The sequence below is a fragment of the Cibotium barometz genome, chromosome 32, assembly GCF_041138505.1.
Source record: "Cibotium barometz isolate CiBa-2024 chromosome 32, ASM4113850v1, whole genome shotgun sequence".
In the NCBI taxonomy this organism is placed as follows: domain Eukaryota; kingdom Viridiplantae; phylum Streptophyta; class Polypodiopsida; order Cyatheales; family Cibotiaceae; genus Cibotium; species Cibotium barometz.
Genome location: NC_141077.1, coordinates 25,019,699 through 25,143,004, shown reverse-complemented (window position 1 = coordinate 25,143,004; position 123,306 = coordinate 25,019,699). Strand labels below are relative to the sequence as shown.

Sequence of the window (123,306 nt, the reverse complement as noted above, 5' to 3'; positions counted from 1 at the left end):
GGATGGTGATTGTAGTGGCTCTAAGTACAGTCTTATTAATGAGGAGTTTGGCATTCCATTAATGGTTACGCCTATGACTGTTTTAAGGACACCAAGCAGTGATCTAGGTGTACGCAGGTCTATGAGGGTTAGATTCCATGCTATGTGATAGGTTGAGATATGATGGATGTATAGCCCATTCATTATGCTTACATGGTTAAAGCAGTACAAGAATTGGAGCCCATTTGTTTTGAGTAGGCACTTGGAAATAAAAAATGGAAAGATGATTGACTAAGGAGATGGCATCATTAGATGCAAATACAACATACGAGTTAGTGCCTTTCCCTAAGGAAAAGAAGGCAATTGGATGTAAGTGGGTGTATAAGGTCAAGTATAACTCAGATGGAGCAGAGCATGTATAAGATAATATTGGTTACCAAGGGTTATGCACAAACCTATGGCACTAACTATGAGGAGACATTTAGCCCGGTTGCAAAAATGGTAACTATGAGAACTGTCATTGCTATGGCTGCAGTGTGAAGGGTTGGTCTTTACATTAGATGGATGTAAAGAATACCTTATTGCCTGGTGATTTTCAAGAAGAAGTATACAGGATGCAACCACCAGGTTATGAGAACTGTCATTGCTATGGCTGCAGTGTGAAGGGTTGGTCTTTACATTAGATGGATGTAAAGAATACCTTATTGCCTGGTGATTTTCAAGAAGAAGTATACAGGATGCAACCACCAGGTTATGAGAGTGATACACACCCAGTTTTTTGTGTAGGTTCTGCAAAGACTTGTATAGCTTGAAGAGTAGGCACACCCAGAGCATGGGCAAACAAGATTGGGGAGTATCTTATCACCATTAGATTTCAGACATCCAATGCAAATTTCTCACTTTATGTGAAAAAGATGGATAGAGGGATCGTGCTATTAGTCATTTATGTGAATGACTTAATTATCACTAGAGATAGTGATGCTGACATACATGATGTCAGGAGACTTTTGAAGCAGAAGTTTGAGATGAAGGATTTAGGTGAGATGCAATATTTCTTGGGTATAGAGGTGGTAAGATCACCTCATGGCATTTTGTTGTTATAGAGGTAGCATGGCTTAGACATATTGTCTAAGTAGTTTGTAAGCCTATTTTAGTACCATTGGAGCAAAACACAAAGCTTTTTGTAGATACAAGTGAGCTTTTGGAGGACCCCACTATGTATAAATGCATAGTGGGTAGCTTAGTCTATATGACCATTACTAGGCTATGATGTTGGACTTGTGAGTTAATTTATGTAGGCTCTCCCTGGAAGCCACACTTAGATGTGGCTAGATGGATTCTTAGGTACATAAAGTCCACAGTTGATTATGGACTTTTCTATGAGGCTGGCATAGAGATACATTTGCGTGGGTATGCAGATGCTAATTAGACTAGTAGTGTCAACAAGAGATATACAAGTAGTGGCTTTATGTTTTCTTTTTGAAGTGCTCATGTGAGTTAAAGCAGCAATAAATAACTGATAGTTACCTTGTTGATGAGTACAGAGGTAAAGTACAAGGGCATTGTTATGGTGGCTTGTGAGGTAGATTGGTTTCAAAAGCTACTTTGGTGATATGGGTAATCCCATGGATAGGGCTATTGTCATTAATTGTGACAACATGAGTAGCATATAGTTAATTAGTAATCCAATATATCATGCTAGAATGAAGCACACTGAGGTAAATTATCACTTTGTAAGGGAGAAGGTTCTAGCAAGTGATGTAAATCTGGTATATATTAGCATAAAGGATCAAGTTGCTGATATCTTCACGAAGGCATTGGCATGGAGAAGCTCCACAAGTTAAGGAGCTTACTTGGAGTGCAATGTGTGGAGTTGAGCTCAGAGGGAGTGTTGAGATATCACGCTCAACTAGTGCGCAAATATTGATGATCCACCTGGGTGATAGCTTCCGCACTTATGCCGCTAGCATGGTTAGTGAGATTATGGTTTATATGTCGCCAATGGATAACAGGCTATGTGTCAGCCACTTTGGAATACTAGAGTTATGGCATAGTTATAGCACTAGCTCATATAGTCGGGTTCACACTATGGATCGACTATTGTATGTTATAGTAGGAGAGTACTTTCCCTTATAGCATCAGCTCATATAGTTGGTTCACACTATGGATTGACCATTATATGTTATAGTGGGAGAGTAATTTCCCTTTTAGTATTTACGCTTATCTCTTTAGCTTATGGTTATAGAGAAGAGAAGAAGATAGAAGAAAATTTAGCCATCCATCTCTCTCTTATGTGTTTCTCTCTCTTGTGTGTGTGTGTTTGCTTGAACAAGAAACTCAAACTCTCCCTCTTCCCTACATTCTCTTTATCCCCAAGGCTTAACTAAGAAATCTCTCAACTTGAAAACTATAGATAATACCTCCAAGTCTAAACTTCTTCATTACCTTTTTTCTTTCTCCTCTATTCCCAGTTCTCCTCACTTCACTCGACTACTGCCCAAATTTGTTGATTGTGCCTAACCGCATTCAGCCCATGGGTCAGCCACCATTCGACCATATAATAGATGAAATTGGTAATTAGGGTTGTTGGTTTGTTCCCAGGTATAAAGAGGGAGGAGATCCCCAAGATCCCTTTGCCGGTACTAGGATGTTAAAGTACACAAACTTTTTGAATACAAGCATAGTCACTTTTAAAAACAATAATTTCTTAAATCAAGTATCACACTCATATATGATTCAAAACTAAAACACAATATTTCATCATAAAACATCATAAATATCCATCACAAAGATCATCATGACCATGGGCTCTACACCCATAATCAAGATAGTCACTGTAATCCTCAAGGCTTGGGGCTTTATACCCATAATTAAGATAATCATCATAATTCTATTATGACTAGGGGCTCTATACCCATAGTTGTAATAGTTGTGGGGCACTATACAAAGTCTTTGGTATGGATTTATCCATGTGGTCAACACTGGGCCAACACTAGCTCTTAGGGTTCATGCTCCTAGTCACTTGGAAGAATCATACGTGGGGCTCTATACCCAGTCTTTGGTATGGATTTGTCCACGCAGTCAGGGAACACTCGGCTAACACTAGCTCTTAGGGTACATGCTCCCGATCACTTGGAAAACTCATCTGACCACAAAATCATGGATTAACATCTCATTTGAGTGCAATGGACCTTGGGAAAAACTAACTCTCAGGTTGCGATATCCAAAGTCACTATAGGACGAGGAGTCATCTTGCAACAACATGCTGCACTATAGGATGAGAAGTCATCTGGCAACATGCTTCACTACAAGATGAGGAGTCGTCTGGTAATAACATGCTACATCAATCATTTGGAATCCTCCACACATGCCTCATCTAGGCACACACAAGGACTAGACCCGCATTCATTCAGATGTGTCAGTAGGCAGGTCCACAGAGGAATGCCTTCGTGTGAAGCAATAGACTAAGGTGTTAATTTTAATGTCTATATAGATTGAATATGTTTATATAGACATATTATAGTGTTTCATGGTCACTATCCCTATTATAGTGTTTCCTAGTTCTAAGTTCCTACCAACTTGTTGATGCTAATCTTGGGTAGACCCTAGCTTAGGACAACATTAGTGATGCAAAATTGGGATAAAACCCAAGTTTAACTTCAAAATAGAGAAAGAACCATAAGGATTAATTCTCACACATGGGTGACAACACGAATGATCATTAGGGACTTTGACATTATCTTTTGACACAACAAACCCCTAGGACCTTTAATTGAATGGATAAGCTAGCTGTAGAGTAAGATACTCAAACTGTCTCCTATCATGGGGTAAAGGAAGTAGGTTGCACAAATGATGAACTTAGATAGTATGCTTTATTGATAGAGTACTATTTTTAGTATGGAAGCCACATGCCTAGAGGTGGTTTTTAAGGCCGTCAAAAGAACAACCTTAGATAGTATGCTTTATTGATAGAGTACTATTTTCAGTATGGAAGCCACATGCCTAGAGGTGGTTTTTAAGGCCGTCAAAAGAACAACCAACATGCATACCTTGAAGGCCTACTAACACATTAGTTTTCACACAAAGCAAAATGAAGCATAACGGATACAAAGATTATTAACATAACTTAACTTTTGCATGTATCATCATGTGGAAGAATTGAGGTACAAGAAAGATATGTCTTGTCTACTTAACAAGGTTGCATCCTCAAAGTGCTCTTCTTTCTAATACCATCACATATAAGAGTGAGCATATTGCAAGGTGATATATAATTAAATTTATATGGAAACTCATCATATATGTATATGTGCATCGCTTTAATGGTTACAAAAATATGTGTACTTTGAAATGGACACCATAGATGTTTTATACACTTTTGACGTGTGTGTGTGTGTGTGTGTGTGTGTGAGGCCCCGAACCACTTGCCCTCGGCTCCTCAACCACTTAGCATGTGTGGGTTGCCTCCACTTGGGTCCTAGAATTTTGTTATTGAGTCCAAGGGGGTAACTCATAGCATAAGAACCCGCATGGACATGACTTTATAAACATAGCACATGCTCATATACAAGGCTCTTGTAAGAACTTTCAACACTTTATTTATGCTGCAAAAGGAAAGCACCGGACTCATTTGGTCCACCGACGCAATTTCATCTAAATTGTGAAATTTTCTCTTCTCTATGTGAAAAATTCCCATAATGCGAGATTTTTCCCATAATACCTAATACGGTCTTTGATGCTCTTCCTAACACCTTGTATGTACCCGAAATCCGCAAGAATCTCATTTTTGTCTCAGCACTTACCAAATCTGGATTAAAGATTCAATTTTTTGATCATTGCTATTCCATTCATAAAATAGAACTGATTATGATGCGCTTCTCTTGTCTGGTACATTGCGCAAGGGCCTCTACAGGCTTGACATGTATGACAAGAGTACCGATCCTCATGCACATGTGTTGATTATTTCCATGCCATAGATTCAGCGTGACACTGAGCTTTGACATGCTTGGTTTGGTCACTTGAATTTTCCATCTCTTTTGTAGTTATAGTGTCAAGCTATGGTCCTCCGCCGATGTAGCTCCCCCACAAGCATGTGTGCGAGGGATGTATACTCGGAAAGATGCATCGTCAATCCTTTCCAAAAGAAGGCATTGTCTGTGCTACTTGCCCATTACAAAACTAGTTCAAAGTGATCTCTATGGTCCTATGTGGGCTCCCTCTTTCGGTGGACATATGTACTTCATGACTTTCAGTGATTACTACACACACTTCTGTTGGGTGTATGGTCTTAAAGTCAAGTCAGATGCCTTCTCATCCTTCCATCAGTTTCTTTCTCTTGTTGAAAATGCTTGCAATCATAAGCTGCTGACATAACGTGCTGACAAAGGGGGGGAATATCTGTCAAATGAATTTACTGCTTTATGCTATCCCATGGCATTTCTCATCAATGTACTACTTCTTATACACCACAACAGAATGGTGTAGCTGAACATTGAAATTGGACACTCATGGAAATAGCCAGGTGTATGCTCAAAAGCAAGGATTTGCCTTCTAGATTTTGGCTTAAAGCGGTCATGTGTGCCAATTATGTACTAAATTGTTGTCCAATTAAAGGCCTGAATTCTATGATAGCTTATGAAGCTTGGAATGGAATAATTCCATTCATTACTCATATGCGTGTATACCAGCACAACACACGCATAATCTTGAAGCAAAGGCTTTGAAACGTATCTTTGTGGGGTATAGCAGTGAGAGCAAAGGATATTGGTTGTATGTTCCCTCTAGTTAGAAGCCGATTGTATCCAAAGATGTTGTCTTTGATGAATATGCATCTCAACCCATGCTTTCCTGTCGGCATGCTCCGAATGTATTTGATACATTGCTGCCTTTATTTAGTACTGGTGTTGCCTCAACCACCTAGCGTTGTCGCAACCCATCAACAGATTCAACACGTCAACAATATCCCTATTGCTCTGGATCAATAAACCCTTCAATTCGGATGCCTTGGGTGATGCATTAATTGAAGAGGATGCAACTATTCGTGGTTCTCAGCGGATTCCATGCTGGCGCTCTGGGCTACTTTACATGACAGCAAGCTACTTGAACCTTTGCCAACAAGCAGGACACAAGCTACCTCTAGACATGCATCTCATTTGATAGCCCTTGTCGCCTACTGCACTGAATGAGGAACCGATTTCTCACTTTGATGCCTTGGAGGGGGACAATTGGGTTTTAGCCATGCGTTCAGAATAAGATTCCATTGCTCGAGATGATACATGGGAGTTATGTGATCTGCCTGTGCTGGTAAGCGTGCTATATGCACCAAACAAGTGTTTAAGCTGAAATGGAAACCAGATGGCTATGTTGATCGGTATAAAGCTTGATTAGTTGCCAAGGGCTATGCCCAGAGGGAAGACATTGACTATGATGACACTTTTACACCTACATCACGTATGACGACCATTCGGACTCTGGTTTCATTAGCTGCACATAAAGGATGGAAAGTGCATCAGTTAGATGTCAAAACTGCATTTTTGAATGGTGATCTGCAGAACGAGAATTATGTCACACAACCTCTTGGCTTTGTTTAGCAAGGTGCCGAGAATCAAAGTATGTAGATTGTGCAAAGCACTATATGGCCTTAAATAGGCTCCTTGTGCTTGGTATCAGAAGATACATGCATATTGTCTCTCTTACCTGTTTCAGAATAGCCCCACTAAAAGAACAATTTATGTACACAAAGATAGGGATCATCTCCTTATCCTCAATATTTATGTGGACAATTTGCTCGTATGACAAGCCCTGATGAGGGGCTCATTGTAGCTTTCATCGTTGACCTGCAGAATACATTTGACGTTTTTGACATGGGTCTTTAGTTTGTTTCGACTAAGGGGGGCATAGTGTTATCTCAAACGAAGATACACTCAACAGCTCTTGGAACGCTTTCAAATGATAGATTGCAAACCTGTTTCTACTCCCGTGGAACCCAGTCTCTGACTATCAATTGAGGACTCTTCTGAGACTTTTGATGTAGCCACCTATCAGCAAGTTGTCGGATGCCTTATATATCTGTGCAATACCCATCTAGATGTTCAGTATGCAATGTCACAATTGATCAGGTTTATGCATTGTCCCGGCACTTGGCATTGGTAAGCAGTGAAGCATGTCTCCCGCTATCTTCAAGGCACTTAGCACTATACATTGTTTTACAGCAATGAGTCTTCTTTATGCTTGTCTGCCTACACTGATAGTGACTGGGCAGGATGTTCTGACGCAAGAGTCTCAACCAATGGATATTGTTTCCTTCTTGGCGGCTCATGCATCTCATGGCTCAACAAGAAGCACACAGCAGCCACATCCAATTGTGAAGCTGAATATAGGGTAGCATTCACAGCTACTGTGAAGTGTGTTTGGCTCTGCCGTCTTTTAGCTGATCTTGGTATCGAACAACAGTCTGCTACTACCCTTTACACATTGACAGTTAGAGGCGAATTAGCAGTTGAGCAGTGGAATCCAGTATTCCATGCATAGGCAAGGCACATTGAGGTGCATTATCACTATGTCAAGGAATGGCTCCATGCTGGAGAGATAGCGTTGACCTACGTGCCGACATAGGCTAATGTGGTAGATGGATTTACCAAGCCCCTTACTACCAGGGAGAAGTTTGAAGCTTTCCGACAACAAGCTATGAACTTATTACCTCTACCAGAGTAGTTTGCTACACCCTATATCCGTTCATGCCATTCACTTTAGGGGATTCTGTCTCCAGGAAGTTCAAGTGTGAATAGAGCTGATCACGGGCACTTTTTACCCTATGTTGGTAGGGGGTTTTTCCCCGTGAGGACACATCCTTGGTGCATTAGCAACCACGTTAGCCCTCTAAGGGCTACTAGTATGTTGTACTCCATACGCTCATTATCTAATTGAGTACATTCTAGGTATCGATATTGTCTCTTTTGCTCTCTAAGCTTGTGCATGTGTTTTGTCTGTGAGTATGTGCGAAGCATCTACTTTCACATCCAATAGGTATGTCCATACGAGCCTTTTGGATACAATGTTAGGTATACCTATCTCTAAACTTGCATCTCCCGGCTCATGTCTGTAAGCTCATGTGTCCATGCTCGTCCAGCCTCACATCTCATGTGTCTAGCTCTAGCCTCCCAACTTACGTCTGCAAGCTCACATGTCTAGAATCGTATCCTTTTGTGCCCCTAACTCAAGAGCTGCTTTGGCTTGGTTTTTAATGTTTTTGAGATTTTTTGGACTTCATGGGGTGTGATTAATTGTCATAGTAAATGGTTTCTATGCAAGTAATTAAGTGTTTTTTTAATAGATTTGCAGGTCTTAAGCTACCAATTAAACAATGCATACTTTTTTTTAAATGAAATGCATGAATAAAATTCCCACTCTAGTCCATCCTAATGGAGGTCAATGCTCATGTTTTTGGAGTGGATTCCACTCTTAATCACAGTTACTAAGCTATTCCTTGGCTCAAAGCAATGAAATCTAAGCCTCTTAGGCTCCAACTTCATGTAAATCACCAACGAACCAGGGCTTTATCCTTCTAATAGATGAAACTAAAATGTCCTAATGCAAATAAACTTTAAAGAAACATCAAAAGTAACAAACAAACACATCCAATGACTCCAAAACTGTATGTTTTTAGAGTGTGACCTCCTAATTAACACCAAGCAACATTGGGTGTAATCCCAATAGCTTTGAATGGAAGGATAAATGGAACTAATCCCTAGGCTAGTTTTCGAAAAAGACTCCAAATATGATCAAGTCAAGATCTTACCTTAGCCTTGTTGAAGCATGTGTCATTGTGCCTTGGCTTAGAGCCGTAAACTGTAACTTCCGTGTGTGGATACACTAGCTCGTCACTCCGTTTGTCAGACCGGAATGCTCCTTTGCCAAAGGGGTAAAGAGAGAGCTCTCTATGCCTAGATGGAGGCATCAAGAGATAGCCCTTCACAATAAATTGCTCATAAAAGGCGAAGGAAGAAGAAGCCAATGGAAGAGGAAAACCTATAATCAAACTAATTCAAACAAGTATCCATCTAGCATGTAAGAATCCAATCCACTTAACCTTGCACGCTAACTTCACGCATGTCATGGGCCATCCACAACTCTCCAACCCAACAGACTAGCTTCACTGTCGACCTAGGTGATGCTAGGACGTGGTCATATTAGGAAGAGGGGTATGTTAACCACTTCACAAGTTAACACAGTTTCACTTGCCTAACCCATCGTAAGACGTTTTGCCATCTTACCCGCTTGACCAGACACCTATCTTTTGTAAGATGATGCTAGAACATATAAAGCAACCTTACCATGAGCTTAATTTCAAAATAGGGAAAGTTTTAAGAACTTCGTGTACATACTTATTTAAGACTTGTAATAGTGATAAGACCATTCTTAAGTTTGCTGGCCTAATCTGAACACTAGTCACTTGGATATAAGTTAATTTTGACAATAAGCAATACACATTCATTCCCTTCTTGCAATAGAATACTTGTGAGTCTTCTCTCCTCTAATCTTGCTTGCTTGTATGCTATTGGATTCTTGCATGCTAGATGGTTTGCTTGCTTTCTTGAATAGGTTTGCTTATAGGTTGCTCTCTCTCATAAGCGTCTTCTTCATTTGCCTTTTGTGAGATTCTTGCATGCTAGATGGTTTGCCTGCTTTAATAGGTTTACTTGTAGGTTTCTCTCTCTCATTAACTTCTTCATTCGCCTTTTACGAGAGGAATCCACCACAAAGGTCATTCTCTTCTTGCCTCCATCTAGGCATAGAGAGCTCTTCCTTCCCCCCCATAGCCATGGAGCATGCCAATGTGACAATGGAACGAGGACGCAATGGACCAGCTAGCACACCCACATCGAGAGCCACATTTTTGGCTCGAAGGTAAAGACCCAAAGACATGTGATTCAATAAGGCTAAGGTAAGCTCTTGACTTAAACAACTGTTCTGGGGATATGCTCACTTCTTGATGCACATTTTCCATGGAGAAGTTTCAAAGAGGCAAAAAATGTGACAAGGAGACTCCCCTCCTATGGTGATACACTCTTAGTATTTCATTAAGCTGGCTTTATCCTAGTTGCCAAGGTTGTGCCTTCTAGAGGAGTGCCCTTGCAATACAGATGCCTTGATGTGTACCTATGTGTTAATTTCATAATAAAAGGCTTTATCACCTAGACTTATTATTCATTCTGTAGTGATGACATGTATAAATCTAGCTTGAAGTTTTGATTATTTCCATTGTAGGTGTGCTACAAATGAACAACTAGGATTTTCAACTGACAACCAAAGACCATGATGGAGTAGGGAAGAACAGCTAGGATTTTCGACTGACGACCAAAGACAACCAATGACCATGATGGAGTAGGGAAGGCACATCTTTCCTTTTCCCTACTCCATCACAAATGTTTAACATAGCACTCCTCATGGCCATTCCCAAATCCCCACCCCATCATGGTAGCAAAAAATTGCCGATTTACTTTATGCATTCTGACACTGCGCACTACAATTGCCCAAAACACCACACCATTTGTAATTTAGAATGGCACATGCAAGCACAGCTTATATTAGCCTATACAACAGGCTAATTGACTTTAGCATTGGATACACTAAGACACTTTCCTTACTCGCACCCATGAAGCACCCTCAAATCTTTGACTACAAGGCCTAAGACCTCCCAAAACCAACCAACATCATTTAGCCTTTTGCACAGCTAAACCGTTCCAGACCACCTTTAATTACCAAAAACAGATAGAGACAAATGATCATACTCACTTGGTGGACATATTTGCGTATTATATTCACATGAGTAAGTTGATTCCATGCTCCTTCACAGAGTCTACAACAGCTAAGAGTTTGCCCTCTAACTTCTCATTCTTCCGAGTATAATAAAGTGAGGTAAACACATCAGCCTCCTTTGCACGTTCCGCCAATACTTGACCAACAATTCGACAAGCATTTATATCACATCGTGACTTGAGCACCGACCGCAAATCCTTAGAGTTAGTGCTTGCCACAGCAACCACTTTGTTACTCATCCGATGCATGATGCTTGCATGGATATACTTCTTTGAAATGAAGACATCAAGAGTGAACGGTAGCATGTATGCCTCTGTCCGATGCTTAAAAGACCTGACTGGCCTTCTCTCCTCTTTCTTGGACTTCTTCTTGTCAGTCTTGTCGAACTTCCATTTTGGTTCATCAGTCTTTGGAGGCAAATCATCCAAAAACAGGTTATCATCCTTGAAGTACTTTGGAGGACGATAACTCTGAAAAAAAAAAAAGCAATGAAACCCTTGTGAAAAGTACATGGTATAAATCCATATTTAATATTTAAAAAACCAATCCTCAAGATTTCACCTTCTCTGCATGAACATGCCTTGCCAAGATGTGAGAAACTGGTGCTCCCCATGGCAAGAGCTTTGTTGAGATACTCCCCAATCTGGCCAAACTCTTTGCAGCTGCCATGCTCATCCTCCCGCATCAAGCACCTGCATTTGATTAAAAAAACCCTCAAATGTGGAACTACATTGCATCAAGCATAACAAATGATATAGTCCAAAATGTCGGCAAAAATATTTAAGGTCATATGGTCAAGGCTTGTTCGAATAAGAAGAACAAGAGCAATTCCATCTCTATTCACGAACTCTCACTATTGATATTCACCACCTGGAACATAGTTTGTGCCGGGAATGCTCTTTAGGTACTTTGGCCTTCTGCAAGCATGATCTCCTAAGGATGGAGGGCTTGATCCAGGACCAGAAGGTATCTATACTTTTTGATAGTGGCAGCAGTCATAACTTTGTAAGTACTCGCTTGGTGCAGAAACCAGGGTTGCGGAAGCTTCGGGGGAGATCGGTAACTTCAATGCTCAGGAATCAGCACACTTTTCGTGACGGAATTAACGCACAAAACTGAATGAAGATGTGCAGAAAATAGAGAGAGAGAGGGGGAGGGGAGAGGACACAGTATTGGGTCCCAAATACCCTCTGTAGGGCCCCCACCACGGATGGTGTATTTGCTTTATTAGAATGATGTAAATCTGAAAAGAAAATACAAAAATCTTGACCTTTCTTGGCTGAGAAATCTCTGCCCTTGACCTGCAGTCCTTCACCCCTTTGCGTTAGCAACTTCTTGGCTGTCCTGGCCCTTGTTTGCTTGAGCACTTGGCGAATTGTGAGATTAACTCAATGGATTATGGGCTCACCTATTTATACTACCCATAAACAGCAGTCGGCCAGCATTAATCCAGGCGGCTGTCTTTATTCTGCCCACGACTGAATTATTAGCATTAAATGCTGAAATAATTCACATAAAAATCTGCGCATCTCTTCATGGCTGGCTGGGCATCAGGCGCATGATTCCAAAGGGGTTGGGCACTATTTTGCAAACAGTTTGGGGACTGGGCAGCCTGTATGGGCTGCCCCATACATGCCCTACAGCCATATAAAGGCTGCATATCCTGTATGTTTTCCCCTAGCCTGCCCCTAGGGCTGTCCTAGGGCCCCTCCATGGCTGGTGGGTTAAGCCAGGGCCTTCCTAGCCCTCATGGGGATGGTTTCACACTATCCCCATGCCCACACAAAGACTCGGGGTAGCCCTATGGGCTGGCCCCTTTTCCTAAAAGCAAACCCGAACTACCTACACAATGATCTGGCATCCAGTACCATACCAGATACACAGAATCACTGACATCATTCCAGACGGAGACTCATAGCGCGGACTAGCACTGTTTCATGTGCAGGACAATGCACACCTAACCTCAGATGACTGGGATGGATCCCTGGCTGACTCGTCCCGGTGGGCTCACATGGGACCAATTTACCATCCCAGGTCCTGCACCTTTTGTACAGATATGTCGACGTGGCATCCAAGTGCGGGATGCACGTGACAGTGCCATAGGGGCAGCTCTTTTCCAAGATGGTCGGCTCGTTGTCTTTGAGAGCAAGAAGTTCACTGAGGCTCAAACAGTGGAGACACTATCTCTACAGTTCCAAGTTTGTTGCATGGATTGATCATCATTCCTTCAAATACATTTGTGACCAAGGAGATTTGCGCGGTCCAAAGCCAGGTGGGTTGCACTCATGCAAGAGTTCAATCTTGAGATACGATATTGCAAGGGGTCTACTAGCAATCGGGTTGCGGATGCCCTTAGTCAGATTCCTGAGATTAATGCCTTGTAGGTAGCTCAGATATCAATTGACCTCTGTCTTTCTCTTCAGGGGATTTGCCAAGGAGATGTCTTCTTTGGAAAGATTTGGCAGCTTGTTTAGACCGATGGCAACTCAAGAGATCTGGGAGGCCTGCATACACGGATGAACGGTGCCGAAGATAAGTAACTTTAGCAGTATACCATAAATGGATTATTGATCCAAAAAGATAAAGTTTGTGTGCCGTACCAGATGTCAATGAGCTGCGAATGCGAATTCTCTTGGAGTGTCATGATGTTCCAAGCGCAAGGCACCATGGCATACAAAGAACTCTTGCGCTACCACGTGTGCAATCCTGTGTGGAGGATTATGTAAAGAAGTGTACCCCATGCCAGTGAATAAGGCTGATCACCTTAGGCAAGGTGGTGTACTTCATCCTCTAGAGATACCGAAAGTCAAATGGCAAAGTATCTCAATGGATTTTATCATTGGTCACGAACGAATCGGGCACATGATGCTAGCCAGGTAGTCATAGATAGACTCACCAAGATGGTGAGGTTTCTCCCAACATAGTCTACAATTAAGAGTCATGAGCTAGCTCCTGATTTCATAGAACAATTATATAGAATTTATGGCTTACCTGAGGTAATAGTCAATCATTGTGACCCTAAGCTCACTGTAGGGCTTTGGCGAGCCGTATTCGATAAATTAGAAACTAAGTATGTCTTCCTCTAATCATCTAGAGAGTGATGGTCAAACCGAGCATACTAATCAGACTTTGGAGGACATGCTATGGGCCCTTTCTTTCAAAATGAAAATTTAAGTGCGAAAGGTACCTTCCACAACTTGAATTCGCGTACAACAATAATAAGCATTCAGCAACAAGCTTTAGTCCTTTTATGCTAATGTACGGTTTTCAATCTCAGTCATCGATTGCCATAGGATTGGGTAAAATCCAAGATCGATAGTCAAGGGATTTCTTGTATGATATGCTAGAGATGCTTAACTTTGCCAAGGAGAGTGTATGACAGCTCAGGATCGAGCTCAGACTTTCCTCTAATCAAAAAATATCTCCCAAGGTCTTCGACGTAGATACTTGGGTGCACTTATTGATACCTAAAGATTCTAGTACTATACGTACAGGGAAACATTACAAGTTGTCTTCCAAGTTTTGTGGTCCCTTTAGGATCGAAAGAAATATTAGTGATGTTGCGTATCGCCTAGAGCTTCCTCAAGAGAACGATTCGTCATGTCTTTCATGTCAGTAGACTGAAAGCACGATTAAACGATTAAACGATTCCGATATCGTTGTTCCGATCTAGGAATTAGTTCGGGAAGGATGAACCGCGCATTTCCTCAAGAACTTGAAGCGGTTCTGGATCAACGTACTAAGCATTCAAGATGTTCTGCTTACGATGAGTACTTGATTAAGTGAAGGGGGAGATCAAAGAGGGAGGCTACGTGGGAATCTATGAGGAATCTCAAAGCCGAATTTCATTGTTGCTGAGGACATCAATGGTCCTTAAGGGGGTAGGTATGTTACGTCTAGGACACCTGCATACTAGCGCCAAGTCAAGTTGGAGGCCAGACATGGCACGCCTAGTGGAGAGAGATCCCTGATGTGGGAAGAGGCTTATAAGTGGAGAGTTCTACATGGGATAAAGGGGCAAATTTGATGTTACCCATCTCTCCTTCTCTTCCATACAAATCAAGGCTAAATACGATTTTAGGGTTTTTCCACCTCTAGGATTGTGGACATTAAACCATCATTGCTGCAACCGACACCCGATATCTTCCTCATTTGCTAGCCGACAGCCTCCTGGTCCAGTCCACTACTTTTCCCTACCAATACTAGTTGTAGCTCCAAAGTTTGGTCCTAATTATGGTCTTTATCTACTGCCCTTCAAGGAATAGCCCTGGTAATGAGCATGCACGTGTCTTGTACATGACATCATCACGCGATGGCTGGTTATATTTTACAAGAACCGGCTATGCATACTCCGGAAAAAGCGACAGGCACTTCTTATAACACCCATGACTCTCGTTGGAGGTCATAAATGTATCAACAGTACATTGTCCGGGACATGTCAAGCACGAGCTACGCAGGTCAATCTCCAAAGCAGTAGAGAGTTTGCATGTGACAGTCCTCTTACCCACTTGGAGAATTCATTAGATAAAGTCATGTAGGAGTCAGTCAAAGCTTAGGTAGTGCATTGGCAAGCATGTAGAGACTAGATGCATGTAAAGCATGCCTGTGGACCTTTGGCCATAGGATCTAGTCGGCACCTTGTTTGGGGGTTGTTTACAGCCCTAGACAGTACATAGGAGCCAGCCAACAGCATGGGAAACTTCCATATTGCAGTCTGCCAACATCAAGGATAGCTAAGGCAACAGGTCATGGAGAGTGCATCATGTGGGCAGCATCATAAACACGCGCAACATTTAATGCTACAAAATAGGCATTTTTTGTCCATACAAACTGTAACAGGGGCCATGAAGTTTACACAAGGAAAGCACTAGTTTTGGTCAAAAAGCAAGAAAAAGCAAAAAGTCAATCTGAGTTTGTTGGAAAATATATCATCTCCAGATGGCCTACATGTACCCTAGCATCCTTGTACTGGTCATTTCTATGAGGCCCTGCATTAGCATATCTAGCAAACATCATTTAGGATTTTTCTAGCATTTTTATGAGTCTTTTTAGGCTATTTATCGCATATTTTTGCCTCACAACTGTAGTCAGCCTGCTCATAGTAACAAAAAAACCTGTTTCTAGCTTTCGAAACCTCGAAACCTCTCCAGTACGGCAGTTTCGCCCAAATTTCAGGTTTTGTTTTTTTTTTTTGTCCCCTGATTTTCCTAGGAATTTTTTTTTTGTTTTTCTTCCATATCTTCCTCATCACCTTTCTTCCCTCTTCTTCTCCTTCCTCTCTCCTTCCCTTTTCCATCTTCTGCTACTTCTTTCACCTCTACTCCTTCCTTCATTCTCTTCTTCTTCCTTTCTCTTCTTCTCTCTTCTTCTCTCTTCTTCTCCCTTGCTCTTCTTCTCCTTTTCTCTTCTTCTCCTCTCTTCTTTCCCCTTTTTCTTCCTTCAATGTCTTAAATCTTTTCCAATTTCTACCTCCTCTTCTTCAATTTCTTAAGAGTCCTTGATTGAACCACTTGTGGCATCTAATCAAGCAAAATTGCCATAATGTCTCACCAAAATAAGGATGGTTCCCCGACATGTGTGAGAAGAGACCAATTTTTCATCATTAAACTTTTTTTTAGATGGCTACTATAAGTTCTTTATACTTTATGAAATTATCGATTTTTCAAAACCTCGCGGTTTCTTAGCCGAGGGATGAAACCTTTTGAAACAAAACCCCAAAAACCTCGAAACGAAAAAAACCTTGAAACATTTCTTGTGACTATGGGCCTGCTACAGCTGGCTGACTTGCTCATATGGGAGATGTATAAGGGTTCACACCCTTCTCTTCATATCTCATCTCATTCTTGCATATTTGTTGGAGGTCATTGGTTGTTGCAACAGTCTCTTAGAATGTAACTTTTGATGTAGGAGTTGAGGGGAATTCTATTCCACTCATCAATATGTACAGGTTCCTAAAGCAATAAAGCAATCTATTTCTTCGTACTTGGTATATGTTAGAGATCCAAGGAATCTGAGAGTGATGAATCACTCCCAACTCTTAATCTTGAAAGGAAAGATTTCCTAAGGAAATATGAAGATTGTTTTGCAGATACTCTACCTGGAGAGTTACCTCCAGAGAGACCGGAGGATCACTAGATTGCAATCATGCCCTCCTAATCGACCTCCTTATCGTATGAGTTAGGCGCAACAAGAGGAGATTATGAAGCAAGTAAATGAGTTATTGGAGAAGGGTTTGATTAGACCTAGTTCATCACCCTTTTGTTCTCCAGTTTTATTGGTTAAGAAAAAGGATGGCTCTTGGTGCATGTGTATTGATTCCAGGACTCTAAACAAGATCATTGTGAAGAGCAAGTTTCCTATTCCTAGGATTGATGACATCCTAAACAAATTGGATGGAGCCACCATCTTTGGCAGGATTGACTTGAAGAGTGGTTACCATCAAGTTAGAATTATTCCAAAGGACATTCACAAGACTGCATTTAGGACCACATTTGGACTCCATGAGTATTTGGTGATGCCTTTTGGTCTTACCACTGCCCTAGCTACCTTCAACCAAATGATGGAGAGAATATTTCGACCACATAGAAAGTTTGTTGCTACTTTTTTTGATGATATTATTGTGCATTCTAAGAATGAGGAAGAGCATCAAAAGCACTTGGATATTGTGTTTTAGGAACTGCGGAAGCACTAGTTGTATGTGAATGGCAAGAAGAGAGTTCTTTTTGTCAGAAATTCACTACTTGGGCCACATAGTGTCCAAGGAAGGGGTCAAGATGGACCCAAACCAGGTCAAGGCTATTATGAAATGGCCACAGTTGACTAGTGTGCATGCATTCGAAGTTTCCTTGGCTTATGCTCTTACTACAGAAAGTTTATCAAGTGGTTTGCAATGGTAGCTAGTCCATTGTATAATTTGACAAAGAAAGCAATGGGATTTTAGTGGACCAAAGCTGAAAAAGAGTCCTTTGAAGTATTGAAATTTTATGCCAGCAAAGGACCAATGTTGATTATTCCGGACTTGTCAAAGCCTTTTATGGTAGAATGTGATGCCTCGGGAGATTGCATTGGTGCAGTCTTGAGCCAAGAGGGCCATGTTGTGGCCTATGAAAGTCGAAGACTTCAAGGAGCCGAAAAGACCGCACCCACATGTGAGAAAGAGTTGATGGCTATCATTCATGCATTGAAGATTTGGAAGCATTATCTTATGGGTGTTGAGTTTGTTATCAAGACGGATCATCAAAGTCTTTGGTATTTCATGTCTCAACCTAAGATATCCGAAAAGCATATAAGATGGGCTAGTTATTCGACCCAATTTCATTTCCAAATTATGCATATCCATGGTAAAGACAACAAGGTAGCACAAGCATTATCTCGAAGATCCATGAGCCATGTGGTTTCTATGGAATATCATATGGATTTCACTTCGATGAAAGATCTTTATACTTTAGATGAGGATTTCAAAGACAGTTGCATTCCGTGCTGGTATGGATTGGTTCGGTCCATATAGTACGTTCCATACAACGTACGGAACAGTTGACGTGGACTTTTTTTCTTGGATCCCCAATCGGTCCGCTTTCGCATCGCGTAGGGTTCCATACCCTTTTTTAAATATTTTTCTTAGTGTTTTGGGCCGCCGTCGCATATCCCGTACCTGCACCGTACTGTGCGCTTCCGCGTTCCGTACCAACATCGGTTTGCTGTCATACCTTGCTAAGGTGTGCTCTTTCTCTCTCTCTCTCTCTCTCTCTCAACCCTTAATTAAACTAATCCTACCCTTAATTTTAACACATATTAATCATTACCTCCAATTCAAGAAATTTCAATTTTCAGAAATCCCTCTATTTTCAAGAATTCCCTCTATTTTCAATCATTCCCTAAGCCCTCTATTTTCAGAAATTACCTCCATTAATTATGTATTTTTAATTTTTTTCCAATCATTCTCTCTATTTTCAGAAATTCAGCTCCTTGAACAATCCCTAAATTAATCCCCAATTTTTTAATGTATTTTTCCCAATCTTCATTTCCGAATCCCTCTATTTTCAGAAATTCAGCCGCTAATGTGGCTTCTTTGATTTTTGTAAATTGCAGCTTGTCCAAGATGCCAAAGGCATCAAATCCTTACTGGGCTGCACACACCATCATCCTTAACAGCACATCATCAACACGTTCATGCACTCGTCATTGGTAACTTGTAGTAGTCTAGCTCGATCACGCGGGTCATCTGCCACATGTCAAAGATGGGGGCAAGAGAATTTGTGGGTGCCCAAGTATTCCACAGGAGATGGTTGATGCTATTATTATAAGGGAGAACTCCAAGGAGTTTCCACATGGCAGAGAGATTCGTAGCACTATCGTTGATGATGATGTGTTGTTGGATCCTTTGCCTACAGATGCAGCACCTAGCAAGAAGAGGGCTAGGATTTTTGAGGATGAGGAAGTGTCTGCTTCTTCTGCACCTATTGGGCAGTCTTCTGGGCAACGCAACATTGATTCCTCCTTGCACTGCATGTCATGGATCAAGGAGAGAACGTAGGGCAGTTGTTGCAAGCAAGACAGGGGAGCGGATCACAGCTGATTTTATCTACCACAACATTCGTCAAGCTATTGTGGAGGTAGGGGTAAAGAATGTGGTGCAAGTGGTAACAAACAATGCCTCTAACTGCAAGAGGATGGGTGAGCTGATTGAGGAAGAGTTTCCAAGCATTGTGTGGACTCCTTGTGTTGCACACTCCTTGGATCTTCTAATGGCGGATATTGGGAGCTTGAGTTGGGTGAAGCCCATCATCGAGGATGTTACACGCATAGCTTCTTTCTTTAGAAAGAAGCACCAGGCATTGGCTATTTTTCGCTCTCATAGTGCGAAAGATATCATACGACCCTCCAAGACCAGATTCGCTTATATGTATTTGGTCTTGGAGCATTTGTATGATGTTCGAGATGCTCTTCGCCGATCGGTGGTTGATGCACTTTAGAGGCAAATGCATAATGCAAATCATGAAGCCACAAGGATCATCCAAAGAAAAGTGCTAGATGAGGAGTTTTGGACAGAAGCACATAGCATCACCATAGTCTTGAAACCCCTCTTTATTCTCTTGTGTGTCACAAATATGGAGGGGTCTACCATGGAAATACTCTATCATCTTTTCGACAAGATGAAGAGAGAGCTTGCAGCATGCACAGTCATCTCCAAAGCCAAGTGAACACTAAATATTGAATTGTAAATTGCAATGTCCATTTAATATTTAGTATTTATAAATTACTCTTCGTAATATGTACTTATGGTTGTTGACATTCACACGGTGGATAAGATTATGCGCCTTGTAGAGAGAAGATGGGATTGAATGTGTCGTCCAATTCATGGTATGGAAGCACTATTGCATCCTCTCTACAAGAGTGCAGATCTTTTCATGGACACGGCGTTTCTATCCATGAGAGATCAATACATGAGCCATGTACTGACCGATGAGCAACAGGTACACATTGATTGAGAGATGATAGCATACTCCAATAACCTTGGAGAATTCTATAGTCGCGGTGTTTCTATGTTGCCCAGAGGTGTGTAAGACGCCTCTTGATTGGTGGGAGACACATGGATACCATCAGCCTCTAACTAAAAGTCCTTGCACTTCGGCTATTATCCCAGGTAATAATACAAAATACATATTGATAAAAAAATCGGCTTTGGAGTCACGAGTACAAGGTGTAGGCTAATAATACAAGATTTGTTATAACTAAGACTTGAATCTTCGTGGATTTAAGAATTGTTCCTCTGGAGCCTGTGAGAGGAACTGGAGTTCCTACACTCTTATCCACACGAAGATCCGAAACCGCTTGAGCACGGCACAACTAGAGAGGTTAGTGTTTTGTAAAGCCAACCTTCGACTAATTCGGAATCTTCGAAAGATGATAGACCAAAACAGGTTTAAAAAATTACAACATACACTTCAAAGTTCATAGTAAGCTTAAAGTGATTAGTCACTAATAACTACTAGTGAATACATGCTCCATAGGTTGATGTTAAGACGTTCGAGCGCCGCAGCCAACAACATGCCAAGGAGAGCGACATAGTACGTGATGAGCAGGAGGAGATATACAGACAGCTTCACAGAGAGCTCGAGGCCATTGATAGACGAGTCACTCGAGCTCTCACTACCAGCTCCCTCACTTCTTCAGCTCAACAGAGTCGTCCTTCCACCTCTAGAGGCACCAGGGTGTATACTTGTGGTGCACATTCTAGAGGGAGAGCCGCCAGAGCGATCAGTAGAGGTGATCAAGAGCACCAGATGTAGACTCTTCCAGAGGAGATACCTAGGACCTCTACGATTGTTGAGAAGATACCAAGTGATGTGGGGGAGCGGGAGCCACTATATGATTCTGATGGGAATCTCCTCACAGATGGAGACTACTCATCATCCTCATCTTTAAGCTTGGATGATGATGAGTGAGAGCCAACCATATGGCTATTGGCGTTTGCACTTTGTAGTATGTACTAGGATTTTAGCTTCAGCAAGACTTCATGTTGTATGCAGTGCAACTTATTTGACATTTATATAGCATACATGTTTGCATTTCAATTGTTTTTTGTGCATCTTTGTTGTGTACCAGTGTTGCTAAATTATGAATGCTTTATACTATGTGCTTTTTTATATATACACAGTAAAAAAAAAAGTGAACGTACTTAAAGTACTCATCCCGATGCATACTCTACGTACTCGTACGCATACTATGTTCAAAGATATTTGGAACAGATTGCAGAATGGAGATTTAGTGACCTCCTATGTCATTAAAGAGGGTTTTCTTATGATGCAAACCCGTTTATGTGTAACAAGATTTGATGCCAAAAGTAATGAAAGAGTGCCATGCTCCACCCTACATGGGACATAGAGGCATCTTGACTACAACTCAAGCTTTGAAGAGCTATTTTTATTGGCCTAGCATGAGAAAGGACATTGGGCAATATGTCCGAGAATGTTTGGTATGTCAGAAGGTCAAGTTTGATCGACAAAAACCCACTAGATTATTGCAACCCTTGCTGTAACATGAAGCGGAAGTATTCGTAATTAAGGATCCTGTCACACAAGTTTCACACCGCCTTTTGTATCCTGAGTTTTGCGAGTTTAGCAATCCACTTTTATGACTTCAAACTTTAAGAGATTTGGAGAGAGAGAGATAGAAACCGTACAACAGATTGGGTCCCGAATTACCCACTGAAGGGCCCCCTATCTCGTTACCGGAATAGTATTTGCTTTTATTGCTTTGAAGAGAATGACTTTGGACCGACGATAAGCCAAACGCAAGATCTCGGAGGACCAAGAGTCGGGCTGAACTGTATACGGTTGTAGAAGCACCAATAATGACCGATCTCAAGCCTATGCACTCTTCCCAATGGATGTAGGAAGGCTGCAAATCTAAGGTTGAGAGAAGGGGCTGATTGGGACTGTTCTAGGCTGTGTGTATATGCTGAAAATGAATCAATGAATGCGGTTTACCTTCACCAAAAGGGTTGTAGCAAAACGATGATATGTGTGAATGCTGAAAACTGTATGTATGCTGAAAACGCAAGGTACTGAAGTGCTTCTACGGGCTGAATGCTCTTGATGCTGCGTTTTGATGATGAAGGACTGAATGCTTCATGCGTTGATGCTCCTTGTGCTGAAGGGAAACGCTTGACTCCAATGAATTATGAGATGCAATGAGTGATGCAAGGCTGAGCTATTATATGGGCTTTGTGTAAGAATATGCAGCGGAGATGAAGACAAGATCTGAAAACACCTAGAGCAGTGCACAGCAGAAAAACGCAGAAATGAGAGAGAGAGAGAGAGAGAGAGAGAGAGAGAGAGAGAAAGAAAGAAAGATATATTAACGTCTACGAGAGGCCAAAGTCGGCCTATGAGACAAGAAATAATACAACTGTGTTCTTCCGATCATCGGAAGAAAAGAAACAAAAGAAAAAGTGTGCATGTGTCTGGATACAACTGTGAATCATCATGGATCGGTGGAGCCCATATACAAACAATATAAGGGGGGTGGGGATGTGCATGGAGTGCTAAGGCAAGATGCATCTCTATATGTTGAAGGGATAGTACAAGCATGCTATGCAGATCTATGTCTAACTCCATCCAGTGCCATAAGAGGGATATAAGATATCATACATCACCGATGCTGAGGCTGTGAATGGCATGAACATGTACCCTGAGTCTGAATGAAAGCGAGCTAGCCTCTCCTGTGTCTCCATCTGGTGTCTCATTCGGATAGCTGCTATCTCTCGGTGACGGAGTCGGGGTGCTCTATGTACAGTCTGTCTAGGTCTCCTCCTGGCTCTTAATTCCTCTGCTCTCTGTGCGGTCACCCCACGTGGTACATCAGCTGGCACTGGCATAGCTCTCTGGAAGAAATCTGTGAGCTGGGACTGTCTCCCACCCCTAGTGGGAGCGGGTGTCTGGAGGAGTCTCTCTCGAGAACTATGAAGCTCTAGTAGTAGTCTGCCAAGCTGTCGTCGCTGGTCCGAGGCCTCCATCAACTGATGTAGTGAAGAGTGCTCCTCAAACAATCCTGCATATCTATCTCTGACCCCCTGGTGGGCTCTACATCTACATACAAAGTGATCCTCAGTCTCCACCTCCTCACGGCACAATCTGCATATCCGCTCAGCTCTAGGAACCTGTGCCGCTCTCCCAACCTCTATCTCTAGCTGATGTGATGAGACTCATAGTTGTCCAATAGCAACGTGAGAGCTGTGTGGCATGTATACATCCATGTACCGTGGTCGATGTATAAACCCATCCCCTGAGATGCTCATAAAGTGGTCTCTGTAATACAGCATCTTCGGTGGTAGTGGGCTCTCTGGTGCTGTCCATGTCTCCTGTATGTAGTGCTGCCATATGTCTTGTCTCATCACTCTGTTCCTCTCATTGAAAGAGAGGTAACCCCGTGGAGCAGACTGATCATACTGAAAAGGTGACAACCACTCAATGTCTATACCATGATGTGAGAACCACTGTAGCATCTGTGCATACCAAGATCCAGTGTGTCTAGCCTCGGCCAACTGTCTGGATGCCTCAAAAGCTCAGCGGGATAATCTCTCCATGGGCATCTCCCTCATCCTGTATATAAAGGAGATCGTCTGGAACAATGCCTCCACTGCAATAGGTGGTGCAGCAAACTCAGCTCGAACAATGTCGTGCGGGACGGATGGTTTGCTGCGTATCATCCTCGAGAGCATCAAGATTTGTGGTCTCTCCAGCTGTACCCATGTGGAGGCTGCAAGCCCTGGTGCCCAAACCGCTGCTGCATACATCAAGGCTGGTGTCACTAATGTATCAAAGAGCCACCCCTTCGTGCGGGGTTCCTGAAAATGTGCCTGATGACACTGACGCTCAAGGCCAGCAAGACCTGCATACCCCCGGGTCACTCTGTCTCGGACTGCCTGAGCCATGGAGAAGCGTCCAGCTGAGCTAGTAAATGTGATGCCAAGTTAAACATAAGAGCTCACCACCTCGACCCGCCCTCCTGCTAATGTGAGAGTAGTGTGGCTCCTGACTGCGGGTGAAGTGTGGAAGATCATAACCTTGGTTTTCCCAAGGTTCACTGTGAGCCCCTGCTGTGCGCAGAAGTCATCAAGAGCCACAAGGTGTCTTTGAAGCCCAACCTACGTGTCGGATACCAAGACAATGTCATCAGCATAAAGCATAACATGGACAGTAATACCTGATAGCTCAACCCCAGAGCCTCCTCCCTGTGTGATGTAATTTACCACCTCATCAATATAGAGCCCAAAGAGCGTGGGGGAGAGCGGGCACCCCTGCTTCACACCAATGGTGCTAGCAACTGTGTCGGACAAGCCTCCTGGGCATCGGACTCTCCCAAAGACCTGCTCATATAGCCTGTATATGCCCCACATCATGTCTGAAGGTATGCCTAGTGTCTGTAGTTGCTGAAAGAGGCGCTCTCTGGGCACAGTATCAAATGCCTTGCGGAAATCCACAAAGCAACAATAGAGCCGTTGCCTCCGTGCCTTGGCCTGATCAATCAGGCACCTCAATGTAAAAATGTGGTCGATGGTCGAGAAGGCTCGACGGAAGCCTGCCTGGCTTGCTGCTCTCAATCCCCCAACCTCTGCATGAGTGCTCAGCTCTGCCTCCAAAACTGCCCCGTATAGTTTGGCCAATATATGGCCAATCGTGATGGTCCTGTAGTTCCCGGGGTCTAGTACATCTCCCGCTTTATGGATCGGCACAATGTATCAATAGCATAGATGAGATGCTCTCCCTGTAATCCGGTATGATCTGTCGTCCGTCCATGTTGGAGTCGGCATATGGCCCTCCTAACCATAGGTGGGGTGAAGAAGGTGGAGACTGTGGAGCATGGCTTTGTGGGCTGTGGTATAGGTGGCCGTCCTGTCTGTATGTGGTATCGGAAACTCCTCGCGGCTGCGGAGTGCAGTACATGTGAGAGCTGGGAGGTGAGCATGGCCATGGGTGCCGATGGATCTAAGGCAAATAGCTGATCATGAACATGATAGTCGTACACCTCGACTAGGTCCTGAGTGAAGTGAAAAATGGTGCGTGGTGGCTGTATGATGGGTGGGTGGGTCTCCAATAAGCTCCTGAAAGTGAGGGATAGGTATGTATGATCCGCCCCAATGGGGCATGGTGGTACGGTGAAGTGAGACACCATATCTGCTGCCTCCCGGGATCCCATCACATAATCCACTGTACTACTGCCGCCTCCCACTGGAAAGCAAGTCAACCCACCTGAATCTGGCCACTGAGTCATCCCGTTATAAATAACGAGATGGTGTCGGGCCCCAAGCTCCAGCAAATGTTGCCCATATCCAGTGCTGTCAGCTCCTCCATCAGCGGAGATCCGAGTGGTCCCTGTATCCTCTGTAGCTAGCGGCTCTAGTCTCAAGGGATCCTCAAAGTCATAGATCTCGCACTGTCTGCTCTGAGTCCGTGCATTGAAGTCCCCCATCAAGAAGACTTCTCCCAGTGTCGAATAGTGTAAGATCTCCTCAGATAAGACAGAGTATGGAGACTCACTAGCCTCTCCTCCACCCGGCTCCTCGATGGTGGCAAACCGCGACCCCTTCGGAGGAAAGTAGCAAAGGGCGATATAAATCCATCTGGTCTCCGAGAGGCGTAAGCTAATCCACATGTATCTCGCCTCCGAGTCTCGTGCTACGACTCGAACATGCTCATGTAACCCATGCCTGAAAAGCACTGCAATACCTCCTGAACCTCGGGAGGTGGCCTGTCTCATCCCCTGTCGGTGAGCTGACTCCCACTGATAACCCTCAACCCGTGGTAAGCCCCTCTCCGGGCTCTCATGTGTCTCTGTCATCAAGATGATATCCCGGCCCTCCATCACCTCCTCAAGTCTCCCTAGGACTCCATTACAGTTCCAGATTGCTATGTGTATCTCTTTGTCTTCATGTTGTTTCCTCCGTGTCTCATAGGCCAGATGGCGCTATTCGACCCTCTTCCCATCAATGTAGATGTGACCATCCCTATAATGTGCCTTCTTCCCTTCTTTGCGTGCCGCCTTGATCTTCGGCATGCATAATCTTCTGTGCTCCAGTTGCATCCATGTGAGGTCATCATCGAAGTAGATGGGGTCCCTTGGCAAGCTCCTCAAGATAGCCCGTCTTCTCATAAAGCTCATCCTACTCTCCTCGTCTGGGAACTGTAGCACTAAGGCCTTGCCTTTGGTGGAGTCCTTTGGGGTTGTCCTCCATACTCTAGTGAATGGGAGCGGCTCATCCTCCTTTAGTCCTAGCTTGGTACATAGGTTCCGCCCGTCAATCTCAGGCGTGGAGGTAGTGCTCTCTGGTATCCCTGTGACTCGGATGTTGAGGCACCGGATCCGTCGCATCTTCTCTTCATCAAGAGTAGACTGCATCATGTGTACATCTTCTTGTACCTCCTTGATGTTCTTCTTCATCACTTGTACATCTTCTTGCACCTCCTTTTTGATGTTCTTCTTCATCACTTCTACCCATCCTTCGCGGGCCGCCTCCATTTTCCCCTCGATTGTGTGGGTGAGGGTTTTGGTGATCTCTTCTTTGATTGCCTCTTTGTCCACCTCAAGAGTCTCTCCTTCCTCCCGTGGTGGACGATCGTGTAAGGATGCCACTTCGCCCTTCAAAAGGTTGATTTCCTCCTGCATGGCGAGCTTTTCCTTCTCCCACTCCTCTTGCATGGTAAGCTTCTCTTCCTTCCATAGGCAGCTAGTCGGCCTGCTGAAAAACAGCCGACAGCCCCCTTAGTGTACCCGACCAGCAGCACTATAGTCGGCTCCTGTAAATCCTGTCAGCTAGCATCAACAGAGTCGGCCAGCTCCTACAAACACGTCGGATAGCACACAGAGCAGGCAGGCAGCCGACAGCCCTCCGCACATCAGAAAAAAATGGAAAAAAATAGGAAAAAATATGGGAAGTGGGGAAAAATGAGAAAACACCTAAATCAGGCGGCACACCCACAACAGAGGCCCTGGTGTAAATATACAGACAGGAGATGACTGCTAACACCCCCTCTCAGCTCTTGGATGTGGAACCAACACCAGTGAGCTGGAGTGCCACCGGAGCATAGCCTGAGGTAGAGACTTCGTGAAGAGGTCCGTTGCATTGTCCTCCGTCGAACAATAAAGAAGCAAGATGTCACCAACCAAGATCTTCTCACGAACAAAGTGATATTGTATCTCTATGTGCTTGGTCCGGGCATGGAAGACCGGGTTCTGAGCAACAGCGATACAGCTCTGGTTATCGCACTGGATGACTGTGGGCTCCTTCTGTGGAAACCCAATCTCGCCAAGCAACCTCCACAGCCACACAACCTCGCAAGCAACACCACAAGCAGCCCGGTACTCTGCCTCTGTCAATGACAAGGCAATAATTGGCTGGCTCTTGCTACTCCATGAAACCGCTCCTGAGCCGAGGGAAAAACTGTAGCCTGATGTCAAGCACCTCGTGTTTGGCTCTCCTCCCCAATCTGAGTCACTCCATCCATCAATTCCCCTCTGTGTAAAAGAGTCCAAGATCCTTCGCATGCTGCAGGAAACACAAGATCCGCAATCCTGCCTCCCAAAGAGTCATCTGCACACATGAGCTCAACAGCCTCATCAGGAAGCTCCCGTCCAATCTGGTATGCATCAACCAAGACAATGAACCATTCTGCTTCTGAGTCAAGGAGGCATCATACTACTCACAAGGATCAACAACTATTACGGTGGGATGCCAAGTCCTGGAAACCTGTTGAAGACCATTCAAGGCCTTCAAAAACCTGTAAACCACCCCCTCTGAATCCGGAACCACAAAGCCTGCAGAATGTGCAACATCTACCTCCTCCTGCAAGTAATCAATTGCAACTTGCCTGGTCTTCCGATAGGTCCCTGTGGAAAGAGCTTCCTCAACTACAAGAGTTTCTCTTTCCCGAATGCTACGAGACAGCAGAGCATAGGTTACCTGTAAAGTTTCCTCTGACTTACGAACACAAGAACTACCAGCATCTGTACTGGAAAGTTCCTACCAACTGCTGCCATCATCTGGCAAGCCATCCACCATCTGGTCCGGGAAAGCCTGCACCTGCAACGTATCCACACTTACGTGGCCATTACGAGACTACCACTCCACAAAACTGAGGACCTAGGAGAGAGAGTGCTGAAAGTTTGTAAACTCCATTCTCCACTCCGCCTTCCCAAACTACTTGGTCTGTTGCTTTGTACCGGAGAGCAACAAAATGCTCATCAAACTCCACCCGTATGCCAGCCTTGCAAACCTGATGCAATAACAACATATGAAAACCAAGTGATGGAACATACAACACTTGGGAGGAATGCTTCCCCCCCTGCCATCGGGAACTATCTCTAACCTGCCCTAACTATGAACTGCGATAGTGGATGTGTCCAGAATGCCTGCAAAGATCCTGTAAAGATGTGCGGGAAGGAGTCATGTGCCTGGAAGCACCATTGTCTAGAATCCACTCCCGAGTATCCATAGCGGAGAGTCCTCCAACCTCCTCCTTGCACGAAGAAGATGAAACACCGGTGTCCATAACCTCCAGGTGCACAAAAGCTGGAGTCTTCACGGTTGCTGCTGCTGAGGATTCTGCACCCTTCTCGGTGTTCCGCTTAGGACACTTCCTCCAATAGTGGCCTTTCTCGCCACAATCACTGCGACCTGTGTGAAGACTAAGCGTGCTACTCGCCTGTGTATTGCTGCTTCTGAACTCTCTGCAGAATCTACCGCCTACTTTGTATACTGCTTCCTCTCTGCGTTTTCTCCTGTCCACTGCTCTTGTGTGTGTGTGTGTGTGTGTGTGTGTGTGTGTGTGTGTTGTACAGCAGCGTTTCTGTGTATGGGTTTTTCAAGTCATGGAAATTCAGCAATATAAGAGAGGATGGGTTTGCAGATGCTGAATTAGGGTTTTCAAGTGCTGAATTAGGGTTTTCAAGTGCTGAATTAGGGTTTGAGAGAACGGGTTTTCTTTGCTTTTGTACATGGATTTGGATGACCCGGCTGCTGCTGTTGGTGGCATGGCTGCCAATAGTCTTAACATGGATCTTATTGAGGAGATGATCGAGAAGGATGTGGGTTATGCTTTAGATGCCTCGGAGCAACAAAAACGTCAAAGGCTTGATGTTGATGCAAGCTACACTCCGGTGAATGTTGGAGAGAATGCAGAGGAAAGTTCTCAGGTACCTTCTCCGGAGTTTGCACGTTTATTGCAGATCACTGGTGAGCTTCTGCAAGAATATGTGAAGGCAAATAGCGTGCAAATGGCTGCAGTAGATAATGGTGGTGTGGCTAATGTATGCATGGAGACTCCTTTGTTGCTACAACAGCTAGCAGATTTTCATGATCGTGCTGCTATCTTCTTCTTTACTGGGCGTATTCCGTTGTTGCCTCGTCTTAGAGCATGGTTGGGCCGCTTGGTGTCGCCTGAGGCACTTGAGGAGATTTATGATGGTCCGAGAGGCTTTTATGAAATACTTTTTCGCACTTCGGAAGCCCGTAGGGCAGTCTTGGAGCAGGTGCCACTCTTTTTGGATGGGCAGTTGGTTCATGTGGTTCCATGGAAGCCTATGGCAGAGTACCAAGATATGTTGCGCCAGGCTTGCCCAGTTTGGGTTGAAGTGAAACAATTCCCACCAATGTTTTGGCGTGTTTTACCAAGTCTCATGCGAGGTATCGGTGATGTCTTGGTGGTGCCTCGAATGACATCTAGAAACCGAAATCGTCTATGCATGTTGTGGGATACTGGGAGACCTAGGCCAACACATTTGCGTGTCAATATGGCTGGGGTGCAACCTTTAATGTATGAATTGAGGTGGGATACATTTGCTGGCTACTGTTTCAAATGTGGTGAGATGGGTCACTTTGTCTCCAAATGTCCTAAGAAAGAACAAGTTGTTGCTACCAAGGATATCGTTGATGGGCAGTTGCCTGTGGAAGATGAGCATGATGCTCCTTTACATGATGCCCAGCACATGGATGTACATGTGGATGTTCAGAATGAGGTTGAGCAGCCATGGGTGGAAGTACGTGGTAAAAAGACACGATTTGTTGCCCCGCGGGGGGATTTCTCAGATGTTGTTTGGCGGGGGCCTTTGCGTACTCATCAGGGGCCCTTACATACATATGCTCGTCGCCCTTTGGGTTCAGGTGCCCAGCCAACAGACCAGGATTGAGAGGCCGGGAGGCCAACTTTCTCAGGGTACAGGGGCTCTTGGGGTGGATAGAGTAGAACGCTATCCTATTAGAAGTCGCCTAACAAAAGAAGCACAGGATGGTCATTACCCTTCGGCACGTGCTCGGGAACTCCAAGGGCAGTCTAAGATCACAAATACCATGTCTTAAAATGCAATGCTTCAAAAGGTTCGTGATTTGGTAGATTGTCCTGGGCCTAGTACACGGCCTTGTTGATTCCTTTTCTGGGAAGGCTTATGAAAATTGTACAATGGAATGTAAAGGGTATTTCTTCGCGCCAAAAGTAGTTCAAGCTTTGGCGTACAACTTTTTGTCATGGTTGGGATGTTTTGTGTGCAGTTGAACATAAGCAGCATAAGTCGGCTGGCAAAGCCTATGTATATAAGGGGTTTCATGTTTTCTACAGTGGACATCCTGCTTCGCAATCAGGTGTTGTGTTTGCTGTTTGTTCGTAGCTTCAGCCTTCTCTTGTGATTCAAGATGTTCATGGAAGATTTCTAGTGATACAGATTGTTTGGGATGATACGCCTTTATGGTTATTAGGGGTGTATGCTCCAAATAATGCTCGTGCACGCCATTTGCTGTGGAATGACTTGTGTGCTCTTTCAATCTCTCATCCTGGCTTTGTGATGGGAGACTTTAATATGTGTGTCTCCAAGGAGACTTTAATATGTGGGAACTCCAAGGGCAGTCTAAGATCACAAATACCATGTCTTAAAATGCAATGCTTCAAAAGGTTCGTGATTTGGTAGATTGTCCTGGGCCTAGTACACGGCCTTGTTGATTCCTTTTCTGGGAAGGCTTATGAAAATTGTACAATGGAATGTAAAGGGTATTTCTTCGCGCCAAAAGTAGTGCAGGCTTTGGCGTACAACTTTTTGTCATGGTTGGGATGTTTTGTGTGCAGTTGAACATAAGCGGCATAAGTCGGCTGGCAAAGCCTATGTATATAAGGGGTTTCATGTTTTCTACAGTGGACATCCTGCTTCGCAATCAGGTGTTATGTTTGCTGTTTGTTCGTAGCTTCAGCCTTCTCTTGTGATTCAAGATGTTCATGGAGGATTTCTAGTGATACAGATTGTTTGGGATGATACGCCTTTATGGTTATTAGGGGTGTATGCTCCAAATAATGCTCGTGCACGCCATTTGCTGTGGAATGACTTGTGTGCTCTTTCAATCTCTCATCCTGGCTTTGTGATGGGAGACTTTAATATGTGTGTCTCCAGGGAGCAAGCCACGTCGCCTCATTCTGTAATGGATGGCCCGGAGAGAATGGCGTGGGGAAGCTTTTGCAGCAAAGTCGCTAAAACAAGACATGTGGTCTTGGTTGCATCCAGACGAAAGGGGTTACACTTATGCCTCACAACAGTTTCGGGGCACTTATGCTAGATTGGATAGGATGTATATTTTACATCAAGATCTCTTTTTGCCAAAGGCTCTTACTATGATGGTTGCTCAGCAATAGGTTTTCTCGGATCATTGGCCGCTTGTGTTTGAAATGGTCTATCATCCTGTGGATGCATATAAAGGCTTGTTGGGACGCTTGCCTTTGCGCTTAAATCACACTTTTTTGGAGCATGAAGTTTTTGATGTTTATATGCGTCAGTTGATACGACATTTCTCCACAAGAGTGTCCATGGCTGATTATCATGCTTGGCCAGTGTTCCTTACCAACACTCGGAAATTAGCGCGGCATTATGGTCTTGCTAATGCCTCTATACAAAAACAGCATGTGGCTCTTCTTGAGTCGCTTTTAAAGGGCTTGCAGGCGTCCATGTTTACTGACTCTATGGATGCTGAAGTTGTGGATGCCATAGAATGGTTGAAAAAGGAGCTATCTAGGGTACAGGAAGCACAATATGTTCGCTTTAAACTACTTGCACGTCTTGATGCTTTGCGGGATGCTAACTGTCAATCTCATCGCTTCTATGATAAGTTGCATCAAAAACATATGCGTGAGAATATTGTTAGGCTGATGGATGCCCAAGGCAACCTTGTTACTCAACCTTCTGAGGTTATTCAGCATTGCATCAGGTTTTATGAAGATTTGCTTGCCCCTCGAGAGGATGTCTCGCCGGCTGTCCTGGCTGCAAGGGAGTCATTGTTTCCTGAAGTACGATATCAAGTTGACCCTAATGTGGCGGTTCAACTTGATGCTGCTGTTACTCAAGGGGAAGTGGAAACTGTTCTCTCCAAACTTCCCATGGGAAAGAGCCCTGGTTGGGATGGTTTGACAACTGAGTTTTTTCGAAAATATGCTGATCAGCTTGCAGAGCCTTTGACGCTTATTTGTCAAAGGGTTTGGAATGAGGGATATATGCCTGCCGATTGGAAGTTGGGCATACTTCGTTTGTTGCCCAAAGTCCCTTCGCCTACTTCTTTGGCTCAATGGCGCCCGATCTCACTTATGGGTATTATGTATAAAATCTTTACAAAGATTTTTGCCAATCGCTTGCAAAAGGTGCTTCCTACTCTTATTCATCCATATCAATATGGATTTGTGCATGGCAGGAATATTTTGCATAATATTCTTAATGTTCAAATTGGAGTGGATTATGCCAAGGCAAAGAAGCAAGAGATTGTGATGGTGCAGCTGGAGCTTGAAAAAGCTTTTGATCATGTCAGCTGGTCTTTCCTTTCTTAGTTAATGACAGCCATGGGCTTTGGTCCCAAAATGGCTAATTTGGTGCATTTACTTGGCTCTGGCTCTATCACGTGGATTATGCTCAATGGAGGACTTTCGGATGGTATTTCTCTCACCCGTTCTCTCCGGCAGGGCTGTCCTCTTAGCCCTCTTTTCTTTGCCATTGCCACTCATCCTATGTTATCTCGCCTAGATGTTATGGCATCGCATGGTGAAGTGGTTGGTTTGCATCTCCCTCATGGCAAGCAATTGGTTGCTCAAGCCCTTGCGGATGACACTTTTATGTTTCTCGGGGCCGAAAAAGCCAATATAGATCGAGCAATGGAAGCTTGGAATAATTTTGCATTGGCTTCTGGGCTGAAAATAAATTCAACAAAATCAGCCCTCATTGTATGCACGGAATTTGATCTTGAGGCATTAGGGTGGCAAGGCCGTGTGGTGCATACAGGAGACATTGTTCGTCATCTTGGGTATCCGGTGGCTGTGGATGTGGACCCCCAAGCGCTTCTTGCTTGGATTTCTGCTCGGATCTCGGATAAATTTGTGTATTGGAAAGCTCAAGGGTGGCCTATGCATGTGAGGGTTAAGGTAGCTCAGATTATTATGCTTAGCATGATTTCCTATTTTTTGCCTGTGCTACCTTGGACGCACAAATCTCTTCTCCGTTTGGTTGCTCCCATTCGGTTTATGCTATGGAAGAGGCAAGGAAATATTATGGGTCAAACAAGGATAGCTTGGAATCACATTACGACGCCCAAAAGAATGGGTGGGGCTACTTTATTGGATGTCCGCTTGCATATGGTGGCGCGTAGGTGGGCGCTTTTTCACGATAGCAGCCTTGGGTATTCATGGCTCGTGACTTGAGTTGGAGGGATTGTCACATGGATGGACACGTGTGCAGGCTTCATGGTGGGACATTGTGAATGCGGCTCATCCTGTCCGTATTCGCTCATCTCACATTTTATCGCATATTCTCCTTTCGTGGCATGAAGTTCTACTATTGGCTCGGTGGGATCCTGGTCATGAAAGACTACTTTTGAACTCTTTGCAGTTCGAAACATTTGTGGAGTTGCGTGTCATTGTTTGGCCAGACAGAGATGCTTCACACATACGACTCAACCGCATGGTCAGGTTAGGCTTGGTTAGAATCCGAGATGCTGTGATACCTGGTCGTGACAGGCCATATTCGTTTCGTCGTATTCGGCAGCACTTTAGGGTTCCTCGGACATTTCAGCCACTATGGGTTGACATCATGCATGCAGTTGAGTCTTTTCCTCCATTGCCTCGGCCATCTGCAGATCAGCCTTGGCTTGATTGGGCACTATGTAAATCTGGTGACTTGATATCACTTTCAGCTAACCAGGTCTATCATAAGCTCGTATCAGAGAAAGATTGGGTTTCAGCCAAGGCCAATAAGGTGTGGGGATTGCACAAGTCTAAATCATGGTGGCAGAAAACTCTTATGCGTGGTTGGCAGTCTAAACTCCCTTACCAAGGTAAGGTTTTCATTTGGAGGATGTTGGTGGGAGGGTTACCTACACGGGATCAGCTCAGCCGTCGTAAAATTACATTGGCCTCTTGCTTCTTCTGCACGACATGCATTGAAACAGTTATGCATCTGTTCATGAGTTGTCCGGTGGCCCGTCAGATTTGGTCTTTTGTCTCACGTTTGGGAGAAAGTAGAGAGGTCTACTGTTTCGGCTCATCAGTGGATATTTGGGATTTGTCCTCAAGTCATTACTTTGGACAGTCACCTTGTGATATTCCATTTCCTTAGATGGACACGACTTTGGCATATTTGGACTACACGGAATGGGTTCATCTTTGATTCCTTGTCTGGAATACATGGGCACATTCTACGTATCCGCGGTTTGCTGCTTTGGCAGTTTTCTTCTCTTCTCTCAGCTCAGCTACTGGATGTAGATGTTATTTCGTTATGGTCTACGGCGGCTCGGCTGGCACATCTTTGATGCTTTTATCTGGGATGCTTATTTGGCTAGGAGGCTTTCTTATTAGTGTACAGGTTTGCATGGTCATGATCCTTTAGAGGATCTTTTGTGGGGGTTTTTTTTGGGGCCATAGGTTTTGTGTGAGCCATGTGGCTGACGTACATTTTTACATATAATACAAAACACCATTTCACGAAAAAAAAAAAAGGAAGTGCCATGCAGCAAGCGCAAAAGAAAAGCCATGGCAGCTGGCTGCCACGTGGGCGGACAAGCGCACAAGCAAGCGAGAGAAGCAAACACAATCGAAGTCGCCGGACAGCAAGGAAAAGCGCCGGGCAGCCCAAAACGCGCAAGTGAGGGATTTTCGAAAAGCTACCACCCGTAGTAAATTTTTTTTAATAAAAAAAAAGGAGGGAGAAAAGCTATTCGATAGTCTTTTGGGAAAAAGGCTCAAGGCTCTTGTATCCCACAACACAAACTGGGTGAAAGTTTGAGAAGATCTCCTCCACGTGAAGCAAGGAGGCATCTTCTCGGGAATTGTACAAGGGCTACGCCAACCTCAAGTTATAAATAAATACCTGCAATTGGTCTTTTGTGCAGGAGCACTCTAGCTCCACTTATTTCTTTTTCTTCTTCTTCCAAGTTTCTTGTTCCAGTCCGTAAAGAGATTTAAGTGTGATTAAGTTTGCTCACCGCCCGTCAAGTTCTGAAGGCTGGTTTCAAGGTTCCATTGCCGGGATTCATCGTCAACTTTTTCAAGGAGCAAGCTTGTGGTCGACATATTTAATTCTATGGCTAGAACTAGTGCGGAGATGAAGGATTTATCTTTGGAAGAGGACGACTACTTCTATGAAGATGAGGAAAGGGAGCAAGAAATACCTTCCGATATGCCAGAAGCTGAAGATGATGATGCCACCTATGAAGCAAAGATGCAAAGTTTGATGGAGGGATTAATGGAACTCGCGAAGGACTCACGTTTTCCACAAAACTTCAAAGCTGATTCTAAACCACGGAAGCAGGGGTTTGAGAAGAAAGCTAAGCCTCAACATTCGGCTCCCATCCACCCAAATTTTCAGCCATACCCCGATTCTTCTTCTTCTTTTCCCCCACCTATCCATGGAAACCCTTTTAATACTTCTCATCCTGGTTACTTTGGCGGAGGCTCTGTCTTTCATTCCATGACGGGTGTACCCAACATGGGCATGACTGGGAGCTATGGTATTCAACCAGGAATGCATGGAGGTATGTATGGAGGTATGCCAGGAGGTATGTATGGAACTTTTGGTGGTGGTGGTGGAAGTGCTTTTGGTATGCCTGGTATGGGAGGTGGTATGATGGGCATGGGATCTAATGAATGCTGTGGGCAATTCTTTTCTCAAACCACATCCATATGATAATCTTGTTCAAGGTGAGAAGCCAAAAGATTATAAAGAGGGTGGTGCTGCAGTGAAGTTTGATACTTTTAGTGGTGCAAAGGATCGTTTGAAGGCTCTCACCTTCATTCAACAGTTTGATGCGGAGTTTCTGGTGGAAACTTCACAAAGGCATCTAAGGTACGGAAGGCAGCTTCTTTCCTAAAGGGAAATGCTCTTCAATGGTGGTCGACACTTCGTCATCAGGGAATAGCACCTAGCACTTGGGTGGAGTTCAAGCAAATCTTCTCTTCCTTATTGTTGGGGTAAAGGCGTTATGCCCACCCTTATAGTGTGTACAAGCCCATAAGTTATAGTACATAGTACACTTAGTACTTTTAATGTACTAAGTGCACTATGTGTACTAGTGCAATATACATGTGTGATAGGGGAGTCACACACTCATGCTTTTCATGAGTTGACTTATCCCCACAACTCTCTCTCTCTCTCTCCCTTGCTTCTCTGTGTATGTCTCCCATGAATGAACTCTAAACCCTAATTGACAGGTTTCTCCCCATCAACTGGTATCAGAGCAGGTGTTTGTCCCTCCCTCTCCCCCTTCTGCTGGTCGTGCTCTCCTGCTGGCTGCCCTTCTGCTGGTCGCCTCTTTCTGCTGCTGGCTGCTTCCTTTTCTGTTGGCCGCCTCTTCTCAGCTGGTCGCCTTGCTCCTGGTAGCCTCTTGAGCTGGTCGCCTAGCTCCAGCCAGCTGCCCCAGCTGTTCAGCCAACCCACAGGGCTGCCCAGCCAGCCAGCGCAGCCCCATAGGGCTGCCCAGCCAGCCCACGCAGCCCCACAGGCTGCCCAGCCTGCTGTACGGCTGCCCTTGCTGCCCACCAGCTGACCACGACACCCCCCCAGGTGCTGTCCAGTACACAGCAGCAGCATTCATCTAGGCAGCAGCATTCATCAACCCCACTTTTCCTGCAACAACAAAAACTCGCCTGCAAATCAGAAAATCCAAGGTATTCTGCTTCAATTTTTTTTTGGGATTTGCAATTGAGCAAGTACAGTAATCAATTGAGCAGATACAGGTGCCCAATTGCTCAATTTTTTGAGCAAAATTGGCAAAATTGGGTGACATTGGTCACAATCAGGATCAATTTGCAGGAAATTGGATGTCGAAATTTGGGGCTTTTGATGTAATTGTGCAATTAAGCACTCATACATGCTGTATGACGTGAAAAATCGCACATTTGGGCAAAATCGCAGCAAATTGCAGTGCAAATCAAGGGGCTTTTGTGCCGATTGAGTTGATTTGCATGCAGGCAATCGCATTTGATGCTGTGGTTAATGTGCTGATGCCTTACAAGCACTCAATGTGCCTGTAAATCAAGGGGCTTTCATGTATTTGATGTATATGTGGCCAGGGGGAAGCATCGTGAACACTCTGGATGCCTTCATGTGCGCCAATGTACCATGCATGATCAGAAATTGATCTCAAATCAAGGGGCTTTTCAAGTTTGTATGCTTGTTGAGCTTGGCAAAGCAGCAGGCAAGACATTTATGCCTTGAATCCTCAGAAATCAGCTTGCAGTCAAGGGGCTTTTGCCCAATTTCTGCGGGCGTGCACTGGTGTGAACCGCCACCCCTTGGCGATTCGGCAACCACCACCCGTCCCCCCCCGGCTGTCAGGATGCCGCCTTCTTCATGTTCGCCCCCTTCTTCCCAGCGATTCGCCGACCATCCTCCCGGCTGGTCGTGGGTTCTCCTGGCTTTGCCCACACCACATAATCTGTGCGCTCTCGCCCTTTACGTGCATGCTTCATGGACAACTTTCCGGAGGAACCCGACATGCACATCTCTTACCTGAGTTACATCGACGAGATTCCCGAGGCTTTTCTTCCCGAACACAGCCCTCCTTGTGCCCCCACTCTGGAACCAGTGCCACTTCTCGCCGATGCTGGGTGGATTCCAAGTCTCTCGGCCTCTCCTACCCTAGTAACCTTGGCCTCTCAGGTGTACCGCATACATGTCAGCAGCCCGCATGTAACCGAACCCGACACTTGGGCGATTTGGACTATTTTCCTCACCTGCGAGCCACTGCATCTTACTCATTTCGAGTTCTTTCTGTCACGGTACCCTCAGTTGGCACACTTTCTTCCTGAGTGCAGTGTGGATGGCCTCCGCAATATCTCCTCCACGCGCCCTCCTGTGACATTCTATTGCGAGATCTTCGTCCCCGATTATACTCCATTATCCCTGGTGCCCAGTTCTTTGGCGGAACCAAACGAAGAAGTGGAAGCAGATGCAGTAACCTCCGAGGACGATCCCGATGAAGTGGAAGACCCCGACTTCGAGTACGAGGATCCTTCGCCTACAGACCCGACATTTTGTGGATGCTTTTCAAGTAGAGCTTGCTGATGGTTCCTTCCTTAATTGTAACAAAAAGGTGCAACAGCTTCAGTTCCAGATTCAAGATTACCAAGATCACCTTAATTTTTCAGTGATGCCGTTGTCACATTATGACATGATATTGGGACAATCTTGGCTGTATCGATATGATCCGGTGATCAGCTTTCGTTCTCATTCAATCCAGTTATATCACGATGGTCGAGAGCTGGAACTTCATGGCCTTTTCAGTGCCAAACCCATCATTGTTGTTTCTGCCCTGCAAGTCAAACGCCTTGTCCGCAAACGTGACTGTACAACATCCCTGGTCATGTTACGGGAGATTGAAGCAGAAACTAGTGAGCAATCTCAAGCCTCGCCATCAACAACGGCTTACTTGGAGCAACCCTTCTTCAGTCCTTTTCAAGATCTGTTTCCAAATGATCTTCCGATGACATTGCCTCCTCGTCGTCCTGTGGATCACCCGATTGATCTTATCCCAGGTCAACCTCCTCCAACCCGAGCTCCATACCGTGTTTCTTACTCTGAATCTCAGGAGATACAAAAGCAATTACAGGAAGTCCCTTCGGAGCCCCGGTTTTGCTTGTCAAAAAGAAGGATGGATCAATGTGGCTTTGCATTGATTACCGTGCTCTCAACAAGTTGACAATCAAGAACAAATTCCCTTTGCCTCGCATCGATGAGTTGTTCGACCAACTGCTTGGTGCTAAGGTGTTTTCCAAGATTGATTTGAAGTCCGGCTATCATCAAATTCGTATCCGTAATGGTGATGAATACAAGACAGCCTTTCGGACAAAATATGGCCATTATGAATTCTTGGTCATACCTTTTGGGTTAACCAATGTCCTGGCCACTTTCATGACCTTGATGAATGAAATTTTTGGGCCGTACTTGGACAAGTTTGTGATCGTTTATCTCGATGATATTCTGGTTTTTAGCCGATCTATGGTCGATCACAAAGAGCATTTACAGATTGTCTTTGAAGTACTACGCACCAATGTGCTGTACATCAACAAAAAGAAGAGCGAATTTTTCAAGAATCATGTGGAATATCTTGGTCACATCATTTCTGCTAACGGGATTGCAGTAGATCCTAAGAAGATTCAGGCGATTGTGGATTGGCCTTTGCCTCTCACCATTTTAGATGTTCGATCTTTCTTGGGACTTGCTAACTTTTATCACAACAAGGTGCACAGGTTTTCAGAGATTGCTGCCCCTTTGACCGAATTGACAAAGCTGGACAAACTTCAGTGGTCTTCGGAAGGTGAACAATCCTTCAATGATCTCAAGCATGCCTTGACGACAACCCCGGTCTTGGCCATTGCAGATTCCACCCAGCCCTTTGATGTAATGACAGATGCCTTAGATCGTGCTTTTGGTGGAGTTTTAATGCAGAATGATCGTGTCATTGCTTTTGACAGTAGGAAGTTTTCAGCCATTCAAAGCAGGTATCTTGTGTATGATAAGGAGTTTTTGGCAATCGTGCATGCTTATCGGACTTGGAGACATTATCTTCTTGGAGCAGATTGAGTTGTACGTACATATCATCAATCTCTGACGTACATTTTCACTCAGCCTGTTATGAACTCTCAATAAGGCCGATGGGTTGAATTCTTGGCTAATTTCCACATGATTATCCAGAATGTTCCTGGTCTTCAGAATGTGGTTGCAGATGCTTTAAGCCGCATGCCTCAAGCCATTAATTTTGCCATCATAGATGTGCAAATGGAAATCCCTGCTTGTTTCAAAAATGCGTATTTGACTGATAGAGATTTTGGAGATGCGTTCCGTACTCTCAAATCTTCTAATCCCAGTCCTGCAGAAATGAACATGTTTGCAGCCTACACCATCATGGATGAGTTGCTGTTCTTTTCTGATCGCATTTGTGTGCCTCACAATACTTCATTGCGGAAGATTCTTATTCAAGAGCATCATGAAGTTCCTTATGCTGCTCACCTTGGTATCAATAAGACATATCGCCTTTTGTCTGCTACATACTTCTGGCCTCAGATGCAGCAAGATGTTATCAAATTTGTCAAAGCTTATCATTCATGTCAGACAATGAAAGCCTCTCGACAACTTCCTCAAGGGTTACTTCAACCGTTGCCAGTTCCCAATGAGAGATGGGAAAGTATCAGTATGGATTTTATCACCACTTTGCCTCGTTCATCCAAAGGCAATGCTCAGATTCTTGTGGTGTTGATCGATTTTCCAAAATGGCGCATTTCATTCCTTGCAAGAAAGTTGCTTCAGCCGCAGATGTGGCATCATTGTTCATGCAACATGTCTTCAAATTGCATGGTTTGCCGAAAACCATCATCTCTGACAGAGATCCAAAGTTCACTGGACATTTCTGGATGTCGTTGTTCAAATCTCTTGGCACGAATTTGTTGTTCAGTTCAGCCTATCATCCTCAAACAGATGGACAGACTGAAAGAGTCAATCAAATTTTGGAAGAAATGATTCGACATTACATTCAATTCCGTTTGGCATCATGGGAAGATTATTTGCCGTGGAATTTGCTTATAATAATTCCCATCATTCAGCAATTGGATTAACTCCATTTCAAGCAGCCTATGGGCATACTCCTCTTGTGCCTACAAACTTTGTTTTACAACACAAAGTGGTGTTGGCAGATCAGTTGGTTCAGGAAATGCAAGATGTGCTTGTGCAAGTTCGAGATAAATTGGTCTATGTGCAACAAAAATATCAAAAACAGGCCAACAAGCATCGTCAACATGCAGATTTTCAAGAAGGAGATTTGGTCTTGTTATATGTGGCACCTCACCGCTACAAAACAGTGAAGTCAGTTTTTCCAAAGTTGCGATGTCACGTGCATCCCGCACTTGGATGCCACGTAGACATTTCTGTACAGAAGGTGCAGGACCTGGGATGGTGAACTGGTCCCATGTGAGCCCAGTCCGGGACGAGTCAGCCAGGGATCCATCTCAGATGTCCGAGGTCAGGTGTGCATTGTCCTACACAGGAGTCTAAGGTCAGGTGTGCACTGTCCTGCACATGAAACAGTGCCAGTCCGCGCTGTGAGTCTCCCTCTAGAATGATGTCAGTGGTTCTGTGTATCTGGTATGGTACCGGATGCCAGATCATTGAGTAGATTATGTTTAGGACAAGGGGCCAGCCCATAGGGCTACCCCGGAGATTAGTATGGGCATGGGAATGGTGTGAAACCATCCCCATGAGGGCCAGGAAGGCCCAGGCTGGACCCACCAGCCATGGAAGGGCTGTGGGACAGCCCTTGGGCAAAGATAAGGCTATTTTCAGGAGCACACAGCCTTTAAATGGCTGTAGGGCAGGTATGGGGCAGCCCAGCTTTGGGATTATGGGCAAAAGATGTGCCCAGCCCTTAAGAAGCAAGCGCTTGATGTCCAGCCACCCAGGAAGTGATGCGCAGGAATGATGGGAATTTTTCCAGCATTTAATGGGATTTTTCAGCATTAACTGCTGAATATCCAGTCGTGGGACATAACTGATGCTGGCCGCCTGCCCTTATGCTGGCCGCCTGCCCCTGAAGGGTAGTATAAATAGAAGAGAGCCATAATTCCATCATTCATCTCAGTTTTCACCAAGTGCTCAAGCCAATCAAGGGCCAGTCAAGCCAAGGAGATTGCCAAGCAAAGGGGTGGACTTCTGAAGGTCAAGGGCAGGATTTTCCAGCCAAGAAAAGGTCAAGTTTTCTGTATTTGTTTTCAGATTTACATCATTCTAATAAAGCAAATACACCATCCGTGGTGGGGGCCCTACAGAGGGTAATTGGGACCCAATACTGTGTCCTCTCCATCTCCCCCTTCTCTCTCTTTTTTCTGCACATCTCCTTTCAGTTTGTGCGTTAATTCCGTCGCGAAAAGAGTGCTGATTTCTGAGTTTTGAAGTACCGATCCTTCTCCGAAGCTTCCGCATATTATAGTGGTATCAAAGCCTACTTAAAGGACAAAGATTCAGCAAAGAAAACCAGAAAATTTTTCTCGCTCGTGTGGTTGGTTTTTAGACGCCGGTGGACTACCCCTTTCGGAGTGACTCCTGTCCCTCGAAGGACGGTTGGTTTTTAGTCTCCGGAAGCCTCCGGAAGTCTCCCACACAGATAATGGATGGTCAGATTGCGTTCCGGAAAGGAATTGCATTTTCCCGCTATGGCGAGTTTCGGCGACGAGAGAGAACCAGAACCATGGGACCAGAGTGCACCAGGCAGCCCAGCTAGGGCACCCGGCTTGAGTGTAACAGACATGTTCCAGCAGATGATGCGAGCAATCGCAGACCAGACAGCCAAGTTGGATGAGCAGAAGGCGCGGATCTTGGCTCTGGAGGAGCGTTCTCGCTCTCCAGCGTCGCGTTTTCCATCTCCTCCTCCCTCTCCTTCCGTATCCCAAATACCAGATCCTCGTCACAGGGACCCTCTCGCTGGGTCACAGCCGCAGCCAAGCTCCTTGCTTGAGATGCAGATGCGTGCATTGGAGATCCGACAACGAGAAGACGATGCCATGCGACGCGTGGAACACGAGCGTTACCTCAGAGCTTTGGCCCTCGAATTATTTTCCCGAGAAAATGAATTTTAGTAAGTATAATGGTAAACTCGATTCCACAACTCTTTATTCATGGTTGCATCAATTTGAAGCTTACTTTGCCGCAGTTAGGAAAACAGATATTGACAAAGTGATCTTAGCTAGTTGGTACTTGGAAGGTGAGGCCATTCCTTGGTGGACTCAGTGGGCTCATGCCCACACCAGAGCAGGTATGGCAGCTTATGTGCGGGACGAGTTCGTCCGCGACCTTAAGCAGCGGTCTCTACCGCCCCACTACCTTGAGCGACTCGAAGACGAGTTCAGGGGAGCGTGTCAGAATGCGCAACCAGTCCTTCAGTTTGCCAATAAAATTTCGACCTTGTGTTTACAATTAGGCTTATCTGATTCGGACAAGAAAGGGTAGTTTTTGTATGGCTTGGACACCCAGATCCAATGGGAGGTGCGTATGTTTAGGCCAGCCACCTTTGAGGACGCACTCTCGCTTGCGCAGAGTGCAGAAATGAAACACAATGGTGGCAAGCCCAAGACTTCCCAGCCAGCTTCTCCCAAGGCTAACGCCTCGGGGGGCAAAAGCCAGAACCAGACGGGGTCTTTCCGAGGACAGAGCCCGGGAGCCTCTGGCTCCAAGAACTCGAACAATGCGTCTAAGCTTACTCCAGACCAGAAAGCGGAGGCAGGCAAGACAGGTGGCAAGTTGAGTGCTGAGGAGCTTTCTCAGTACAAGGAGGAGGGTAGATGTTTCTTTTGTCACACAAAAGGACATACTTCTCGGGATTGTCCAAAGAAGCCTCCAAAGGCCGCCGCCGCCTCTACAGCTTCCGTGGTGAGCACAGCTCCCACACAGACCCCAGCGGCTACCCCTAGTTCTTCAACCCCCGGTGCTTCAGTTAGAGCAATTATTAGCCGGGAGCTCGAAGATAAGCACAAGGGCGCCCATGACCAGGAGTATGAGCGCAACGAATTGCTCAAGCCCTTTGGCTACATAGGTGGCCAGAGAGTCGTTGTCTTGTTTGACAGCGGCAGCACGGAGGATGTGGTCACGGAACAGGCCGCTAGGCGTGCCCGTTTCGAGCTGACTCCGGTGGACAAACAGGTTGAGGGTTTTAGCCAAGGAAAACAACGAGCGTCAAGTATGAAGCTCTAGGTGCTAAGTTAGTGATTCAGGGCATAGAGTATGTGCGTGACTTTATGGTTGCCCCTCTTGTAGGAGCAGACATAATTTTGGGTATCCAGTGGTTTCACAAGTTTCTTCTTGATGTCAAGTGGGACAAGCACACATTCCAGATCGATCGGAATGTGTCAAACACCCCAGTGACCATTAAGTGTGAGCCAGGTATTCCAAACTTTCCGCTCATAAGCCACTTGCAGGCTAAGCGAGCAGTCAGGAAAGGCGCACAATGTGCGATGATTTACATCCAGACAGCCCAGACGGTGGCCAGTGCTTCCGAGAAGTACTCGATTCTCCATGAAAAGTTCCAGAAGATTTTTCTTCGGGACAGTCTCCCTCCCCAGCTCCCCCCGTCCAGACCGGAGGATCACAAGATTGACCTCCTCCCAGGCTCGGAACCCCCGAGCAAGTTTCCGTATCGCCTTTCTAAGGCAATGGAATCGGAGTTGGACCGCCCACTCCAAGAATTGTTGCAAGCTGGCTTCATCCGCCCCAGTGTGTCGCCATTTGCAGCACCGATCTTGTTTGTCAAGAAGAAAGATGGGTCTTCTCGGTTGTGTGTCGATTATCGTGCACTCAACAAGCTGACTATCAAGAGCAGATTCCCGATGCCTCGAATTGACTATATTCTCGAGAGGCTGAATGGAGCTAAGGTGTTCTCTAAATTGGATTTAAAGAGTGGGTACCACCAGGTACGGATTGTAGAGGGGGACATCCCAAAACAGCCTTCCGTACAGAACGGGCCCACTATGAATTTGTGGTCATGCCATTTGGTTTGACGAACGCCCCAGCTACATTTAACCGCATGATGATGCGTGTTTTTCGGGAGTTGATTGGAGAGTGTGTGTTCATATTTTTGGACCACATATCATATTTTCAGCTACAGTTGAGCAGCATGACATTGATGTGGAGAAAGTCCTTAAGTTGCTGGAAAGCAACGAGCTCTACGTCAATGAAAAGAAGTCAGAATTTTATCTGTTCCAGGTACATTACTTGGGATATATAATTAGTGCTAAAGGCATTCGACTGGATCTGGCTAAAGTGGCCGAGATTGTTAACTGGGAAGTACCACAGACAGCTTATGACATTAGATCATTTGTGGGTATATGCCATGCATATTCCACCCATATTGACAAGTTTTCTGACCTCTCAGCAGACCTCACCGATCTGCTAAAGGGAGTGAAAACAAGAAGGCAAAAGATTCGAATGACTCCACGAGCATTGGAGGCATTCCAGAACCTCAAGGTGGCTTTGTCAGAAGTGCCTTGTTTAGCCCTTGCCTCGTGGGACGAACCATTTCAAGTGATCACCGATGCGAGTAACATCGCAATTGGAGGTGTATTACAACAGAATGGTCATCCGGTAGCTTACATGTCTCTTAAGTTACTGCCCGCCGAAAAGAACTACTGAGTCTATGATCGTGAACTCCTAGCAGTTATACAGGCCTTGAAACATTGGAAACATTTCCTGTATGGCCGTGACTTCGAGGTTCGCACTGACCATCAGGCATTGCGCTGGATTCAGACGATGCCAAGTGCACAGTGGAGTGATCGACAACACCGCTGGAGTCAGATATTCCAGTAGTTCGGTGGTATGATTGAGTAGCTTCCAGGAAAGGCCAATCCAGTGGCCGATGCTTTGAGTAGGAAGGGACAAGTATCTGCGATTCAGACCACTAGACTTGACCTTGTTGGTACAGGACTAGAAGACATGAAGCACACGTACGCGGATTCCGAGGAATTCGGTACTCAGTGGGAACAGGCATTGGATGCCACAGGACCATGCCATTTTCTGATATGCGATGGTTGGCTTTTCTACAAAGGCCGACTATGTGTCATGAAATCATTCCGGGCAGCTCTTCTCCATGATGCCCATGACGCCATTACAGGTGGTCATAGAGGGGCATGAATTCGACTCTGGAGAAATTAGAACGGCAATACTATTGGCCAAAGATGAGGCGTGATGTATTTACATATGTACAACGCTGTGACATTTGTCAAAAGGTGAAAGCTCCTCGTGGAAAGAAGATAGGGTTGTTACAGCCTTTGCCAATTCCTGAGGGTCCTTTCCAGGACATTTCAATGGACTTTGTCACAAAATCTGCCTCCCAGTCCGAGTAAGCGTAATACGCAGTGCTTAACTATTGTTGATAGGTTTAGCAAGTTTGTTATGCTTATTCCTTGCAGGGCCAATGTGACCGCCGAGGATGTTGCCCAGTTATTCATTCGGCATTGGTACCCGATTGGCGGGATTCCTAGAACCATAGTGTCAGACCGAGATGCCAAGTTTACCAGTCATTTTTGGAGGGCATTGTTTGATAATTTTGGTACTAAGCTGAATTTTTCCACTGCATTCCACCCACAGACAGATGGCCAGACAGAGATATACAACCAGTTGGCCTTTGATGTGCTGAAGTGTTATGTCCACGATCAGCAAGGTAAGTGGGAATCGTTTTTGCCTTTAGTTCAAGCTGTTTTGAATGACTCTTTTTCTTCGGTTATTGGCAGGACTCCATATGAGGCAGCGTTTGGAAGGCCTTTCCAGTCGTTGTTAACCAGGACTTCGTCTTCAGTACCGGAGGCGAACAGAGTGACGGAGTCTTACCAGGAGATCCTAGCGTCCGTTAAAGACAGATTGGCTAAAGCGCAAGAGGCCTACACTCGACAGGCCAATAAAGACCGAAGGGACATGAAGTTTTCGGAAGGGGATTGGGTGTATCTTCGGATTATGAAGCAAAGATTGAAGCAGATGGACAAGCGATGCCCAAAGTTGTCTTTCAGGAGCTTCGGACCATTTCCCATCCGGAAAAAGATTAATGAGGTGTCTATGCAGTTAAAGCTACCTCCGAGTTGGACTATGCACGATGTATTTCATGTCAGTTGGTTAAAGCCATATGCAGGTCCACCCCCTTTTGAGGTCAAAGACGAAGCGGAACCAGACATTGTTGATGAAGCAGAAGTAATGGTTCCAGAACAGATCCTTCTGCACCGTTTCAAGCATGGCTCAGGCCGAAGACTACGACAATTCCCGACGAAGTTTCAAGAACGAGGAACTCATGAAGCGGTATGGCTCGACAAAGAATTTTTCGAAGACTATCCGGCATTATTGACGGATTATTTGGAGGCTATGCAGCTTCCGTCAAGTTAAGCAGAAGGGGATGTCACGTGCATCCCGCACTTGGATGCCACGTTGACATTTCTGTACAGAAGGTGCAGGACTTGGGATGGTGAACTGGTCCCATGTGAGCCCAGTCCGGGACGAGTCAGCCAGGGATCCATCTCAGATGTCCGAGGTCAGGTGTGCATTGTCCTGCACAGGAGTCTAAGGTCAGGTGTGCACTGTCCTGCACATGAAACAGTGCCAGTCCGCGCCGTGAGTCTCCCTCTAGAATGATGTCAGTGGTTCTGTGTATCTGGTATGGTACCGGATGCCAGATCATTGAGTAGATTATGTTTAGGACAAGGGGCCAGCCCATAGGGCTACCCCGGAGATTAGTATGGGCATGGGAATGGTGTGAAACCATCCCCGTGAGGGCCAGGAAGGCCCAGGCTGGACCCACCAGCCATGGAAGGGCTGTGGGACAGCCCTTGGGCAAAGATAAGGCTATTTTCAGGAGCACACAGCCTTTAAATGGCTGTAGGGCAGGTATGGGGCAGCCCATACAGGCTGCCCAGCTTTGGGATTATGGGCAAAAGATGTGCCCAGCCCTTAAGAAGCAAGCGCTTGATGTCCAGCCACCCAGGAAGTGATGCGCAGGAATTATGGGAATTTTTCCAGCATTTAATGGGATTTTTCAGCATTAACTGCTGAATATCCAGTCGTGGGACATAACTGATGCTGGCCGCCTGCCCTTATGCTGGCCGACTGCCCCTGAAGGGTAGTATAAATAGAAGAGAGCCATAATTCCATCATTCATCTCATTTTTCACCGAGTGCTCAAGCCAATCAAGGGCCAATCAAGCCAAGGAGATTGCCAAGCAAAGGGGTGGACTTCTAAAGGTCAAGGGCAGGATTTTCCAGCCAAGAAAAGGTCAAGTTTTCTGTATTTGTTTTCAGATTTACATCATTCTAATAAAGCAAATACACCATCCGGTGGGGGCCCTACAGAGGGTAATTGGGACCCAATACTGTGTCCTCTCCATCTCCCCCTTCTCTCTCTTTTTTCTGCACATCTCCTTTCAGTTTGTGCGTTAATTCCGTCGCGAAAAGAGTGCTGATTTCTGAGTTTTGAAGTACCGATCCTTCTCCGAAGCTTCCACATATTACATGCGACCTCGCTTCTATGGGCCTTTTAAGATTCTTAAGAAAAATTCAGTTGTCAGTTACAAGTTGGAACTTCCACCTTCATGGGGAAAGATTCATCCGACTTTTCACATTTCTTAGCTCAAACAGTATGTTCAAGGAGATTCGCCTATTCCAGACTTATCTTCATATGTACCAGAAATTGAAGATGACCATATTATCCTTGTTCCGGAAGTAATTCTTGACGTGCGACAGAAGGAAACAAGAAGAAAGTTGACTACAGAATTTCTTGGAAGTGGATGGATTTGGATGAGTCTGATTCCACTTGGCAAACAGATGAAGAAATGCAGCAGTACCCTAATCTTCTTCAGGAGTTCTTTGACAAACGGATGTCTATCATTTGACACATGGGTTTTATTTTAAATGGGAGGGAATGTCACGATTGTGACGTATGTATGTATCAGATCCTCTCTTCATTGATGATTCCTGTTGCAGATGCAAAGAGTAACCAGCCAAGGGAACCCCTACCCTCGATTGGTTGCGACTCTTCGCCAAAGGATGTACCTCTTCATCGAATAGCCACATCCCTTCGACAAATGGTTGTATTCCTTGATGAATGGTTGTGCCTCTACATCGAATAGACACATCCCTTAGTCTAAAGTTGTATCCTTTCGTCTAAGGTCATGTCCTTTCGTCAAAGGACATGCCTCTTCAAATGTGTCTCTTCATCTCCTACATAAGAGACCTATTGTACTTAGTTTAATTCAAGTCAATTCAATCTTCTCTCAAGTGTTCTCTAGAAGTCTCTTGTTCTTTAAGTTAAGTACTTAAGTAGTAATTAGTACACAATATGAGGGATTAACAACATAATCCTCACACACTTCTTCATAGCTCGAAGTATCTCTGGATAGTTCTTGAAGTACTCCTCTGGCATCCATTTCGCATCCAAAGGCGAATAATTCTAAAATTTCAAGAGGAACTTTTTGACCACTGTCTTTCCTCTTTTTCTCTAAAATTTCAAGAGGATCTTTTTGACCACTGTCTTTCCTCTTTTTCTCGCAGAATGGAATACAATGTGTTCCGGTTGCAAAATCTCCTCTTGCTCTTCCACCTCTGGTGGATCCTCCAATACAAGCTCCTTTGGGGGTAGTCCCGTATATGGTATCAGCAAGCTGACATGGAAGGCATTATGTACCCTCCAATGATCTGGAAGGTCCAATCGATAGCATACATCGTTGATCTTCTCTGTAACTTGAAAAGGGTCCATAATACCTAGGGTCCTTGTGCTCCTTGGCTTTAGACTTTCTGAGTCTTTCTTTCTCAAATTTCAACAAGACCCAATTCTCATCTTCAAATGTGACCTTCCTTCTATGCTTATTTGCAGCTTTCTTTTGCTTTGCTTGAGATGTCTCAATAGCCCTTCGAACCTATGCAAAAGCTGTATCCAAATCTCGAACAAACTCATCTGCATGGAAGATCTCTTCCTTGGTTCTTAGCACGGGCAACAACAATGGTTTGCCATAGCTAATCTCAAAGGGAGCTCTGCTTGTCGAGGAATGAATGGTGTTGTTGTAAGCATACTCAACCAAAGGCAAATACTTCTCCCAATGATCCTTTGCTACGAGAGCATAACACTTTAGCATATCCAAGATAGTGAGGTTTGTAATCTCACTTTGTCCCTCGGTTTGAGGATGATAATTCAAAGAGAAATTCTTTGTCCTCATGTTGTTGAAAAGAGCTCTCCAAAAGAAACTAGTAGTGCGAGGATCTCTATCCCCCACAATGGATTTAGGCAATCCATGGTGCTTGAAAATCTGTTGAATAAACAATCTTGCCATATGTTGTAGGCGGTCTTCTTTATTGGAATGAAGTGGGCTTGCTTACTGAATCTGAAACCGGCCTTCAGAACTTGACGGGCGGTGAGCACACTTAATCACACTTAAATCTCTTTACGGGCTGGAATAAGAAACTTGGAAGAAGAAGAAAAAGAAATAAGTGGAGCTAGAGTGCTCCTGCACAAAAGACCAATTGGCTCCAAAGTGTGGCGCCCCCGCAGGTATTTATTTATAACTCGAGGTCGGCGTAGCCCTTGTACAATTCCCGAGAAGATGCCTCCTTGCTTCACGTGGAGGAGATCTTCTCAAACTTTCACCCAGTTTGTGTTGTGGGATACAAGAGCCTTGGCCCCCTATTTATAAAGTTGGGGAGAAAAAGCATAGCTTTTCCCCTTGGAAAAATCTATTACAAAGGCTTTTTCCCAAAAGACTATCGAATAGCTTTTCTCCCTTCTTTTATTTATATATATAAAAAAAAAAACTACGGGCGCTAGCTTTTCAAAAATCCCTCGCTTGCACGTTTTGGGCTGCCCGGCGACTTCGATTGCGTTTGCTTCTCTCCTTTGCTTGTGCACCTGTCCACCCACGTGGCAGCCAGCCGCCATCGCTTTAGCCAGTCACCATCGCTTTCTTTTGCGCTTGCTGCATGGCGCTTCTCTCTCTCTCTCTTGCTTAGGTGCAGTATGACTGCAGTGCCTGCCACGTCAGCTGCCGACTTGGCAGCGCCTGTAGTTAGCCACGTGTCAGCGCTAGCAGCCACGTCAGCCAGTTGCTTGTGCAGACAGCCACGTCAGCCAGCCATACTGTGAGTCAGTTGCCAGGTCACCTGCACTTGTACATGTGCCACGTGCAGCTGCTGACTCGACTGTCCCACAAGGTGCCTCAGCTGCTGCTTCCTGCAACAAGATAAAAGAAAAACCAAAAACATACATGCACATGTACATACATATGAGCATGCACACATGTACTCACACACACCAAACATGTATCTGTACCCACACACGTGTACCATCTTACATATGCATATACAGAGCAAAACATGATTAGTGAATGTTAAACATGCTTAAAACATAGTTACAATGCTTAAGAAAAGAGGTAAAATACTCGGTCCTATAACATACCCCCCTCTTAAAAGAAAGCAATCGTCTCCTCGATTGTTCATTCAAAGGATCTGCCAATTGAAAAAGAACCTAAGAAAGCAACGAGAAAACTATGTCCTGCCAATTGAAACAGAACATCTGAATACCAACATCCAGCTCGTGAATAGTCATGTCCCCTTGAATGCTTTACCTGCTCTGCTCATGGCCATCCCACAGGACCCACGATCAGCAGTACATCATGAACATGCGTAAACACTGATGCATATCAAACGAAAGTCCAGAATAGGCATCCCCATTCTCTCAAAAGATTCGTATATCCATGAATCAAACCATGTGACTAGTACACATATATCATAGAAATCCCATAGGCAGATATACTGTCAGTTCAGTATCTCGGGTGTGCTGATAAGGACACCAAGCGACTTCCAGATCTCATCCAAGTGAACTCTGTGACAAGGGAGCGGAGTCACCTCCCTCTTGAGTAACAAGTAGTACTCCAGAATCCACAGCTGAACCTGTTGAAGCACTTTCTAAGGTAGGCTCCAAACCAAAAGCCTCGAGGTAAAGTTGTAGTATCCTCGGTGAATCTGCCAAGTCACCCTCCTCCATGCACTTCGAATCCATAGGTGAATAGTTCACAAACTTCACCAGATATCGACGTGAAACTTTTCCTCTGACTTTTCTTTCTTTATGTGCCAGAATCTGTTCTGGTTGAAGAATCTCATCAAGTTCTTCTACCTCTGGTTGTGTCTCATCAACCTGATCAGTAGGCACCTCACCTCTGAAAGGTCTAAGAAGACTCACATGGAATGTGATAAGAAACATCACTCATCTTCTCAATCACGTGAAAAGGCCCATAGTACCACATACTCAGTTTAGGATATAAGCTCTGTTTACCCTTCATTTTCCTGAGTCTAGCCTTCTCAAATCTCAAAAGCACCCAATCACCCAAATCAAAAACCAATGATCGACGGTGTAGGTTTGCTTCTTTTCTCCGTTTCTCGAGTCCTTTGAAGAGCCACCTTGACCTTCTTGTAAGCCTCATCCATATTCTCCACAAAATGATCTGCCTCGAAGATCTTATCTTTTGTATGCAGGATCGGAGGTACTTTCTTCCCACCTTCCACAATCTTGAAAGGTGCCTTACTTGTCGAAGTGTGAATGGTGTTGTTGTAAGCAAACTCCACCAAAGGAAGATACTTTTCCCACAGTTCCTTATGATCCGAAACATAACACTTTAGAAGATCCAATACAAACTGAGTTGTTAGTTTTTGATTACCCATCTGTTTGTGGATGAAAAGACGATGAGAACTTCAACAAAGTCTTCATGTTCTCGAACAATGCTCTCCAAAATAAACTCGTCATTCGAGGATCTCTGTCACTAACAATAGATGTGGGCATCCCATGGTACTTGAAGATATTTGTCAAAAATATCCTCACCATTTGCTCTGCATTAATCTTCTTCCTGACTGGAATGAAATGGGCCTGCTTGTTGAAACGATCCACGATAGTCCAGATGCCATCATTCCCACTCTTTGTCCTAGGAAGATCAAAGATAAAATCCATGGCAATACTCTCCCACGGTCTATCTGGAATAGGCAAAGGATGAAGTAACCCTGGTGTCTTTTGACGGTCATACTTCACCTTCTGACAAATGATACAATCACAAACAAAAGCATTAGCATCCCTGCGCATAGTGGGCCAATAAAAGAATGCCTCCAAAGCCTTCACTGTAGCCTCAATACCACGATGGCCTGCATAAGGCGGAGCATGGCATTCTGTCAAAACCTTCTTCCTCAACTGAGATGTGACACAATTTGTCATGCATCATAAAAAATCCTTCCTTGAGAGAATAATGATCAACTCGCTCTCCTTCAGTCAAACGATCGAAAATTCGCTCAAAATTTGAGTCATGAGCATACTGTTCTCGCATATCATCAAGTTCATGATGAAAGATAATAGAGACGGTGGCCACATGTGGTTTCCTAGACAAGGCATCCGCAACCACATTCTTTTTGCCACTCACATGAACAATCTGAAAGTGAAACATGGACAAAAAGTTTGCCCATCTCATATGCTTCTCTGAGAGCTTTGTTTGAGTAAGGAGGTATCGAAGAGTTTGATGATCACTGTGATCAATGAAATCAGCCCCAAGAAGGTAATGCTTCCAAGTAGAAAGAGCATGAATAATCGCAAGAAGCTCCTTCTCATACACTTGTAGATCCTTTCTGATGGTGACAAAGTTCTACTCTCATAAGCAATAACATGTCCATCCTGCATAAGAACAGCTCCAATGCTATTCCCGCATGCATCACACTGTACCGCAAAAGGTTTTTGTAGATCTAGTAAAACCAAAACTGGTCCAGTGGTTAGCTTTTCCTTAAGCTTGTTGAAAGCTTTCACTTCCTTCTCTGTCCATCGGAATTTGACATCTTTTTTGGTCAGGTGATGTAAAGGTGAAGCAATCTCTGCAAAGAATCGGATAAACCTCCTGTAATAGGAACAAAGTCCTAAGAAACTTCGTACATCATGAATAGTCTGCAAATCCGGCCAATTCTTTATCGCTTCAACTTTCGCTGGATCCATCCTGACGCCATCCTTAGACACTATGTGCCCAAGAAAGTGAATCTCCTGTATGAAAAATTCACTCTTCTTTTCGTTGACAACTAACCTATGCTTTCTGAGTTCCTCAAACACTTTGGTCAAATTCTCCTGATATGCTCCTTCTCTGAGTGAGAAAACACAATCATATCATCAAAGAAGGTGTCCACAAAAGCACGGTGGGGTCGAAAAATCTGATCCATCATCCTGTTAAAAGTTGCTGGAGCATTCGTAAGACCAAAAGGCATGACCAAAAACTCATAAAGTCCAAAAGTTGTCCTAAAAGCTGTCTTGTGCACATCTTCTGGCTTGATGCGAATTTGATGATATCCACTCTTCAGATCAATGCGACTGAAGTAAGCTGCTCCCTGTAACCAATCCAAAATATCATCGATTCATGGTATAGGGAATTTGTTCTTGATGGTAATCTTATTCAGTGCCCTGTAATCAATGCACATCCGCCAAGAACCATCTTTCTTTTGTACCAAAAGCACTGGTGAACAATAGGGCGAAGAGCTCGGCTGAATCAACCCTTTGTCCAACAGATCACGCACTTGGCTCATAATCTCTTCTTGTTGGGCTGCACTCACTCTAGAGTCTATAGGGTGGCTTATTCGGTGGTGAACTTCCAGGAATCAAATCAATCCCATGATCCTCAGGCCTAGCAGGCGGCAACTCCCTTGGCAAAGCCTCTGAAAAACAATCTTGAAAACTTTTGAGAAAGTCCAATCTTTCCTTGTCCAACTCAGACATGTTAGAATCTGTGGTATCCTGATTCTCTTTAACAAACACTAAGTAAACAGAAAGATGTTTCTTTATTAAACGAGAAATGGCCGAAGCCGATACAACAGGAATAGATTCTCTTTTAAGCTTGACATCAAGAGTGTGTTCCTTATTCTTGTGAGTTAGAGAGATTTCCCTGTTGAAAGTATCTACTACCACTTTAACCTTATGGCACCAAGGCATACCCAACAACATCACAACCCTCCAAAGGCATAATGTAGAAATCATCCTCTTTGTCCATGTAAGTCTGCACACTGAGACGCAGTTTCCCAATGATCGGTGTAACCTCAACTGAATGTCGAGGACAAGCCAAAGTAGCCTCATGTAACACACCCATCTCCTCTGGTTTGATGCTTAACTTTGCCGCATGCTCAGGGGTGATGAAGTAGCCCCAGGATTGAAAAAGATCAAAACTTGTTGATCTCAAAGTCTTCCCCATGCTCTGCACAACTCTGAAGATGCATCCCCTTGCTTCATCCCTATCAAGTCAGGTACTAGTCCAGCAGACGGTTTCTGTTTCTTTGCTTTAGGCTCTTCCTGTGAATCATTTGCGTTTTCAAGTGCTCTCTTCGGACACCTATAGTACCGATGTCCCTCTTCTCCACAAGAGAAACATTTGTTTCCAGCTATAAGCTCTTTCTTTTCTTCATCTGTTCTTTGAGGTAAGGGCTGAAATTTTCTCTTCTTGGATTGTCCCTTCTCTCGTGGTTCAGTGTTTTTGGTCTCCTTTGACTCCTTTGCCTCTTTTGATGCTTTCTTGGAAAAGAGACGTTGATCCTTGAATCTTGACATCTGACCAGTAAGCACTTAGCATGGCATATCCAATCTGAGCATTTTCTATCATTTGAGTCATAGTAATAACCTTTGTTTTAATGCAATAATCATGAAGCTCCTTGGGTGACCCACATCAATATGTCTCTACTTGCTCTACCAGTGACACGGGCCTAAAGGATGTGACTGGTAGCAGAGCATCCCAAAATTTCTTGTTATATTCTTTCAGATTGCTACAATCTCTGGAATCTAATCGATGCCAAGCTGTCATAACATCCACCTCAAAAGTCAGTGTCAACCATAAGTGATGGGGAGAAACCTGTCAATTAGGGTTTAGAGTTCATTCATGGGAGACATACACAGAGAAGCAAGGGAGAGAGAGAGAGAGAGTTGTGGGGATAAGTCAACTCATGAAAAGCATGAGTGTGTGACTCCCCTATCACACATGTATATTGCACTAGTACACATAGTGCACTTAGTACATTAAAAGTACTAAGTGTACTATGTACTATAACTTATGGGCTTGTACACACTATAAGGGTGGGCATAACGCCTTTACCCCAACAACCTCCCACTTAAAGGCAAAGTGCCCTTAAGTAAAGGAAAAGAAAAAATCAGCATGTACATGATAATATACAAGGCCATATCAAGGCTGAAACTGGCCTCATCCAATGCCCATCAAGTGTCTGCAATGAGCAAACCGCTCCGGAGGCAAACTCTTCGTCAACAGATCAGCCGGGTTGTCATCCGTGTGAATCTTAACAAGCTGAATTTGCTTGTTCTCTATCACCTCTCTGATGAAGTGATACTTCACATCCACATGCTTCGTCTTTGCATGAAAGACAGGGTTCTTTGCCAACTGAATGGCACTCTGACTGTCACAATGCAACAATGGAATATCCCCTGTATAGCCCAAATCAACCACTAACCGAGATAGCCATAATGCCTCTTTGCAAGCCTCTGTGGCTGCAATATACTCGGCCTCTGTAGTAGATAAGGCTGTGCACTTCTGCATCCTGGATATCCATGACACAGCACCTCCTGTGAATGTAAATACATAACCGGTAGTAGACTTCCGGTTATCTGGATGACCGGCATAATCCGAATCCGTGTAACCATGCACTAATGCATCCTGTTTGCCAAAGCAAATGCACAAATCCTGTGTGCCCTTCAGGTATCTCATGACACCTTTCACTGCTTCCCAATGCTTCTTGCCAGGGTTGGCCATGTATCTAGAAACCACTCCCACTGCAAATGCAATGTCCGGCCTAGTAGCAACCATGGCATACATGAGACTGCCACAAGCTGAAGCATACGGAATCTTGGCCATATCAGCCCTGTCACTATCCGACTGTGGGCTGTCCATAGCACTGAGTTTCACATATGGAGGCAAAGGAGTACTAGCTTTCTTCCCCCCGTCCATATTGAACCTCTGCAAGACTTTGCTAATGTATTCCTTCTGAGACAAATACAACACATGCTGATTTCTGTCCCGAAGTATCCGCATACCCAAGATGTGATTTGCATCACCCAAATCCTTCATATCAAAGGTTTCATGCAGCCTCTTCTTCAAAGCATCCATCTCTTTACGAGATTTCCCGGCAATCAACATATCATCAACATACAAAATGAGAATCAAGAGACTGCCATCCAAAGCTTTCTTGGTGTACAAGCAGTGATCTATGTCACTTCTCCTGAATTTCTGAGTTTTCATGAATGTATCAAATTTATGATACCATTCTCTTGGTGCCTGTTTGAGCCCATAAAGACTCTTTTTCAGCTTGCATACAAGCTTCTCCTTTCCACTCACTGCATAACCCTCTGGCTGCTGCATATATATCTCCTCATGGAGATCACCGTGAAGAAAAGCAGTCTTCACATCCATCTGAATCAAGTCCAGATCATCATGCGCAACCAAAGCCAACACAGCTCTAAGTGTGGTCATTTTGACCACTGGAGAGAAGATCTCCTCAAAGTCCACACCATATTCCTGTTTAAAGCCCTTAGCCACTAACCTGGCTTTGTATCTTGGCTTAGCATCTGATGCAACTTTGAGCCTGTATACCCACTTGCATGGCAAAACCTTCTTGCCTGCAGGCAAAGGCACCAACTTCCATGTTCCATTTTTTATGCAGAGAATCCATCTCTGACTTCATGGCACGCTCCCATAGAGCTTTGTCTACCCTCTGTAAAGCCTCCTTGTAACATGAGGGCTCCCCACAGTCAGTGAGCATCAAGTAGTCAACCCCTGGAACAAACCTGTCAGGGGCTCTGGAGGGTCTAGTGGACCTCCGTACCCAATGACCATCATTTGCAGGTTGCTGTCCAGCCTGCATATCACCCATTGGTGGCTCCTGTTCCATGCCATAAGGCTGAAAAATCATGCCCGGTATCTCCTCTAACTGTGGTATATCCATAGGGATATCTTCTGCCATATCTGGCTGTCCATTTGGACCATTTTCAGCACCATTTAAGGGCTGGTTTTCCTGCTGTAATGGCTGATTTACAGCCCTTTGTTGTTGTCCATGATGTCCATCATCATCAAAGATGACTCTGCCAGGCTCCTGTTGCCTTGCAGGCTCCTTATACATGCATGTTTCATCAAAAATGACATCATTGCTGCGTATGATCTTTCTATTCATGGGATCCCAAAGTCTATACCCCATTTCACCTCTGTCACCATATCCTAGGAATATGCATTTATGAGACTTAGGATCAAGTTTGGTGCGCATTTCCCTGCGTATGTGCACGTACGCAACGCAACCAAACACTCTCAAGTGCTTGTATGACGGAGGCTTCCCTGTCCATACTTCTTCTGGCACTTTCCCACCAAGCCTCGTGTTAGGTGACCTATTTATAAGGTGAACGGCTGTCATAACAGCTTCAGCCCAAAAACCATGAGGTAATGCAGCATGTGACAACATAGAACGGACCTTCTCCTGTATGGTCCTGTTCATCCTCTCTGCTGTCCCGTTTTGTGGAGGATCATAAGGAGTAGAGAGCTCCCTCTTGATGCCTTTAGCATCACAAAAGTCCTGAAACTGTTTGGACGTATACTCTCCACCATTGTCGGAACGCAAAGCCTTCAGTGTTTTGCCAGTTTGATTCTCAACAAGAGCAACAAACTTCTCAAACACTGAGAATGTATCACTCTTCAAACGAAGAGGATAAACCCACACCTTGCGTGTGGCATCATCAATAAAAGACACAAAATATTTTGCCCCTCCCAAAGAAAGCTGAGGCATCTCACATACATCTGTATGCACAAGCTCTAACTGAGCATCTTTCTGTCCAAGAGCTTTCTTGTGGGGGCACTGTAGTTGCCTACCATATATACAATGCTCACAAAATTGAAAACTTGAAAACTTTAGAGAAGGCAAGTAACCCAAACGAGACAATTGCTCCATTCCCTTGACACTCATGTGTCCCAACCGGCTATGCCACATAGAAATTTCCGGCAGCTCGGTTGCATTTACATTAGCATGGTGACAAACACCTGCATGCATGAAATAAAGAGTGTCCACCTTAGAGCCTCTGGCAACAACCAGTGAGCCCTTACTAATCTTCCACTTTCCACTACCAAATGTGGTAACATAATCAGCATCATCAAGCTGTCCAGTAGAAAGCAGATTCTTCTTGATCTCAGGCACATGCCTGACATCATGGAGCATAAGCTGTGAGCCATCTGAAAATACAAGCCTCACATCACCTCTGCCAAGAATTTTGCATGCATGGTTATCACCCAAATAAACCACTCCTTCATTGCCAGCAGTGTACCTGACAAACAAGTCTCTGCAACCTGTGACATGAAAGGAGGCACCTGAATCAATGATCCATGAGTGCATACCATGACCACCTGTAAGAAGTGAATGGGCATCAAGTGAAGACGTAAAGAGGACCTCATCCTCACTGCCACCTGCATGTGACACATTGATTTCTTCGATCTTGACTCCACTTTTGCCCTTTGGCTTTACATCTTTGGCTTCATCCTTCTCTTTGTCTTTGCCTTTTCCCTTTTCTTTTTGATCATTTTTCCATTTGTAGCATTGCTTTTTAATGTGTCCCTTCTTGCCACAATAATGGCATTCCAAATCCTTTTTGGAGCGAGACTTGCTCCTTCCCCTTTCTTGGCTTTTCCCCCTTTGCTGGGATCTCCCACGTGCATTCATTGCATTAGACTTGCCAACAGAGTTGTTTTTCCTGTTCATCTCTTCTTGAAGAAGAGCACCCTCAACATCTGCATATGACAGCATAGCATGCGAATTGCTAGTGGCTGTCCTGAATGTGTCCCAACTCTCTGGCAAAGTGCATAACAAAAAAGTGGCTTTGAACTCATCGTCCATTGCCAACTTTTGATTGATGACCTGGCTGACAATACCATTAAACTCATTGAGATGGGCTGTCATAGATGCCCCTTCCTTCATCTGAAGGCCTATGAGTTTCTTCAACCAATACACTTTGCTTGAGGCACTTTGTTGGGCATACAAGTCCTGCAATCTCTGCCACATTCCCCAAGCTGTCTTCTCTTCACGAATGCTGAAAAGTAATGAGTCTGACACAGACAACATGATAGTAGATCTTGCCAGCTCATTTATATCTTCCCACTCTTCAGCTGTAAGAGAAGCGGGCATCACACCCCTTTCTTTGATAGGCTTGTGCTGCTTTTTCTGGAGCAACACATTGTAGCACTGGGTTTGCCAAATATCATAATTATGCGAGCCTTCAAGCTTCTGATATGAAGCAATGAAGAGCTCTCACCTGTGGTTGCCATAGCAAAATACAACCTTTAATGCCTGACTCCCTGCAAATGTGCAAACACTGCACCCAAGATGTGCAAACACTGCACCCAAAGCACACAAAGTGCTCACAAATGTTCTCCCAAGCTTTATCTCCCACTGCGGAAGCAAGAATGCAACTTTTCTCCCACTTTTTGTGATGAAAACACCAAAATCTGGTTGCTGCAGATTTTGGACAGCACCTTAAATGTCCTCTTTTGCCCTTCCAAAGTACTGTACAGCAGTACTAAGCGCTCTCCAATGATGTACCAAACCTGTACCGGCAATTTCAGCGCTGAATTTGAACCTTTTGATCACTCAAAACAGTGTACAGCCATGCCAAAACATGCACAAAGCTGTGCCAAATCTGTACCAGCAGGTACAGTAGCAATAAATGCTCTCCTGGCTGTCCAAATGAGTGAAAATCAGATTTTTACAGTCTCGAACACTGCATAATTTTTTTTTTTTAAGAGCGACCCACGTGGCAATGGTACGTATTAAAATTTTGTGTTTTTTTTTGATGGTGCAAAGGTGACGCGTCGCCGACTGGAAAGGGTGCGCCGCTTCGAAGGCCTGGATCACGTCGTCGACTGGATGGAAAGAGGTGCGCCGCTTCGAAGGGGCGCCGCCAGCAAAGCGAAGAGGCGGGCAGTCGCTAGTCAGCGGCGATGAACTCAGGGTCGGCAGCTGCATGAATCATCGAGGGGCTCACAGCCTGTAGCACACAAAACGAGGAGAGGAGGGGGTGTTCCATGTTCGGCAACGAGAGGGGAAGTTCCTGCCATGCTGCGAACGCCTAACACCACCGGCAGTAGGGAGGGAGGGTAGTCCAGGTATGCAGCAAGAGTTCCCTCTCTGCAATACACACGATGCATGTGTATGGGTGTGAAACCTTTTTGTTTTTGTTTACATCACTATGAGCAAGGATTTACGCCAAGTCCACCATCGCTCCGCTTCTTCCATACAACACCGAGAAGAGGGGTGGACGAGAGAGTCCCGCGGAGAGGGTGAGGGCTTCACAACCCACGGGTAGGAAAAAATTTTGCTTTGATACCACTGTGAGGATTATGTTGTTAATCCCTCATATTGTGTACTAATTACTACTTAAGTACTTAACTTAAAGAACAAGAGACTTCAGGAGAACACTTGAGAGAAGATTGAATTGACTTGAATTAAAACTGAGTACAATAGGTCTCTCATATAGGAGATGAAGAGACACATTTGAAGAGGCATGTCCTTTGACGAAAGGACATGACCTTAGACGAAAGGATACAACTTTAGGCTAAGGGATGTGTCTATTTGATGTAGAGGCACAACCATTCATCAAGGGATACAACCATTTGTCGAAGGGATGTGGCTATTCGATGAAGAGGTACATCCTTTGGCGAAGAGTCGCAACCAATCGAGGGTAGGGGTTCCCTTGGCTGGTTACTCTTTGCATCTGCAACAGGAATCATCAATGAAGAGAGGATCTGATACATACATACGTCACAATCGTGACAAAGCGGTTGGTGCAAATGTATTTGAAGTACAAGCATAGACGCCTTGCGAACAAGACAGATTCAAGAGGGAGGGATTGTACCTCCAGCCCTCTTCTTTGTATATATATTTTGGAATGTAATTGATTATTATTCTGCTTATGTAATGGTTAATTGGACATGCTCTAGTTTGGGTGGCAACGATGCCTGATAGCCCAAGGAGCAAGATTTGTATTTGGGTGGCAACGATGCCAAATGACCCATTGGACGGCCTTTGTGCGCGATATCTTGGATTTCATAGTGGGGCGGTCATTGTGACCAGATAGCCCAGATGACTATTGATAAACAGTCGGACGATCATTGCAACCAAATAGACAAGTAGATGAAAGCATGGGAACAGGGACCATGAAGTTGGCACAAGGAAAAGCACCAATTTTGGTCAAAAAGCAAGGAAAAGCAAAAAGTCAAATTGAGTTGACTGTGAGCCACGAACACCACTAACAAGAGGAGACTAAGCCGGATCAAAAACCTAAAAGTCACTTTTTCAAAAAGCAACTCTAGGGCCAAAAAGCAAGGCCCTAAATCCAGAAAAGCAAAACTAAAGAACTTTGACAAAAGATGAGTAATATTTTTATTATCATAAACCAAAAGAGGAAAGCAAAGTGAAAAAGAGAAAAGCAAAAACTTGACTAGCTTTTGGCAAAAAGCAAGGCTTTCCACAAGTATAAAAGAAGCAAGAGAGTCCCTCTTGAAGCATCATCAACAAGGGGTGTGAATATCATCAAGAACATGGAGATCATCCTTGACTTCATCATCATCTTCTTCAATTGTCCGTACTGCTGTGCGCTGAACCACATGCTGTACTACTGGGCTGCACCAATGCCGCCGCCGCCAGCCAGCTTTGCACCAAAAGCGCTGTCGCTGCTGCCAGCATTCCTGTTGGCTGCCGCCGTTGTCGCCTGTTAGGCCAGTTTCCACCAACATTGTCACTAGCATTTGCGCTGCCTGTCCCAACCACATGTGTAGCCAACTTCAGCCTATCAGCGCTGTTGCGCCTGTTTGTTGCCATCTGCTCCCTGTCTAGCAACCACCCATAGAAACTGAGCCGCCAGCTACTACTGCTATCTACCAAGTGCTTTTCAACTCGGCCATATTGCTATTCAGAACTGCTTGTGCCCGGTTGTGCCATTGAAAGCGCTGTCCCTACCTGTGTGCCACCTAGCTTCGTCATCTTCCGCCTAACAGAGTTGCCAGCACCGTCTGTCATCTGACGACGTCGGCCAGCTATTATTGGAGAATGCACAGGCGGAAGCATAAACAAAACGAGAGAGTAGAGAGAGCTTGTGGAAGAGAATGTTGAACTTGTGCAAGGGATTGGATGGATTAAAGTGAGATGGGGAAACTCCTTATATAGTCCATGTGTGAACTGGTCGACTGCTCCTAGAATAGGCCGACAAGTCCACGACCTATAAATGTTGGAGAAAATACATAAAATACCAAATAAATGGTGCAACCCCAGAACATTGAGATGCATAAATTCTAACACCCCCTCTCCAGCTCATAGTGTGCAAGAGTCGGAAGAAGATAAGCCGACGAAGATGCAACCATGAACCCTCCAGCACCGCGAATACTGGAATCACCTCCTCTCGGAGAGAGCACCCACCAACCTGTTTCCTCAAAACAAAATGTCACCATGAACAACAAGGAACTTTGCTTGGCCACGAATTCCCAACAAGTAACTTTGCTTGGCCACGAATTCCCAAACAAGTGTGCAGTGAACTCCAAGAATAGATGATGAGCTGCTGGACACACCGCGCCCATAATCCCCAACAATGAACAGAAAACACATCACGTCCCAAAAGCCTCGAACAATGAACTCGGAACATATCCAATTCCTAATCTCTGCTATACAAAAGATAACCATGTCCTGCAAGATGTCTAATGCTTGGAACTCCGAATCACGGTCCCCATGCACCAATAAGTGGAGCTGTAATCAGCCCCCTCTCCCGCCCACAAGCCTGGCTGGAAGCACATGGGGGGGAATTGCATGTGTACCAGAGAAGTACACCATCTGGGTCCTCCTGAGTCGGAAGCGCCCTGGGAGCCCTAGAAGTGGTACTAGAATCTGTATCACTGTCATGTGTCGTGTCTTTGCCTTTTCTCTAAGATGAAGCCTTGGTCTTGTTCTTCTTCTTAAACAATCCTTGGACAGATGTTCTCTTTTCCCGCAAGAGAAGCAGCGACTCCGACCTTTCTTCTGAACTAAGGAAAGTGCCTGGTCACAACTATTGACTGACACCTTCAACTTACCTTGTGAGACAAGAACAGACTCCTCCAAAAGTAGGGAGCTAAGATCATCAAAATACAACTCAGTGGATGTGACCTGACAAAAAGATCGAGAAATCACATCATAGTCCGGAGGAAGCTTGGTGAGAATAAGGGCAGCCAGCTGAGAAGAGGACAAAGCAACACCCATAGCCAGTAACTGGTCATGGATAACCTTGGCCTTCATAAGAAACGACTACATGGAACTGCCTTCAGGGAATGACACTGTACTTGTTGTACCAACCCTTACTTGTTGTATTTGTACTAGCTGTACCAACCACTGTACTTACTGTACCAACCCTTGTACTTGCTATACCAACCCTTGTACCAGCTGTACCAACCACTGTACCTATTGTACCAGCCATTGTACATGTACCGGCTGAGTGGAGGATTGTACCTACTGTTTCAAATTCTGTAGCTGTTGTACCAGCCACTGTACCTGTTGTATCAACCATTGTACATGTAGTTGTACCGGCTGAGTGGAGGACTGTACCTACTGTTTCAGATTCTATAGCTGATGTACCAGCTTTATTGGTGCTGTCCTGACTTGTTTTGGTTTCCAATGGTGCTGCCCGACTTGTTCATGGTGATGTACATGGTATATTATTTGCTGTAGCTGAGTTTTTCACATATGGCATCTTGAAGACCCGTAGTGATGGGGGAGATCAGTACCCTCATGGAAAGAGGTGGTTTACACACATTCATGGTATTTAGGGGCTTCTTTTGATGATAGCCCGTGTGTTTGGTCCAATGATGGTTGTATATGGGTAATCTGACATCTCCCGTGGGGAGAGTAAGGCCCTCAAAGCTTGTACATGATATTATTCTCCTTGGGTAATCAAATACTCCAAGGGCGGGGTCAGCCCATTCCGGCCTCCATGCGGTGTCACATGTGCAAGCTCCACTTTCAACGTTTGTGGATGTTTTATCCATCTTTTATGTTTTATGCAAAGTGATGATGGATATGTGTTAAGGTTGTGGCCATGTTTAAATGTTTTAATATGCAATGATGGTATCAACAAGTGCGTCAAAGGCTCTAGTCCCCCGGGCACCACGAGTTTCATTGGCACCACGAGTTTTTAAAAAGGCCAGAAAGATGTCACCAGCCTAGACATTTTCAGTATGAAAGGGGTTTGGTGGACTCTAGAACATCCAAATATTCGGAAAGAACAAGCTTTGGGAATGAATGGGGGATTATCCAAGAATAGAAAGGATCACACTCCTAAAAATTAGAAGAGTTGCTATTTTTGGCCCGACTTCGATGGAAATTCTGTTCGCGTCATTACGTTTGGAATTGAGCAGATACCAAGAGTTGTAAAAGTACCTATGACAAATGGGCTACCAGTTGGGATATTTTTAGAGATAAAGATTATGGGAGAACCCATCTCTTAGATTGGGACATGTGGCAAGAAAGTGGACCAAAGTAAGACAATTGGCCTCACACTTGTCATTATAGCCTTCTCTTGCCATTTTAGCTCATAGGAGGCCCAAATCTATAAATTGGAGCCATCTCTCTTCATTTGAGGAGGCTCTCTTGCTGCACACTAGCCTCTACCCCCATTACAAGCAAACCTAATGATGGCTACTCTCTTTCTCTCTCTCTTGAAGGCTGCCCATGAAGAATACCGGCTCCGATAGGTAAGACTCCGTTTGTGGTGACATGGGTTCCTCCCTATGACTAAATTAGTAAATCTTGCAAGAGCCAGGTAATCAGGAGAAAAGGGATTCGAACCCTTAACCTTTGGTTTTGGAGACCCTTCAGCGCAGGATCCACCATGATAGAATATTCGAGTTGGGGGCTGTTTTGGAGGCTTCCATCACAACGAAATACTGAAGGCAAGGGTATTTAATCATTTTATTATGATTTCTCGCAACTGTACTTGTTGTACCAACTCTTGTACTTGTTGTACTTGTTGTACCAACCACTGTACCGGTTGTACCAACCCTTGTACTTGCTATACCAACCCTTGTACCTATTGTACCAGCCATTGTACATGTACCGGCTGAGCGGAGGACTGTACCTACTGTTCAGATTCTCTAGCTGATGTACCAACCACTGTACTAGCCATTGTACATGTACCGGCTGAGTGGAGGTCCGAGGACTATACCTACTGTTTCAGATACTGTAGCTGCTGTACCAGCTCTATTGGTGCTGTCCTGACTTGTTTTGGTTGCCCATGGTGCTGCCCGCCTTGTTCATGGTGATGTACATGGTATATTATTTGCTGCAGCTAAGTTTTTCACATATGGCATCTTGAAGACCAGTAGTGATGGGGGAGAACAGTACCCTCACGAGAAGAGGTGGTTTACACACATTCATGGTATTTAGGGGCTTCTTTTCATGATAGCCCGTGTGTTTGGTCCAACGATGGTTGTATATGGATAATCCGGCATCTCCCGTGGGGAGAGTAAGGCCCTCAAAGCTTGTACATGATATTATTCTCCTTGGGTAATCAAATACTCCAAGGGGGGGTCAGCCCATTCCGACCTCTATGCGGTGTCACATGTGCAAGCTCCACTTTCAGCATTTGTGGATGTTTTATCCATCTTTTATGTTTTATGCAAAGTGATGATGGATATGTGTTAAGGCTGTGGCCATGTTTAAATGTTTTAATTTGCAAATATGGTATCAACAAGTGTGTCAAAGGCCCTAGTCCACCAGGCACCGTGAGTTTCATAGCTACCCTCGTCGATGAATCTCGAGCACAGAGATCCTCCAATTTACACCATACTTGATGAGCATTGGTGAGAGTTTGCACGTCCGGTGAGACCTCTGTGATGGTCCACACAAGCACAGAATGCACCTTCGAGTCCTGATTCTCCCAGTCTTGTAATTCTGCAACAAATTCATCCTCCTAATCCTGAGTCCACCTCCTAGAGTTTTGAGGACGCTCGGTCTTCCTCTCAGTGCCCTGAACAATATCCCACAAACCCTTGTGGATGAAACAGATCCGCATGTGAAGCTTCCAATGGGCATAGTTGGATGTCATCCTTGTTCGTACACTATCCACAGCAACAAGAAACACAAATCTCAGCTCTCAAAAACTTTTCTCAAGTGTTGTCCAACGATGCAAGGCTCCAAAACCAATCAGCCCCCTCTCAAACCTCAGAGATAAGGAGGCTGGACAGCAGCAGGCATCAAGTTCCACCTGCATGGCTTTCCTCCAAGTATCCTGTGAAAGGGCTTCCTTGACGCAAGTGGGCTCTTTGTCCCGCATAATACGAGACATCAAAGCATAGTTTACCTGAAGAAGCTCCGCTGTATTGCTTTTATCTCGGACTCTGTGTGATCTTCGAGGGCCATCCTCTGTGGTCCACTCGGAGGGTAACTCCGTGACACCTAACTCCCGAAGGGTGTCTAACCACCACCTAGGTACTCAAACAGATCGTGGAGCCTCCTATGGTCGCGGGGGCTCTACTCTAGCTGCGGGCTCAACCTCCGGTACTGACTGAGGTTGGTCAACTGGAATAATGGTCTGGGAATCATCATCAAACTCCTCTGGATCTCCAAGAAGCGGCGGCTCCTCGACAGTGGATACTGGAACATGCTCGTCAAAGACCACATCCCGGCTGACAACAATCTCGTTCCTATCTGGATCATACAATTTGTATCCTTTGGAAAGAGAATTATATCCCACAAATACAAGCTTGCGGGACTTGGAGTCAAGCTTCCCCCTCTGCTTCTTTGGAATATGTACATACGCATCACTCCCAAAAACACGGAAGTGTGAGACATCAGGTTTCCTGCCAAAGTATGCCTCAAATGGAGTCATATGGGGTACTGAAGTCGTCGGAGATCGGTTGAGAGTATGGACAGCCGTTGCCACAGCCTCTCCCCAAAGTGAACGAGGAAGATCACGATGCTCCAGCATGGTCCTCGCCATCTCCACCACAGTCCTGTTCTTGCGTTCTATAACTCCATTCTCCGAAGGCGATCCTGTATTGGCCAGTTCTCTTTTGATGCCATGATCTGCACAAAATCTAAGAAATACAGTCGAGGAGAATTCACTTCCTTTGTCAGCCCTGAGAGTCTTTACCTGAAATCCAGACTCTTTCTCCACCATCACGTGCCAATCCTTGAACCACGCAAAAGCTTGGTCCTTCTGGGAAAGAAAGTAGACCCACGTGAATCTAGTACAATCATCAACAAGCAGCATAAAGTAGAGAGATCCTCCCAAAGATGGTGTCTGCTGAGGTCCACACAAGTTAGTGTGAATCAACTCCAATGGTTACTGCTTACCACGTATGCAAGAACTGCAACGTCCTTGCCTACTGCCAACATCTGGCAAGCCAACCACCATCTGGTCTCGGAAAGCTCGCCGAAGTGCATCCACATTTAAGTGGCCAAAACGAAAGTGCCACAAATCTCCGACCTGAGAACCTAACGAGGACAGTGCAAAGAGCTTGTAGATACCATTCTCCACACCGCCTTCCCAAACAACCTGGCCAGTCTCACGGTCCCGTAGAGCAACTGAATGCTCCTCAAATTCCACCCGAAAGCCAGTCTTGCATACTTCATGCACTGACAGAAGATAAAAACCCAAAGCAGGGACATAAAGAACACGGGAAGCATGCTTGCCCCCCTTGCCATCGGGAATAATCTCCATCCGGCCCTCACTGTGTATCGGAATAGTGAAGTTGTCGCCAATAAAGATGCGACCTGACTGCCCTTTCAGATCCAACAAAAAGTCACGGGATAGAGTCATGTGCCTGGAAGCACCATTGTCAAGAATCCATTCCCGGGTATCCTTCGCAGTGAAGCCAACTGCCTCCTCGCTCGAAGACGATGAAGCGTCGGAGTCCATCATCTCTAAGTGCACAAATGCAGGAGTCTTTGCAGCTGAGGCTGAGGAATCAGCACTCTTCCCTGTCCGCTTAAGATAGTTCCTCCAATAATGGCCTTTCTCGCCACAATCATTGCATGATCTTTCGGCTTTCAGCTTCTCTCATTCTGAGTCATGCTTCTTCTCAGAAGACTTCTCCGGTGAAGCCTTCCCTTTGCCTTTGTTGTTATTCCGGCCTTTCGACCGTTGGCCAGTTAAGGCCTCCGAACCGCCGCTGTGAGGAGGGTTTGTGAAACGTTCCTCTTGGTCCAAGACCATTGGCACAAGCTCCTCCCAGGTAATGGTGCTGAGCCTGCCACTTGTAATCAACGAGGAGTAGAAAGCGGAATATTGAGCAGGCAAGTGGGCCAGCAAAGTGATGGCCATGTCTTCAGATGATATCTCCTTCCCAACTTGGAGGACTTCCTGCTGAAGGGACTGCAGCTTGTTAATGTGTTCCCGTATCGTCGAGGACTTTGCAAGGTTCATAACCCGCATCTGCACTTCCAAGGAGATCCTTTTCATGGGTGATACCATGTTATAAAGAGAAGCCAAGTGCTCCCATATGCCTCTGGCCAGCGTCATGTGCTTTACATGATTGATTGCGGTGTGCAGTTGAGGAAAATAAATGACCGGACCCTCGCGTTGACACGATCCCACATGTGTGCCTGTGCCTCTCGATCCTTCTTCATCAACAGTAGCTCCCCTTCCTCTGCTTCCGGCTGTGGAACCCTGATGACGATGAAATCAGCAAGGTCATATGACTCCAGCACAGACTCCATCATAACCTTCCAGATGCCGTAGTTGTTCCCGTCCAACTGACGGTCCACAGGGAACGTGGGGAGAGTCGGAATCTTCACGTGCTTCTCAGCCATCCCTAGTAAATCTACCATCGCGGGGATGAAATTGAAAAGGGTGGCTGGGTGGGAAAAAAAACTCTAAAACCTGCAAGTGGCTGTCCAGCACCTTAGCCCACCTTCCCCTTGCACCTTCTCTTCCCGAACAGTCCAAAACAGTCCACTAATCAGCAATCTAACTATCCCCCTCTTGCTCAGAAAACTCCCAAGATCTATCACGAGCCTAGGGCTCTGATACCATGTCAAAATATGCAACGGAAATGATAACCAAACTTGGGTTCACAAGAGCAAGTAGAGTGCAGAAAATAGACAGCACAAGAGACAGAGAAATAGGCGTGTAAACTCTTCTCTATACACAAGATCCCGCACAAAACTGAATGATACAATGGTGAGGAGCATGGGGCCTATTTATATGCCCCATGGATGCAGTCGGCTAGCGCTAGAGGCTCTCCACGACTGCATAAAGCAGGTTGGCCAGCACAATATCTCCACGAGTGTATAAAACCAGGTCGGCCAGCATAAAAGCCTCCACGACTGCAGCATAGGCAGTCGGCCAGCCACCAGGAGCACATGAGGTGCAGTCGGCCAGCACCATGGGCTCCTGCCAACATGTGGCATCCATCCACACCATGGAAAAATGGAAAAAAATACGGGGAGTGAGGAAAAATGATGAAACACCTATACAGGGCGGGCACACCCACAACAGAGGCCCTGGTGTCTGATTAAGACAGGAGATGACTTCTAACATGCTCAGCATCAAAAATCTGGTGCCTTGACATCGACTCTGACTCACGGATTCTACATCGACATATTTCTTTGATTTTGTATTCATTGGTTGTATTGATCCTGCCTATGGATTGTTCCTGAATAAATTCCTGAAAGGGGGCGGGCCCTATTCCCCGCTAAATGCGTGTCCTGTGCAAAATTTTCTAAACCCTACTCTCTATCTTCTCTCTCTATTTCTATCTCTTGGATACGTGGTTGAATCTGTCACGGCACGCTCCGCTAGGCTTACACAAATAGGCCAACAGCATCTCGACTTGCTCATCAGTAGCAAAACTCCGTATAAATACTAGCGCTCAGTTCTCAGCCTGAATCATCATTCATCAAATCAGTATTCAGCAGTTCTCAAGCAGTTATGTGTGCCTAGAGCCTCCGACATCTCGCGCATACATTCAACATTCAGCACTTGATTATGCTATAGTCCCAAGGCCTCCGTGAAGAGCATTCTTCAGCATTCAGCTGTGCATCCCTCAGTTTAGGGTTTGCATAGTGGTCATTGAAGAGCTATTCAAAGGAGCTTGGATAGCATATGGTTCAGCCTACATTCAGTCTACTTCGCCTTGTGGTGGGCAAACCTCAGTCATCATTCATACTCATTGTACAAAGTTCTCCAAAGAAATATAAGCAAATACTCCTGCTTGCAAGGGGAGGCCCTTCGGTGGGTAATTGGGACCCAATACTGTGTCAACCATCTATCTTCTCTCTCTCTCTCTCTCTCTCTCTCTCTCTCTCTCTCTCTCTTCTCTTCTCTCTCAAATTGGAATTGCATAAACTCACGGGTATAAAGAAGGCTTTATTGCATGTTACAACGATCGATTGGATGATGAGGAAGATCAAGAAAGACATCTGGAAGAATCAACAGAAGCAATTTACGAAAGCAAACAAGCACAAACTGATGTCCCTTTCAAAGAAGTGGATTGGGTATGTTGAACAGTATCATGGCCCAAATTTGGTTTTCCCACCAGATTAAGATAAACCAAAATTGGTTAATGATAGTGGTCCATGAGAGATGTTAGTTCTAGAGAAGGGCATTCTCCAGGAAGAAGGTGATGCAGTATCTCCATGAGTTCCAATAATACGTGGTGCTGGATGACAGTAAATTTTACAGGTAAATCATTGCCATTGTTTGTCAGCTTCATGAAGCTGAGGCCAGCTTCCGTCTGCAATCCTATAGGGGAAGAATGTTGAGAAGGGCATTCTCCAGGAAGAAGGTGATGCAACATCTCCATGAGTTCCAATAAATTCATGTCAACGAGGTAGGATACTGATTTTCTATGGCCAAGCTTAACGAGATGTAGAATTTTGATGAAAATGGCCTTTCCCAATTAGCCAACTGGCGTTTTGCCGCGATGGTCTTGGGGAGGAAGGAAAGTGTTGCAGGTAATCGGGATGCAAACCTTCCGACGGGATTATATATATATATATATATATATATATATATCAGCCCCTCCCAGGCATGTAACTATGACACGTCATGACCCTCGGTTGCTATGATTGCAGCCCAACCAGCAATTCTTCACCACCACCACCTCCACCTGCACCTGCACCCATTCTGTGTCTATTGCTGACATGTCATACAAAGAGAAAGGTCATGGGCCTACCCATTTTGAAAATAAGGTGGCCAGCGGTGCCTGTAAAATTGTCATATTCGTGACCATTCTGTAGCCCTGTGCTAGAAGCATAGGAGTTCTTTTTTTCAAGCCCTGAGCCCATACAGGTAGTCCTTTCTCAATGGTAAATGCTTTTGGGATAGGCCAAAACCTTAATAAACAACTGCTAATCTTGCCATTACCCTGACAAATTCTAATAAACCCCATAAACCGCTTCAAAAAAACCCTAGTTTCAAAGCACCCAATGCAACCCTGATTAACCCTAGAATAATTCACCTGCTAAACCTCAGTAAAATCTTGTTCACCTGCAAGCTCAGCAGCGATTGACAGAGATAATAAAACGAGTAATCTGATAAGCGTGGAGCGAGAACTCTCTCTCCATACAAAATCGTACCTCTTTCTTCTACACTACACTCGAGCATGCTCTTCGGTTTACATCTACCGTGCAGCAAAAGCTTGGAACAGGGCTTTAGAAGAATGGCCTATGACCTGACCGCCGGACACAGAGGAGGGACAAACGGCCGTGTCCGCGGCCAAGTATGGACTATTTCAAACGACATGGAACTATTGGAACCAAGTTTCATGTTCACTATCCCTTATTGGTGAAAGCCCATTAACAAAACAGGTATGCATATTGGGTGCCCACTCCACGCGGGCATTAATTAATACAATGAAGGTCTCAATTGCAAGTTACTAATGCTACTTCTATTGCTATGCCTACTATAAAGAGCCGGCCACATGCAGGCCATGTGATGGTACGGCAAATAGGTGCTCGTACGTCTTCTCTTCTACAAAGGAAACAACAAAAGAAGCCATGCCCTCTTTCAAGAGGAAAACATGTACACAACACGCATGAGCAAGACTGAGTAGAGGGGAGAGAACCCTAGAGCTTGAGCAGGACTCAGCAGAGGGGACGAGTCTCTGCATCAAAGAAAAAGGGAGGGAGCCGGAGGGCAAGGCGCATGCGAGAGAGAGAAAGACCGAGTAGAGAGGCTAAGTGCCTATTTTTGAAGCGGGCACATCAGCCAAGATAAACCTGCAGGGTAGCGAGCCTGAGCACATCACTTGCAAAGCAGCGAAGTAGTCACTCACGAGACAAAGAGAGGGGGTTACGTATTCATGAGCCAGAGGTTGCTAATTAAGGAAATGCAGTTTGTCAAATGTTGCTAATTAAGGAACTTTATCCCATAAAACATGATGGAAAATTATGTTGGAAAACCTTAATGAAACCTTTTGAGAATACACGCTCACACGCTCATTAATTATTACGCACTCAGAAGAACGTTGTGGGTACATATATATTATTAGGTGCCAAACCTTTTTTTCATTTATTAATTAACCAATGGGAGCAGAGTAACCTTAGGCGGGCATTTAAACCCTTAGAGTTAAGAGTCACGATTAAGGTCAGCACGATTAAAAGAAATTCTTGGAATCTTCTGGACCTTTCGTACTTGTTCCCGACCTTGCCATGGAGCTCTAGGGGCCTCTCCGCAAATATAAAAGAGGTTGTGCATGCCTTTTTCAAGCCCATATCTTTGTTTTCATCATTGTCTGAGGGGCGTAGAGTTTGTTATCTTCATATGCATACCATATCTTAGTAAATAAAATAAAAATAAAAAGCTAAGGTTAAAATTTCCTATTAATTAAACTACGATAATCGTAAACATCCAACTTGTGAGGTACCTGCATTAACCACTATGCCACCACAACTTTTATCATTATGGTGTCAATATTTCTTCATGTCTTAAATTACTTGCAATGACTACATAGCTATTATGTTGACTTCATCTAATGATGTGAGTTATTCCAATCTTTCCCCTAAAGACTTCATCTTTATTCCAGTCTTTCCCTTAAAGACTCCGTATCTCCTCAACAAGATTGCCAAATGTGAGCAAGGTGTTTGGTCCTAACTCTTGGAAAATAGCAATCATGAACTACTTACTAGGCTGAAGTCTAATCTTAGCATGCCAGTTATCATCTTACCTTCCTATCACCCTCGCTTTACTAGCACGCCAATTGCCATCTTCCTTAAAAAATGACCTCTTCCATGAATGTGGATGTGGTGCTCTATTTTGTAAGGCCCCCTATATGAGGAGTAGCCATCTATGGTGTGAGCACCTGGGAACCTAGCAATTCCCAGTTTAGACACTAGATGGTGGGGCTAAATATGGCCAAATGGTTAGGAGATGGCTTATGTAGACATGGTACCTTGCTAAGTAGGATGCATGCAAGTCTGGTTCAATGAACCACAGTCTTAGATATAAGGAGATCTTCTCGAGATAGCTTATCCTTGGGTTACACAATTAGTTCATGTACCCATGTCGACGACAATAGTCAAAAGGTACATTGCTGCCCACTAGGAGACTATATATAGTCTAGTGGTGGTTCCTCCATTTCATATCTTGTCTTGTACAAATTGAGATCTACCCTTATTGTATTAGTGCACCCTTGTATGTGCAAGACATGCTCCATCCAGACTCTGTCTAGGGTGCACTACTACCTTCATTATAGTAGTGCACCCTTGTATGTGCAAGACATGCTCTATCTAGACTCTGTCTAGAGCACTAAAAAAGCTCCTTACCCAGAGCACATGAATACATGGAAGGAGAGTGATGGAGAGTCACCACCCTCCATCCATAGTCTATTTAGATTACCATCAAAGCTCCTTACCCAAAGCATAGGGGTGGGTGGACCATCAGTTTGTAATCAAATTTTGTGAGCAATAAAATTGTTTACTCTCTTCTTCTTTTTTGTAATTTAGTGCTTTATATTGTGAAGGTTATGCTTCTATGTTTGTGTATTCTTACATGATATCAGAGCTTAGGCTCTAGGTAAAGCCTTTTTTAGTAGTTTTGCTCTATTTAAAGTCAGATTTAGAGAGATGGCCCATAACCTACAAATAATGCTTGTGCCTTCCCTCCACCTTTTAGTGATGGGAATTTAGATGGGACAACTTACACTCTTCGGAAGTTTAAGATTAGGTCCATTGTTGATTTATATTTGTGGGAAATTGTAAGCAAGGGTTAATACAAAGCTTGATCCTACTCCATATCTGATTCAGCATACTTTGATTCAACATACTACCATAACTTCTAAAGTATAGCAAGTTCGTATGAGAAAGGGATACAAAACCTTGAGAATCAAATTACAACAAAAAAATATTTTAAAGAACTAGCAAAGTAGAGCCGTGAGATTAGATGGTGCTAGTGGGGATCACCACATCACAGGTACATCAGTACTTTTACCCAAAGTATGACACCTCATTGAATACGTAAGTGTGCAAGTACCTCTTACTATTAGGGAGTTCACAAGATGTGTTTTAAAGCCAAAGATGGTAGTGACACTGTATTCTACACAAAGGCAAAGAAAGCCAAGGGGAAGGGCTTCAATCCTAATTCTTCTAAGAAGAAGAAATCAAAGGTAAAGTGTTTATAATGTAAGATAAGCCTAATCATGTGATCAAATCATGTAGATGAGAAGAACGACAATGAAGCCTTTAAAGTAGGAGTCTAGGAATAGTGTTGAAGCATATTTGGAGCTATTTATGGGAATGGAAGAATTTTGTGCAAAGATTGAACATTCCTCAGCACATCCGATAGTTCATGGATCATCAACAGTGGATCATCTCAACATACGACTAGTTAAAAAGGGCTGGTTATATAGCTCCCTCAAGAGGCCTATGTGGGGGAATAATGCCAAATGCCCAACCATGGGAATAGTTACCATTTCTTTTGTTTCTAGTAATGGTGAAGTCTTGAGATGTCCTTTATGTTCAAGAGGAATCTGATGTCTAATTGTGATTTAAATGCTCCCTTTAATAAGGCTAGTGTAGTTATATACTAGCAGTAATGTTAGGGGAATCTAACACAATTTGTATGAGCTCTCAGCTTTTATAGCCCAAGACAATGTCAGGATAAGTAAGCTATGGCATGAAAGATTTGAGCACATGAATTTTATAGTCTAAAAAATAGATGCAAAGGATTGGGATTGTAGTACATCTACTAGAATTTTTTGAGATGTCAGATGTATGTAAATCTTGTATGATGGGCAACATTTCCATATACTTTTCCATAAGAAAGAAAGAATCATGCAAAGAGGCTCCTAGAGCTTGTCCATATGCTAACCATTACATTGGATAATTCTTCATTTTAGTGATCTATGACTTCAGTAGGAAGATGTGGGTGTATTTTTTACAGGATGCACTTTTTTTAGGATAAGGCTGAAGCTTTTGAAAATTTTAAAATATGGCATAGTTTGGTAGAGAATAAGATAGGAAAGAGGCTGAATAAATTTCAACAAATAGGTCAAGGAGAAGAAGTCACATCAAGTGAATTCAATGCCTACTACAAGGGGCATGGGATCAAAAGATATTTAATAGGTCCTCATACTCTACACAACAAAATGGTTTTGCAGTGCAAGAATCACACAATTGTGTGGAGATAACACAAAGTATGCCTAAAGGGGAAGGAATTCTGAATATCTTTTAAGCCGCGACACTTAACATTAGTACTAGGAGTTACATAAAGATAGTGGGGCAGGACACCTCAGGACGCTTATTCTGGTAAGAAACCTTCAATTGCATATTTCAAGACATTTGATTGTGACTATTTTTTGCATATTCCAGACTCGTCTAGAACCGAGTGGGATTCTTAGAGTAAAAAGTGTATCTTCTTGGGGTATAATATGGAGTCTAAGGGGCACTAACCTAGAGCCAAAGAAGATAATTGTCAACTCTAATGTGATGTTCATAGAAGAGTCTCATCAAGTGGATGAGAAGACTTCATTTGCATCCTTCAATGAAGAAGTAGCCTAGTAGAAACAACCAAAAGAGGTGGAATCATTTAATGAGGAAGAGAAGCCTATAGCACCAAATAACGGGTGATTTCCTAAATGGGTGAAGCAACTCTCTTGGATAGAAATCATAGAAGAATCAATAGTTATTTATAGATCTAAGATAATAGAGGAGTAGAAGAGGGCCTCCGCCCACATTGTCAGTATAGCCTTGAGATAATAAAAGTATAGGAGCCAACCAGTTTGGAGGAAGCATTAGCATATCTAAATTGGAGGGGAGTCTTATAGTATGAGAAACCACACTTGGGACCTTATGGATCATCCTATAAAATGAAGGGTTATTGGCACCAAGTAAGTTTGGAAGGTCAAGTAAGTCTGATTGTACATTGATGGGGATAAGTATAAGGTAAATCTTTTGGTTCACTGCTAGATTGATCATTATTTGAATAGTCTTAGCCTTGGTCGCTCATGGTAAGTGGGAAATAGTGCAAATGGATGTGAAATCTACTTTTATAAATGGCCATCTCAAGGATGAGGTTTATGTAGTGCAGACCCCTAGGTTTGAGATACCCACCACTAGATTGACCATTATTCGAATAGTTAGCTTTTGTAAATGGCCATCTCAATTAGGAGGTATATGTAGCGCAGACCCCTTTTGTAAATGACCATCTCAAGGAGGAGATTTATGTAGTGCAAATCCCTTTAAGCATTATTTTTGCATGATACTCTCTAACCGGTGTGATGGATGAGAAAAATGTGGAGGAGATAATGAGCTTGAGCTCCTTTGCAAGCAAACACACTCTCAGCCAGCTACTCTCTAACCAATTTGATGGATGAGAAGAATGCAGGGGAGAGGGTGAGCTTGAGCTCCTTTGCAAGCAAACACACACACACACACACACACGAGTAGACAAGCACATATAAGAGAGATACATGAATGAATTTTCTTCTATTCTCTTCTCCTCTCTACGACCATAAAATAAAGAGATAAGAGTCCATATTATAAGGGAAAGTACTCTCCTACTATAACATAGAAAGGTTGTTGTAAACCCGACTACATAATTTGGTGCTATAACTATGCCATAACTCTAGTACACCAAAATGGCCTATAAACCACTAGTGGCATATTACCCATAATCTCACCAACCCAACCAGTGGCATAGGTATGGAAGCTATCACCTAGGCATGTCATCAACGTCCGCAACTCTAGTTGAGCTTGATATCTCAACACTCCTCCGCAAGCTTAACTCCACACACTACACTCCAAGTAAGCTCCTAAACTTGCAGAGCTTCTCTGTACGCCCAAGGTCTTCATGAAGATGTCAGCCACCTGATCCTCTATGCTGGCATATTCCAAATCCACATCACGTGTTAAAACCTTCTCCCTCACAAAATGATAATCCAGTTGTATGCTACTCATGTTGTTACACGACACTATCCATGGACTGACCCATATCACCAAGTAGCTTTTGAAACCAAGCTACCTCACAAGCTGCCATAGTAGCGCCCATGTACTCTACCTCTATACTTGCTAAAGCAACACTGTCAGCTATTTCTTGCTGCTCTAACTCACAACAACACTCCCAAAACAAAACATAAATCCATTGGGTAGATCTCTTGTCTAAGACACTACCAGCCCAATCAACATCTATTATCTGAGACACTACCAGCCCAATCAACAACACTCTCAAAAGAAAACATAAAGCCGCTAGGTAGATCTCTTGTTTGAGACACTACCAGCCCAATCAACATCTATATACCCATGTAACTATATCTCTCTACCAACCTCATAGAAAATCCCATAATCAACAGTGGACCTTATGTGTCTAAGAATCCATCTAGCAACATCCAAGTGTGGCAAATGTGACTTCCTGGGGGCCTGTATTAAACTAACTCACAAGTTTAAAGTATAGCTCAAATATGGCCTAGTAATGGTCATGTAGATCAAGCTACCCACTACGCACCTATACATTGTGGGGTCCTCCAAATCTCCCATGTATATGTAGAAAGCTTAGTGTTCTACTCAATGGCACTAAAATAGGCTTATAGCCTATCATACCAACATGTCTAAGCCATACTGTAAAATGCCATCATGTGATCTCAACACCTCTATACCAAGAAAATACCACAACTTACCCAAATCTTTCATCTCAAACTTCTACTTCATAAGCATTATGACATGATGTATGTTAGCATCACTATCACCAGTGATAATCAAGTCATCTATATAAATGACTAGCAATGTGATCCCTCTATTTGTCTTTTTCACATAATGTGAAAAAATTTCATTAGATAGATATGCTAACAAGATAATTCTCGATCTTGTTTGATCATGGTCTTGGCAACTAGACTTGCCTTATACCTGTTCATAGATCTATATTAGTTATGCTTGACCTTGTACACCCACTTACATTTAATTGCCTTCTTATCCTTAGGCAAAGTCATTAATTTCCATGTCTCATTTATATCCAATGCTGCCATCTTTCCATTTTTTATTTCCAAGGACTTGCTCAAAATAAGTGGACTTTATCCCTTGTATTGCTTTAACCATGTAAGCATAGTGATGGGCTATATATCCATCATATTTCAACTTGTCAACATGGTATCTAACCCACGTAGACCTACGTACACTTGGATCATTGTCAAGTGTCCTTAAAACAACCCTAGTTCTCCTTGCACTAGGAGTGACAGAATGCTAAGCTCCTCATCAAGGCTCTACTCGAGCTTCTAGAGAGTCACCATCCACATAAGAGTGAAGTGCTGATAGATAATGCATAAAAGGTTGATCTCTCATGGTATCTAACCCGAGTAGACCTACGTACACTTAGATCACTATTAAGTGTCCTTAAAACAACCCTAATTCTTCTTGCACACCAAGAGTGACGGAATGCTAAGCTCCTCATTAAGAATCTACTCAGAGCTTCTAGAGAGTCACCATCCACATAAGAGTGAAGTGCTGATAGATCAGGCATAAAAGGTTGATCTACCTTTGCATGATACGTGTGTACCAACACCTTTAATACCAGGAGATGATGCATCTACATTCCTTACATATGTTCTCAACCTACCTGACCATGGACTAACACTAGATCCACTACTAAGACTCTCTAGGTCCACTAAGAACCTATGATTGTTGCTTTACATGTGGGGCATCATCATGACTTCTTATATCTACATCTTTAGTTGCCTTCATTGATGCATACCAGCTACTTGTCTCATCAAAGACAACATCTCTACTTACTCGCATCTCACGAGTGGTAGGGTAATAGCATCTATAACCTTTCTACTCCAAAGCATAACCAATGAAGATGCATACCAGCTATGATTGTTGCTTTACATGTGGGGCATCATCATGATTTCTTATATCTACATCTTCAGTTTACATCTTTAGTTGCCTTCATTGATGCATACCAGCTACTCGTCTCATCAAAGACAACATCTCTACTTACTCGCATCTCACGAGTGGTAGGGTAATAGCATCTATAACCTTTCTACTCCAAAGCATAACCAATGAAGATGCATTTCTCTACCTTTAGATCCAACTTGGTTCTCACTTCATCAAGAACATGCACATATGCAATACATCCACACTTTCAAGTGATACACATTTGGTTTTATGCCTGTAAACTTATGTTTAGGCATCATGCTATAAACAACTGCAGTGGGGGTCCTGAACATAATGTAAACAATAATTGCTACTACTTCAGCCCAAAAATAATCCGACGTACTCTTTTCAAACATCAGGGAACGAGAAACTTTCTACAATGTGCCTATTTTTTCTTTCTATAACACCATTATATTAACAGAGTGTACTTGCATATGTAAATTTTCTCTTGATTTTGTGCTTTCTTAAGAAATATTGAACTCGTTAGAGATATGTTCTCCCCCACCATCTGATCTTGGGCATTTGATTTGCATACCTTTTTTCTTCTCAACCAAGGCTTGAAATCTTTGAAAGTGAGCAAACACCTCACTTTTTTCATTTATGAAATAAATCCACACTTTCCTAGTGTGCTCATTAATGAACATAACATAATACCTGTTGTTATAGTCTTGGTCAGTCTCCATATATCGGAATGTATAGCAACTTGCAATTGTTATAGTCTTGGTCGGTCCCCATACATCGGAATGTATAACATTTAATGGCCTTGCACCTACGTGCTTTTTATGTAGGAAAGCATGTTTGGCCTACTTACCAAGCTTTCATGTTTTATATACTTTAAACTACCATCAACTTCGACAAACTTGCAATAATATTTTGGGGTAGACTTCAACCATTATATATTCACATAATCAATGCGCTTGTGCTATATGTCAATATCTATACGAAAGTACCCTTGAGGATTTAACCTCACTTGTAAACCCTAATCAACTATCTTTCCAACATAAAATAGGTTTTTCATAATATTAGGAACATGAATTACATCTTCTAGGTACTTCATCTTGCCATGCTGCATTGACGTTGGCACTTTACTAACATGCACAATGGGATGCACAGTATCATCACACTTGTTTCCATATACCTAGGTTTTTCCATTTTTTCTCTATATCTCTAGACCACTCCCCATGATTAGTCATGTGGTTAGAGGTGCTAGATTCCACATATACCAAATCTCTCCCAATCTTGACACATCTCCAATCGTGGGACTACGCATGTGCTACATTACAAATAGCTGCTCACTTTTGTCATCTCCCTGTTTACTTAATGATACATAGTTACCTTGCTATATAACTTTCCACTTTTGATGTCATTCTACCTTTTACAGTAGTAATTTGTAATGTGCCCTAGTTTGCCACAATAATAACACCCCGTGCTATTTGTATTTTGATTTCTTTTCCAACCACTTCTGTCTCTTTGACTCCCCGTACCTCCATCTAGAGTGGCCTCTTCCACATGTGGCCTCTTCCACATGTATGAGAATGATTTTCTTGTTGTTATTGTTGTTTCTAGGTTTGATTTCCAAATCAACCACTACTGCATCCTTTTGATGACAATTTTCATCTACCTCTACTTGTATTTGAATAAAAGGCCTTCTCTCTGCTCATGTGAATTTTTAGAGGATGAACCTCCCCAAATATTCATCTCCTCACAGATAAGGAGAGTGACTAGTCCTTGAAAATCAAGAAAGTTCTCTCAAACTCTAATGGAGATCTAAAATTGTTTGTATTCCTTGCCAAGACTACTCAAGGTCTCACCCGATACCATATCATTGTCATCATTAACTACTAGTGATCCAATACAAGCAAGAGCCATCTTTAAGCTGTTTAACCTTCCTTAAGTACTCATTTATACTTAGCTTCCCTTAGGTCACATTTTGTAGTTGCTACTTTCTGTGCATCCTGTATATGCTCAATCGTAGAGTCTATCACACTACATCAGGTTTTTGGCTCTTTCATGGCATGCTTTATATACTTGCACTTGTTGTGGGATGGGATTTTCTTCAGCAATCTCTACCTCCTTTTCATCACCTGTTATAAACTTCCAATATCCTTTTCCCACATATCTTTACCTCCAGCAACTTACCAAATAGTGCTTACAAAAAACTATAGAGCCAAAACGGGGTATGAAATGGCCTTGAATCCAAATTTTGAAATTAACTCAGCTCTTACAGATCTCTCTCGTACATTATAATGCCCTTTATTTCACCGCAAAGGGTGCCTCAAGATGTGACAATGCACCTTACTGTTGTGCTTGTTGCTCTTCTCTAGCAGCTACCTACATAGATTTGCTAGGGAAAGAGATGAAGTTACCCTTACGAGTGTACTGCTTTCTTTGCTTATCTCTTGCTTGCATCTTAAGCTCTTCACATGTACTTGCGTTTTGATACCATGAGAAGAATGCGAGGGAGAGGGAAAGAGATGAAGTTACCCTTACCCGTGTACTGCTTTCTTTGCTTATCTCTTGCTTGCTTCTTAAGCTCTTCACATGTACTTGTGTTTTGATACCATGAGAAGAATGTGGGGGAGAGGGAGAGCTTGGGGGAGAGGGAGAGCTTGATCTCCTTGCAAGCAAACACATAGACACAAGGGTAGAGAAACACACGAGAGATGGATGGTTGAATTTTCTTCTATTCGCTTCTCTCCTCTACAACCATAAAATATAAAGAGGTAAGAGCACATACTATAAGAGAAAGCACTCTTGTACTATAATATACAAAGGTCATGGTTGATTTTTCTTCTATTTGCTTCTCTCCTCTACAACCATACCATAAGAGCACATACTATAAGAGAAAGCACTCTTGTACTATAATATACAAAGGTCATGATCCATAATGTGAACCCGACTCCATAAGCTGCCGCTATAACTATGTATAACTCTAGTTCACCAAAGTGGTGCTATAACTCTAGTACACCAAAGTGGCTAATGTCCACATAGCCTATAAACCGCAATGGCGGCATATCATCCATAATCTTACCAACCCAACCATAATAAGTGTGGAAGCTATCACCCAAGAAGTGGTTCATTAATGTCCACAACACTAGTTGAGCTCGATATCTCAACAATAGAGAAGCGATACCACCCTAGAAAGGTAAAAGACTTCATTGGCTAGCTCACAACAACAACCATATTTTAGCTTTGGGGTGACCTGCATGCTTTTCAAGTCTCACACCTCCTAATGGCTATAGCCTTCAACCATAAGCACATCATGTTCTATATAATACATTGGCATGAGGATTTCAAGGCTCTCATTAAACTAAATTTAAAGGTGTGTGACATCGATGGTGCAAATCTCATTTCTGCTTACTAGTTCTCCTTTTTGTAATTTTAACATTGCTTATTGGGCTGGTGAAAGAACAGAGATCCTTGTGTTACATATACACTTCTCCCAATTAGTTCTTCTTAAATACAAAATATAGGCACTTTGACGATGCTACTGGGCATGAATTATACATTACCTTTCTTGCACCTCGATTCTTCCACATGCATTATAACCTTGTATCCCTTTACTTCATTTTGCTTTGGTGAAGAACTAATGTGTTACTAGGTATTCAAAGCAAACTAGGCCTTCAAGCTATGTATGTTGGTTGTTCTTTTGATGGGCTTAACCACATCTATGCTAAGCAACATGCTGTTTCCATATTAAAAATAGTGTGCTGTGAGTATTCAAGTCTCACTCCAACACTGAGGATTATCGGGATCCTATTATGACATGGCTAGAAGAATGTTATGAGCTCTTTGTTTGTATGAATCCTTTAACCAACTGAGTGCATGTAGAGACTCCATATGGGAAAGCCCACTTGCTTATGCAATAGCGTTGCTAATTATGTGACAAAAAAAATTCAAGGAGGATTGAGAACACTATCTTATTTAGCTTCTTATGGTGTCCAAATTTGTCTATAATGACTATATGAGAAATCATAATGACCAACTATTGTTATAATAATGCTCTTGCTTATGTATAGGTTTCATGTATTATGGGAATTTCCCACTTAATGTGGGAAAAGTTATTGTGGAATTTCTTAATATAGAACGGAGGAAGGTAGTGTTGATAATCACCATTCAAACCAAAAAAGTGGTATTAGTATTTGTGCATAAACATATTTGAAAGGAGTTTGATAATCATGTAGGAAGGTGGTGTTGATAAACACCATTTAATAAGAAAGTGGTATTTGTTTCTTTGCAAGGACCTGCACCAATTGAGTTGTACACTGCACAAAATTTATGAAACAGTTTAACAAATAAGATAGAAACATTTTTATATCAAAAAGATGTAGGAGGCACAAAGAAAAATTTCATTCAATAAGTGAAAAAAAAAGAAGATACCAAAGTACATCTCTTTTGGAGTTATATTAACCGTTAAAAAATAAAGAAGATACCAAAGTACATCTCTTTTGGATATTAGAGTTATATTAACCTAAAAATCCACATTGTCAATATTGAATCTACAAATGCTACTCCTCATTGAAGGAACCATCAATATAAGCTTCATCCTCACAAGCCAAGCCTAAGCATGCTTTTGCTTTACGGGCTTCCTTTTCTGGTATCTTGATTCTTTTGTATGGTGGTGGATTCCTTGGTTTCCACGACCAAAGAATTGCATCAGTATTTTCCCATACTTGTTGTTCTGCCTCATTAATTTGCCAATATCCCTTCCAACAATCAGCATAAGCTTGAGCATCTGTCAAACCTTTCTTCCTTGCACAAGGTCCCCAATATTGAATCAAGAGTTTCTTGTAATTTGGTGATGTAGGCTCATCATCAATATCCGATTCAACCATAGCAAGCCAAACTGGTTAGATGTTTGTGTCATCTGGGTGCATCATGACAAAGTGTCCTTGCTGAACATGTAGCATAGGGTTAAATGCCTCCCTTGGTTTATCCCGTGTAGGCCCCACAATAATGATCATTATGTTCTTCCATACCTAAGAATCTTTGTGCTTGCAATTGTTCAACATTCATATCATTTAATTGATGGGACCCTTCAGATTTTGGCAAAAAATCTGTGTACTTTCTTGCCTCTGATTGTATTGGTTTTCCAAGCTCTTCGATTACATTACTCCAATAATCTATCACGGGCCTATAATGTCTTGGCACAAATGAACCATTACTTAGATTCTGCCAAAATTTTATGTAACCCTTCAATCCTGATATTACTTTTGCATGCATCTTTATATGCTCGACCATTGGTGGTAGAGGTGGATCTCCTTTTGGTAACCTTGGTTTACCTTCATTGTCTGTCTTCCAAAGACAGATACTTCCACTCCAATTATGAATAGCTACATGTGTCTTAAATTGCATTACCGGTGTGTCTCCTTCCATGAAGAACCTGAATAGAAGTGGTTTGGAGTGACCTATAAGTGCTTCTTGCCCATCACAAATGTAGCCATCACAACATGCCTTGAAGTCAGGGACCTCTGTAAGCAAGAAGGGAGCTGGAGAAGAAGTTGAGCTGGTTCTTAAAGTATCCATCAAATGTGGTAAAGTAAAGCTTTGCCCCACTCTTAATTTCTCTGAAAACCTGCTAAACATGGCATCTATATCCTCATGTGTATGTCTGACCATTAGAAATCCCAACTGTACAGTTTTGAAAGCACCCCGTGCAACAAGCAATGACAAATAGGCAAATAAGTACCGATGTTTATTTTCTCCAGCACAATTATCTAGTTGTAGCAACAAGTTTTCTGGCAACTTGCGAAACAAGGAAACCCAATTCATTGTGTCTCCCTGATTTATACATGGTTCAACAATGGGATCTTTACCATCATCACTTATATTGTGGTTGTCTAAAGCTGTCCTTGAATTTAAAGCACGTAGAAGTGAAACATTGCTCCTTGGAAGCCCATTTGTTTACTAGATCACCAAGAGGATGCTTATCCATCCTCTCTAAGTTATGTAAACAACTTGCGATTGAGCCAATTGTTAGATTGGGATCAGATGGCCATAAACCATTCAAAATAAAGTGTCCATAATGACCTTCTGCATGGCCATGAGTGATCATACCAATCAATGCAATTGGTAAATTATATCCCGAATCCACACCCTTGGGAAGGACCCGTAGTCTGGGAATGGCTGTTTTCTTTTGATCCATCTTGTCATGGATGATGCATACATACTTTTGTGGTTGGGTTTCTGAAAATATGCGCCATGCATAGTATAAGCTCCTGCAACTTTGTTGTTGTTGCATGTGAATATCTCTTTCACTGAGGAGCCTTGCTCTTTCTTTTAGACTAGGTTTGGCTTCTAGTTTTGCCTTGAGACCACTACACAAGGTGCACTTGGAGAACTCACTTGCCTTTGTTAGGGACACTTGTGGGTACTCTTTATTCCAAATTCTACTAAACGATGACTTTGATAGCCTCTTCTCATGTCCCAACTGCTCAAGCGTTGCGTTGATTTCATTTAAAATGTCAACTTGCTTGAATATTGATGGAATCGACAACCTGGTTCCCCTTGAGCCATCTAGCATTGTTCTACTTTTGTGTGGCGCAGGCTCGCAGTTCATGTTCACAAAGTCATCAAGTAGTGCTCTTGCCTCACTAGTATGTTGTAGGCCTCTCCTCAATACCCCTATGTTTCCATGCAGATGTTGACACACACCAGACTCAAACTTTTCCCTGTAATGGTAAAAGGATGTCTTTGGTATACCATGCATCTCATACCATGCTCTGCAACAAACAATCACCCCATTTAACCTAAATTCATATTTAATTTTTTGAGCTATATCACGATGCCAAGCTGTAGAAAGCGCATCATATACATAATTTGTACGAGACTCCTGAGATTGTCCCCAAAAGTCTTGTCGTATCCTCATTAGTACATCACGATCGATTAGCTGACAACATTTTTTTGCACAACAATCAATGGATGAAATCCTTTGAACTGATTCACGTGACATATAAAAGGCAGAAGCTGGTTGTGGTCTCTGCTTTGGAATCATGTTTATGAAAGTGTAGCATCTTTTTGCAGAGGTTTGGGCAACATTAACCTCATTAGTTACATCTCCATCATTATCCTCATTACATACATCAGCATGTTTAGCATGCATGCCATTAAGCAGAACATAGCGTTGCAATGGGCTCCCATCCAGCATTGTCAGTTGTTTAATAGGCCATTTAACTAGGGTGATACTATCCACTTGTGGCATAGTTTGAAATTCATTTGCACTTTCAATAGCCACATCCACACAATCATCACCAAGTTGTTGAAAGTTGACACATTCAAATGGAAACACATATAAGATAGTCCCTTGATTGATAGTCTGCATCATGCTCTCATCCTTTAGAAGAACCATCTCATTCTTCCAAGATTCTCAGATTTGCATGTCAAGTTTTGGAGATGTTATCGGTATTGCATCTACAATTGGAGGTTCCACAAGCTCTTCTTGATCTGCATCACTGCATCTTTCACTCCACTCTCCAAATCCAACTCCCTTGTGAAAGGCCTTAAAAGCATTTTTGGCCAACGAACATTACTCCATAATGCATTTTTTAGATAAATGGTATCCATTGTAGGGAATGGTAGTTCCACATCCTTCAAGCATTCCTCCACAAGTAATGACACATTTCCTTGACCAATCTTTGTTCCACTACAAGTGGAATTTGGATCAATTCTACACACGCAGCCAATACCAACAGAATCATTGTTCAACATCATGTAGACCCTCCCTCCAAATTGGAAATCCATCCTGCACATAATCATGTTGGACTTGTTAAACTAGTAATCAAATCTAGCAAAAGCATTTTTTTTAAGATTGGAACCTACATCAGACTCTACCACGAAGTATAGCTCTACCATGTGACCGAGCTAGTACTAGCTCTATCATATGGTAGAGATAGAACCCATTGAAGACTATCTCTACTATGTGGTGAAGTTAGACTTTAAAGCATTCTAGCGATACCAATGGTGTCTAGATAGATTATTTTGATATAGCTCTACCACATGGTAGAGCTAGATCAATGAATTCTAGCTCCGTTACATGATATAGTTACATTGATGCATTCTAGCTCCACCACATGATATAGTTACGAGATAGTAGAGCTAGTTCAATATATTCTAGCTCCACCACATGGTAGAGCTAGACCTCTAGGCATTCTAGGTCTACAACGTGGTTTATGGTACAACTAGATTGATGCATTCTAACTCCACCACATGGTAGAGCTAGACCTTAAAGTTCTACGATGTGGTCTAGGTAGAATACAGCTCTACCACATGGTAGAGCTAGATCGAATACTTTGAGGTCTAGCTCTACCACGTGGTGGAGCTAGAATTACATTTAAGGTCTAGCTCTACCATGTGGTGGAGCTAGAGTGCATCGATCTAACTGTGTACCATGCAGATCAACAAAACCAATTACTCCAAGAAGAGACCTACTTCACATGACAAGAACCAAGGAGCTAGAATTGCATTTGATCTTGCTCTACCACGTGGTAGAGCTGTATTCTACCTAGACCACATCGTAGAGCTAGAATTATTTGAGGTCTAGCTCTGCCATGTGGTGGAGCTAATGTAGATCAATAAAACCAATTACTCCAAGAAGAGACCTACTTCACATGATGAGAACCAAGGATCTAGAAAAAAGGTCAGACTCTATTAGTCCTAAAAATCTATATAAACTTGTAGTCTCTCATTCAATGCAATAGAAGTGTTTATGTAATCATGGTTTGTGTGTGAATTGATCTTCCCTAGTCCTTGATACCTAACAATCTATGGTAGGAATCAATGTTTCAAATTCTGGGCTTGTTATAGGAATTGCATTTGTAATTGGAGGATCAGAACGATTCCCTTCTTCATCACCGCTATAGCTTTCGTTTGATCAAATTAAGTTGCCAGTCATGATAGTAGATTGCAAAATAATCTTTGGCCATCAAACGGCACTCCATAATGAGTCTTGGAGAGATGAAGTATCCATTGTAGGAAAAGGTAGGACCACATCTTTCAAACATTCCTCCACTAGTATGGATACATTTCTTTGCCCTATCTTTGTACCAAAATCCCCTTGAATTTATACATATACTTTAACCTATGATAAAAGCTATAATCAAACTTATAAGCTTACAGTTATATTTATTAAATAAGCTATAATATAGTAGCATTAAAATAAGCTTTTATTAACTATAAGTTACTATAAGCTATATAGTTATAAATATATAATTTAAGTTACTATAAGTTATATAGTTATAGTTGTAGGTTAATATATAGGTTAATGTATATAATTTAAGTCACTATAGGTTATTTATAAACTTTAAATTATATAGGTTTATATATAAATAGGTTTGATTTATATAGCTATAGAAAGTTTATAAATAAGATATATAAAGTATAATTATAAACTATAAATAGACTTTAAGTTACTATAGTGAACCTATTAAACCTATAAGTCTATTTATATATATCTTTAAGTCTATTTATATAATCAAACCTATAGTTACTATAGTTAATCTATTAAACCTATAAGCCTATAATTTATAATATATCTTTAAGTTACTATAGTTAACCTATTAAACCTATAAGCCTAATAATTTATATATATCTTTAAGCCTATTTATATAAACAAACCTATAAGCCTATTAATTATAAACTTTAAGCCTATATATATAACTATAAAAGCTATATTTTTATAATCAAATCTTTAAGCCTATCGATTATAACTTTATATTACCTATTTATAAAGGTTTATTTATAAACTATAGGTTATTTATAAACTATAGGTTATTTATAAACTTAAACTATAGGTTTATTTATAAACTATAGGTTATTTATAAACTTAAACTCTATGTAAATGTATATATTAATATCATTTAATTTACATGACCTGTAATTTCCCAAAAAAAATTAAATCTTTTAATTACGATTTAATCTTATCCCGACGCGTCTCTGACGAATTCGAAACCTTATCTCGCGTCTCTCTCTCCGAACTCTGTGGCGTACGTTGGCCCGCATCCTCCTGCACCTGCAACAGCGCTGGTTCGTTGCCTAGAGGAGCAGATGCCTGGTTCGTTGCCCTAGAGGAGCAGACGCCTGGTTCGTTGCCTAGAGGAGCAGACGTTGGTTCATTGCCTAGAGAGCAGATGCCTGTAGCAGCGCTGGTTCGTTGCCTAGAGGAGCAGCGCTGGTTCGTTGCCTAGAGGAGCAGACGCCATAGCCTCATACAGCTGAGGGAAGTTTTGTGTGCTGCTTTCATCAATTGCAGCTTCTCATGAGACAGCAACGTTTTGTGCCTCATACAGCTGAGGGAAGTTTTGTGCGCTGCTTTCTTTTGGGCCTCATACAGGTGAGGGAAGCTGCAGCCTTAGTGGATTGGAGTTTTGTGTTTTGCTTTCTTTTGGGCCTCATACAGCTGAGGGAAATTTTCATTGTGATGCTCAGCAGGACGCCATAGCCAGAAAAGCTTCATCACTGTGATGCTCAACAGGACGCCATAGCCAGAAAAGCTTCATCATCGCCAGCTTCTCTTCACACTCTGTTCTACTATCTCTTCTCTTTCCCCCAAACATCAATGACATGACAAAATCATTCAAAAGGAAGAGACCATGATGCTTGACAACCAAGGCATGCAGTGCAGCTCCATGCACTTGCCGGAGTAGATTCAGGTTTTTTCTCTTCAACCATTCCTGATTTTTTGAATTCTTGCATACTTTTATTTTCTACTCTATATCAATGTGTATGATCTGAATTTTAATTGACATGTTCAAAACTTTAAATCTAATCATAGATGATTTAATATGAGACAAAAAAATGTGTACCTTGTGGTATCGTTGAATTTGATAATGGATGCGGTGATGTCCAAGTGCTAGTTGTCAATGACAAGATGGGAAAGAAGGTTTGTATTAAATAAGCGACATGGATGTCAAGGAAAATTTGAAAAAGAGCAAGACCATTTTAAATTCTTAAAGGGCGGGATAATTTGAATTTAAAATTGGGCGGGATAATTTGAATGCTCTACCACATGCTAGAGCTGGAGAAATGCATTCTAGCTCTACAACATGGTAGAGCTGGAGTTGAAGTGACTTAAACTAGTGCAAGATGACTTGAAATGACAAACCATCCATCTTTGTATGGGTGTCTTCAAATAAGCACTGCTTGTGTCCCAATGGTAGCCAAGAACATTGCTAAGCTGACTATGGAAGCTCCCTTGTCCTAGAGCATGCACAAAAGACCCCTCTCCACCTTCTTCATAGCATAGCTCCTCCCCTCTCTCCTTGCTTGAAATTGTACTTTCCTACTCTTACACTCTATGCATGAGATCTATGCAAGAGAGCTCTCATAATAATGCAAGATGTAACTCTATGCATGTGAGTTCTATGTATGAGAGCTCCTAATGCAAGACCTAGCTCTATGCATGAGAACTCTTTCACTTTTTACATGAGATCTATCCATGGGAGCTCTTATAATAATGCAAGATATAGCTCTATGTGTGAGAGCTCTTATAATAATTAATGCAAGATCTAACTCTATGCATGCGATCTCTATGTATGAGAGCTCTTAATGCAAGACTTAGCTCTATGCATGAGAGCTCTTTCACTCTATACATGAGATCTATCCATGGGAGCTCTTATAATAATGCAAGATATAGCTCTATGCATGAGATGCATGTAAGAGAGCTCTCATAATAATGCAAGATATAGCTCTATGCATGAGATGTATGTAAGAGAGCTCTCATAATAATGCAAGATCTAACTCTATGCATGTGAGATCTATGTATGAGAGCTTTGAATGCAAGACCTAGCTCTATGCATGGGGGCTCTTTCACTCTATACATGAGATCTATCCATGGAACTCTTATAATAATGCAAGATATAGCTCTATGCATGCGAGCTCTATGTATGAGAGATCTTAATGTAAGACCTAGCTCTATGAATGAGCGCTCTAATGCAAGACCAAGATCTATGCATGGGAGCTCTATGTATGAGAGCTCTTAATGTAAGACCTAGCTCTTTGCATGAGAGTTCTAGTGCAAGACCAAGATCTCTATAGCTCTCATGCATGATATGAGAGATCTATGCATATGAGAGCTATTAATGCATGAGAGCTCTTACAATGCGGAGGGGTCTCATGCATGAGACCTCTTAGAATACAAGAGAGCTCCATGCATAAGATCTCATGTATGATAACTCTATATGCATGAGAGCTCATCGATATGTATAAGAGCTCTCATGCATGAGATATATATGCATGATAGCCCTCTATGCATAGGAGCTCTCACAATGACTCGCACTTGATAACAGCTGATCTATATGCATAGGAGCTCTCACAATGACTCGCACTTGATAACAGCTGATCTATATGCATGAGAGCTCTCTATGCATGAGATTTGCGATCTATATGCATGGGAGCTCTCACAATGAATCACACACAATGAACCCGAATTCGGACAGTTAGAAGTTGAAGATCCGGGACCCCATCAGAGAACGGACCACACGGACTTGTGCTAGGGAAGTTGCTCTATGTCCACATCACTCCGTGCATGGATTTGGGCATCGCAATCAGTTTTCCCAGTGCGTCAAAGTTGGGTCCCGGCCAAGATAGTGCAAATTCGCCATAACAGAGTTTTGGATCCGAAATGAGTCTGAATCGTATTTGAACACAACAAGAAAGATCCGGGTTGCTTGCCACACATTTGTCCATGCATGATTCGATTTTCATGCCTCTTTCCCGCCGTTTGGGCCCATGTTGAAAATTTCCGCCATTTGGCACGCTCATGCATCTTTTTCGAGAACCCGAATTCGGACAGTTTAGAAGTTGAGAATCCGGGACCCCATCAGAGAACGGACCACATGGACTTGTGCTAGGGAAGTTGGTCTATGTCCACATCACTCCATGCATGGATTTGGGCATCGCAATCACTTCTCCCAGCGCGTCAAAGTTGGGTCCCGGCCAAGATAGTGCAAAATCGCCATAACAGAGTTTTGGATCCGAAATGAGTCCGAATCGCATCTGAACACAACAAGAAAGATCCGGGTTGCTTGCCACATGTTTGTCCATGCATGATTCGATTTTCATGCCTCTTCGGCGCCGTTTGGGCCGCTATTGGAAATTTCCGTCATTTCGCACGCTCGTGCATCCTTTTCGAGAACCCGGATTCGGACAGTTAGAAGTTGAGGATCCGGGACCCCATCAGAGAACGGACCACATAGACTTGTGCTAGGGAAGTTGCCCTATGTCCACATCACTCCGTGCACGGATTTAAGCATCACAATCACTTCTCCCAGCGCGTCAAAGTTGGGTCCCAGCGCCATTCAACACACTTGTTTATCTCCTTGGTTCTCGTCATGGTCTCTTCTTGGAGTAATTGGTTTTGTTGATTTGCATGGTACAGAGCTAGATCAATGCATTCTAGCTCTACCACATGGTAGAGCTAGACCTCAAATGCAATTCTAGCTCCACCACATGGTAGAGCTAGACCTTAAAGCAGTCTAGCTCTACGATCTGGTCTAGGGGTGTCTTCAAATAAGCACTGCTTGTGTCCCAATGGTAGCCAAGAACATTGCTAAGCCGACTATGGAAACTCCCTTGTCCTAGAGCATGCACAAAAGACCCCTCTCCACCTTCTTCATAGCATAGCTTCTCCCCTCTCTCCTTGCTTGAAATTGTACTTTCCTACTCTTACACTCTATGCATGAGATCTATGCAAGAGAGCTCTCATAATAATGCAAGATGTAACTCTATGCATGTGAGCTCTATGTATGAGAGCTCCTAATGCAAGACCTAGCTCTATGCATGAGAACTCTTTCACTTTTTACATGAGATCTATCCATGGGAGCTCTTATAATAATGCAAGATATAGCTCTATGTATGAGAGCTCTTATAATAATTAATGCAAGATCTAACTCTATGCATGCGATCTCTATGTATGAGAGCTCTTAATGCAAGACTTAGCTCTATGCATGAGAGCTCTCTATGTATGAGAGCTTTTAATGCAAGACTTAGCTCTATGCATGAGAGCTCTTTCACTCTATATGTAAGGACCCCTACTCGTAGGAGGGCGGGGGAATCCTTTTGATAGGCGGTTAAGTCTCGTGTTATTTTCCAATTGACGACACCTCGATCTCGTAGAAATACGAGGTTACGAGCAAACGGAGGGACCTAACTCTATCTCGCAGGGGAAGCATAGTCATCCTAAAGGAAATTCTAATCCCCAGCACGGAATGTGCGTGGAGATGGAACAAGACCCACGCTTGGTTCAAGGAAGCCAACGCCTTTTTCCCCCCGTATTTCATGAGGCACGGCCGCTGGCTCGGTCCCCTAAAACAAGTCTTGTTCGGGACTCTACTATTCCCTAAGTATGGTAAGTTACGACTAGTAGAAAGCTACCCGACTAATCGGGTCCACCCATCCTTAGAATGGTACTGTCAGGGCATCCATTCTCCTACTTTCCACACACTTACCCGTTCAATTGTTTTCTAATTAAGTCCTACCACACTGTGAAACACTTAAAAACAAATTCCTTTGTTAATTTAATTCACTTGATTCCTTAAAAGAAACCTTCCTTAACACAACATTGAAATCAACAAACATACTTACAGTGAAAAATATTTACAAAGACCCTGGAACCGGGCCGATATTCCAATCCAAACTTCCATGTCCAAACCATAACCATAACCACAATCCAATCACAACCACAACCACAACCACAACCACAACCACACCGATGATCTAGAATTCGATCTTCCAGCCTCAACCAGCTGGGTAAACCTCACGGACCGTCTCCCCTCGTCGTCAGCTAGCCGATGAGGGCCAAGCCATCCTGTCACCCCCTCAGGTACTGTCGCTTGTACCAAACCCTCTCGCCCTTCGGAGGGGACGTCTCCTCTCATGAGGTGGGGGTTAAGTCACCGCACTAGCCTGGACCCATAGAACTAGGCAGCATATATACATCACCCTGGTGGTGAAATCCAATTCCCAGTGGCATAGGAGGGGATTGCCCTGGGCCGACTCCCGACCTCGCTATATCCTCCGCCCGGCTACACAGGCAAGCAGCACGGAGTTAGCTAAGGGGGGGAGAAGCTGTACCTGCATGTTAGTAATAAACCAGTAGTGTATCCAATAAAAAGAGACATAGCCTGAATTCACACATTAACAAAAACCATTGTTTCGGAAAGACAATGATTCAAAAGCAAGATTATTTTCTTATAACTTTACTTAAGAGTAACCATAAGGTACTTTGGGCCATCTATACTAGGGGTTTAACCTTGGTTCCTTCCCTATTATTTCGAATCTTTGTACTAAGCTTCATAAGAGAGAATTTTACTTAAACTTGTTAAATGACCAACCTGGTTATCGTTTTCGTGCCTATTCGCTTCAAGAGGGGCGAAGTCGATTGCAGGACGCGATTCGTTTCATTCCCTCCTTGGGCAGCGTGTGGTTCTTCATTTCGGCTGCGTTTCGGCGCCATAGGAGCACTAGAGTTTTAAGAGGATAGAGAGAGAACGGGATGAATATAAGAGGTTGGGATCTTGGAGAGAAAAGAGAGAATTCTACTGGTTCAAACGGATTCGAAAACGGAGTCCGTTTGGGGTAGGAAAAGCTTGTTGGGCTTATGGGTAGGAAAGACCTCCTAGCCTAAGTTTAAGTCGCCGCATATGGGGGGGGATTTGAGAGGTGTCCTTAACTTGGAGAAGAGTGTACGTCTAGGGAGGCCTAGGGAAGAGTAAGGCAAGGGTTGGAGAGCAAGCACACTTTAAGTCTATTCACACGGGGGGGAGAAGAGTGTAGGACATGTCCTAGAGCTTTGTAAGATTCCTCCCCCAACCCCCCTTTTGATGTCTAGTATCTTCCCCTGTAATCAATCCCTCTTCAGAAATATAAAGATCTTGTTTCTAACTGTTTTAACCTAGAGAGAGAGAATAGTCTAGAGAGAGAATATTCAGATTTTTAATATTTTTGGATAGAAAATTATCTCATCTTATTAAAATAAGTTCCCCTGAAACAAAAATTCAAAAAGAACTTTCCAATGTGCAATTAGAATTTATTGGAAATAGGTATAAAGGACCTTAGTCTAAGGGTCTAGATTTTCAGAAATTTTTGGATTATGGTCCAATTAAGGTTCCTATGGGCCAATAGCATCAATCCATGTGTAGGGAGGAGATAAATTCAATTTGTAAAAGAAGATACCCAAAAATGAGTAAATGCTCACATAAGATGAAGAGTTGAAAATGTACAAGGTTTATTAGTAAAAAACTATGAGCAATATTAAAATGATTCCATTATGACACATATGTAAGGAAGGGGAGTTCTTTAAAGGAGGTGCATATTTCACATAAGATGAAGAGTTGAAAATGTACAAGGTTTATTAGTAAAAAACTATGAGCAATATTAAAATGATTCCATTATGACACATATGTAAGGAAGGGGAGTTCTTTAAAGGAGGTGCATATTTCACATAAGATGAAGAGTTGAAAATGTACAAGGTTTATTAGTAAAAAAACTATGAGCAATATTAAAATGATTCCATTATGACACATATGTAAGGAAGGGGAGTTCTTTAAAGGAGGTGCATATTTCACATGCTTGAATGAGTTTTAAACTCATAAAAATTGAGATATTTCATCTCTCCTCTCTCCTCATTCAAGTCTAGTTCCAAAAAGTTAGCTTAACTGACCTAAAAATGGTCAAAAATTGACCAAACTAATTTGGAAAATTCTAGAATCAGTTTGTTTGGTTAGGAGCTCAATTTTTCCTATAAATAGAAGCCTCCCCCTTGTTGAAAGATATATAGTGTTTATGCATCGTTACTCTACTCCACCTAAGCCAAGAACTGTGAATTCATTTAATAATTCACTAGTTTTTGGAGCTTCCCTCTTTCTTCAATCCCCATTAGTGGCTCCATCAACATACTTAACCAATTGATTGGTTGGGGGCCTCTACCGTGAACAAAGAATCAAGCAATTTGTAAGGTAATTAGTGAATATTGATCTTTTCTATAATTTCTCAATGTTTCTCTCTTCTCAACCCCTCTCAAGCTTGAGAAGCTTAATTGGTATGGTTTTTTAAATGCTATTAAAGTTAATTGGTGAATAGTAGTGAAGAGTTACATAATTTAATAAATGCTATTGAAGTTAATTTTTATTTATGTTTAAATTCTAATGGTTTTTATGTAATTTCTCTCTCTCACTCAAGAAATGGTCATACTCATGACCCATTCTCAATCCAAATGAAGCTTTTCATAAAGCTTTTTCTTAATCCAAGATTAAGCTATGCTTGAGGCCAAATTAATGGCTTTTTTCTATGCTTTTAGTTTATGCATATTGATGATTCAATCCATTATAGATTAATGATCCAATTAGAGATCATTTTAATTATTTCCTTAATGATAAGCTTTATCCCTTAGAAAAATTTGAGATTTATCAGTCATAGCAGCGGAGCTATGGCAAAATTTTTATAAAAATTATGCATAAAATAATTTCATTCAAAGCATAAAAAGAGGACTTCCTACCATATTCTAGGAATTATCATCCTAGATTAATTGAAAGAATTTCATTATAATCATGGAGAAATTGAATTTTAATATCATGCATAAAGGATAATTTTTTTATATTAAAAGTGTTACTTTTATCATTTTTAATTTTCATGCATAGAAGTATGCATAAAGGATAATTTTTTTATATCAAAAGTGTTACTTTTATCATATTGGATTTCATGCATAGAGGTATGCATAAAAGTTGAATATTTTATTATAAAAGTGTTACTTTTAGCATAATTGAATTTCATGCATAGAGGTATGCATAAGAGATATGGGAAGTGATAAGATATGATAAGATGCATGGGGATGTGGATATGGATGTATATGTATGAATGTGGATATGGGATGTGGATGTATAAATGAGGATGTGAAAATGGAGATAAGCATGTAGATGTGGATGTATGGATGTGAATGTGGATGTGGATGTGGATGTGGATGTATGAATGTGGATGTATGGATGTATGAATGTGGATGTATGGATGTGAATGAGGATGTAGATGTGGATGCATGGATGTAAATGTGGATGTGGATGTATGGATGAATGCATGTAGATGTGGATGCATGGATGTAAATGTGGATGTGGATGTATGGATGAATGCATGTAGATGTGGATGTATGAATGTGGATGTATGGATGTGAATGAGCATATAGATGTGGATGTATGGATGTGAATGTGCATGTAGATATGGATGTATATATGTGAATGGGAATGTGGATGTGGATGTATGTATGCATGTGGATGTGGATATGGATGTGTATGTATGAATGTAGATATGGGATGTGGATGTATAAATGAGGATGTGAAAATGGAGATAAGCATGTAGATGTGGATGTATGGATGTGAATGTGGATGTATGAATGTGGATGTATGGATGTGAATGAGGATGTGGATGTGGATGCATGGATGTAAATGTGGATGTGTATGTATGGATGTATGCATGTAGATGTGGATGCATGAATGTGGATGTATGGATGTGAATGAGGATATAGATGTGGATGTATGGATGTGAATGTGCATGTAGATATGGATGTATAGATGTGAATGGGAATGTGGATGTGGATGTATGTATGTATGTGGATATGGATGTATGAATGAGGACGTGATAATGAATGTATGCATGTGGATGTGGATATGGATGTGTATGTATGAATGCGGATATGGATGTGAATATGGATGTGTATGTATGAATGTGGATATGGGATGTGGATGTATAAATGAGGATGTGAAAATGGAGATAAGCATGTAGATGTGGATGTATGGATGTGAATGTGGATGTGGATGTATGGATGTGGATATAGATGTGAATATATGATATGTGATGTGAAGGAATCTGAAGTGAAGAGATGGAAAATGATGTGATTGGATGAGTACACATATAAATGAAATGTGGAATAAGTAATGTGGATTGTATGAGGGATAATGTGGAAAAATGAGAGTTAAAATAGAAATTGTATTTGTAAACTGTTTGTAAATGCTGTTTGTAAATGGCTGTTTTATGTCAAGAATGCTGGGAAAGCATTTTGACCGTCTTGTGATTAAGGTCGTGGAGACCTAACTGATAAAGTTGCAACTGCTGACGGAGAGTCAATGGAGGACGTCTCGCGTAGCAAGGTCGGCCGAGGTCTTGACCAGCCTCGGTTCGATTAAAATGGTGAGCTTCCGGTACGGTGGATGAGGGACCAAGGAAGCGGCCTATGAGTGAAGCGCTAGGTCACCTGCGAAGGATCCTAGAGGGTGCTGACCATACGGTGCTCGGGCTCTGGGTCGCCCAGGATACCCACGCGTGCGTCGAGGAAGATATTGGAACAAGGAGTAAGAGTTGTTTTGTGAAACCGGGCATGGATCTGGTTGATTGACCTTGCTGGTCTTCAATGGATGAGTCCATGGCTCTTTATATGGATCTGTTGGTTGATCTTGCTGATCTTCAATGAGAGTCCATCTTGATTTTTATAAGTGATTATATTGCCGAGTATTATGGGCTAGGAACTATTGAAAAGGCCCCTGTGTGGACAGGTGGTGAGCGTTCTAGTTGCCAATGATGCCATAGATACTCTGATGAGGGAATGATGGGAAACTATGAATCAACTGGATAAATTGGAAGATTGTGATCAGTGGTACTATGGTTTCATTAAAGGATTGTTTTAAAGTTAGCTGATGCTAAGAAAAAGGCAATTTTCATATTGGGTGTGTAAGTGGTGTGGCTAGTTTTATGTTTGCATGAACTTCCGGCTAGGGGGCCTTGGAACTCTTTTCCTTGGTACCCGGGACAAAACCTAACTAAATTCCAAATTGGATCCCATCACTACAGTGGTTGGGCGATTGGCTAACCCATGGGATCGGATGGGGTTAGGCTGGACTGATGGATCCGTAAATCGAGATTTAATTTCTATTATTACGATAGATGAAGTAAATCCCGGATAGAAATTGTTCTATGGATAGGAATCAACGGCTGTGCCTCTTGATGGGGAAAAAAGCGTTGATCCCAATGATCCAAGTGCAAGTTTCTTCCTTGATTTGACCAAGTACCGTTAAAGGTGCAGTCAGATCAGTTCATCCGTAATGATCTTGACTACGTTAGAGTAAAGAGTTATCCTGGTGGAATCGCCCATGCTTTCCGGGTAAAGGAAGTTTTTTCGGTTTCAGTTTTGGACAAACCGACGGATTAGTCTCTTGTCCAGATATCCGTGGGCGAGGCCCGGAGTGTGAGACCCCTACCCACGCATGATGTGCTACTTCCGCTGCTAGTAACCCGAATCCGTTGCGCGGTGGAGATCGGGATCTCACAGTTGGTATCAGAGCATTTGGTTAATAAAGATCAACTGAGAAGACAAATATGTCAAAAATTTATCAAGAAACACAAAAAGGTTGTAATTGTGTGATATAAGTCATACAATTTGATATTCAAACTAAAATTCGTAAATTGGTAATTGGGTCTTCAGATGGAAGTACCGCAATTATATAGAATCCCTGACTTGCTTGAGGCCTAGACATGATGGTATTTACCTTATAATTCCAAGGGCCGTGACTACTCGTATATACCGAGAGTATACTGCAGCTCTTTACTGACAGTATATACGAGTAAATCTAAGACTTGAAATTTTAAGCGTTAATGCTATCCAGATGATGAATTCGAATGTGGTTGATATGATTTTTAATTCTGTTTGAGAACTGATGAAATTGATTTGGATTCTGATTGAAAAATGATGATTTTCGAAATTTAGTTGAAATGTAATAAGTTGAGCGAAACCACATGAGGATGAATGGGACGAGTCCCTATGATGATATTCATAACTGGAATGATGATAATGATTTCAGCAAATCACTATGAGATTAGTGGATTGTGCTGTCAAAGTGCTACTGTTAACACTTGACTCGGTATATCAAGTTAAGGGATGACAAATTGAAAACTTGCTTGACTGAAATTCCCGTAGGGAGGAATGTTCAGAAAGAAAAAAAAATTCGATCTGATGGACCATTATCGTGTTAAAGATATGAATGATATGATTTAAAATGAATTGTTATTTAATGATGAGTTCTATATAAGGGATATTTATCCCCGTATTCTGTTGGGTTGACCAGAATATAAGGAACCCTAGAATAAATTAGATCTTAAGAAAAAGAGTTGTCCTCTACTTGGCGAGATGAGGACATCTCGCACTTTTTTAAGTGGGGTAGAATGTAAGATTCCTCCCCAGCCTTCGAGGTATACAAGAGTAAGAATCTCCCTTTTTGATCTCTAAAATAAAAGAAAGATTCTGTTTAAGAAAGAAAGACCCTTTCCCTAGAATACTTCTCAGGAGTTCCACCTGTTTTAAGGATTCAGAACAATAAGTTCAGAAGTAAAAATCGGTGTTTTGGATACCAAGGTTTTGGTCTTCATTCGAGTACGGCCCAAAAGAAGTTCTTTATCTATTGGGGAGTTTAAGAAGTTATCCCCCAGATATTGTGAGCCTTATCTGAATTCAAAGAAAGTAAGCGACTTAGCTTACGAGCTTTTTTTATCTCCTCATCTCAAAGTTCTTAATGTATTTCATAGAAATATGTGCCAAACCCAAATCATGGAAAGACGGTAAAACTTAAGTGGCAAGTTACCGTTGGTTTCTAAGTTACGCTAGCTCCTTCCTTTAATTAAGTCGTAACTTTTACCTGTCGCTCACAGTAATCTTACTTCCGTCGATCTCCCTTCTTCTTAATCTCCTTCATGGCTTGGCAACAGGAATTAGTTTTATCCATGATGATTTCTCATCTTCAAGACGCAAGAGAGTCTGTGAAGAAAGACTTTATAGAACAGTATGAGCGCTCACTTTTTCCTCACCTAGGAACTTCTGTAGCGCAGACCAAATGGCGGACCTATCAAGACATAACTAGGGTAACACCCTGGGGTCAGCAGCACTTTCGTAACAATGTCCGCTTGGCCATGGTTATCGAAGCCTTGGGTTTGGGTCCCCGATACTACTGCGTCATGAGATCAAGACATCTTGGGTTTTCTGAGCGGGTCTTCTTACTGGCGTGTTTTCTTCCTCATGAGAAGATATGCCTTTACCCCGTTTTTGGCTTACCTCTCAGAGGTCCTTTTGTTAGATCACCTCATACCACTGAAATAGGTGCAGCAATAACCAACAGAATTATTCCCATAGATGAGTTACCTTATACATGCGCAGCTTGTGAGTGCTGCTTTTGTGATCATATGATGGACGGGCTTATGGAAGTGTAAAGAGTTCTTCTATCTTTACTGTATAAGTTCCGAGAATGAATAAAGTTTAAATCTTGTTCTTATCTTGAATCTTGCTCTCTTTGAGACTTTTTCTTGGTGGTTAATCCTGATTTAAATTTTTCTCTAAGTCTCATAATTCGTGCATCTTGCGAAATTATCCCAGTTTGCGAGATGAGGACATCTCGCGTTTTTTAAGTGGGGTAGAATGTAAGATTCCTCCCCCAACCCCCCTTTTGATGTCTAGTATCTTCCCCTGTAATCAATCCCTCTTCAGAAATATAAAGATCTTGTTTCTAACTGTTTTAACCTAGAGAGAGAGAATATTCTAGAGAGAGAATATTCAGATTTTTAATATTTTTGGATAGAAAATTATCTCATCTTATTAAAATAAGTTCCCTTGAAACAGAAATTCAAAAAGAACTTTCCAATGTGCAATTAGAATTTATTGGAAATAGGTATAAAGGACCTTAGTCTAAGGGTCTAGATTTTCAGAAATTTTTGGATTATGGTCCAATTAAGGTTCCTATGGGCCAATAGCATCAATCCATGTGTAGGGAGGAGATAAATTCAATTTGTAAAAGAAGATACCCAAAAATGAGTAAATGCTCACATAAGATGAAGAGTTGAAAATGTACAAGGTTTATTAGTAAAAAACTATGAGCAATATTAAAATGATTCCATTATGACACATATGTAAGGAAGGGGAGTTCTTTAAAGGAGGTGCATATTTCACATAAGATGAAGAGTTGAAAATGTACAAGGTTTATTAGTAAAAAACTATGAGCAATATTAAAATGATTCCATTATGACACATATGTAAGGAAGGGGAGTTCTTTAAAGGAGGTGCATATTTCACATAAGATGAAGAGTTGAAAATGTACAAGGTTTATTAGTAAAAAAACTATGAGCAATATTAAAATGATTCCATTATGACACATATGTAAGGAAGGGGAGTTCTTTAAAGGAGGTGCATATTTCACATGCTTGAATGAGTTTTAAACTCATAAAAATTGAGATATTTCATCTCTCCTCTCTCCTCATTCAAGTCTAGTTCCAAAAAGTTAGCTTAACTGACCTAAAAATGGTCAAAAATTGACCAAACTAATTTGGAAAATTCTAGAATCAGTTTGTTTGGTTAGGAGCTCAATTTTTCCTATAAATAGAAGCCTCCCCCTTGTTGAAAGATATATAGTGTTTATGCATCGTTACTCTACTCCACCTAAGCCAAGAACTGTGAATTCATTTAATAATTCACTAGTTTTTGGAGCTTCCCTCTTTCTTCAATCCCCATTAGTGGCTCCATCAACATACTTAACCAATTGATTGGTTGGGGGCCTCTACCGTGAACAAAGAATCAAGCAATTTGTAAGGTAATTAGTGAATATTGATCTTTTCTATAATTTCTCAATGTTTCTCTCTTCTCAACCCCTCTCAAGCTTGAGAAGCTTAATTGGTATGGTTTTTTAAATGCTATTAAAGTTAATTGGTGAATAGTAGTGAAGAGTTACATAATTTAATAAATGCTATTGAAGTTAATTTTTATTTATGTTTAAATTCTAATGGTTTTTATGTAATTTCTCTCTCTCACTCAAGAAATGGTCATACTCATGACCCATTCTCAATCCAAATGAAGCTTTTCATAAAGCTTTTTCTTAATCCAAGATTAAGCTATGCTTGAGGCCAAATTAATGGCTTTTTTCTATGCTTTTAGTTTATGCATATTGATGATTCAATCCATTATAGATTAATGATCCAATTAGAGATCATTTTAATTATTTCCTTAATGATAAGCTTTATCCCTTAGAAAAATTTGAGATTTATCAGTCATAGCAGCGGAGCCATGGCAAAATTTTTATAAAAATTATGCATAAAATAATTTCATTCAAAGCATAAAAAGAGGACTTCCTACCATATTCTAGGAATTATCATCCTAGATTAATTGAAAGAATTTCATTATAATCATGGAGAAATTGAATTTTAATATCATGCATAAAGGATAATTTTTTTATATTAAAAGTGTTACTTTTATCATTTTTAATTTTCATGCATAGAAGTATGCATAAAGGATAATTTTTTTATATCAAAAGTGTTACTTTTATCATATTGGATTTCATGCATAGAGGTATGCATAAAAGTTGAATATTTTATTATAAAAGTGTTACTTTTAGCATAATTGAATTTCATGCATAGAGGTATGCATAAGAGATATGGGAAGTGATAAGATATGATAAGATGCATGGGGATGTGGATATGGATGTATATGTATGAATGTGGATATGGGATGTGGATGTATAAATGAGGATGTGAAAATGGAGATAAGCATGTAGATGTGGATGTATGGATGTGAATGTGGATGTGGATGTGGATGTATGAATGTGGATGTATGGATGTATGAATGTGGATGTATGGATGTGAATGAGGATGTAGATGTGGATGCATGGATGTAAATGTGGATGTGGATGTATGGATGAATGCATGTAGATGTGGATGCATGGATGTAAATGTGGATGTGGATGTATGGATGAATGCATGTAGATGTGGATGTATGAATGTGGATGTATGGATGTGAATGAGCATATAGATGTGGATGTATGGATGTGAATGTGCATGTAGATATGGATGTATATATGTGAATGGGAATGTGGATGTGGATGTATGTATGCATGTGGATGTGGATATGGATGTGTATGTATGAATGTAGATATGGGATGTGGATGTATAAATGAGGATGTGAAAATGGAGATAAGCATGTAGATGTGGATGTATGGATGTGAATGTGGATGTATGAATGTGGATGTATGGATGTGAATGAGGATGTGGATGTGGATGCATGGATGTAAATGTGGATGTGTATGTATGGATGTATGCATGTAGATGTGGATGCATGAATGTGGATGTATGGATGTGAATGAGGATATAGATGTGGATGTATGGATGTGAATGTGCATGTAGATATGGATGTATAGATGTGAATGGGAATGTGGATGTGGATGTATGTATGTATGTGGATATGGATGTATGAATGAGGACGTGATAATGAATGTATGCATGTGGATGTGGATATGGATGTGTATGTATGAATGCGGATATGGATGTGAATATGGATGTGTATGTATGAATGTGGATATGGGATGTGGATGTATAAATGAGGATGTGAAAATGGAGATAAGCATGTAGATGTGGATGTATGGATGTGAATGTGGATGTGGATGTATGGATGTGGATATAGATGTGAATATATGATATGTGATGTGAAGGAATCTGAAGTGAAGAGATGGAAAATGATGTGATTGGATGAGTACACATATAAATGAAATGTGGAATAAGTAATGTGGATTGTATGAGGGATAATGTGGAAAAATGAGAGTTAAAATAGAAATTGTATTTGTAAACTGTTTGTAAATGCTGTTTGTAAATGGCTGTTTTATGTCAAGAATGCTGGGAAAGCATTTTGACCGTCTTGTGATTAAGGTCGTGGAGACCTAACTGATAAAGTTGCAACTGCTGACGGAGAGTCAATGGAGGACGTCTCGCGTAGCAAGGTCGGCCGAGGTCTTGACCAGCCTCGGTTCGATTAAAATGGTGAGCTTCCGGTACGGTGGATGAGGGACCAAGGAAGCGGCCTATGAGTGAAGCGCTAGGTCACCTGCGAAGGATCCTAGAGGGTGCTGACCATACGGTGCTCGGGCTCTGGGTCGCCCAGGATACCCACGCGTGCGTCGAGGAAGATATTGGAACAAGGAGTAAGAGTTGTTTTGTGAAACCGGGCATGGATCTGGTTGATTGACCTTGCTGGTCTTCAATGGATGAGTCCATGGCTCTTTATATGGATCTGTTGGTTGATCTTGCTGATCTTCAATGAGAGTCCATCTTGATTTTTATAAGTGATTATATTGCCGAGTATTATGGGCTAGGAACTATTGAAAAGGCCCCTGTGTGGACAGGTGGTGAGCGTTCTAGTTGCCAATGATGCCATAGATACTCTGATGAGGGAATGATGGGAAACTATGAATCAACTGGATAAATTGGAAGATTGTGATCAGTGGTACTATGGTTTCATTAAAGGATTGTTTTAAAGTTAGCTGATGCTAAGAAAAAGGCAATTTTCATATTGGGTGTGTAAGTGGTGTGGCTAGTTTTATGTTTGCATGAACTTCCGGCTAGGGGACCTTGGAACTCTTTTCCTTGGTACCCGGGACAAAACCTAACTAAATTCCAAATTGGATCCCATCACTACGGTGGTTGGGCGGTTGGCTAACCCATGGGATCGGATGGGGTTAGGCTGGACTGATGGATCCGTAAATCGAGATTTAATTTCTATTATTACGATAGATGAAGTAAATCCCGGATAGAAATTGTTCTATGGATAGGAATCAACGGATGTGCCTCTTGATGGGGAAAAAAGCGTTGATCCCAATGATCCAAGTGCAAGTTTCTTCCTTGATTTGACCAAGTACCGTTAAAGGTGCAGTCAGATCAGTTCATCCGTAATGATCTTGACTACGTTAGAGTAAAGAGTTATCCTGGTGGAATCGCCCATGCTTTCCGGGTAAAGGAAGTTTTTCCGGTTTCAGTTTTGGACAAACCGACGGATTAGTCTCTTGTCCAGATATCCGTGGGCGAGGCCCCGAGTGTGAGACCCCTACCCACGCATGATGTGCTACTTCCGCTGCTAGTAACCCGAATCCGTTGCGCGGTGGAGATCGGGATCTCACAGTTGGTATCAGAGCATTTGGTTAATAAAGATCAACTGAGAAGACAAATATGTCAAAAATTTATCAAGAAACACAAAAAGGTTGTAATTGTGTGATATAAGTCATACAATTTGATATTCAAACTAAAATTCGTAAATTGGTAATTGGGTCTTCAGATGGAAGTACCGCAATTATATAGAATCCCTGACTTGCTTGAGGCCTAGACATGATGGTATTTACCTTATAATTCCAAGGGCCGTGACTACTCGTATATACCGAGAGTATACTGCAGCTCTTTACTGACAGTATATACGAGTAAATCTAAGACTTGAAATTTTAAGCGTTAATGCTATCCAGATGATGAATTCGAATGTGGTTGATATGATTTTTAATTCTGTTTGAGAACTGATGAAATTGATTTGGATTCTGATTGAAAAATGATGATTTTCGAAATTTAGTTGAAATGTAATAAGTTGAGCGAAACCACATGAGGATGAATGGGACGAGTCTCTATGATGATATTCATAACTGGAATGATGATAATGATTTCAGCAAATCACTATGAGATTAGTGGATTGTGCTGTCAAAGTGCTACTGTTAACACTTGACTCGGTATATCAAGTTAAGGGATGACAAATTGAAAACTTGCTTGACTGAAATTCCCGTAGGGAGGAATGTTCAGAAAGAAAAAAAAATTCGATCTGATGGACCATTATCGTGTTAAAGATATGAATGATATGATTTAAAATGAATTGTTATTTAATGATGAGTTCTATATAAGGGATATTTATCCCCGTATTCTGTTGGGTTGACCAGAATATAAGGAACCCTAGAATAAATTAGATCTTAAGAAAAAGAGTTGTCCTCTACTTGGCGAGATGAGGACATCTCGCACTTTTTTAAGTGGAGTAGAATGTAAGATTCCTCCCCAGCCTTCGAGGTATACAAGAGTAAGAATTTCCCTTTTTGATCTCTAAAATAAAAGAAAGATTCTGTTTAAGAAAGAAAGACCCTTTCCCTAGAATACTTCTCAGGAGTTCCACCTGTTTTAAGGATTCAGAACAATAAGTTCAGAAGTAAAAATCGGTGTTTTGGATACCAAGGTTTTGGTCTTCATTCGAGTACGGCCCAAAAGAAGTTCTTTATCTATTGGGGAGTTTAAGAAGTTATCCCCCAGATATTGTGAGCCTTATCTGAATTCAAAGAAAGTAAGCGACTTAGCTTACGAGCTTTTTTTATCTCCTCATCTCAAAGTTCTTAATGTATTTCATAGAAATATGTGCCAAACCCAAATCATGGAAAGACGGTAAAACTTAAGTGGCAAGTTACCGTTGGTTTCTAAGTTACGCTAGCTCCTTCCTTTATATAAGTCGTAACTTTTACCTGTCGCTCACAGTAATCTTACTTCCGTCGATCTCCCTTCTTCTTAATCTCCTTCATGGCTTGGCAACAGGAATTAGTTTTATCCATGATGATTTCTCATCTTCAAGACGCAAGAGAGTCTGTGAAGAAAGACTTTATAGAACAGTATGAGCGCTCACTTTTTCCTCACCTAGGAACTTCTGTAGCGCAGACCAAATGGCGGACCTATCAAGACATAACTAGGGTAACACCCTGGGGTCAGCAGCACTTTCGTAACAATGTCCGCTTGGCCATGGTTATCGAAGCCTTGGGTTTGGGTCCCCGATACTACTGCGTCATGAGATCAAGACATCTTGGGTTTTCTGAGCGGGTCTTCTTACTGGCGTGTTTTCTTCCTCATGAGAAGATATGCCTTTACCCCGTTTTTGGCTTACCTCTCAGAGGTCCTTTTGTTAGATCACCTCATACCACTGAAATAGGTGCAGCAATAACCAACAGAATTATTCCCATAGATGAGTTACCTTATACATGCGCAGCTTGTGAGTGCTGCTTTTGTGATCATATGATGGACGGGCTTATGGAAGTGTAAAGAGTTCTTCTATCTTTACTGTATAAGTTCCGAGAATGAATAAAGTTTAAATCTTGTTCTTATCTTGAATCTTGCTCTCTTTGAGACTTTTTCTTGGTGGTTAATCCTGATTTAAATTTTTCTCTAAGTCTCATAATTCGTGCATCTTGCGAAATTATCCCAGTTTGCGAGATGAGGACATCTCGCGTTTTTTAAGTGGGGTAGAATGTAAGATTCCTCCCCCAACCCCCCTTTTGATGTCTAGTATCTTCCCCTGTAATCAATCCCTCTTCAGAAATATAAAGATCTTGTTTCTAACTGTTTTAACCTAGAGAGAGAGAATATTCTAGAGAGAGAATATTCAGATTTTTAATATTTTTGGATAGAAAATTATCTCATCTTATTAAAATAAGTTCCCTTGAAACAGAAATTCAAAAAGAACTTTCCAATGTGCAATTAGAATTTATTGGAAATAGGTATAAAGGACCTTAGTCTAAGGGTCTAGATTTTCAGAAATTTTTGGATTATGGTCCAATTAAGGTTCCTATGGGCCAATAGCATCAATCCATGTGTAGGGAGGAGATAAATTCAATTTGTAAAAGAAGATACCCAAAAATGAGTAAATGCTCACATAAGATGAAGAGTTGAAAATGTACAAGGTTTATTAGTAAAAAACTATGAGCAATATTAAAATGATTCCATTATGACACATATGTAAGGAAGGGGAGTTCTTTAAAGGAGGTGCATATTTCACATAAGATGAAGAGTTGAAAATGTACAAGGTTTATTAGTAAAAAACTATGAGCAATATTAAAATGATTCCATTATGACACATATGTAAGGAAGGGGAGTTCTTTAAAGGAGGTGCATATTTCACATAAGATGAAGAGTTGAAAATGTACAAGGTTTATTAGTAAAAAAACTATGAGCAATATTAAAATGATTCCATTATGACACATATGTAAGGAAGGGGAGTTCTTTAAAGGAGGTGCATATTTCACATGCTTGAATGAGTTTTAAACTCATAAAAATTGAGATATTTCATCTCTCCTCTCTCCTCATTCAAGTCTAGTTCCAAAAAGTTAGCTTAACTGACCTAAAAATGGTCAAAAATTGACCAAACTAATTTGGAAAATTCTAGAATCAGTTTGTTTGGTTAGGAGCTCAATTTTTCCTATAAATAGAAGCCTCCCCCTTGTTGAAAGATATATAGTGTTTATGCATCGTTACTCTACTCCACCTAAGCCAAGAACTGTGAATTCATTTAATAATTCACTAGTTTTTGGAGCTTCCCTCTTTCTTCAATCCCCATTAGTGGCTCCATCAACATACTTAACCAATTGATTGGTTGGGGGCCTCTACCGTGAACAAAGAATCAAGCAATTTGTAAGGTAATTAGTGAATATTGATCTTTTCTATAATTTCTCAATGTTTCTCTCTTCTCAACCCCTCTCAAGCTTGAGAAGCTTAATTGGTATGGTTTTTTAAATGCTATTAAAGTTAATTGGTGAATAGTAGTGAAGAGTTACATAATTTAATAAATGCTATTGAAGTTAATTTTTATTTATGTTTAAATTCTAATGGTTTTTATGTAATTTCTCTCTCTCACTCAAGAAATGGTCATACTCATGACCCATTCTCAATCCAAATGAAGCTTTTCATAAAGCTTTTTCTTAATCCAAGATTAAGCTATGCTTGAGGCCAAAATAATGGCTTTTTTCTATGCTTTTAGTTTATGCATATTGATGATTCAATCCATTATAGATTAATGATCCAATTAGAGATCATTTTAATTATTTCCTTAATGATAAGCTTTATCCCTTAGAAAAATTTGAGATTTATCAGTCATAGCAGCGGAGCTATGGCAAAATTTTTATAAAAATTATGCATAAAATAATTTCATTCAAAGCATAAAAAGAGGACTTCCTACCATATTCTAGGAATTATCATCCTAGATTAATTGAAAGAATTTCATTATAATCATGGAGAAATTGAATTTTAATATCATGCATAAAGGATAATTTTTTTATATTAAAAGTGTTACTTTTATCATTTTTAATTTTCATGCATAGAAGTATGCATAAAGGATAATTTTTTTATATCAAAAGTGTTACTTTTATCATATTGGATTTCATGCATAGAGGTATGCATAAAAGTTGAATATTTTATTATAAAAGTGTTACTTTTAGCATAATTGAATTTCATGCATAGAGGTATGCATAAGAGATATGGGAAGTGATAAGATATGATAAGATGCATGGGGATGTGGATATGGATGTATATGTATGAATGTGGATATGGGATGTGGATGTATAAATGAGGATGTGAAAATGGAGATAAGCATGTAGATGTGGATGTATGGATGTGAATGTGGATGTGGATGTGGATGTATGAATGTGGATGTATGGATGTATGAATGTGGATGTATGGATGTGAATGAGGATGTAGATGTGGATGCATGGATGTAAATGTGGATGTGGATGTATGGATGAATGCATGTAGATGTGGATGCATGGATGTAAATGTGGATGTGGATGTATGGATGAATGCATGTAGATGTGGATGTATGAATGTGGATGTATGGATGTGAATGAGCATATAGATGTGGATGTATGGATGTGAATGTGCATGTAGATATGGATGTATATATGTGAATGGGAATGTGGATGTGGATGTATGTATGCATGTGGATGTGGATATGGATGTGTATGTATGAATGTAGATATGGGATGTGGATGTATAAATGAGGATGTGAAAATGGAGATAAGCATGTAGATGTGGATGTATGGATGTGAATGTGGATGTATGAATGTGGATGTATGGATGTGAATGAGGATGTGGATGTGGATGCATGGATGTAAATGTGGATGTGTATGTATGGATGTATGCATGTAGATGTGGATGCATGAATGTGGATGTATGGATGTGAATGAGGATATAGATGTGGATGTATGGATGTGAATGTGCATGTAGATATGGATGTATAGATGTGAATGGGAATGTGGATGTGGATGTATGTATGTATGTGGATATGGATGTATGAATGAGGACGTGATAATGAATGTATGCATGTGGATGTGGATATGGATGTGTATGTATGAATGCGGATATGGATGTGAATATGGATGTGTATGTATGAATGTGGATATGGGATGTGGATGTATAAATGAGGATGTGAAAATGGAGATAAGCATGTAGATGTGGATGTATGGATGTGAATGTGGATGTGGATGTGGATGTGGATGTATGGATGTGGATATAGATGTGAATATATGATATGTGATGTGAAGGAATCTGAAGTGAAGAGATGGAAAATGATGTGATTGGATGAGTACACATATAAATGAAATGTGGAATAAGTAATGTGGATTGTATGAGGGATAATGTGGAAAAATGAGAGTTAAAATAGAAATTGTATTTGTAAACTGTTTGTAAATGCTGTTTGTAAATGGCTGTTTTATGTCAAGAATGCTGGGAAAGCATTTTGACCGTCTTGTGATTAAGGTCGTGGAGACCTAACTGATAAAGTTGCAACTGCTGACGGAGAGTCAATGGAGGACGTCTCGCGTAGCAAGGTCGGCCGAGGTCTTGACCAGCCTCGGTTCGATTAAAATGGTGAGCTTCCGGTACGGTGGATGAGGGACCAAGGAAGCGGCCTATGAGTGAAGCGCTAGGTCACCTGCGAAGGATCCTAGAGGGTGCTGACCATACGGTGCTCAGGCTCTGGGTCGCCCAGGATACCCACGCGTGCGTCGAGGAAGATATTGGAACAAGGAGTAAGAGTTGTTTTGTGAAACCGGGCATGGATCTGGTTGATTGACCTTGCTGGTCTTCAATGGATGAGTCCATGGCTCTTTATATGGATCTGTTGGTTGATCTTGCTGATCTTCAATGAGAGTCCATCTTGATTTTTATAAGTGATTATATTGCCGAGTATTATGGGCTAGGAACTATTGAAAAGGCCCCTGTGTGGACAGGTGGTGAGCGTTCTAGTTGCCAATGATGCCATAGATACTCTGATGAGGGAATGATGGGAAACTATGAATCAACTGGATAAATTGGAAGATTGTGATCAGTGGTACTATGGTTTCATTAAAGGATTGTTTTAAAGTTAGCTGATGCTAAGAAAAAGGCAATTTTCATATTGGGTGTGTAAGTGGTGTGGCTAGTTTTATGTTTGCATGAACTTCCGGCTAGGGGGCCTTGGAACTCTTTTCCTTGGTACCCGGGACAAAACCTAACTAAATTCCAAATTGGATCCCATCACTACAGTGGTTGGGCGGTTGGCTAACCCATGGGATCGGATGGGGTTAGGCTGGACTGATGGATCCGTAAATCGAGATTTAATTTCTATTATTACGATAGATGAAGTAAATCCCGGATAGAAATTGTTCTATGGATAGGAATCAACGGCTGTGCCTCTTGATGGGGAAAAAAGCGTTGATCCCAATGATCCAAGTGCAAGTTTCTTCCTTGATTTGACCAAGTACCGTTAAAGGTGCAGTCAGATCAGTTCATCCGTAATGATCTTGACTACGTTAGAGTAAAGAGTTATCCTGGTGGAATCGCCCATGCTTTCCGGGTAAAGGAAGTTTTTCCGGTTTCAGTTTTGGACAAACCGACGGATTAGTCTCTTGTCCAGATATCCGTGGGCGAGGCCCCGAGTGTGAGACCCCTACCCACGCATAATGTGCTACTTCCGCTGCTAGTAACCCGAATCCGTTGCGCGGTGGAGATCGGGATCTCACAAGCTTGAGGGAGGGCTTGCGCCGAGGGCCTTGCTGGGGGCTTGTTCGGAGAAGGGGGCTCGGAGGGTCCTTTTATAGGTGCTGGAGGGTGGACGTCCGGGTGCGAGAAGGCGACACCTGGGTGGTGTAGGTGTCCGGGAGAGAGTGTGGGCGTGAGACACCTGGGGGTGGAGGTGTCTCGAAGAGAGAGAAAGTGTGACACATGGGGGTGGAGGTGTCCCCAAGAGAGAGAGAGCGCGACACCTGTGGATAGAGGGTTCTGGGAGGAGGGGGTATGTGTAGGGGTGTGCTGGAGGGTGCGTCTAGGTCGTGTACACACTTGGGTGTCCCGGGTGGATTGTCGGTCGTTTCACGGGCGGCGCCCGGCGTGGGCGCTCGGGTGGGGCACACGCCGGCCGCCCGGGGGGGTCAAAAATTTTTTTTTGACGAAAATGTCCGGCCTTGCCCCGTGACCATGGGGGCGTATTCCGTTCGTTGATTAGACGCCTGGATAGCTACTATTTTAGGTCGGAAGTTCCCAGATTAAAGGCTTAAAAGCTTAATTAAACCCATTCCGAGCACCCGTTTTTAGTTCAAAAAAAACTATTTTAAGCGTAAAACTACGCGTAGATTCCAAATTTGGATTCAAAATTACAAATTTCTAAGCAAAAATGGCTCATTTTCCAAAAATAGAAGTTTTCTGATCGTTAAAATGACAAACTAAGTTATATTTTTCAAGTCTGAAGCAAGTACATTGTTATTTACAATGGGTATGTTATATTTTTCAACTCTGAAGCAAGTACATTGTTAATTACAATGGGTATGTTACACTATACATGAGATCTATCCATGGGAGCTCTTATAATAATGCAAGATATAGCTCTATGCATGAGATGTATGTAAGGGAGCTCTCATAATAATGCAAGATCTAACTCTATGCATGTGAGATCTATGTATGAGAGCTTTGAATGCAAGACCTAGCTCTATGCATGGGGGCTCTTTCACTCTATACATGAGATCTATCCATGGGAACTCTTATAATAATGCAAGATATAGCTCTATGCATGCGAGCTCTATGTATGAGAGATCTTAATGTAAGACCTAGCTCTATGAATGAGCGCTCTAATGCAAGACCAAGCTCTATGCATGGGAGCTCTATGTATGAGAGCTCTTAATGTAAGACCTAGCTCTTTGCATGAGAGCTCTAGTGCAAGACCAAGATCTCTATAGCTCTCATGCATGATATGAGAGATCTATGCATATGAGAGCTATTAATGCATGAGAGCTCTTACAATGCAAGAGGGATCTCATGCATGAGACCTCTTAGAATACAAGAGAGCTCCATGCATAAGATCTCATGTATGATAACTCTATATGCATGAGAGCTCATCGATATGCATAAGAGCTCTCATGCATGAGATATATATGCATGACAACCCTCTATGCATAGGAGCTCTCACAATGACTCGCACTTGATAACAGCTGATCTATATGCATGAGAGCTCTCTATGCATGAGATTTGCGATCTATATGCATGGGAGCCGTCACAATGAATCACACACAATGAACCCGGATTCGGACAGTTAGAAGTTGAGGATCCGGGACCCCATCAGAGAACGGACCACACGGACTTGTGCTAGGGAAGTTGCTCTATGTCCACATCACTCCGTGCATGGATTTGGGCATCGCAATCAGTTTTCCCAGCGCGTCAAAGTTGGGTCGCGGCCAAGATAGTGCAAATTCGCCATAACAGAGTTTTGGATCCGAAATGAGTCCGAATCGTATTTGAACACAACAAGAAAGATCGAGGTTGCTTGCCACACATTTGTCCATGCATGATTCGATTTTCATGCCTCTTCCCTGCCGTTTGGGCCCCTGTTTGGAAATTTTCGCCATTTGGCATGCTCATGCATCTTTTTCGAGAACCCGGATTTGGACAGTTAGAAGTTGAGGATCCGGGACCCCATCAGAGAACGGACCACATGGACTTGTGCTAGGGAAGTTGGTCTATGTCCACATCACTCCGTGCACGGATTTGGGCATCGCAATCACTTCTCCCAGCGCGTCAAAGTTGGGTCCCGGCCAAGATAGTGCAAAATCGCCATAACAGAGCTTCGGATCCAAAATGAGTCCAAATCGCATCTGAACACAACAAGAAAGATCCGGGTTTCTTGCCACACGTTTGTCCATGCATGATTCGATTTTCATGCCTCTTCGGCGCCGTTTGGGCCCCTGTTGGAAATTTCCGTCATTTGGCACGCTCGTGCATCCTTTTCGAGAACCTTGATTCGGACAGTTAGAAGTTGAGAATCCGGGACCCCATCAGAGAACGGACCACACGGACTTGTGCTAGGGAAGTTGCTCTATGTCCACATCACTCCGTGCACAGATTTGGGCATCGCAATCACTTCTCCCAGCGCATCAAAGTTGGGTCCGTCGAGCGCCATTCAACACACTTGTTTATCTCCTTGGTTCTCGTCATGGTCTCTTCTTGGAGTAATTGGTTTTGTTGATTTGCATGGTACAGAGCTAGATCAATGCATTCTAGCTCTACCACATGGTAGAGCTAGACCTCAAATGCAATTCTAGCTCCACCACATGGTAGAGCTAGACCTCAAAGCAGTCTAGCTCTACGATGTGGTCTAGGGGTGTCTTCAAATAAGCACTGCTTGTGTCCCAATGGTAGCCAAGAACATTGCTAAGCCGGCTATGGAAGCTCCCTTGTCCTAGAGCATGCACAAAAGACCCCTCTCCACCTTCTTCATAGCATAGCTTCTCCCCTCTCTCCTTGCTTGAAATTGTACTTTCCTACTCTTACACTCTATGCATGAGATCTATGCAAGAGAGCTCTCATAATAATGCAAGATGTAACTCTATGCATGTGAGCTCTATGTATGAGAGCTCCTAATGCAAGACCTAGCTCTATGCATGAGAACTCTTTCACTTTTTACATGAGATCTATCCATGGGAGCTCTTGTAATAATGCAAGATATAGCTCTATGTATGAGAGCTCTTATAATAATTAATGCAAGATCTAACTCTATGTATGAGAGCTCTTATAATAATTAATGCAAGATCTAACTCTATGCATGCGATCTCTATGTATGAGAGCTCTTAATGCAAGACTTAGCTCTATGCATGAGAGCTCTCTATGTATGAGAGCTTTTAATGCAAGACTTAGCTCTATGCATGAGAGCTCTTTCACTCTATACATGAGATCTATCCATGGGAGCTTTTCTAATATTGCAAGATATAGCTCTATGCATGAGATGTATGTAAGGGAGCTCTCATAATAATGCAAGATCTAACTCTATGCATGTGAGATCTATGTATGAGAGCTTTGAATGCAAGACCTAGCTCTATGCATGGGGGCTCTTTCACTCTATACATGAGATCTATCCATGGGAATTCTTATCATAATGCAAGATATAGCTCTATGCATGCGAGCTCTATGTATGAGAGATCTTAATGTAAGACCTAGCTCTATGAATGAGCACTCTAATGCAAGACCAAGCTCTATGCATGGGAGCTCTATGTTTGAGAGCTCTTAATGTAAGACCTAGCTCTTTGCATGAGAGCTCTAGTGCAAGACTAAGATCTCTATAGCTCTCATGCATGATATGAGAGATCTATGCATATGAGAGCTATTAATGCATGAGAGCTCTTACAATGCAAGAGGGATCTCATGCATGAGACCTCTTAGAATACAAGAGAGCTCCATGCATAAGATCTCATGTATGATAACTCTATATGCATGAGAGCTCATCGATATGTATAAGAGCTCTCATGCATGAGATATATGTGCATGACAACCCTCTATGCATAGGAGCTCTCACAATGACTCGCACTTGATAACAGCTGATCTATATGCATGAGAGCTCTCTATGCATGAGATTTGCGATCTATATGCATGGGAGCCCTCACAATGAATCACACACAATGAACCCGGATTCGGACAGTTAGAAGTTGAGGATTCGGGACCCCATCAGAGAACGGACCACACGGACTTGTGCTAGGGAAGTTGCTCTATGTCCACATCACTCCGTGCATGGATTTGGGCATCGCAATCAATTTTCCTAGTGCGTCAAAGTTGGGTCCCGGCCAAGATAGTGCAAATTCGCCATAACAGAGTTTTGGATCCGAAATGAGTCCGACTCGTATCTGAACACAACAAGAAAGATACGGGTTGCTTGCCACACATTTGTCCATGCATGATTCGATTTTCATGCCTCTTCCCCGCCGTTTGGGCCCCTGTTTGGAAATTTCCGCCATTTGGCACGCTCATGCATCTTTTTCGAGAACCCGGATTCGGACAGTTAGAAGTTGAGGATCCGGGACCCCATCAGAGAACGGACCACATGGACTTGTGCTAGGGAAGTTGGTCTATGTCCACATCACTCCGTGCACGGATTTGGGTATCGCAATCACTTCTCCCAGCGCATCAAAGTTGGGTCCCGGCCAAGATAGTGCAAAATCGCCATAACAGAGTTTCGGATCCGAAATGAGTGCGAATCGCATCTGAACACAACAAGAAAGATCCGGGTTTCTTGCCACACGTTTGTCCATGCATTATTCGATTTTCATGCCTCTTCGACGCCGTTTGGGCCCCTGTTGGAAATTTCCATCATTTGGCATGCTCGTGCATCCTTTTCGAGAACCTCGATTCGGACAGTTAGAAGTTAAGAATCCGGGACCCCATCAGAGAACGGACCACATGGACTTGTGCTAGGGAAGTTACTCTATGTCCACATCACTCCGTGCACGGATTTGGGTATCGCAATCACTTCTCCCAGCGCGTCAAAGTTGGGTTCCAGTGCCATTCGACACACTTGTTTATCTCCTTGGTTCTCGTCATGGTCTCCTCTTGGAGTAATTGGTTTTGTTGATTTGCATGGTACAAAGCTAGATCAATGCATTCTAGCTCTACCACATGGTAGAGCTAGACCTCAAATGCAATTCTAGCTCCACCACATGGTAGAGCTAGACCTCAAAGCAGTCTAGCTCTACGATGTGGTCTAGGGGTGTCTTCAAATAAGCACTGCTTGTGTCCCAATGGTAGCCAAGAACATTGCTAAGCCGGCTATGGAAGCTCCCTTGTCCTAGAGCATGCAAAAAAGACCCCTCTCCACCTTCTTCATAGCATAGCTTCTCCCCTCTCTCCTTGCTTGAAATTGTACTTTCCTACTCTTACACTCTATGCATGAGATCTATGCAAGAGAGCTCTCATAATAATGCAAGATGTAACTCTATGCATGTGAGCTCTATGTATGAGAGCTCCTAATGCAAGACCTAGCTCTATCCATGAGAACTCTTTCACTTTTTACATGAGATCTATCCATGGGAGCTCTTATAATAATGCAAGATATAGCTCTATGTATGAGAGCTCTTATAAGCAAGATCTAACTCTATGCATGCGATCTCTATGTATGAGAGCTCTTAATGCAAGACTTAGCTCTATGCATGAGAGCTCTTTATGTATGAGAGCTTTTAATGCAAGACTTAGCTCTATGCATGAGAGCTCTTTCACTCTATACATGAGATCTATCCATGGGAGCTCTTATAATAATGCAAGATATAGGTCTATGCATGAGATGTATGTAAGGGAGCTCTCATAATAATGCAAGATCTAACTCTATGCATGTGAGATCTATGTATGAGAGCTTTGAATGCAAGACCTAGCTCTATGCATGGGGGCTCTTTCACTCTATACATGAGATCTATCCATGGGAACTCTTATAATAATGCAAGATATAGCTCTATGCATGCGAGCTCTATGTATGAGAGATCTTAATGTAAGACCTGGCTCTATGAATGAGCGCTCTAATGCAAGACCAAGCTCTATGCATGGGAGCTCTATGTATGAGAGCTCTTAATGTAAGACCTAGCTCTTTGCATGAGAGCTCTAGTGCAAGACCAAGATCTCTATAGCTCTCATGCATGATATGAGAGATCTATGCATATGAGAGCTATTAATGCATGAGAGCTCTTACAATGCAAGAGGGATCTCATGCATGAGACCTCTTAGAATACAAGAGAGCTCCATGCATAAGATCTCATGTATGATAACTCTATATGCATGAGAGCTCATCGATATGCATAAGAGCTCTCATGCATGAGATATATATGCATGACAACCCTCTATGCATAGGAGCTCTCACAATGACTCGCACTTGATAACAGCTGATCTATATGCATGAGAGCTCTCTATGCATGAGATTTGCGATCTATATGCATGGGAGCCGTCACAATGAATCACACACAATGAACCCGGATTCGGACAGTTGGAAGTTGAGGATCCGGGACCCTATCAGAGAACGGACCACACGGACTTGTGCTAGGGAAGTTGCTCTATGTCCACATCACTCCGTGCATGGATTTGGACATCGCAATCAGTTTTCCTAGCGCGTCAAAGTTGGGTCGCGGCCAAGACAGTACAAATTCGCCATAACAGAGTTTTGGATCCGAAATGAGTCCGAATCGTATCTGAACACAACAAGAAAGATCCGGGTTGCTTGCCACACATTTGTCCATGCATGATTCGATTTTCATGCCTCTTCCCCGGTGTTTGGACCCCTGTTTGGAAATTTTCGCCATTTGGCACGCTCATGCATCTTTTTAGAGAACCCGGATTCGGACTTACAAGTTGAGGATCCGGGACCCCATCAGAGAACGGACCACATGGACTTGTGCTAGGGAAGTTGGTCTATGTCCACATCACTCCGTGCACGGATTTGGGCATCGCAATCACTTCTCCCAGCGCGTCAAAGTTGGGTCCCGGCCAAGATAGTGCAAAATCGCCATAACAGAGTTTCGGATCCGAAATGAGTCCGAATCGCATCTGAACACAACAAGAAAGATCCGGGTTTCTTGCCACACGTTTGTCCATGCAAGATTCGATTTTCATGCCTCTTCGGCGCCGTTTGGGCCCCTGTTGGAAATTTTTGTCATTTGGCACGCTCGTGCATCCTTTTCGAGAACCTTCATTCAGACAGTTAGAAGTTGAGAATCCGGGATCCCATCAGAGAACGGACCACACGGACTTGTGCTAGGGAAGTTGCTCTATGTCCACATCACTCCGTGCACGGATTTGGGCATCGCAATCACTTCTCCCAGCGCGTCAAATTTGGGTCCCAGCGCCATTCAACACACTTGTTTATCTCCTTGGATCTCGTCATGGTTTCTTCTTGGAGTAATTGGTTTTGTTGATTTGCATGGTACAGAGCTAGATCAATGCATTCTAGCTTTACCACATGGTAGAGCTAGACCTCAAATGCAATTCTAGCTCCACCACATGGTAGAGCTAGACCTCAAAGCAGTCTAGCTCTACGATGTGGTCTAGGGGTGTCTTCAAATAAGCACTGCTTGTGTCCCAATGGTAGCCAAGAACATTGCTAAGCCGGCTATGGAAGCTCCCTTGTCCTAGAGCATGCACAAAAGACCCCTCTCCACCTTCTTCATAGCATAGCTTCTCCCCTCTCTCCTTGCTTGAAATTGTACTTTCCTACTCTTACACTCTATGCATGAGATCTATGCAAGAGAGCTCTCATAATAATGCAAGATGTAACTCTATGCATGTGAGCTCTATGTATGAGAGCTCCTAATGCAAGAGCTAGCTCTATGCATGAGAACTCTTTCACTTTTTACATGAGATCTATCCATGGGAGCTCTTATAATAATGCAAGATATAGCTCTATGTATGAGAGCTCTTATAATAATTAATACAAGATCCAACTCTATGCATGCGATCTCTGTGTATGAGAGCTCTTAATGCAAGACTTAGCTCTATGCATGAGAGCTCTCTATGTATGAGAGCTCTTAATGCAAGACTTAGCTCTATGCATGAGAGCTCTTTCACTCTATACATGAGATCTATCCATGGGAGCTCTTATAATAATGCAAGATATATCTCTATGCATGAGATGTATGTAAGGGAGCTCTCATAATAATGCAAGATATAGCTCTATGCAAGATATAGCTCTATGCATGAGATGTATGTAAGGGAGCTCTCATAATAATGCAAGATCTAACTCTATGCATGTAAGATCTATGTATGAGAGCTTTGAATGCAAGACCTAGCTCTATGCATGGGGGCTCTTTCACTCTATACATGAGATCTATCCATGGGAACTCTTATCATAATGCAAGATATAGCTCTATGCATGCGAGCTCTATGTATGAGAGATCTTAATGTACGACCTAGCTCTATGAATGAGCGCTCTAATGCAAGACCAAGCTCTATGCATGGGAGCTCTATGTATGAGAGCTCTTAATGTAAGACCTAGCTCTTTGCATGAGAGCTCTAGTGCAAGACCAAGATCTCTATAGCTTTCATGCATGATATGAGAGATCTATGCATATGAGAGCTATTAATGCATGAGAGCTCTTACAATGCAAGAGGGATCTCATGCATGAGACCTCTTAGAATACAAGAGAGCTCCATGCATAAGATCTCATGTATGATAACTCTATATGCATGAGAGCTCATCGATATGCATAAGAGCTCTCATGCATGAGATATATGTGCATGACAACCCTCTATGCATAGGAGCTCTCACAATGACTCGCACTTGATAACAGCTGATCTATATGCATGAGAGCTCTCTATGCATGAGATTTGCGATCTATATGCATGGGAGCCCTCACAATGAATCACACACAATGAACCCGGATTCGGACAGTTAGAAGTTGAGGATTCGGGACCCCATCAGAGAACGGACCACACGGACTTGTGCTAGGGAAGTTGCTCTATGTCCACATCACTCCGTGCATGGATTTGGGCATCGCAATCAATTTTCCTAGTGCGTCAAAGTTGGGTCCCGGCCAAGATAGTGCAAATTCGCCATAACAGAGTTTTGGATCCGAAATGAGTCCGACTCGTATCTGAACACAACAAGAAAGATACGGGTTGCTTGCCACACATTTGTCCATGCATGATTCGATTTTCATGCCTCTTCCCCGCCGTTTGGGCCCCTGTTTGGAAATTTCCGCCATTTGGCACGCTCATGCAT

At 42.7% G+C, this 123,306-nt stretch overlaps 1 protein-coding gene across 1 annotated transcript; it reads right to left on the bottom strand.

The window, feature by feature from the left end:
• Positions 1–10,760: 10,760 nt before the first annotated feature.
• LOC147620005 (uncharacterized) lies at positions 10,761–73,073 on the bottom strand. The gene is made up of 3 exons (XM_086772679.1): positions 72,936–73,073; positions 11,356–11,486; positions 10,761–11,264 (listed from the first exon to the last, which is right to left on the bottom strand). Exons 2-3 carry the CDS (start codon positions 11,467–11,469, stop codon positions 10,797–10,799), a joined length of 582 nt encoding a protein of 193 aa, XP_086628805.1. The 5' UTR covers positions 11,470–11,486; positions 72,936–73,073; the 3' UTR covers positions 10,761–10,796.
• Positions 73,074–123,306: the final 50,233 nt, after the last annotated feature.

Excerpts from the sequence above, each read along its gene's own strand:
- LOC147620005 (XM_086772679.1), bottom strand. The coding sequence starts at position 11,469 with ATGAGCATGGCAGCTGCAAAGAGTTTGGCCAGATTGGGGAGTATCTCA. Across the intron at positions 11,265-11,355 it reads GGCATGTTCATGCAGAGAAG|AGTTATCGTCCTCCAAAGTA; the intron begins GTGAAATCTTGA and ends TTTTTTTTTCAG.